The sequence below is a fragment of the Cygnus olor genome, chromosome 25 (assembly GCF_009769625.2).
Source record: "Cygnus olor isolate bCygOlo1 chromosome 25, bCygOlo1.pri.v2, whole genome shotgun sequence".
In the NCBI taxonomy this organism is placed as follows: domain Eukaryota; kingdom Metazoa; phylum Chordata; class Aves; order Anseriformes; family Anatidae; genus Cygnus; species Cygnus olor.
In genome coordinates this window covers 4,760,379-4,897,726 of record NC_049193.1, presented here as the reverse complement: position 1 = coordinate 4,897,726, position 137,348 = coordinate 4,760,379, and the positions used below count along the sequence as shown (strand labels likewise).

The following is a 137,348-nucleotide window of genomic DNA, read 5'->3' as shown; positions in this document are numbered from 1 at the left end:
AGCCGGGGGATCAGTGCTCAGCACCCTGGACCTGTTTTCCACGGCTGCAGTTTCTCCTCCAAGCAGGGATGTAGCTGGAGGAGGTCTGCACACTTTGTACATCACTTAACAAAACTGATGTTTACCAGAGGCCCATTGGAGACTTTAGTGAAATGATGGGCAACGGTGGAAGTTGTGATGTATTTCTGCTCTCTTATTCTTCTTGTTGTATGCTGTTTGTTAGGTTATCCTCTTACACTCGTGGACCTTCTCCTGTTCTTGTTCCTAGCCTTCCCCCATCCCTACCCTATTCATTCGCAATGGGGTGAATCTCCATGGCTCTAATTAGAAGTGCAATGCGACAAGCAAAATACCAAGCAGTCATAGGCATTAGCATCTGTCAGGAGAGGGGCTAGGGGGAAAGCAAATTCATCCTGAGGGGAAGGCCACTCAACACAGTGGAATCACAGGGATTGGACAATAGTTGCTGTTTTGGAGCTGCTCTGTCTGATTGGAGCTGGGGACATGCAATCTGTGAGACACCTCAGCCCTGCAAATCTGTGTAACCAGGGAGCTTCATAAGGCACTCTACAGGTGTGACAGAAGAATAGGGGACTTGCCCTACCTATCCTTGCCTTTACATGCAATGATATGCGTCCTGATTCTGGAAATGGATGGGAAGGGGAAGGAGGCTCTGGGCTGTAAGCAATGCAATTTCTCCCACCATCCCCACTCCTTCCATCCCTGAGGCTCGCTTCTGTCTAAGATTTCTCCCACAGCCCAGCTTCATCTACAGAAAGAAAAGCTCCTTTAAGTGATTGTAGGCCAAATCTGTGACAGCTACAGGGGCAAGGCAGTGATAGGGTCAGTGTCAGGGTTACGGTGGGATGTCTGTCTCCATTTGTAGAAGGAAGGAAAGTACTTCAGAGGTGTTTGAGTCATTCCTAGTTAGTTCAATTAGTTCCATGTTGATTACTCCTGGGCACAAGAACTGGGCAGGGTGTGCTGCCAGGTGGGCACAATGGAGGTCTTCAGAGTGGGATTGATCACTGATCTATGGATGACCGTCGTAGTAATTCCAGAGCTGCCTGGCTGCTCTGAACATCCTGATCACAGCTACCATATGAACACAGCAGCTGCCTGCTGGGCACTGGGCTACTGACTCAGAAGAGCAAAGGAGTGCTGGAGGCTTTCCCCAGGCAATACCTCTTTGGCTGTAATGCACAGCTAGAACAATGCTCTCAAGTGCTCTGTATCCTGAGCACACTTCTGTGTACCTGACAGCTTGGGGCATTCCTGGCATCTTCCCCTGTCTGTAGAATAACTGCCATGCCCCTGGCAAATCCCCTCCCTGGCCTTCTGCCACAGGTTTACCTCATTGTTACATACCCCTTAAAGAGCAGCCCTGTTTCTTCATCATGTGTTGGTGTCTTGTTTTTAAGAGGGATGTGGTGAATTGACTTTGGCTGGCCACCAGGTGCCCACCAAGCCACTCTCGGACACTGCTTCCTCAGCAGGACAGAGGAAGAAAATACGATGAAAAAAACTCATTGATTGAGATGAGGACAGGAGATAACTCACCAATTACCATCGTGGGCAAAACAGACTCAACTTCGGGAAGATTAATTTAATAATGACAACAATAATAATAATTTAATATAATAACAATACAATATAATTATAATTATTTAATATGTAGGAATAAGCCAACTGTTAACAGAGTAGGACAGTGAGAACTGAAAGAAAACTAAAACAGATTTAAAATAATTTCCTGTCCACCCCCTCTCTTCCCTAGCTTAAATTCAGTCTTGATTCTTCTACCTCCCCCTCTCTTGCTCCAAGTGATACGAGGGGAGGGGGAATGGGGGCTGCGGTCAGTTCATTATGCTTTGTCTCTACTGCTCCTTCTTCCTCTTTCCTGGCTCAAGCATGGAATCCCTCACATGGGATACAGTCCTTCATTAACTTCTCCAGCATGGGAACCCATGGGCTGCAGCGGGACAGCCTGCTCCACCATGGGTCTCTCCACAGGCTGTAGGGGAACAACCTGCTCTGTGCCTGGAGCACCTCCTGCCCTCCTTCTGCACCTTGGTGTCTGCAGTGTTGCTTACATTTTCTCATTCCTCTCTCTCACTGTTACTATGCAGCATTATTCATCCCTTCTTAAGTATACTCTCACAGAGGTGCAAACATCACCCAGTGGCTCAGTTTGGCCAGCAGCAGGTCCCTTTTTGAGCTGTCTGGAACCGTCTCTATTCCACATGGGGGCATCACTTGGCCTCGTCTCTCAAGATCACCCCTGCACACTGCTCCTTTGATCTACACAAATACTTACATTTCCACCCACAATCTCCATTAGTGGCACCTTGGGTATTCAAAACAGGCAATTAGAAACAACACAGTTGAGAAGTCTGTGCATCCAGGAATTACTAGGTAGAGAGTTGCAATGAGAGTCAGGCATTTCATGGCAACGGTCAGTTCCAGCAAACCAGAAACATTTGTCAGAGGTTTGCCAGGCTCTCTGCTCTGGTCTACCATGTGGAGTTATCTTAATTTGAAGAATGGGCTGGTTTTGACCCTCTGACACCAACAGAAATAGATTTAACAGACCACAGCTTTGGTGTGGGGTCTTGGTGTGGGTGAGGTCTTATGGGTAACACACCCAAAGGAAGGACACAGAATGTGTAAGAGAAGGTGGAATGAGAAACAGGCTGCATGGGAGCAGTACAGTGACATTTCCTGCACATCATTTCTGCTAGTCAGAAGAACCTAAACAGGCTGGAGAAATGTGCTGACGAAATCTTCAAAAAATTCAACAGGAACGGGGTTAAGCTCTTGCATCTTGAGAATAACAACCCCATGTACAAGTACTGGCTGAGGGCTAACTATCTCGGAAGCAGCTCGGCAGAAAAATATGTGGGGTTCTAGTAGATAAGTTGAACTAGAGTAAGGACTGTGCCTTTGTAGCAGAGAAGGCAAATGACATACTGAGGAGAACCTGACATGCAAAGACAGGCTAAAAGAACAGGGCCTTCTCACCTTAGGGAGAGAAGAGAAAAGAGAAAAAGTGAGAGGGGAGAAGAGGAGAGGAGAGGAGAGGAGAGGAGAGGAGAGGAGAGGAGAGGAGAGGAGAGGAGAGGAGAGGAGAGGCTCAGGGTAGCTCTTGGCTTCTGCAACTACTTGATCAGAACAGAAAGAGAAGATGAACTCAGACTCTGGAAGTCCCAGCAAGAGGGCTATACAAAAGGTATACCAATTGGATCATGAGGAAAACATCCTCAGACATGCTGGGGGATTCTTTGCAGTGATTTCCCGCTGACCTATTTGTCCCAGACTGTTCTCACACAGCCATAAAAAGGGCTGGGTGACCATCAGGATGGAAGGACAAGGGCCCCTGCAGATCTTTGGATATGATCTCTGCTCTGTTTCTGTCTTCCCCAGGCTGCTAGATGACTTCAGGCCCTTCACCCCCTTCCTAGCTACCCAGACTACTTGCCCCAGGGAGCTTATGGATCTGCTGACTGCCCAGGGCCTCCTGTAACACTGGACTCCTCACATGAGAGTAGCAGAAGTTGTACTCTCCTTCTGCAAGATATGCTCTGAAGCCAGGGGAATATTTCTGGGCAGAGAAGCTGCAAGGAAAAGGTGATGGTGGACTATGAAGTAGTCTGAGGTGTCCTCAGTTGTAAGGGACAGTACCTGAAAGGGATCAAGTGCAGTGAGTCCCACCATCCTTTTTCCTCTGGGAATGATGAAAGGATGCTCTTGTGTCCCTGTTTTACCTCTCCCAAAATAAATCCTTTCTCCCTGGACAGCATTTGGAGGGTGCTTACAGAAGCAAAGACCACACAAAGTCACAAGATGAGATGCAGCAGACTTTAATGAGTCTAAAGAGGAAAACAAGATGGCTCCAAGGGGAGGCCCCAGAGAAAGGATCACCATGGGCAGCTGAGAGAATCAGTGCTCCATGGCCAAGGGGCAGTTCCCACAGGGCTGCCATGTGGCTGCCCTGCAGAAGGAGAGGGGCCACCAGGTGCCCCCTATGCTGGCTTTGGGGGGTTTCATGGCCCAGGGGAGAAGAAAACAACAATGAAAAATGAGGGAAAGGAGAGAGTGGAGAAAGGGAGAGAGGCATTGACCATGTTTTCAGAGAGACCAGCCTAGTCCCTTCCAATGGGCTACCACCCTTTGCAGGATGAGCAGGGGATGCTCAGTCCCTCTTGAAAGCAATGACCAAGAAAGATCTCCGTCATCAGTCTGGCGTCAGCTTGTGGGTTCCTGGTTACGGGGTGTCCTCTTTTGGGCTGTCACCCATGGCTTTAGCAAGGGAGGCACCTTCTGCCACAGTAGCAGCTGGTAATACAGGAGAGGTCACAGCACCCAGAGTTGATGGGGACTCCATCACAGCTGAGGATGCTGCCAATGGCAGCAGAAGTGGAGGATCCCACAACGGTGTTCTGCGGGAAGGAGCTGAGGATGGGGCCAGGAAGAATCACCACCACAGTAGGGGGCTCGATGGCAACAGTGGAAGCCTGGCACTGCCTGACGCAGGGCTCATTGCAGCTGCTGGCCAGAGGGGTCGGGCCGCAGGGTCCACATGGTGAGCATGGCTGGCATGGCTGGCACTTATCAGAGCAGGACATGTTCTGGGGCTGGAGGTACACCTGGGGAAGAGGCAGGGAGGAAGCAAAGCAACAGGGAAACAGCCTACAACCAACACCTGCTGGAGTGTGGAGCTGGAGGCTGTGTGGGTGGTATGAGGGCTTCTTTGTCTGAGCCCACCACAGTCCTTCAAACAGACCCAGAGATGTTCCTGCCTAGCCTATTGTCAAAGAGCCACTGCTGCCCAGATTCAACCTTTTCCCATGAGAGACCATGTGTCCTCTGCCCTCTCCCACAAACAGAATCTCAGAGCACTAACATAAGACCAAGGAATAAGTATTAGCTAAGATGTCCTTGAAGGCTAGAAGAGAGGGGGAGAAAAAAGGGGATTCCAACTTACCTGGTTCCCAAGGAGAAGGAGGTGAGAGAAGTGGTTGAGAGAGAGAGAAGTTGGACTGGCTTTTATACTGACTCTGCACTGCCTCAGGCCCAAAGACAATTTTTGCATAAGTGACATTTTTCTAACATGCTCATAATGAACGGAAAACATCTCAGCTAATGACATGGGACGTGCTGCTGTGCTCTTCTTTGCTGCCTTTGCATTTCCTGGTTTATGTCATGCCCATTCCTTCATGGACGCTTCTTTTGAGTGCTGGGATGAGAAGCCCCAGGATTTCCGGGGTAAGAATGCATCAGTGTGTGCAGAATACATGGATTAAACACTGGAGGGGTCCAGAGATGTCAGTCTAGGGCTCTCTGGTGGGGCTGTTTGCTATGCTCTTCAGGGGAAGAGGCCCAGCTCCTCCCAGCCCTGAAATCCTCATTTGGTCACCTATGGCCATAAAAAGAGGAATAACACTCTGCACATTTCTTTTATGCTTGCAAGTTACCTTTACGTATATTATTTTTTACATTGATGTTTAGAGAAAGAGACAACTTCTATGGAAGAGACCATATTCCATGCAGACCTTCTCTCCCAGAATTATTGAATAAAATGAGGTCTACCAAAGTAGAAAGGGACAAAGTCCTTAAAGCCACACAAAGAAGATTAGGTCAAAGCAAAGATAAGTTAAAAGCTGCAGGAGGACCAGGTATGGGCAGATCATGTGGCATGAATTATGGAGAAAATATTTGGTGAGAAGTGTAAACAGAGGGAGAAGCAGGAAAACTTGACAATCCCCTGTCAAATGAGAAACTGACTGTTACTACACGCCAGTAGCAGCTATAGAGACAACTGATGGAGTTAATGCCTGGTGAGATACTTCTGAAAGCAGTATGCACTGTCAGACTGTTGTATGGGTTTTGACATGAGCCTGCAGTATAAGGCTGCAGTATAAGGATCCAGATTAATGGATCAACATTTTCTAGATTATAAAAAGTGAGACAGAGAGTGGGGACAGGGAGGAACTGATAAAGTGATAGTTGGAGAGATAGAGTCAAGCAGTGTAAAAACGAGTTTCTGGCTTCCCAGGTCATGCACAGAAGTTCCAGTTCGTAACAGAACACCCATCATGGTGTGGGACTGCATTAAGATGCAATACAATTTCTCCACCAGCAGCTCTGATTCCTACATCTTCTGATACATGATCAGTCCCCTAGGTGGATTCATGGAGGTTCTTCTCTGCATTGTCTGCAGAGAACTCCCTGTTACTTCCTCCTGTGTGGGATACCAAGCCCCAGGCTAATAGTGTTTGTCTCTGGGTGCTGAACGCACACTACTGCCTACAGCACTGCACAGAAAGGCACGAGGGGTGCCCTGGGGAGTGGTTAGTTCACTGCTGTTGTTTGGATGTAGATCTGATGAGTCTGGGTCTCTGCCTCTCCAGTCTGTGCAGTAGGGAGAGTTGTCATTAAGAACACGCTGGGTGACTTTTACAGCTGAAACCAGACCTGGAGCCTTGGGAAATAAGCCAAATGGTCCAGCAAAACTGTTCAAAAGAAGACCTAATTTGGGGAAACTACTGATGGCCAGTGCTTGAGAAGAGGGCTCTTCGTAAGAGGTATTTCTGCTTTTGTGTTTTCCATCCCGCCCAGTGTAGCCCAAGGAGGGAAAATCTCTTCATAGACCTGCATATAAGGATCAAATAAATCCTCAGCAGACAAACAAGACCCATCAGCCAAAGAGTGGAGGAGATTCCCTGTCCAACCCCTTGAGCTGTCCCACTGCTTTTAACATCTCTCCTCCATCTCTGTAGCTGGCTGCCTTGGGGACTATTTTCTCGTTTTCTGTACATACAACTCTTGGGTTGCAATGCCTGCATTGGGAACCAAAAAGCTCGCTCTGGAGAGCAGCTGTGGTCGAAGCTGAGAAAACCAGCCATGGTCCCCGAATTTTTTGTTCTGTGCGGGAGTAAATGTGAAGGCATTTACACTGAGGCCTTCTGAGGTGAGACACAAAGGACAACCTTTTACACCAAGGATGTTGGTGGGTGTCAGGTGGAAATGTCAGAAGGACAGACTAGACAGCAAGAAACAGAAGTAGGCAAAGAGAATGAAGCACTGGAATAAAAAAGAGGGCCTGTGCCTGTGGGTGATGAGAAGGTAGACGAGGTGAGAAACTGATCATTTGCATCTCAGCAGGAGGTTGAATTTGGTTCTCTCCTCATGCTTGGGAAGTGCACAAAGACATCAGGATTCAGGGTTTTATAAGAAAAGTCACTTCAACAGTAAATAGACTGGAATGTATGGGCACTACTAATGCACAGCAAAATGGTATTTTATATGTCTCAAACTCTTCTTGTATTAAAAATCCCAGTGATAGGACTGTTAGTTGTGTTAATCATTCCCTGTTCCTTTATAATGTCCCCTAAAAATGAAAGCAATGCCTTAGTACTACTCTAGATTTTGGAGGGAGACTGTTCAATGGCTGAGCAATCATGGAGAAGTGCGGGCAGAAGAAAAAAACCAACCTGCTCAGGTAACATGCTTGCAGTTTCTGTTCTACAGGTGTTCTGCTGTTGGGTCTGGAGAGCTGGAAACACATTCTGGCTGGGGGAAATTCAGAGAAGAGTTCTTCATGTGCCCATAAGCATGACTTCTGCCACAACCTCATGCCATGAATCAGCACTGCCAGATCAGCAGTGAAAAATGCTGGCCAGTTGCCAATGGCTAAAGTTTCCTTAACACGGGTTTTCAAAGGAATCGTGAGACTGCTCATCACAGGATTATCCTCTGAAGTCATGACTAAAGAGACAGCAGTTCCTCTGGGGACAGGCACCTTTTGGATTCTTGATGTAGGTCTGACAGTGATGTAGGCAGAGGTCAGACAGCGGATGTCTGGTGACCAATGGCTGAAGATGAGTCAGCAGTGTCTCTTTGCAGCAGAGGTGACCAAATGCACTCTGTGCTGTGTCAGCAAAAGTGTAGCCAGCAGACCCAGAGAAGTGATCCTTCTCCTCTATTTGGCACTCATGAGACCACGCTGGGTTGTGTGTTGAGTCTGGGGCTCCTTGGTCTACAAAATCTACTGATTTGTGGGAGGAGGTCCAGTAAAAGCCACCAAGACAGTTGGAAGGCTTTGCGGACACATTAAGAGAGGCTGAAGGAATGGGGCCTTAGGAATAGCAAAGGTCAAATTGTAGCCACCTTGTGTGTGTCTACCACTACATGCTTGGAGGATCTGGAAAAGATGTAACTAGGCTCTTCTCAAGAGTGCAGAGTGATAGGATGAGAGATGACAGACACCATTTAGAACTGGGGAAGTTCTATTTAGATAATATAAACTTTTTTTTTTTTTAATTATTTTTTTTGCCTGAAAAGTATCAAGTATTAGAGTAGGTTGTCCACAGGTTGTCTCCAGCCTTGGAAAATTTCAAGCCTTGACTGGGTACAGCCCTGTTCAACCTCATCTGATGAGACATTCTCTGAGCAGGGAATCCAAATGGATGATCTTCAGAGGTCTTGTCCAACCTAAATTAGATTGTGATTCTAAGGAACTAGTAAGAATAGTTATGGAAGAGTAAGAATAGAGATGGGATGTGATAGTGTGGTACTAAACTTCATGTATTGGGTCAGCAGTTGCCTTGTGGGATAAAGGGAGAAAGTTCACAGTGCCTGCCTGGGAGGCCTGACAGGGTCAAATGGGGCCTGCAGGGTTTGGGAGTGTCCACCATTGTGTTTGTGAGACCTGCAGCCCTGGGGTGTGCTGAGAGGAGTTTGCTCTAGATGCCATGCAGGAGCCAGGAGACACCGACTAGGCAAAGCCTTGAGTTTGGTGAGAGAAGGGACACAGACATTGAGGAAGGATAGACTGCCACGATGTTTGCACAGGAGGATGTGTCAGAGAGGTCAGTCACCAGGTGCAGGCCAACCCCCCTTTCACTCCTTACATTGAAAAGGCAGAAGTCCTAATCTTTCTGCATTTGCTTTTCCTCTGCTTTGCAACCTAGGATGAAAGAGCTTTAAGGAACTTTCCTGTCCAGCCTGGGTGCATGGGAGGACAGCTTTGGGGTGATGACCTCCTGGAGGACTCCTAAAGGAGGACTGCCTTTTCTGGGTGCATCTGTGTGTGCCTTTGGACTATCCATGTCTCCTGGGATTCCCTTTTTATGCTGAGGTTGCACATGATGCATTCCATGGGATGAAGGTTCTATGATTATATGAAATGTCCTGATGGCCTTAATGCTTCAGCTCTCAGAAAACTGAAGAACACAGAATATTATTATTTTGTTATTGCTGCTTTTGTTATTATAATTAGCATTATTATGCAGAGATTTGTTGAAGGCTGTTTTTGACTTCCAAGTCCTTGTTGGAACCTAGTTAGTTCTTCCCTGGGGTTGCATGTCATTCCACTCCAGCAGGACACAGCCACACACCTGGGGTTGCTTCACTGCAAGGTTCTTCACCTGTTTCTGGGGACCTGGAGAGGAGGCATTGTTACTCGGTAGTAGAAGAAGGAAAGGGGAGAGATGGTAGAAACAGGAGGGGCTATCTGTTCCCAGAAGAAATAGAATCATCACCAGAGAACTGGGACCATAGGATATGATGTAAAACCTCATAAACTCTAAACAGTCCATCAAGAGTGTGCAGAAGGGCAGACATTTCTTGCTACAGAGGGGAGAATCCACTGGAGGATCAGAACAGGAACAGACACTTCCTACCATGGCGACCCCAGACCCACCAGGTTCCCCAGCTGTGAAGTTACTTTCTGCAGAAGCAACATGTATCACTACTGGAGGAGGGAAAACCCCAAGCAGGGGTATCTCAGGCATGCTTAGAACAAGAATTTTCCCCTCCCCATTCTCTTCTTTGTTCCCCTTGCCCAAGTCACTTCCTGCATGTCTGTTTTTTTGGGGGTCTTGGTGGGAACCTGTTGATTTCTGAGTTTCTCACACATACAGGAGGTTTGATCTCAGCGTCCACCTCAGGTATCTTGTCCTCACTGCCTTTCTGAGGCAACCACAGTCTAAGCATTGCCACTGACTGCACAGAGATGCTCTTGAAGTATTGGGAGAATGAATGATAGATCAGCCAGATCCTCTTTCCCAAAGGGACTGGTGTGAGAGGAAGGAGAAGATGAAAGTGCTTCTGTCCTGTAACTGTTCTCCCCATATACCCCTGAACAAGGCAGATTGTGCCATTTGAAGTGCAAAAAGCTCGTGGTCCATTCTGATCTATGGGCTCTGGTGTGCACTAAAAGCTGGAAGCAACTGGTCAGAGACTCACCTGAGCCTGGCATTACCATGCCATTCTTTGTCCTCTGACTTTTTCCCAAAGTTCTGTCAGGGTGGACTGTTCCCAAGTGGGCATTTCTAGAGCACATTACAGTGCAGGCACACAACTTAATCAAGAACCGGATTCCCCCAGACCCCAAGAAACAGAGGATCCCCAAGTGGGGAGGAACACAGGAGATGATCCATGGTTTTCTTGTGCATTAGACATATTCCTGTGACTTTTTCCACCACTCCAAGGGACGCTGCCTGAAAGGGACCTGTTGCTATGTGTCCTTCTGTCACATTCCTCTGGGAATGATGAAAGACCCCCTCCTGTGCTCACCACATCCCCTGCCAACCAAGGCAATGCCTTTCTTCCCTGGCAACATGAGACCACCATAAAAAGCATCATGTGGAGGGTGTGGGTGGGATGCAGAAAAATTTAATGACTCTGACGAAAGAAACAAGGTCACTTCTGGAGGAGGAGACGGAAGTGCAATTTAGTGCACCCTCAGCAAATTTGCAGATGACACCAAGCTGAGTGCTGTGGTTGATACAATAGAAGGAAGGGATGCTATCCAAAGGGACCTGGACAAACTTGAGAAGTAGGCCCATGTGAACCGCACGAGGTTCAACAAGTCTAACTGCAAGGTGCTGCACCTGGGCCGGGGCAATCCCAGACAGGAGTACAGACAGGGACAAGAACTTAGTGAGAACAGCCCTGCAGAGAAGGAAAGGGGGGGAACTGGTGGACGGAAAGCTCAACACGGGGCGTCAGTGCGCACTTGCAGCCCACAAGGCCAACTGCATCCTGGTCTGCATCAAAAGAGGAGAGGCCAGCAGGTCAAGGGAGGGGACTTTTCCCTTCTACTCTGCCCTTTGTGGCCCCACTTGGAGTACTGCATCCAGGTCTGGGGCCCCCAGAACAAGAAGGATGTTAATCTGTTAGAATGGGTACAGAGGAGGATCACGAAGATGATCAGAGGGCTGGAGCACCTCTCCTGTGAAGAAAGGCTGAGAGAGCTGGGGCCTACAGAAGAGAAGGCTCTTAGGTGACCTCATTGCGGCCTTTCACTACTTGAAGGGGGGCTTATAAAAAGATGGAGAAGGACTCTTTATTTTGGTAGATACTTATGGGAGAAGGGGGAATGGTCTTAAACTAAAAGAGGACAGATTTGGACTAGACATTAGGAGGGAAATTCTTCACTGAAAGGGTAATGAGGCACTGGAACAGGTTACCAAGATTAGTTGTGGATGCTCCGTCACTGGAGGTGTTCAAGACCAGGTTAGATGAGGCCCTGGGCAGCCTGATCTAGTGGGTGGCCTATGGCAGGGAGGTTGGACCTAGATGATGTTTAAGGTCCCTTCCAACACAAGCCATTCTATGATTCTATTGATTCCATGAACTCTGTGCCTATCAACCATGGCAGAGATCCCACAGGGCATCCATCTGCCTACCCCACAAAGGGAGAGGGGCCAGCAGATCCCCCAGGCTGGGTATGGGAGGGGGTCTTATGGTGTAGAAGAACATTAGAAAGGAAGAGAGTGGAGAGACTAGAAGACATGCAAGTTAGGCTTTGGTCATGTTTTCAGAGAGACCCTGCTTCTTTCCTTTGGAAGGGGGACACTGAATGCTCAGCCTCTCTGACATCAATCTATCCTCAGTCTGGAATCAACCTCTGGGTTTCCAGGGGTCCTAGTGTGTTCTGACACCAATAGTTTAGCAGGGGTTGCACCTTCTGAAACAATAGTAGCTTGTAATACAGGAGAGGTCATAGCACCCAGAGGTGATGGGGATTCCATCACAGCTGAGGATGCTGCCAACGGCAGCAGAGGTGGAGGATCCCACAGCAGTGTTCTGCGGGAAGGAGCTGAGGATGGGGCCGGGCAGGCTCACCACCATGGGAGAGGGGTCAATGACGATTGAGCCCTCAATCTGCCCCAGGCAGATTCTGGCATTGCTGGTAGTGCTGGGGAGCATGACATAGAAACCCCCACCTGCCATCCTTCTTTTATTCCCCACTCCACTGACAAGCACTGGATGTCCTGGATATGGGAGGACTGTACCCAGCTGTTAAATTTCTGGGGCCAGCCATGTTGCTTCACCAGCAGCTGTTTCTTCCTTTCCCTTTTGCAGCAATCAGCTTCTCAATTTTGTACATTTATTTCTCACCAGGATTCATTTTTTGAACTCCTTCAGTAGTTGATTCCTTCTGGACACGACCAAGCAGTTCTGAACAAGATACTGTGTTGCCCCTTTTTAGAAATCCAGGCATAGTAACACAAGGGAATACTGAGGGAGAGCATCAAGAACATGGCTTGGGCTGACCAAGCAGCCTTTAAATTTCAGTTTGAGAATCAGAAAGCTGAAATTAACAATGGAAAGAAAATTTCCTACAAGGAAGAATAGCAATACTTCGAGTAGAGAAGGAAGACATTTAAAATTCTTGTCTGGTCATCTTCCAAGCATTCAGCCACCTTGTTCAGAAAAAGCTGAACAAGGAAAAGTAGAGAAAAAGAACGTTTGCTTCTTAAAATTTTGTTTGTCTCCATTGTTTGTTTCTCTTGCAACATTCTTAAGCTTCATTTTTCTTCATCTTGTTTGAAAAAAACATTGTGTTCTTTGCTGATGATCGTGTATGGGAGTATTTCTGTTGTCTCACTGGAATTTCTATGATTTGGGAACTTCTTTTTGGGCAGAAAATTATTGTACATGATACAGTACTGTGGGACACAATGAAATCTTTCACTAGCAACATGGATAGCAAAAAGAACTTAAAAATCTCTTTGAAATCTTAGTAACTAATTTTCTGTCAAATACTGCAGATTTATCAGACCTACTTGGTTATTTGAAACTGAAACAAGAGAAGAAGGCAGGAACAAGGAAAAAAAAAAAGAATCTGGACTTCCAGGAGGGTCATGAAATAAAGAGTGGGTGAATGGATGCCTGGAGAAGGATGGACAAATGTTTGTATGGCTGTCTATATGGAAGTAGAGTGCAAGGAAGAGAGGGGAGATGGAGGGAGAATGAAAGTGGAAGTGTTCAGGAAAATCCATGAGAAGAGCCACTTAGGCAAGGAAAAGGCTTTTTGTTTGATGTTTACTGCTGCTCTTATTGCAGCATTAAACCTCAGTCTGACATGAGCTCCTTCTGAAATCTTTCAGCCATGGCAAGGAGAACAGGACCTTTGGGACTGGATTCATTCTCCTGAGCTCAACAGACCATCCTGGCTGTCACATCATCCCATTGGTAATTATCTTCTCCACATCTCTTCCAAGTCTGTTGGGAATGGCCTTCCCTTTGTCACTGTGGGGAGTGACCAGCCCCTGAGGATCCCAATGTATTTCTTCCTCAGCCCGCTTACCTTCTTGGAGATCTGGTATACCACCACCATTGCTCCCAAAACACTGGAAACTTTCCATGTCATCAGGAAATGTCATTTGTGTTTCTAGCTGCTTGGTACAGTCATTTTTCCATTTCTTCTGCGTATCACTGAATTTCCAGTCTTCTCAATATTGCACTTTGATTACCACACAGAAGGCATTGCATTGCACTTCAGTCATAAGAAAGAAACTCTGCTTCCTGCTCTCCTTAGGAGCATGGGTGCATAGTTACCAGGATTCTCCACTTCTGCTGTGGTTTCAGGCCTATTCTGAGCCTGGACTGTGGGCTAAAATGCTGAGCGAGTTCCTAGACTTTATCCTCTCTGTTCTCATCTGAAGCATGCTGCTTTTCATGGCAGACTCCTACATCTGCATCCTCTTTGCCATTCTCTCTCTTCCCTTGTCTTTCACTCACTAAAAGGCATTCTCTGCTAGTGCCTCCAATCCCACCATGGTTTCCGTTCTCTGAGGACCTTTCTGTCAATATTTGCACTTTGCTTGACAGTGCACTGCAAGTGAGACTTGCATGGCTTGGGAACTGGAATAGATTCTCCAGGGAAGTGGTTACAGCACCAAGCCTGCTGGGGTTCAAGAAGCGTTTGAACAGCACTCTCAGACCTGTGATGTAATTTGTAGGTAGTCCTGTGTGGAGCTAGAGGAGAGGGACTCGATGATCCTTGTTTGTCTGTTCTAACTCAGGATATCCTGCAGTTCTGTTATTCTATGGTTTTCAGACACAATGAGATGCTATGTGCTTTTTTAAATGTTGGCCTTTTTCTCCTCTCCTTAACTTGTGCTGCAAGCTGGGAATAGGAAAGATGGAATCAACAATTTGACCTGTTCTCTAGAAGGATTATGTCGTTTTCAAGACAAAGGTAAATCTCCAAATTGTGAGTGTGCTCCTCCATCTCAGACTTCAGTGTTAGCCAGGAGATAATTCTGGCTCAGGAGCACCTATTGATTATTGCTCTAAGCTGGGCAACAGATGTGTTACGTGTAGAAGGTCTCGGTCCCAGGGTGAGAGCTGGGGCTGGAGCGCAGGCCAAGGCCAGACCCCAAAGAGGTCTGGCTGAAGGCTCCATCCAGTGAGCTCCGTCCAGCCCCGCAACACCTAGGAGCCTGGTGTGGTGGTTTTACCTTGCTGGGTAGCTGAACTCTATCACAATCACTCTCTCACTCCCTCTCCTTTGAAGAAGAGGGGGAGAAGAAAGTATGCTGGAAATTAAAATAACAACTCACAGATTGAGATAAGGATAATTTAATTAAAGGGAAAAGGAAGAGGAAAAAAAAAAGAAAATCAAAGGCTGCACAGAAGCACACAGAGAGAGAAAAGAAATTACTCTCTACTTCTCATCAACGAGCAATGTTGGGCCACATACTGGGAAGCAGGCCCTCTATATGCATAGCAGTTGTTTGATAGGACAGACGTCTTCACAATGAGAGCTCCCCCTCTGCATCCCCTTTCCCACCTTTTATTGCTGAGTGTGACATCATATGGTATGGAATATCCCTTTTGACGGTTTAAGTTAGCTGTCCTGGTAATGTCCGCTCCCCACCTCTTGCCCACCCCCACTCTGCTGACTCTTGGGGGTGGGGTTTGAAGGAAATCTTGATGTTGTGTCAATTTTGCTCATCAGTAAACAAAACACTGGTGTGATAACAAAACTGTTCTAGCTAAAATTCAGAAGCACAACACTGTATGGGCTGCTGCTGGGAAAGTTAACTTCATCCCAGCCAGACCCAGTACACCTGGTGAGGCCAGGTTGACAAAATTAGGCCAGGCACAGACACACATGCAGCAGAGCTTGGTCAGGGCTGTACTAGGCCTGAGCTTGTGCAGAGACCCTGGGCCAGGGGCCAGGACAGAGCTGGGAGCCGTGGAAGCCCTGGGCTTTGGTGGGCTTGGTTCTGATGCTCATTGCCCTTACACTGCCATTTGAGCCAGCACTGCCTCCCAGAGAACCTGGCCTGGGGATAGGTTCTCCTGCTCACCCCATGGAGCAATAACACCACCCTCTGTCCTGGTCCTGTGATGCAAGCAGCATGTGGAGTCCGTGTGAAAGCAAAGCCACAGGGCCCCAAGGTGTGCAGATGTGGGAAGGCCCTGGCCTGGGTGTGGGGAGCAGAGGTGCTGCATGGAGCACAAGAACCATTTCATCCTCATGGCTCTGGGAATGACGGAGGAGCTTGGAGCCTGGGAGAAGAACCCCCAGCGTTTGCCCTGTGGTTGGGTTGCTGCATGCTTTGTGCCATTCAGGACCTGTACACAGATCCTGCTGAGTGCCCAATCAGGTCCCACTCTCACTGCAATGTCTCAGTGGGGCTGGGGATATCTGCACCAACAGAATGCCTTTTCTGGAGCAGAGTGGTGTTGTGGCACCTATGGGGCCCTGGAGTTTCTGGGCCTGATGAAAGCTGTTCAATGCTTGGGGAAGAGAATCGAAGACTGAGCAGCCATGGGTGTTTGGACACCAATCCCTGTCCTGGGCTTGCATTCACGTAAAAAGTAGTTGGGAGTGGGAGCTCCAGTGTGTGGCCTCCTGTAGCTGGTAGCAGCACGAACTTGTGAATTCCCTCAGGACTATGCATCTTGGCAACAGCTGGACCATGCCAGATTCTGTGTTCAAGGGTGATAGGACTGCACAGGCAAGCTGTACCTGCTATTCATGCCCAGAAGCGCTGCTCATGATCAGGTGGTGGAGGAGAGGGGAAAGTGGAGTAGAGACAGAGGGCCATCCCCAAGACAATTACCCATTCCCAGTTCCTGCCATCTTTTGGGAACATCTTTGTCTGAGTCCCCATCCCCAGCACAGCTCCACCCAAAGCAAGATGAACACTCTTCCCCAAGAGATGGCGCCTCCAAGGTCAACGGAACATGCCTAGGCAGAAACGTCACAAATCAAGGACTGGTGGCCATTGGCTGTGGAGGAACTATGGATGTCTTCCTCAGCTTCAAGAGACCGTGCCTGAAAGATGAATTGCTACGGTGTGCCCCAACCTCCGATGCATAGAGGAGTGAGGCAGTGCCTGCAGCTAATTCCCACCAAAGCAATGGCTTTCTCCCTTGGCCATCTCCATGTAGATAGAAAGACCAGACCAGGACACATTCAGGGATGCTGCAAACATTTATTGAGTCTCAGGAGGGAAATGAGGTGACTGAGAAGGGAAATGAGGTAAGGAGGCCCTGAGAGCGGAGAGCAGGAGGAACAGACAAAGGTTTTTCAGCTTCTCCTACAGCACAGTTCCCACAGGGCATCCATCTACCTGGCCCACAAATGGAGAGAGGCTTGCAGGTCAATCCAGGCTGGTTTCTGGGGGCCTCACAGAAAGCAGAGGGTAACGAGGAAAAGAGAGAAAAAGAGTGAGTAAGTGGAAAACAGGAAAGGTAGACATTGGCTGTGTTGTCAGAGAACCCAGGCTGTCCCCTTCCTGTCTGTCATTACAGGACAAGCCAAAGATGGTCAGCTTCTCTTAAAACAACAGCAAAAAGTTCAGTTTTTCTGTCCAGCATCATGTTCTGAGTTCCTTGGGTCCTGGTCGGGGGAAGGGTCTGGCATCTTTAGCAGGGGCGGCAACAGTAGCGGCTGGCAATGCAAGAGAGGTCACAGCACCCAGAGTTGATGGGGACTCCGTCACAGCTGAGGATGCTGCCAACGGCAGCAGAAGTGGAGGATCCCACAACGGTGTTCTGCGGGAAGGAGCTGAGGATGGGGCCAGGCAGGGTCACCACTACGGGAGAGGGCTCAATGATGACGGTGGAGTTCTGGCACTGCCTGACGCAGGGCTCGTTGCAGCTGCTGGCCAGCGGCGTCGGGCCACAGGGCTGGCACGGCAGGCATGGCCGGCACTGGTCGTAGCAGGACATGTCTCGGGGCAGGAGGATCACCTGGGAGAGAGGGCAGGGAGGAAGCTTAACATGGGGATGCATGAGGAGCAGCCTGTCACCACACCCTAAAAGAACCAACGCACAGGCAGTGCTGTGAGCTGGAGGCTGTGCAGGGATGTGCGAGGGCTTCTTGGCCTAATCCTGTCAGGGCCTAAAAAAAGCTACCAGGGACTACCTGGCTACAACCGAGGTTCTAGCCAAGAATCCATAGCAGTACACGTCCATCCTCTTTCCATGACAAACCTTCTCCCCACTTCCCTCTCCCACTACCAGCAGCCCCAAGATTTGGCATGGAACAGAGCTGATTGCAGCTAAGAGGTCCATAGAGCTGAGACTCCCTTCTGGAGAATGAGAGGGACAAGAAGGGGCTTCACACTCACCTGGTTCCTAAGGAGGAGAAGGCCAGAGAAGTGGATGAGGGAGCATGGAGCTGGGCTGGCTTTTATAGTGGGCCTTAGCTGCCCGATGTCCAGAGGCATCCCTTGAAGCTGTGATTATTTTCTGACAAGCTCTTCTTGAATGCAAAACATCCCAGTTAATGATATGGGCTGTGTGTTTCCTTCCTGTGATGATGTTTTTCATTTCCTGCTTTATGCCCATTCCTCAATTAAGGCAAGTTTTGAGTGGCAGGTAGGGAGGCCCAAGTATTTCCGCGCAACACAAGTCAGTGTGGGCAGAAGACTCAGCTCACGTGCTGGAAGGGTCCAGTAAAGGCAAGTGATGTCAGCCTGGGTGACTCCTTAGGGGCTCTTTGAAGCTGTTTTTCCCAGAGGTGGCCCAGCTCCCAGGTTGTGACCCTATCCCACCAAACACTGCCCTCAGGGAAAACCTTCCGACATGTTTTGCCTCCTCCTGCTCTCATACGGGAATACCCGTTTGTGGGGAAAGTTTGTGCAGGGCCCTTTATGGATCTCAAAAAACAAAACAAATCAAACAAACAGACAAACAAAAAACCAAACCAGTAAACAAAAAAACAAGGACACATGGGTAATTTAGCGTCTGTTTTGTAAGACAGAATAAGAAGAGGATCCTAATATGAAGGAAGCTTATTTCTGTCATGACACCCAGCAGAACAGGTGGGCATGGGGCACTCCAGCAGATTCCCTTATCACAGCCAGTCTCCGAGGATAAGCAGAATGACTTTGACATGTTAGCGCTATGCTAATTATGTAACCTATCAGAGGCTATGGGATTGTACAAACATGTAAATATACTGTGAAGGGATTGTATAAAGAGTGGCGTGGAAAGGCCTTATGGTTGCCAGCTTTTGAGGGAAGCCACTGCATACCTAGACTTGTGCAACTCTGAAATAAACAATCCCTTGACCTAGTGTGTGGATTGGCTCACTGCATACCACATAACGAATCCAATCTTTTTATTGGACAACAATATCTGCCAGCCATACACTTGTGAGTCTCTTTCCTTGATACCTGTGTCTCCTCTACCACCTCCCCCTTTCCTTGCCTGCCTTGCCTGCACCTGCCTGCTAGCACTGTGTTTGGCCCCAAAGCCCTCTCGGGATGTCTGAAGGCTCTGACTCTCAGGGACGCCTGAAGGAACAACCCCGCAGGCCCTGCAGACTGCTACCGTCCCTGCCAAGCCTTCAAGGCTGTGTCAGGTTTCTGCCAACAGATGACCAAATACACCTCAAAGAGCCAGGGACCTTGAGGTATATTGTTTTGCTTCTTTGTCACAATCACTGAGGGCTCATCTGCCATGCCAGAAGCCACTTCTGCAGACGCTTGTCTACTGTGAGGAAAAACAACAAAGTACCACCAACACCATGAAATTGCTCTCCTTCTTTCAGAATCCAAATCAGCTTCTTCGGCTGCTCAGGAAATCTCTTTTCACTCCATGGGTGACCCTTTCTTGTCCAGGGCTTTTCCCCTCCACTACAGGGTGTCTCCCAAATCCTATGCCTCTTCCTCTCAGCCTCGATCCTCCTCTTGATGTGGATGTTAAGCAGGTTTTGCCTTGTGTGAACAATCAACCATGCCATGCTCAAGGTACGATCAACCTTACCTGTGCCATGGCCAACAGATATTTGTTCGTCCTGTGCTTGAAGGGAGGACACAGTGGAAACCTCAAGGATCTTTTAAGCCTGCCAAAGATCTCTCCCAGTCTCCAAGCGTGTCCCCTCTGTCTTGTGCCTTGGGATGTACAGGAGAATCACACTGCTGTGATGCTCCTGATAGTGCCTGTCAGTCAGGGATTTCCACCCCTGGACAATGTCAGGTGCTCCTGGGAGTCAATGCCGGAGCCAGGGCATATCTCCTCACACCTGTCTATAGATGCCTGCCAGCATTGTCTCAGAAATGCATCGCAGAGGGGACAGATTCCCATTCAACCCATGTCAGGCTGGTTCTCCTGAAGGCAAAGGGGACATCTGTCACTCCTTCACCTGAGGGATTTCTGAGCAAAGGGGTTTCAGAGTGCAACCAGCAAAGTGATTTCCAGTTGCACCAGAGGGATGCTCAGCTTAGTGGGTGCTTCATCCAAGCTCAGCTCCCTTGTGCAAACACAGAAGCAGCTCTACTTGCCAAGGACATGTGCTCAGAACTTCACCCAAGGTTTATATACTGCTAACAATCTCCTGGGGCTTTCAGAGTAGGCAATAAAGAGTAGGGCAATTAAGAAACCTATGTCCCCAGGAATTACCAAGCAGTTAGGGTATTGCAACACAGGCCAGCCATTCCAGGACAATGGGCCATCCCAACAAACCAGAAATGTTTGTCAGAGCTCTGCCTGGGTCTCTTTCTTGCGGTCTACCTCACACCTCAGTCCTGGCAGGGTCAGACCTTCACCTGGGCTAAACTGGTTACTTTCTCTTGTAGCTGTAGCTGACTGCATTGCTCTGACACCAGGAAAGGCAAAGGGTTTACCCCAGAACACCTTTGGATCCTCCCTCTTGCCTGCATGGTTGATTCCTTCTGGACATGACAAAGCTGTACCAAGCTGGGCCATATGTGGATCCGTAAGGAAACAGCGCTGTAATCAAGCAAGGACATGGTGCCCTGTTGATGGGAGCTGTTACAGAAGTAACCTCTCTGTAATGGGAAAGTGCTGACATCAGGTGGCAGCTAAGCACTGACAGGAGAAACATCTGCCAGCCTGAGAACTGGGCCTTGAAATCATGGGCATCCTTAAAGTGCATCTAGGCACCAGAGAAACGCAGACATCCTGAAGATACCCTCAACAAATGCGAAAGAAGAAACACAGGAACAACTTCTTGCCTGAGAAGGAGCAAAAAAAAATGGTCTGGGAAGGCAGAAATAAGTGTGAGGAGGTCCCTGTGGGTGCAGGTGTCACACTGTCATGGCCACGTCCCCAGGGGGAGAGGGCAATCAACTCATACACAGAGCTTCTCTGGAGCAGATGTGGTCCTGACACTGGAGGGGCCTCAGAGGTCCTGGGCCTGAGGAAAGCTTCTCCATTCTTGCAGGCAAGTGGGCACCCCAGAGCAGCATGGGGGCATGGGCACTGCTTGAGCTGCCACGGCCCAAGGGGTTGTTGGGTCCTCAGGAACTTTAGGTTGCCGTGTGTGGCCCAGTGTGCCTAATACCAATGCTGAGTTATGAAGGGGGTCGGTCCTGCACGTGTGCCAACACCTGGGCCTTGCCAAGTGCTGTGCTGGGAGCGGTTGGGATGCATGGTGCACATGTTTCTGCTGCACATGGTGATGTCTGCTGGCCATAGCCCTGAGGTGGGGCAAAGGAGTGGAGAAGAAGGTAGAGCAGAAGCGGTGGGGTGTCCCTGCACTTATTCCACCCATCCCCACAACTGCCATCCATCTTCTATTCTCTCCTGCTTTCCCAGTACAGCATTGCCCTGAGCAAGAGGAAGCCCATTCCCAAGAGCCTGCAGGGTGCCTTGCCTCCATGGCCTCCCACACACTTGTAGCTTTTTCCGTGAGGACAGCAGAGGTTGTGCTCCCTGTTTACTGGACCGGTGTGGGTGGCTGTGGGCAGAGACACTGTAAGAGAAGGGTGGATATTTCCTCGCCAGGGCCCAGGGGCCAGAAGACATCCCCCCAAGGGGATGTGAAGTGCCCAAGAGAGGACCCTCTGCAGTGTGTTGCAACCACCCATTCTTCTGGGAGTCGGGAAGGGGCTCCATAAACACCCATCTTATACCGACAGAGGGCAAAGCCATTCTCCCAGAACAGCTCAGGAGGGCATACATGGAGGGATGAAACACCTACAGCCAAGGCTGGGATGCAGAAATCTTTAATGAGTGTACAGAGGAAAAGGCGGTCACTCTGAGCTGAGGCCCTTCAGTGCAGGGATCTCCAGGGCCAACTGAGAGGCAGCATCCCTTGCCCATGGCAGAGTTCATGCAGGGCATGTGTCTGCTGTTACTGCAGTGAGAAGGCTGGCTCTGAGAAGCCCCACAACCCAAGGGAGAAGAGCACAAAGAAAAGGGAGAGAAGGAGGTAGGTGGAGGGATGGAAGGAGAGGCATGGGCCATGTTTTCAGAAAGTGCAGGCTGGCCCCTTCCTGCCAGCATGTGCCAGAGGAGCTGAGAAAGGTCAGACATTCTGAAAGGAATGGCCTGAAGATTCCTCCTTTGTGTAGCACCATGTTCGTAATCCCGGAGAGAAGAAGCCCAGGGCCATGGCCACTGGCTTCTTTAGCACGGCAGGCACCTTCTGCCACAGTAGCGGCTGGAAATGCCCGAGAGGTCGCAGCAGCCGGAGGTGATGGGACTCCATCACAGCTGAGGATGCGGCCAACAGCAGCAGAGGTGGAGGATCCCACAACGGTGTTCTGCTGGAAGGAGCTGAGGATGGGGCCGGGCAGGGTCACCACCACTGGAGAGGGCTCAATGACGATGGTGGAGTTCTGGCACTGCCTGACGCAGGGCTCGTTGCAGCTGCTGGCCAGTGGAGTCGGGCCACAGGGCCTGCATGGCAGGCACTGGTTGTAGCAGGACATGTCTGGGAGCAGGAGATGCACCTGGGAAAGAGGACAGGGAGGAAGTAGAGCACACGGGCAGGTGATTTACCAGCCTGGTTACCCCATCACAAAAGAGCCAAGGCAACTGCTGAGGGTGGATGTGGAGGCTCTACCAGGAGGCTCATGGTCTTCATCGCTTTGTCCTGACAGGGCCCTTCAAAGAGCAGCCTGGCCCAGGAACACTCTTGCATAGCACATAAACCAAAAGCCGCCTCAGCCCCATGTCCCAGCCTCTGTCTACACAGAGTTTCTGTATCCACCCCTCTCCCATGGCAAGGAACTCCAAGGCCCAGCATAGCACTGAACCACCATCAGATGAGATGTCTATTGATGCAAGATCCCTTCCACTTTGGAAGAGGAGGAGAGAGGGCTTCAGACTCACCTGGTTCCCAAGGAGGAGGAGGTGAGAGAACTGGATGGGAGAGCAGGGAGCTGGGCTGCTCTTTATACTGGTCCTTCATTGCCGTAGGCCATGAACCACCCTTAACAAAGGTAATAATTTTTTATCAAGCTCATCTTGAATGCAAACTATCCCAACCAATAATATGTATGGGCTGTGTGTTGGTTTGCTGCACTTCTACCTTTTCATTTCCAGATTTAGGTCTTGCCCATGCCCCAGTGAAGGATTCTTGGAGTGCTGGGATGAAAGGCCCAAGGATTTCTAGGGCAGGAACGCATTAGTGAAGGCAGAAGACTCAAGTGATAGATGTGTCTTGAGCAGTCAGGTGATGTCGGTCTGGGTCTGTCTGGGTCACTTTGTTGGGACTGTTTGAAGTGCCATACCCGGGAAGAAGCTCCCACAAGCTTCAGTTGGTTTCGGAAGGACTGCTGTTCATGAGGACGTCACATCGTTCCCTTTCCTTCCCTATTTAATTCTCTCTTGGTCCCTTGTTGCCTCCCCAGGTGTGTGATTTGTTCTACTGGCTTTTGATCCCATCCCCATTTACACTGCCCTCCAGAATTTGTATTCTTTCCCTTTTCAACCCTGCCCTTCTCTGTGCAGTCTGTGAGCTGAGGATGGGGCCTGTCAGAGCCAATATCACAGAAGAGGTTTGGATGATGACAGTGGAGTGACACTGGCACTGCCTGCTGCAGGGCTCATTGCAGCTGCTGACAGTGGGGTTGGGCTTCAGGGCTTGGCACAGCAGGCACTGGTCGTAGCAGGACATGTGTTGGGGCAGGAGGTGCAACTGGGAGAGAGGGCAGGGAGGAAGCAGAGCACAGGGACATGTGAGGAGCAAAATGTCTTCATCCAGACATGATCTGAAAAGTGTGGTCAGGACCAACAAGGCTGCTGCCTCTCTCTTAGGTGAAAATCCTACTCAGCCAGGTCCCACATGGTCTCTGAGTCACACCTCTCCTGACTGTGACCTCTCATGACCACCATCGCCAATACCTAGCACAACATGTATCGGTATTACTGGAAAAGGATATGGGGAAAGGGCTTCAGATACACCGGGTTCCCAAGAATAAGAAGACGAGGGAGTCAAGGATCTCAGCTGGCTTTTCTGGTGACCCTTTACTGCTCCAGGCCCAGAGGTAGCCTCCACAGAAGTGATAATTTTCTAGGGTGCTCGTGATGAATGGAAAACCTCCCAGTTAATGACATGGGCTGTGGGGCTGTTTTCCCCTCTACACTGTCTTTTCATTTCCTGGCTTATGCCACACCCGTTCCCTCTTAGAGGCTCCTTCAGAGTGCTGGGATGGAGAGGCCTCAAGATTTCTGGGCCAGGACTGAGTCAGCGGTGGCAGAGGACTTGGCTCAAGCACCAGATGGGTCCAGTGCAGACAAGTGATGATGGCCTGGGGCACTGTGGTGGCGTTGTTTGTGACTGTGGTAACAGGAAGGGGACAAGCTGTTCCCAGCCCTGCAATCCTTGCCTGGTCACCTGAGGGCTTTCATGCATGTGGACGTGCCATGTCTTCCTCTTCCCTCTCTCCCAACTTACTCCAACAGTCCCATGGCGTGGGCTTCCAGACAGGTGGGCTCTACTGCGGGGTTTCCAATCTCTTCCCATTAAAGCTGCCCTCTGGAGAAACGGGTTGACATCCTTGGACTCCTCTCTCTGGGTCGTCCCTGCGCATCCCCACACTGTGCTGTCCTCTCCTCTGGAGCCTTATCCTGCTCAGAGTGCACAGCCCTGCCCTGCCAGAAGGTCCCCAGCATCTCCTCTGTCACCTGCCCTTGGCCTCTGCCTCTACCCCACCAGGAATGTGTGTGCACATGCGTGTGGCAAAGCCCTTGTGAACCCATCAGAGGCACTGAGTGCACATGTGTACCTGATGTCTGCATGTGCACACATGCATGGCCTCATGTTCCTGTGCATGCAGTGTTTGCACCTGCATTTGTCAGGGTGTATATAGAACTATATGTGCATGCATGCACATGCATGTTTGCATGTGTCCATGGATCTGTGTGTGAAATGTGTATGCATTCTTGGTATGTGCTAGTGTGCACATAATTCACCTGACCCTAGGCATGTGTCCAGCTGGTCCCAGGGCCTATAGTGTCATCTTGGTGTCATGACACCAGGACTACCAACTCCTGGTGGGGAGCACCTTTCTCTGAGGAGGGAAAGGATTTTTGTCCAGGAGTTAGCAGGGCTGATTGATAGGGGCTTAAACTAGATTTGAATTGGGAAAGAGACAAAACCAGGCCCACCAGTGATAAGCTAGGGGACTACGTGACAATTTTTGAGGAACTGCATGCTAGTGAGGCCCCACAAGGTCTTCTAGTCTGCCCCACAAGGGGCTAAGTTGAATGAAATACATCTGAATTTTCTTGTACATACACGTGCGGCATGAGAAGTAAGCATATCAGGTCCCTGAAATGCTTGTATACTAATGCACGTAGCATGGGAAACAAGCAGGAGGAGTTGGAAGCCACAGTGCGATTAGAAAACTATGATCTAATTGCTATCACAGAAACATGGTGGGATGAACCAGGGCAATCAGTGCAACAGCGGGAGATTTAATTGGCTGAAAGCAGGAACTAGCCCTCAGTAGTTGAGGTCAGCCGCTTTGGAGCTGGCCCAGCCGCAGCAACTAATTACGACTTACAGGGGGATTTTGAACCCTTGCTTCACCAGCAGTGACCCAGGACAGCGGCACGACCAGGCAGCACCGCCAGCTCTCGAGAGAGAGGCTGACAGGGAGTGGGAATTGCCAGGACAATGGCGACTACTCCCACACCTTCTGCCTAGAAAAAGCCTCCAGGAGGACAGGGACACCCTGCTGCCCACCATGAAGAGGGAGGGGCCATCAGCACATGCGCACTGGTGAGCAGCTGGTGTGGCAAGGAGCAGGAGCTCTGCACCAACTATCGGCAGTCTGTGAGATTACAAACCTACCATGGTGTCCACTAGGCAGAGAGCTCAATCCAAAAAGGCTGCGGCGACCCAGACGGAGGGCCTGCCTAGAGACATAGCTGTTCAGGCCTCTGGCTGCAGGGAGTGCCCGAGCCTGCCGCTGCCAAGGGAGGGCAGCGAGGAAACTGCCTGTTCTCAGGGGGAAAGTCTTCTCACCATGGTGGCTGAGCTCAAGGTGGAGGTGGAGAGACTCAGAAGCGTCAGGGAGTGTAAGCAGGAGATTGGTTGGTGGAGTAACTCCCTGGTGTGCCAGAGAGAAGGACGCCAGGGGGATGCCACCCGGAGTGTAGTGGAGCCCCTGCCCTGTCACTGTTGGGCAGAGGGAGGGGACCAAAAAGAAGAGGAGGGTTGGAAGCGAGTTCCAGTTTGGCTTCGTGGGCACCCCCCCTTCCCTTCCTCCCTATCTTCCCCAGGTACCCCCTCCATAATAGGTTTGATGCCCTGGATCTTGAAGGAGAGGTAGGCAAGGATGTGGTGGAAGGCCTGCCTATGAGGTCACATAGAAAAAGGCAGTTGACACCACACCTCAAGACTGACTCCAAAAAGAAAAAAAGAAGGGTAACTGTAGTAGGAGATTCCTTTCTGAGAGGAACAGAGGGCCCAATATGTGGAGTTGACCCTCATCATAGGGATGTCTGCAGTCTATCTGGAGCCCGGATATCACCAGGACACTCCCCAACCTGGTGTACTCAACAGACTACTACCCGCTTCTGATCTTCCAGATAAGTGGGGAGGAAGCTGCATCCCATAGTCTGAGGGGAATGAAGAAAGACTTAAAGGCCTTGGGATGGTTGGTGAAGGAGTCTGGAGCGCAAGTTATTTTCTCCTCTCTCCTTCCATTCTCAGGTGATGACGTAGGACATAATAGAAGGATCCAGTCCATAAATGCTTGGCTATGTGACTGGTGCTACAGGCAGGGCTTTGGGTTCTTAGACAATGGCTGGTTTTATAAGACAATAGGCCTGACAGTAATGTGCAAGAAAGGTTTATCTCACAGAGGCAAAAGGGTTCTGGGACAGGAATTAGCAGGGCTCATTTGGAGAGCTTTAAACTAGATTTGAAGGGGGATGGGGCTGTAGCTGGGCTTGCACCGGTGGGGCAGCATTATAGCATTGAGGAAGACCGGGCAGCCTCCCACCTTCCTAGGGTTAAGTTGGCATGCTCAGCTCGCACGCTGAAGTGCCTGTACACCAATGAACGCAGCACGGGGAATAAGCAGGAGGAGTTAGAAATCCGTGTTCGGTCAGGAGATTATGATCTGGTGGGAATTACAGAGACATGGTGGGACAGCTCACATGACTGGAATGTGGTCATGGATGGTTACGTCCTTCTCAGGAAAGGCAGACCATCAAGGCGAGGTGTTGGAGTAGCTCTTTACGTGAGAGAGCAACTACAATGTATTGAGTACTGTCCAAGGGTGGATGAGGAGGGAGTTGAGAGTCTGTGGGTGAGAATTAAGGGACAGGCTGGCATGGGTGATACTGTTGTGGGTGTCTATTACAGGCCAACAGATCAGGATGAGGAAGTTGACGAGGCCTTCTACAGGCAGCCAAGAGCAGCCTCGCAATTACAGGCCCTGGTTAAAGGGGGGGGATTTCACCTACGCTGACATTTGCTGAAAGGCCTACTCAGCCAGCCATCCGCAGTTCCTCCAGTGCATTGATGATAACTTCCTGATGCAAATGGTGGATGTGCCAACTAGGAGAGGAGGGCTGCTGGATCTTGTCCTCACTAACAAGGAGGGGCTGGTTGAAGCGGTGAAGGTTGGGGGCAGCCTTGGTTGCAGCGACCATGAGATGGTAGAGTTCAAGATCTCATCTGTCACGAACAGAGTACCCAGCAGAATTGCAACCCTGGACTTCAGTAGAGCCAACTTTGGCCTTTCCAAGCAATTGCTAGGGGGAATCCCATGGGACTGGGTACTTGAAGTTAAAGGGGCCCAAGATAGTTGGTTAGAATTCAAGGACTGCTACTTCCAAGCTTAAGATGAGAGCATCCCAACAGGTTGGAAGTCAAGAAAGAGAGCCAGGAGACCTACATTGTTAAACCTGGAACTGCTGGGCAAACTCAAGTCGAAGAGGAGAGTTTACAGATCATGGAAGGAGGGGCTGGCCACTTGGGAGGAATAAATGACTGTTGTCAGAGAATGTAGGGAGGCAACTAAGGCCTCCTTAGAATTAAACCTTGCAAGAGGAGTCAAGGACAACAGAAAGGGCTTCTTCAAGTATTTTATTCTTCTGGGTACCCCGGAGGCCCCAGATGAAGTCAGGATAAAGGAGGAGTTTGCCTCGGTTGATGACTGGGTTAAGGACCGATTAAGCAAGCTGGACATCCATAAATCCATGGGTCCTGATGGGATGCACCTGCGGGTGCTGAGGGAGATGATGGGAATCATTGCTAAGCCACTCTCCATCATCTTTGGTAAGTTGTGGGTAACAGGAGAGGTGCCTGAGGACTGGAGGAAAGCAAATGTCACTCCGGTCTTCAAAAAGGTCAAGAAGGAGGACCTGGGTAACTATAGACTGGCCAGCCTCACCTACATCCCTGAAAAGGTGATGGAACAACTTATCCTTGGTGTTGTCTCTAGGCTTATCAAGGACAAAAGTGTCATTAGGGGCAGTCAACATGGCTTCACCAAGGGGAAGTCATGCTTGACCAACCTGATAGCCTTTATGAAGACATAACCAGGTGGATAGATGATGGTGAAGCAGTGGACATGCTCTATCTCGATTGTAAAGCATCTGACAGTCTCGCACAGCATCCTCACAGCTAAACTAAGGAAGTGTGGTCTGGATGATCGGGTAGGGAGGTGGACTGTGAACAGGCTGAAGGAAAGAAGCCAGAGAGTTGTGGTCAATGGGACAGAGTCTAGTTGGAGGCCTGTATCTAGCGGAGTCTCTCAGGGGTCAGTACTGGGACCAGTATTATTCAGCACATTCATCAACAACTTGGATGAGGGAATAGAGTGCAGTGTCAGCAACTTTGCTGATGGCACTAAACTGGGAGGAGTGGCTGACACGCTGGAAGGCTGTGCTGCCATCCAGTGGGACCTAGACAAGCTGGAGAGTTGGGTGTGGAGAAATTTAATGAAATATAACAAAGGCAAGTGTGGAGTTCTGTATCTGGGCAAGAACAACTCCAGACACCAGTATAAGTTGGGAACTGACCTGCTGGAGAGCAGCGTAAGGGAAAGGGACCTAGGGGTCCTGATGGACAGCAGGATGACCATGAGCCAGCACTGTGCCCTTCTGGCCAAGAAGACCAATAGCATCCTGGGGCATATTAGAAGGGGTGTAGTTAGTAGATTGAGATGTTCTTCTCCCCCTCTACTCTGCCCTGATGAGACCACATCTGGAATATTGCATCCAGTTCTGGGCCCCTCAGTTCAAGAAGGACAGGGAACTGCTTGAGAGAGTCCAGTGCAGAGCCACGAGGATGATTAAGGGAGTGGAGCATCTCCCTTACAAGGAACGGCTGAGGGAGCTGGGTCTCTCTAGCTTGGAGGAGAGGAGACTGAGGGGTGACATTGTTAATGTTTATAGGGTGTAAAGGGTGAGTGTCAGGAGGATGGATCCAGACCCTTCTCAGTGACTTCTAATGATAGGACAAGGGGCAATGGGTGCAAGCTGGAACATAGGTGGGTCTGCTTAAATACGAGAAGAAACTTCTTCATGGTGAGGTTGACAGAACACTGGAACAGGCTGCCCAGGGGGGTTGTGGAGTCTCCTTCTCTGGACACATTCAAAAGCCACCTGGACACATTCCTTTGTGATGTGATCTAGGTGTTCCTGCTCTGGCAGGGGAACTGAACTAAATGATCTTTCAAGGTCCCTTCCAATCCCTAACATTCTGTGATTCTGTGATTCTGTGAATCACACAGCTGGAACATTGGAATGGAGGGCTACAAGCTTTACAGGAGAGACAGGCAGGTAAGGAAGGGTGGGGGTGTTGCCCTCTATGTTAGGAAATGGATAGATTGTGAAGAGTTCTCCCTAAGAAAAAGCCACAAGCAGGTTGAGAGCCTGTGAGTAAAAATTAAGGACTGGACCAACTAAGGGCATTTTGTGGTTGGGGTCTACTACAGGCTGCCTTATCAAGAAAAGTCTGTTGAAGAGGCCTTCTTGCCCCAACTACAGGAAACATCGTGCTGACAGGCTCTCATCCTCCTGGGGGATTTCAACCACATGAATATTTGCTGGGAAAGCCACATGGCAGGCAGTAAGCAATCCAGGAGACACGTGGAGTCCATTGAGGAAAACTCCCTCGTCCAGGTACTAGAGAAATGAATCAAAGGAGAAGTGTTATTGGACCAGTTGCTCACCAGTGTAGAAGAGCTCATAAAGGAGGTTAAGATTGGAGGAAGCCTAGGTTGCGGTGACCACGCCCAGGTAGAGTTTGTGATCTTGAGGGATATGGGCCTGGCAAAGAGCAAAGTCAGGAACCTGAACCTCTGAAGAAGAAACTTCCAGCTGTTAAAAGACCTAGTGGATGATATCCCATGGGACACGGTCCTTAGGGACAGAGGATCTGATCAGAACTGGCAACTCTTTAAGGATATTTTCCTTGGAGCGCAAGAGCTCTTTATTCCCATGTGTAATAAATCAAGCAAGAAGTTAGGAAACCAGCATGGTTGAATAAAGACGTGCTGGTCAAACAGGCAAAAGAAGGAAATGTACAGACAGTGGAAACAAGACCATGTTCCCTGGGAAGAGTACAGAAGCTCTGTCCAGATGCGTGGGGATGGGATGAGGAAAGCCAAGACAGAACTAAACTTGGCAAGGGATGCAAATAATAACAAGAAGGGATTCTACAGGTACATTGGACAAAAAAGAAAGACTAAGGTAAGTGTAGTGCCTCTGAGAAATGAAGACGAAGAACTAGTAACGACAGATGTGTAGAAGGCAGAGGTACTTAACTTCTTTGCCACAGTCTTCTGACTGGTGGTAAGGTGGAATCCTTCTGGAGGCAATATTAAGGCACATGCAGGACAAGGAGGTGATCCAGGACAGCCAGCATGGCTTCAACAAGGGTAAATTTATGCCTGACCAATCGGGTGGCCTTCTATGATGAAATAACTGCATCAGTCAACACGGGAAGACTGATGTCATCTACTTGGATTTCTGTAAGGACTTTGACACAGTCCCACACGACATCCTAATCTCTTAATTGGAAAGATATGGATTTGAAGGGTGGACCATCTGATGGATAAAGAATTGGCATGATGGCCACACCCAGAGGGTAGAAGTCAATGGTTCTATATTCAGATGGAGACTGCTGATGAGTGGTGTCCCTCAGGGGTCTGTCTCGGGACTGGTGCTTTTCAATATCTTCATCAATGACATAGATGATGAGATCGAGTGCACCCCTGTAGCTGGTAGCAGCACGAACTTGTGAATTCCCTCAGGACTATGCATCTTGGCAACAGCTGGACCATGCCAGATTCTGTGTTCAAGGGTGATAGGACTGCACAGGCAAGCTGTACCTGCTATTCATGCCCAGAAGCGCTGCTCATGATCAGGTGGTGGAGGAGAGGGGAAAGTGGAGTAGAGACAGAGGGCCATCCCCAAGACAATTACCCATTCCCAGTTCCTGCCATCTTTTGGGAACATCTTTGTCTGAGTCCCCATCCCCAGCACAGCTCCACCCAAAGCAAGATGAACACTCTTCCCCAAGAGATGGCGCCTCCAAGGTCAACGGAACATGCCTAGGCAGAAACGTCACAAGTCAAGGACTGGTGGCCATTGGCTGTGGAGGAACTATGGATGTCTTCCTCAGCTTCAAGAGACCGTGCCTGAAAGATGAATTGCTACGGTGTGCCCCAACCTCCGATGCATAGAGGAGTGAGGCAGTGCCTGCAGCTAATTCCCACCAAAGCAATGGCTTTCTCCCTTGGCCATCTCCATGTAGATAGAAAGACCAGACCAGGACACATTCAGGGATGCTGCAAACATTTATTGAGTCTCAGGAGGGAAATGAGGTGACTGAGAAGGGAAATGAGGTAAGGAGGCCCTGAGAGCGGAGAGCAGGAGGAACAGACAAAGGTTTTTCAGCTTCTCCTACAGCACAGTTCCCACAGGGCATCCATCTACCTGGCCCACAAATGGAGAGAGGCTTGCAGGTCAATCCAGGCTGGTTTCTGGGGGCCTCACAGAAAGCAGAGGGTAACGAGGAAAAGAGAGAAAAAGAGTGAGTAAGTGGAAAACAGGAAAGGTAGACATTGGCTGTGTTGTCAGAGAACCCAGGCTGTCCCCTTCCTGTCTGTCATTACAGGACAAGCCAAAGATGGTCAGCTTCTCTTAAAACAACAGCAAAAAGTTCAGTTTTTCTGTCCAGCATCATGTTCTGAGTTCCTTGGGTCCTGGTCGGGGGAAGGGTCTGGCATCTTTAGCAGGGGCGGCAACAGTAGCGGCTGGCAATGCAAGAGAGGTCACAGCACCCAGAGTTGATGGGGACTCCGTCACAGCTGAGGATGCTGCCAACGGCAGCAGAAGTGGAGGATCCCACAACGGTGTTCTGCGGGAAGGAGCTGAGGATGGGGCCAGGCAGGGTCACCACTACGGGAGAGGGCTCAATGATGACGGTGGAGTTCTGGCACTGCCTGACGCAGGGCTCGTTGCAGCTGCTGGCCAGCGGCGTCGGGCCACAGGGCTGGCACGGCAGGCATGGCCGGCACTGGTCGTAGCAGGACATGTCTCGGGGCAGGAGGTTCACCTGGGAGAGAGGGCAGGGAGGAAGCTTAACATGGGGATGCATGAGGAGCAGCCTGTCACCACACCCTAAAAGAACCAACGCACAGGCAGTGCTGTGAGCTGGAGGCTGTGCAGTGATGTGCGAGGGCTTCTTGGCCTAATCCTGTCAGGGCCTAAAAAAAGCTACCAGGGACTACCTGGCTACAACCGAGGTTCTAGCCAAGAATCCATAGCAGTACACGTCCACCCTCTTTCCATGACAAACCTTCTCCCCACTTCCCTCTCCCACTACCAGCAGCCCCAAGATTTGGCATGGAACAGAGCTGATTGCAGCTAAGAGGTCCATAGAGCTGAGACTCCCTTCTGGAGAATGAGAGGGACAAGAAGGGGCTTCACACTCACCTGGTTCCTAAGGAGGAGAAGGCCAGAGAAGTGGATGAGGGAGCATGGAGCTGGGCTGGCTTTTATAGTGGGCCTTAGCTGCCCGATGTCCAGAGGCATCCCTTGAAGCTGTGATTATTTTCTGACAAGCTCTTCTTGAATGCAAAACATCCCAGTTAATGATATGGGCTGTGTGTTTCCTTCCTGTGATGATGTTTTTCATTTCCTGCTTTATGCCCATTCCTCAATTAAGGCAAGTTTTGAGTGGCAGGTAGGGAGGCCCAAGTATTTCCACGCAACACAAGTCAGTGTGGGCAGAAGACTCAGCTCACGTGCTGGAAGGGTCCAGTAAAGGCAAGTGATGTCAGCCTGGGTGACTCCTTAGGGGCTCTTTGAAGCTGTTTTTCCCAGAGGTGGCCCAGCTCCCAGGTTGTGACCCTATCCCACCAAACACTGCCCTCAGGGAAAACCTTCCGACATGTTTTGCCTCCTCCTGCTCTCATACGGGAATACCCGTTTGTGGGGAAAGTTTGTGCAGGGCCCTTTATGGATCTCAAAAAACAAAACAAATCAAACAAACAGACAAACAAAAAACCAAACCAGTAAACAAAAAAACAAGGACACATGGGTAATTTAGCGTCTGTTTTTGTAAGACAGAATAAGAAGAGGATCCTAATATGAAGGAAGCTTATTTCTGTCATGACACCCAGCAGAACAGGTGGGCATGGGGCACTCCAGCAGATTCCCTTATCACAGCCAGTCTCCGAGGATAAGCAGAATGACTTTGACATGTTAGCGCTATGCTAATTATGTAACCTATCAGAGGCTATGGGATTGTACAAACATGTAAATATACTGTGAAGGGATTGTATAAAGAGTGGCGTGGAAAGGCCTTATGGTTGCCAGCTTTTGAGGGAAGCCACTGCATACCTAGACTTGTGCAACTCTGAAATAAACAATCCCTTGACCTAGTGTGTGGATTGGCTCACTGCATACCACATAACGAATCCAATCTTTTTATTGGACAACAATATCTGCCAGCCATACACTTGTGAGTCTCTTTCCTTGATACCTGTGTCTCCTCTACCACCTCCCCCTTTCCTTGCCTGCCTTGCCTGCACCTGCCTGCTAGCACTGTGTTTGGCCCCAAAGCCCTCTCGGGATGTCTGAAGGCTCTGACTCTCAGGGACGCCTGAAGGAACAACCCCGCAGGCCCTGCAGACTGCTACCGTCCCTGCCAAGCCTTCAAGGCTGTGTCAGGTTTCTGCCAACAGATGACCAAATACACCTCAAAGAGCCAGGGACCTTGAGGTATATTGTTTTGCTTCTTTGTCACAATCACTGAGGGCTCATCTGCCATGCCAGAAGCCACTTCTGCAGACGCTTGTCTACTGTGAGGAAAAAACAACAAAGTACCACCAACACCATGAAATTGCTCTCCTTCTTTCAGAATCCAAATCAGCTTCTTCGGCTGCTCAGGAAATCTCTTTTCACTCCATGGGTGACCCTTTCTTGTCCAGGGCTTTTCCCCTCCACTACAGGGTGTCTCCCAAATCCTATGCCTCTTCCTCTCAGCCTCGATCCTCCTCTTGATGTGGATGTTAAGCAGGTTTTGCCTTGTGTGAACAATCAACCATGCCATGCTCAAGGTACGATCAACCTTACCTGTGCCATGGCCAACAGATATTTGTTCGTCCTGTGCTTGAAGGGAGGACACAGTGGAAACCTCAAGGATCTTTTAAGCCTGCCAAAGATCTCTCCCAGTCTCCAAGCGTGTCCCCTCTGTCTTGTGCCTTGGGATGTACAGGAGAATCACACTGCTGTGATGCTCCTGATAGTGCCTGTCAGTCAGGGATTTCCACCCCTGGACAATGTCAGGTGCTCCTGGGAGTCAATGCCGGAGCCAGGCATATCTCCTCACACCTGTCTATAGATGCCTGCCAGCATTGTCTCAGAAATGCATCGCAGAGGGGACAGATTCCCATTCAACCCCTTGTCAGGCTGGTTCTCCTGAAGGCAAAGGGGACATCTGTCACTCCTTCACCTGAGGGATTTCTGAGCAAAGGGGTTTCAGAGTGCAACCAGCAAAGTGATTTCCAGTTGCACCAGAGGGATGCTCAGCTTAGTGGGTGCTTCATCCAAGCTCAGCTCCCTTGTGCAAACACAGAAGCAGCTCTACTTGCCAAGGACATGTGCTCAGAACTTCACCCAAGGTTTATATACTGCTAACAATCTCCTGGGGCTTTCAGAGTAGGCAATAAAGAGTAGGGCAATTAAGAAACCTATGTCCCCAGGAATTACCAAGCAGTTAGGGTATTGCAACACAGGCCAGCCATTCCAGGACAATGGGCCATCCCAACAAACCAGAAATGTTTGTCAGAGCTCTGCCTGGGTCTCTTTCTTGCGGTCTACCTCACACCTCAGTCCTGGCAGGGTCAGACCTTCACCTGGGCTAAACTGGTTACTTTCTCTTGTAGCTGTAGCTGACTGCATTGCTCTGACACCAGGAAAGGCAAAGGGTTTACCCCAGAACACCTTTGGATCCTCCCTCTTGCCTGCATGGTTGATTCCTTCTGGACATGACAAAGCTGTACCAAGCTGGGCCATATGTGGATCCGTAAGGAAACAGCGCTGTAATCAAGCAAGGACATGGTGCCCTGTTGATGGGAGCTGTTACAGAAGTAACCTCTCTGTAATGGGAAAGTGCTGACATCAGGTGGCAGCTAAGCACTGACAGGAGAAACATCTGCCAGCCTGAGAACTGGGCCTTGAAATCATGGGCATCCTTAAAGTGCATCTAGGCACCAGAGAAACGCAGACATCCTGAAGATACCCTCAACAAATGCGAAAGAAGAAACACAGGAACAACTTCTTGCCTGAGAAGGAGCAAAAAAAAATGGTCTGGGAAGGCAGAAATAAGTGTGAGGAGGTCCCTGTGGGTGCAGGTGTCACACTGTCATGGCCACGTCCCCAGGGGGAGAGGGCAATCAACTCATACACAGAGCTTCTCTGGAGCAGATGTGGTCCTGACACTGGAGGGGCCTCAGAGGTCCTGGGCCTGAGGAAAGCTTCTCCATTCTTGCAGGCAAGTGGGCACCCCAGAGCAGCATGGGGGCATGGGCACTGCTTGAGCTGCCACGGCCCAAGGGGTTGTTGGGTCCTCAGGAACTTTAGGTTGCCGTGTGTGGCCCAGTGTGCCTAATACCAATGCTGAGTTATGAAGGGGGTCGGTCCTGCACGTGTGCCAACACCTGGGCCTTGCCAAGTGCTGTGCTGGGAGCGGTTGGGATGCATGGTGCACATGTTTCTGCTGCACATGGTGATGTCTGCTGGCCATAGCCCTGAGGTGGGGCAAAGGAGTGGAGAAGAAGGTAGAGCAGAAGCGGTGGGGTGTCCCTGCACTTATTCCACCCATCCCCACAACTGCCATCCATCTTCTATTCTCTCCTGCTTTCCCAGTACAGCATTGCCCTGAGCAAGAGGAAGCCCATTCCCAAGAGCCTGCAGGGTGCCTTGCCTCCATGGCCTCCCACACACTTGTAGCTTTTTCCGTGAGGACAGCAGAGGTTGTGCTCCCTGTTTACTGGACCGGTGTGGGTGGCTGTGGGCAGAGACACTGTAAGAGAAGGGTGGATATTTCCTCGCCAGGGCCCAGGGGCCAGAAGACATCCCCCCAAGGGGATGTGAAGTGCCCAAGAGAGGACCCTCTGCAGTGTGTTGCAACCACCCATTCTTCTGGGAGTCGGGAAGGGGCTCCATAAACACCCATCTTATACCGACCGAGGGCAAAGCCATTCTCCCAGAACAGCTCAGGAGGGCATACATGGAGGGATGAAACACCTACAGCCAAGGCTGGGATGCAGAAATCTTTAATGAGTGTACAGAGGAAAAGGCGGTCACTCTGAGCTGAGGCCCTTCAGTGCAGGGATCTCCAGGGCCAACTGAGAGGCAGCATCCCTTGCCCATGGCAGAGTTCATGCAGGGCATGTGTCTGCTGTTACTGCAGTGAGAAGGCTGGCTCTGAGAAGCCCCACAACCCAAGGGAGAAGAGCACAAAGAAAAGGGAGAGAAGGAGGTAGGTGGAGGGATGGAAGGAGAGGCATGGGCCATGTTTTCAGAAAGTGCAGGCTGGCCCCTTCCTGCCAGCGTGTGCCAGAGGAGCTGAGAAAGGTCAGACATTCTGAAAGGAATGGCCTGAAGATTCCTCCTTTGTGTAGCACCATGTTCGTAATCCCGGAGAGAAGAAGCCCAGGGCCATGGCCACTGGCTTCTTTAGCACGGCAGGCACCTTCTGCCACAGTAGCGGCTGGAAATGCCCGAGAGGTCGCAGCAGCCGGAGGTGATGGGGACTCCATCACAGCTGAGGATGCGGCCAACAGCAGCAGAGGTGGAGGATCCCACAACGGTGTTCTGCGGGAAGGAGCTGAGGATGGGGCCGGGCAGGGTCACCACCACGGGAGAGGGCTCAATGACGATGGTGGAGTTCTGGCACTGCCTGACGCAGGGCTCGTTGCAGCTGCTGGCCAGTGGAGTCGGGCCACAGGGCCTGCATGGCAGGCACTGGTTGTAGCAGGACATGTCTGGGAGCAGGAGATGCACCTGGGAAAGAGGACAGGGAGGAAGTAGAGCACACGGGCAGGTGATTTACCAGCCTGGTTACCCCATCACAAAAGAGCCAAGGCAACTGCTGAGGGTGGATGTGGAGGCTCTACCAGGAGGCTCATGGTCTTCATCGCTTTGTCCTGACAGGGCCCTTCAAAGAGCAGCCTGGCCCAGGAACACTCTTGCATAGCACATAAACCAAAAGCCGCCTCAGCCCCATGTCCCAGCCTCTGTCTACACAGAGTTTCTGTATCCACCCCTCTCCCATGGCAAGGAACTCCAAGGCCCAGCATAGCACTGAACCACCATCAGATGAGATGTCTATTGATGCAAGATCCCTTCCACTTTGGAAGAGGAGGAGAGAGGGCTTCAGACTCACCTGGTTCCCAAGGAGGAGGAGGTGAGAGAACTGGATGGGAGAGCAGGGAGCTGGGCTGCTCTTTATACTGGTCCTTCATTGCCGTAGGCCATGAACCACCCTTAACAAAGGTAATAATTTTTTATCAAGCTCATCTTGAATGCAAACTATCCCAACCAATAATATGTATGGGCTGTGTGTTGGTTTGCTGCACTTCTACCTTTTCATTTCCAGATTTAGGTCTTGCCCATGCCCCAGTGAAGGATTCTTTGGAGTGCTGGGATGAAAGGCCCAAGGATTTCTAGGGCAGGAACGCATTAGTGAAGGCAGAAGACTCAAGTGATAGATGTGTCTTGAGCAGTCAGGTGATGTCTGTCTGGGTCACTTTGTTGGGACTGTTTGAAGTGCCATACCTGGGAAGAAGCTCCCACAAGCTTCAGTTGGTTTCGGAAGGACTGCTGTTCATGAGGACGTCACATCGTTCCCTTTCCTTCCCTATTTAATTCTCTCTTGGTCCCTTGTTGCCTCCCCAGGTGTGTGATTTGTTCTACTGGCTTTTGATCCCATCCCCATTTACACTGCCCTCCAGAATTTATATTCTTTCCCTTTTCAACCCTGCCCTTCTCTGTGCAGTCTGTGAGCTGAGGATGGGGCCTGTCAGAGCCAATATCACAGAAGAGGTTTGGATGATGACAGTGGAGTGACACTGGCACTGCCTGCTGCAGGGCTCATTGCAGCTGCTGACAGTGGGGTTGGGCTTCAGGGCTTGGCACAGCAGGCACTGGTCGTAGCAGGACATGTGTTGGGGCAGGAGGTGCAACTGGGAGAGAGGGCAGGGAGGAAGCAGAGCACAGGGACATGTGAGGAGCAAAATGTCTTCATCCAGACATGATCTGAAAAGTGTGGTCAGGACCAACAAGGCTGCTGCCTCTCTCTTAGGTGAAAATCCTACTCAGCCAGGTCCCACATGGTCTCTGAGTCACACCTCTCCTGACTGTGACCTCTCATGACCACCATCGCCAATACCTAGCACAACATGTATCGGTATTACTGGAAAAGGATATGGGGAAAGGGCTTCAGATACACCGGGTTCCCAAGAATAAGAAGACGAGGGAGTCAAGGATCTCAGCTGGCTTTTCTGGTGACCCTTTACTGCTCCAGGCCCAGAGGTAGCCTCCACAGAAGTGATAATTTTCTAGGGTGCTCGTGATGAATGGAAAACCTCCCAGTTAATGACATGGGCTGTGGGGCTGTTTTCCCCTCTACACTGTCTTTTCATTTCCTGGCTTATGCCACACCCGTTCCCTCTTAGAGGCTCCTTCAGAGTGCTGGGATGGAGAGGCCTCAAGATTTCTGGGCCAGGACTGAGTCAGCGGTGGCAGAGGACTTGGCTCAAGCACCAGATGGGTCCAGTGCAGACAAGTGATGATGGCCTGGGGCACTGTGGTGGCGTTGTTTGTGACTGTGGTAACAGGAAGGGGACAAGCTGTTCCCAGCCCTGCAATCCTTGCCTGGTCACCTGAGGGCTTTCATGCATGTGGACGTGCCATGTCTTCCTCTTTCCCTCTCTCCCAACTTACTCCAACAGTCCCATGGGGTGGGCTTCCAGACAGGTGGGCTCTACTGCGGGGTTTCCAATCTCTTCCCATTAAAGCTGCCCTCTGGAGAAACGGGTTGACATCCTTGGACTCCTCTCTCTGGGTCGTCCCTGCGCATCCCCACACTGTGCTGTCCTCTCCTCTGGAGCCTTATCCTGCTCAGAGTGCACAGCCCTGCCCTGCCAGAAGGTCCCCAGCATCTCCTCTGTCACCTGCCCTTGGCCTCTGCCTCTACCCCACCAGGAATGTGTGTGCACATGCGTGTGGCAAAGCCCTTGTGAACCCATCAGAGGCACTGAGTGCACATGTGTACCTGATGTCTGCATGTGCACACATGCATGGCCTCATGTTCCTGTGCATGCAGTGTTTGCACCTGCATTTGTCAGGGTGTATATAGAACTATATGTGCATGCATGCACATGCATGTTTGCATGTGTCCATGGATCTGTGTGTGAAATGTGTATGCATTCTTGGTATGTGCTAGTGTGCACATAATTCACCTGACCCTAGGCATGTGTCCAGCTGGTCCCAGGGCCTATAGTGTCATCTTGGTGTCATGACACCAGGACTACCAACTCCTGGTGGGGAGCACCTTTCTCTGAGGAGGGAAAGGATTTTTGTCCAGGAGTTAGCAGGGCTGATTGATAGGGGCTTAAACTAGATTTGAATTGGGAAAGAGACAAAACCAGGCCCACCAGTGATAAGCTAGGGGACTACGTGACAATTTTTGAGGAACTGCATGCTAGTGAGGCCCCACAAGGTCTTCTAGTCTGCCCCACAAGGGGCTAAGTTGAATGAAATACATCTGAATTTTCTTGTACATACACGTGCGGCATGAGAAGTAAGCATATCAGGTCCCTGAAATGCTTGTATACTAATGCACGTAGCATGGGAAACAAGCAGGAGGAGTTGGAAGCCACAGTGCGATTAGAAAACTACGATCTAATTGCTATCACAGAAACATGGTGGGATGAACCAGGGCAATCAGTGCAACAGCGGGAGATTTAATTGGCTGAAAGCAGGAACTAGCCCTCAGTAGTTGAGGTCAGCCGCTTTGGAGCTGGCCCAGCCGCAGCAACTAATTACGACTTACAGGGGGATTTTGAACCCTTGCTTCACCAGCAGTGACCCAGGACAGCGGCACGACCAGGCAGCACCGCCAGCTCTCGAGAGAGAGGCTGACAGGGAGTGGGAATTGCCAGGACAATGGCGACTACTCCCACACCTTCTGCCTAGAAAAAAGCCTCCAGGAGGACAGGGACACCCTGCTGCCCACCATGAAGAGGGAGGGGCCATCAGCACATGCGCACTGGTGAGCAGCTGGTGTGGCAAGGAGCAGGAGCTCTGCACCAACTATCGGCAGTCTGTGAGATTACAAACCTACCATGGTGTCCACTAGGCAGAGAGCTCAATCCAAAAAGGCTGCGGCGACCCAGACGGAGGGCCTGCCTAGAGACATAGCTGTTCAGGCCTCTGGCTGCAGGGAGTGCCCGAGCCTGCCGCTGCCAAGGGAGGGCAGCGAGGAAACTGCCTGTTCTCAGGGGGAAAGTCTTCTCACCATGGTGGCTGAGCTCAAGGTGGAGGTGGAGAGACTCAGAAGCGTCAGGGAGTGTAAGCAGGAGATTGGTTGGTGGAGTAACTCCCTGGTGTGCCAGAGAGAAGGACGCCAGGGGGATGCCACCCGGAGTGTAGTGGAGCCCCTGCCCTGTCACTGTTGGGCAGAGGGAGGGGACCAAAAAGAAGAGGAGGGTTGGAAGCGAGTTCCAGTTTGGCTTCGTGGGCACCCCCCCTTCCCTTCCTCCCTATCTTCCCCAGGTACCCCTCCATAATAGGTTTGATGCCCTGGATCTTGAAGGAGAGGTAGGCAAGGATGTGGTGGAAGGCCTGCCTATGAGGTCACATAGAAAAAGGCAGTTGACACCACACCTCAAGACTGACTCCAAAAAGAAAAAAAGAAGGGTAACTGTAGTAGGAGATTCCTTTCTGAGAGGAACAGAGGGCCCAATATGTGGAGTTGACCCTCATCATAGGGATGTCTGCAGTCTATCTGGAGCCCGGATATCACCAGGACACTCCCCAACCTGGTGTACTCAACAGACTACTACCCGCTTCTGATCTTCCAGATAAGTGGGGAGGAAGCTGCATCCCATAGTCTGAGGGGAATGAAGAAAGACTTAAAGGCCTTGGGATGGTTGGTGAAGGAGTCTGGAGCGCAAGTTATTTTCTCCTCTCTCCTTCCATTCTCAGGTGATGACGTAGGACATAATAGAAGGATCCAGTCCATAAATGCTTGGCTATGTGACTGGTGCTACAGGCAGGGCTTTGGGTTCTTAGACAATGGCTGGTTTTATAAGACAATAGGCCTGACAGTAATGTGCAAGAAAGGTTTATCTCACAGAGGCAAAAGGGTTCTGGGACAGGAATTAGCAGGGCTCATTTGGAGAGCTTTAAACTAGATTTGAAGGGGGATGGGGCTGTAGCTGGGCTTGCACCGGTGGGGCAGCATTATAGCATTGAGGAAGACCGGGCAGCCTCCCACCTTCCTAGGGTTAAGTTGGCATGCTCAGCTCGCACGCTGAAGTGCCTGTACACCAATGAACGCAGCACGGGGAATAAGCAGGAGGAGTTAGAAATCCGTGTTCGGTCAGGAGATTATGATCTGGTGGGAATTACAGAGACATGGTGGGACAGCTCACATGACTGGAATGTGGTCATGGATGGTTACGTCCTTCTCAGGAAAGGCAGACCATCAAGGCGAGGTGTCGGAGTAGCTCTTTACGTGAGAGAGCAACTACAATGTATTGAGTACTGTCCAAGGGTGGATGAGGAGGGAGTTGAGAGTCTGTGGGTGAGAATTAAGGGACAGGCTGGCATGGGTGATACTGTTGTGGGTGTCTATTACAGGCCAACAGATCAGGATGAGGAAGTTGACGAGGCCTTCTACAGGCAGCCAAGAGCAGCCTCGCAATTACAGGCCCTGGTTAAAGGGGGGGATTTCACCTACGCTGACATTTGCTGAAAGGCCTACTCAGCCAGCCATCCGCAGTTCCTCCAGTGCATTGATGATAACTTCCTGATGCAAATGGTGGATGTGCCAACTAGGAGAGGAGGGCTGCTGGATCTTGTCCTCACTAACAAGGAGTGAGGTGTCGGAGTAGCGTGAGAGAGCAATGTTAAATGCTTTGCACAAATCCAGGTAGATGATATCAGTTGCACTTTCTGTATCCACCAGTTCTTTAGGCCCATCATAGAAGGCCATCCAGATTTGTCGGACACGATCTGCCCTTAGTGAAGCCATATAGGCTGTCACCTGTCATCTTCTAATGTGCTTTAGCATAGTTTCCAGGAGGATCTGCTCCATAGCCTTGCTGGGTACAGAGGTGAGGCTGACTGGCCTGTACTTCTCTGAGTCTTCCTTTTTTCCCTTTTTAAAAATGGGGAGTTATTTTTCCCCTCTTCCAGTCAGTGGGGAGTTCACCATTCTGCCACAGCTTCTCAATTATGACGAATAGGGGTTTAGATACCTCATCAACCACTTCCCTCAGGACATGCAGATGCATCTCATCAGGTCTCATGCACTTGTGGACCTTCAGGTTCCTTAGCTGTTCTTGAATTTGATCATCTCCTTTTATCATCCATCATTTGATCAGCGGGCAGTTCTTCATTCTCCTAGTCCCTGCCTTTGCCTTCTGGGACTTCTGGGCTAAATGGCTAGAGCTCTTGCTGGTGAAGACTGAAGCAAAAAAATCATAGAGTAACTCAGCCTTTACCATATCTTTGGTAACCAGGTTTCCAGTTTCCTCCAGGAGAGGGCCCACAATTTCCCTAGTCTTTCTTTTGTCACTGACATATCTATAGTATGCCACCCAGCAGATCAGGTTGGCCAAGGGCCCATCCAGCCTGGCCTTGAACACCTTCACTGATGGAGCATTCACAACTTCTCTTCAGCCTGCTCCAGTTCCTCATTAACCTTACAGTGAAGAATTTCTTCCAAATGTCTAATCTAAATCTCCCCTCTTTTAGTTTGAGACCTTTTCCCCTTGTCCTGTCATTATTTCCCTGAGTAAAGAGTCCCTCCTTGTCTAAGGGTATAAGCCCCCTTTAAGTAATGAAAAGCTGCAATGAAGTCTTCCTGGAGCCTTCTCTTCTCCAGGATGAACATCCCCAGCTCTCTCAGCCTTTCTTTGTAGGAGAAAGGCTCCAGCCCTCTGGTAATTTTTGTAGCCCTCCTCTGGACTTGCTCTTACAGGTCCTCATCCTTCTTGTGCTCAGGGCCCAAAACCTGGATGCAGTACTCCAGGTGGGGCCTCACAAGGGCAGACTAGGGGGAGACAATCACCTCTCTTGAACTGCTGGCTACTCCTCTTCTGATAAAGCCCAGGATGCAGTTGCCCTTCTGGGCTGCAAGTGTGTGCTGCTGGTTCATGTTGAGTCCTTCATCCACCAGAACCCCCAAGTCCATCTCTGCAGGGCTGCTCTCAATGAGTTCACCCATTCTGTGCCCGTGCCTGGGATTGCCCCAAGCCACGTGCAGCACCTTGCAGTTGGACTTCTTGTACCTCATGTGGTTCACATGGACCCACTTCTCAAGCTTCTCCAGGTCCCTTGGGATGGTATCCCTTCCTTCTGCTGTACCAACTGCATTGCTCAGCTTCATGTCATAAAAAGACGTGAAACAGAACCAGTCTGTAGGCAGACACCTGAAGGACACCAAAATTCCCACCAAAGCAACAGCTTTCTCCGTTGGCCATCTCTTTGCAGATGGAAAGACCAGACAGGGACTCACTCAGGGATGCTGCAAATGTTTATTGAATCTCAGGAGGGAAAAGAGGTGAATACAAGAAGAGGCCTTGAGAGAGGAGATCAGCAAGAGCTGCCAAAATTTGTTCAGATTTTCCTCTGGCAGACTTGCCACAGGATATCCATCTAACTGGACCCACAAGTAGAGAGAGGCTTGCAGGTCACACCAGGTTGGTTTCTGGGGGCCTCACAGAGAGCTTGGACGGGAGCAGAGGGCAAAAAGGAAAAGAGAGAAAAGGAGTGAGTGAGTGGAAAAGAAAAAAGGTAGACATTGGCCATGTTGACAGAGAAACCAGGCTTCCTGTCTGTCTTTACAGGACAAGTCAGAGATGGTCAGCTCCTCTTAAAACAGGAGCACGAAGTTCTGTTGTTCTTCTGTCCAGCAGCATGTTCTGAGTTCCTGAGGTCCTGGTCTGGAGCACTGTCTGGCATCTTTAGCAGGGGCGGCACCTGCTGCCACAGTAGCGGCTGGTAATACAGGAGAGGTCACAGCAGCCAGAGTTGATAGGGACTCCGTCACAGCTGAGGATGCTGCCAACGGCAGCGGAGGTGGAAGATCCCACAGCAGTGTTCTGCGGGAAGGAGCTGAGGATGGGGCCGGGCAGGGTCACCACCACAGGAGAGGGCTGGATGACGATGGTGGAGTTCTGGCACTGCCTGACGCAGGGCTCGTTGCAGCTGCTGGCCAGTGGAGTCGGGCCACAGGGCTGGCACGGCTGGCACGGCTGGCACTGGTCGTAGCAGGACATGTCTCGGGGCAGGAGGATCACCTGGGAGAGAGGGCAGGGAGGAAGCTTAACATGGGGATGCATGAGGAGCAGCCTGTCACCACACCCTAAAAGAACCAACGCACAGGCAGTGCTGTGAGCTGGAGGCTGTGCAGGGATGTGCGAGGGCTTCTTGGCCTAATCCTGCCAGGGCCTAAAAAAAGCTACCAGGGACTACCTGGCTACAACCGAGGTTCTAGCCAAGAATCCATAGCAGTACACGTCCATCCTCTTTCCATGACAAACCTTCTCCCCACTTCCCTCTCCCACTACCAGCAGCCCCAAGATTTGGCATGGAACAGAGCTGATTGCAGCTAAGAGGTCCATAGAGCTGAGACTCCCTTCTGGAGAATGAGAGGGACAAGAAGGGGCTTCACACTCACCTGGTTCCTAAGGAGGAGAAGGCCAGAGAAGTGGATGAGGGAGCATGGAGCTGGGCTGGCTTTTATAGTGGGCCTTAGCTGCCCGATGTCCAGAGGCATCCCTTGAAGCTGTGATTATTTTCTGACAAGCTCTTCTTGAATGCAAAACATCCCAGCTAATGATATGGGCTGTGTATTTCCTTCCTGTGATGATGTTTTTCATTTCCTGCTTTATGCCCATTCCTCAATTAAGGCAAGTTTTGAGTGGCAGGTAGGGAAGCCCAAGTATTTCCACGCAACACAAGTCAGTGTGGGCAGAAGACTCAGCTCACATGCTGGAAGGGTCCAGTAAAGGCAAGTGATGTCAGCCTGGGTGACTCCTTAGGGGCTCTTTGAAGCTGTTTTTCCCAGAGGTGACCCAGCTCCTGCCTGTGACCCCAGCCTACCTAACACTGCTCTCAGGGAAAACCTTCTGGCCTGTTTTGCCTCCTTCTGCTCTGTCTCAGGGATGTCTGTATGGGGGAAGAGGTTGTGCAGGGCCCGTTCTGGATCTCAAAAGAAAGGCCCAACAGGAAATTTTCTCTTTTATTTAGAAGGAATAATAATAAGAATGTAGACAGAAAGTAAATCTTTCATGTTCAGGAACCCTGTGCACATCTGACACACAGTGCAGGTCCTATTCATAGAGAATTCCTTCTTCACTTCCATACATTGGTGCCAACCAGAGAAGCGTTACTGGACCTGGTGTTCTCCAACGCAGAAGAGCTCATTAAAGAGGTTAAGATCGGAGGCAGTGTGGGCTGCAGTGACCACACCCTGGTTGAGTTTGTGATCTCTAGGAACATGGGCTTGCCGAAGAGCAAAGTCAGGACCCTGAACCTCCTACGAGCAAACTTCCAGCTGTTTAATGACGTAGTGGATGAGATCCCCTAGAACACTGTCCTTAGGGCAAAAGAGCTGTACAGACCTGTTAACTCTTTAAGGACACTTTTCTGAGAGCACAAGAACTCTCCAACCCCCTGTGTAAGAAAGCGAGCAGGGAAGTCAGGAAACCAGCATGGATGAGCAAGGGCCTGCTGGTCAGACTGAGACACAAGAAGAAAATGCACAGGCAGTGGAATCAGGGACGTGTGGCCTGGGAAGAGTACAGGGATGCTGTCCAGATGTGCAAGGTTGGGATCAGGTAAGCCAGGGCACAGCTGGAACTGAGCCTGGCAAGGGATTCAAAGAATAACAAGATGGGATTCTATAGGTGCATTGGCCAGAAAAGAAAGGAAAGGAGAGTGTAATCCCAATGATAAATCAGAAGGGAAAACTGGTAAAGACAGACATGGAGAAGGCTGAGGTACTCAACAACTTATTTGCCTTAGTCTTCTCTGCCACCCAGGCTTCCCACATCTCTCAAATCCCGGAACCTTGAGGTGAGGGCTGGGGCAGCAAAGTCTCTCCCACTGTAAGGGAAGAGCAGGCTTGAAATCACCGGACAAAACTGACCAGGTACAAATCCATGTAGCCCAATGCCATGCATCCCAGGGTCCTGAGGGAACTGGCTGATGTCAAGTCAAGCCTTGAAAGTCAAACTTTTGAAGACTAGAAAGTCAAGCCTTTCTCCATCCAATTTGAAAGGTCAAGGCAGTCAGGTGAAGTCCCTGGTGAGTGGAAAAAGGGTCACTTACATTTTTTAAAAGGGCTCAAAGGAGGTCCTGGAGAAATACAAACTGATGAGCCTCATCTATCTACCTGGAAACATCATGGAACAGATCCTTCTGGAAGCAATGTCAAAGACCATGCAGGACAAGGAGGTGGTCCAAGACAGCCAGTATGGCTTCACCAAGCACAAATAATGCCTGAACAGTCTGGTAGCCTTCTATGAGTCACTTCTGTGGAGTGAATGCATCAGTTGACAGGCAAAGACTGACAAATGTCTTCTGCCTGGACTTCTTTAATGCCTTTGACACAGTGCCAAATGGCATCCCGAGCTCCAAATTGGAGAGGGATGGATTTGAAGGCTGGAACATGCAGTGGATAAGGAATTGGCTTGAAGGCTACACACAGAGAGTGGTGGTCAATGGCTTTATGCCTAGGTGGAGGCTGGTGACAAGTGGTGCCCCTCAGGGTTCTGTCTTGGGACTGGTACTCTTTCAGATCTTTATCAGTGACATAGAGCATGGGATCGAGTGCAGCAAGTTTGCAGATGACACCAAACTGAGTGGTGCAGTTGATAAAACAGAAGGAAGGGATGCCATCCAAAGGGACCTGGAGAAGCTTGAGAAGTGGGCCTATGTGAACCACATGAGGTTCAATAAGTCCAACTGCAAGGTGCTGCACCTGGATCAGGGCAATCCCCGGCATGAGTACAGACAGTGTGAAGAATTTATTGACAACAGCCCTGCGGAGGTGGACTTGGGGGTTCTGGTGGACAAGAAGCGTACTTGTAACCCAGAATGGCAACTGCATCCTGGGCTGTATCAAGAGGAGTGGCCAGCAGGTCGATGGAGGTGATTGTCCCCCTCTGCTATGACCTTGTGAGGTCCCACTTGGAGTGCTGCAGCCGGGTCTGGGGTCCCCAGCAAAAGAAGAATGTGGACCTGTTAGAGTAGGTCCTGAGGAGAGCCATAAAACGATTGGAGGGCTGGAGCACCTCTCCTACAAAGAAAGTCTGAGAGAGATGGGGATGTTCAGTCTGCAGAAGAGAAGGCTCCAGAGAGACCTGATTGCAGATTTTTAATACTTAAAGGGCCCTTATGAAAAAGACAGGGAGCAGCTTTTTACTCAGTCAGGTAATGATAGGACTAGGGGGAATGGTTTTAAACTAAAAGAAGGGATATTTAGGTTAGATGTTAGGAGGCAACACAGAGGTTGTTGAGGCACTAGAACAGCATGCGCAGAGAAGGTGTGTATGCCCAGTCCGTGGAGGTGTTCAAGACCAGATTGCCCTGGACAACCTGATCTAGCGGGTGGCATCCCTGCCCATGGCAGGGGGGCTGGAACTCGATGATCTTTAAGGTCCCTTCCAACCCAAGATATTCTATGGTTCTATGATTCTATCATACTGTTCTCAGACATCTACCTCTTAATCCAGACTGGGAATACACTTGTAATGGTGATGCCCCACCAGCACTTGCACTCTCCCATGTAGTTTGTCTTTGGCAACTTCCCCTTCACTGACATGTGCCATGTCTTCCTCAGGATGCCTCTTATGCTTTTAGATGCCTTCTGTGCAGCGAGGATAATTTTGTTCTCTAGCTGTGTGGTCTGGCTCCTTTTCCTCTCCTGGTGGGCCTAAACTGGGATCTCTTCACACTCATGGCCTACAACCAATCTGTGTCCACCTGCCACCCACTGAAGTACTCCAATGCCATGGCAGGGAAGGTCTGTGCCTGTCTGGTGGGAGGCCTGTGGGCTCCCCTCCTTGGCACAAGTGGCACTCCCCCTTCGATTGCCCTGCACTGGTCCTACACGGTCACTGACAGCTTCTTCTGGGGCTTGCTACCCATCACACTGCTAGCCTGTGGTGAGAGCTTCTGCACTGCTGTGCTCCTTGACTACAAAAGCACCTCCGGTTTGCCAGTGCACTTCCTGTCCTCCTTGAGCTCCTGAGGGTGTTACTTTTTGCCCTGTGGAAGTAGACATGTGAGGAGACACAAGATACTCTCCACTCACTCTCACTTGGCTGTGGTTGTGTTGTGCCTGGGACCATCCTCCCTCCTCTGTACCAATCCCATTGCCAATGTCTCCCTCAAAAAAGTGGCATCCATCTTGTCCAGTTCTGTGATGCCTCCCACCCTGTCCCCTCCCTTCCCTCCTCGTCTTCTCCCCCTGCCCCTCCCCATTTCTACTCCCCTTCTCTCCCCTGTCCCCTCCCCTTCCTTCCTCTGTCTCTCCCTGTCTGCAAAAGCCATGGATGTTTTCTTCCTCTCCAGGAGTCAGTGCCCAAGAGCTCTGCAGTGTGTTGCAACCTCACGTTCTGGGAGTCGGGAAGGGGCTCCATAAACACCCATCTTATACCCACCAAGGGCAAAGCCATTCTCCCAGAACAGCTCAGGAAGGCATACACGGAGGGAAGAAAAATCTACAGCCAAGGCTGGGATGCAAACATCTTTAATGAGTGTACAGAGGAAAAGGTCACTCTGAGCTGAGACCCGTCTTCTGAGAAGAAGAGCACAAAGAAAAGGGAGAGAAGGAGGTAGGTGGAGGGATGGAAGGAGAGGCATGGGCCATATTTTCAGAAAGTGCAGGCTGGCCCCTTCCTGCCAGCATGTGCCAGAGGAGCTGAGAAAGGTCAGACATTCTGAAAGGAATGGCCTGAAGATTCCTCCTTTGTGCAGCACCATGTTCGTAATCCCGGAGAGAAGAAGCCCAGGGCCATGGCCACTGGCTTCTTTAGCACGGCAGGCACCTTCTGCCACAGTAGCGGCTGGAAATGCCCGAGAGGTCGCAGCAGCCGGAGGTGATGGGGACTCCATCACAGCTGAGGATGCGGCCAACAGCAGCAGAGGTGGAGGATCCCACAACGGTGTTCTGCGGGAAGGAGCTGAGGATGGGGCCGGGCAGGGTCACCACCACGGGAGAGGGCTCAATGACGATGGTGGAGTTCTGGCACTGCCTGACACAGGGCTCGTTGCAGCTGCTGGCCAGTGGAGTCGGGCCACAGGGCCTGCATGGCAGGCACTGGTTGTAGCAGGACATGTCTGGGAGCAGGAGATGCACCTGGGAAAGAGGACAGGGAGGAAGTAGAGCACACGGGCAGGTGATTTACCAGCCTGGTTACCCCATCACAAAAGAGCCAAGGCAACTGCTGAGGGTGGAGGTGGAGGCTCTACCAGGAGGCTCATGGTCTTCATCGCTTTGTCCTGACAGGGCCCTTCAAAGAGCAGCCTGGCCCAGGAACACTCTTGCATAGCACATAAACCAAAAGCCGCCTCAGCCCCATGTCCCAGCCTCTGTCTACACAGAGTTTCTGTATCCACCCCTCTCCCGTGGCAAGGAACTCCAAGGCCCAGCATAGCACTGAACCACCATCAGATGAGATGTCTATTGATGCAAGATCCCTTCCACTTTGGAAGAGGAGGAGAGAGGGCTTCAGACTCACCTGGTTCCCAAGGAGGAGGAGGTGAGAGAACTGGATGGGAGAGCAGGGAGCTGGGCTGCTCTTTATACTGGTCCTTCATTGCCGTAGGCCATGAACCACTCTTAACAAAGGTAATAATTTTTGATCAAGCTCATCTTGAATGCAAACTATCCCAACCAATAATATGTATGGGCTGTGTGTTGGTTTGCTGCACTTCTACCTTTTCATTTCCAGATTTAGGTCTTGCCCATGCCCCAGTGAAGGATTCTTTGGAGTGCTGGGATGAAAGGCCCAAGGATTTCTAGGGCAGGAATGCATCTGTGATGGCAGAAGACTCATTTTAAGTGCTGGATGTGTCTTGAGCAGTCAGGTGATGTCTGTCTGAGTGACATTGTTGGGGATGTTTGAAATGGTATTCTGAGGAAGAAGCTCCCACAAGCTGAAGTTGGATTCTGAAGTACAGCTATGCATGAGGAAGTGCTACATCCTTCCTTTTCCTTTCCTCCTCATTTCACTCTGATGGTCCTTTGTTGCCTTCCCGGGTGTGTGATTTGTTCTACTGGCTTTTGACCTCATCCACATTAGCACTGAAGTCAATGAAAAAATATTCCTTCACCTTTTGACTCCATGTGTCTCGGTGCAGTCTGTGAGTTCACTAACAGTGCCATAGAATCACAGAACAGCAGAATCATAGAATGGCTTTGTTTGGAAGGGATGTTGAAGTTAAAGTTCATTGAGTCCAATCTCCCTGCCATGGGCATGGATACTTTCCACTGGAACAGTCTGCCAAGAGCCCTATCCAATGTAGCCTTGAAAATTTTCAGGATGGGGCATCCACAAGTTCTCTGCACAACCTGTTCTTCTGTATCACCACCCTCATTGTAAAGATTTTCTTCCTAATAACTAATCAAAATCTACTTTCGTTTAGTTTATAACCATTACCCCTTAACATACTGTAGCCCTCTGATCATCTCTGAGGCCCTTTTCTGGACCCACTCTAACAGGTCTACGTTAGACATAGAAAGATGATAGGGCAGGAATAGCTCATCTCTTGTGCTGCAGGAAGAGAGACAAACTCTTAATACAGCTGAGGGAGAGAGAGAGTAAATAGACTCAAATCTTGCTGAGGTACTGCTAAAAAGCATGGGTATGACAGACGTGGGTATGGGAATTGAATAGCATCTGCAGAAAGAAGAGTGCATGTGTACTTAGCTCAGCATTTCACAGCCCATGAAAAGGGAGATGGAGAGTGGAGACAGTGAGCAAGTTGGTGAAATGAGAGACGCAGGAGAGAGAGGGGGAGAACAGATAGACCTTCAAGCAGTGCTGAGATGCTGTTCTGGCTTTGCAGGTCATATATAGAAGGACACCGTGCTGCAGTTTTCACAAGAAACTGCCATCCAGGTGGGACACAACGCTGCTCTGCACTGCAATTTCTCCACCAGCAGCTCTGCTCCCTACATCTTCTGGTATCAGCAGCGCCTGACCCAGTCCACTCAATTCTTGCTGCAGGTGAGCAGGTCCAAGCCTCATGTGCATTCCAGGACGTTCTTCTCTGTGCTCTCCATAGAGAACTCTCGTGCTTTTCCACGTGCAAGATGCCAAGCTCCAGGACAGCGCTGTCTACCTGTGTGCACTGAGCCCACACTGGTGCCTGCAGCATGCAGCTTTATACAGGAAGGCGCGGGTGCTGTGAGGAGCAACCCCCTATCACCAGTGTTTCCATGGAGCTCTGAGCTGAGCCTGCCCAGCAAGGACACGTGGGGCTTGTGGTGAGCCCGGTGTGAGTGGCAGCCCCTGCTCCTGATGCCTGGCAGTGTGGTTAGCATAACCAACAGTAAGACAAATATCCATAATGCGGAAGGGGGCTGTTAATGCGCACCCCTGCCCCCTTGTCTCTCCTGTTCACTGGCCCCAGAGTTTGGAGATACCCGCTGTCATGGTGAGAAAGGGCACCAGTGTTATCAAGCCCCCAGTGCTGAGTCACCAAGAGGGTGTTGGGAGCACCTACTGACAGGGTGATTAAGCCCATCAGGGTTATCAATACCCAGGTTCTGGTTTGCCAGGAGATGGTGACACCAAGAAAACCTAAGACTGAAAAGGGAATTCTCATCCAAAGACACAGACATTTTAGCTTTTGCAATACACTGGTTATACTAAGTCAAGGACTTTTCATCTTCTCATACCAGACTCCCACCAAGGAGGCTGGAGGTGCATAAGAAGCTGGGAGGGGGCACAAGCAGGTTAAAATTCCAGATCAATTATCCAGTGTGCAATGAGCCAATACACACAGAAGGTTCAAGAGATTGTTTATTTTGGAATTGTGCAAGTCAGGGTACCCAGTGATTTTCCACAAAGCTGGCACCCCTTAAAACTTTCCTCACTACTTTTATACAACACCTTCTCAGTGCATTTAAGTGCTTGTACAATCCCATTGCCTCTGATTGCTTCCTTAATTAGCATAGCGCTGCCATGTCAGAATCGTTCTGCACATCTTCAGAGAGGAAGGGTCCCTTGTTAGGGTGGGATCTCCCAGATTAGGGGTGTGATATTTACTCTTATAATGAGGATAGTACACAGACAGTTCAGATTGGAATACTCCTAATCTTTGTTTTTCAGCCATCTATTCAGATTACGTTGACTGATGATGTATTCAAGGAAACACATCAAAATGTTTTCCCTCAAGAATGTCAACATCATGGCCTTCCTGATTAGCAGTTCCTCAGTTAATCATCCTTTTGACATCTCCAAGGCCTGGGTCATCTTGGCCTGTCCTCAAAGTACATATTTTATCTTTTTCAGAGAAAACAGAATTAATGATCAACTGGTATCAAGGACAGCAGACCCAAACTGGACAAAAGGATATCCCATGCCACATAATGTTCCACTCATTAATGAAGCCTGGGGGAGTTGGATGAGGATGCTGCCATTGCTCAGGGAATGGCTGGGCATTGCTCAGCTTTTGGTGAGCAACTGCACTGTGTGTCACTAGTTCGATGGTTGTTTTCTTTTATTATTTTTATTTCTGCCTTTTCTTCTTATTGAACTGTCCTTATCTCAACCCATGAGCTCTTGCACTTCTTTTTTCCAGCTCTCTCCCCTCACCATAGCAGGGGGGCAGTGAGCGTACGTCTCACAGTACTTAGCTGCCCACCAGTTAAACCACAACACTTAGTGACTTTAGCATGATATGTGGGGGTGTATCTGTGCCATTTCTTAGCATATTTCAAGATGGACTAGCTGGTGAATGAGAGGAAAAGCTGTCTGTAAAGTCTGAGTCAGAGGTGGCTAAGGGAGCCCAGGGCCCAGGCATGGAGATTGGGCAGGCTGAGAACCTATGGTAATCTCTGAGAGATCCCTGTGAGGGTGGGGATGCTTGCGAGATGAATGGGTGATGGCACGCGTACCTTGGGAAAGCAAACATCAGACTGGCCTCACCAGAGGAAAGGAGGGGGACCATGTGCTGGGTATGAGGAGTCAGGCTCCAGGCAGGGTCATGAGATGGGCTGAGGGCCAGTGCTGCAATGTTTCCTACGTTACTACTCTCCAGACTTTGCGCACTCCCAGCTGCAAGGTCACTTGAGTGCATTTACAATCCTCCTTGACAATCTGCCGCTCTCATCCCATCCTCCTTGCCATTCATTTCCTTTTAACTTGTTCCTCCCAAGAGATGGAATATATGAACAAGGGTGTGCTTGCACATCTAGTAGGTGAGGGTGCGTGTTTCCAGCAGGGATCTTCAATCCTGACCAGACACAGAAGAGGAACGGGGCTTGGCTCTCTGTAGGCAAGGTTTTGATGAGTACTGGTGGCGTTCTTTTGGGTGTTGTTAAAGGCAGTGCCCCGCCTGTGGCTGCAGTCTCTGTGAACAGCTATATTAGTGTCCTGTGTGTATCTCCATGTGTGTGCCTTCCTCGGATACATGCTCAGGCTTGCTACTGGCCCAGCCTGCAAAAGGGAGAGCAGCAGCCCCATCCATCAGCAAAGAACAGAGAGTTCTGAGGGTCTCTGGGTGCACTAAGCAGCCTAGAACCAGAGTCCCAACACTCTGGTGCCTGCCAGAGGCAGCAACTTCCCTAGCATCCTCTCAACAGCCACCAAGATGGTGCAGAACACGCTCACAGTCTGGAGAGCAGCTTGGCAAAAAAAGCCCTGGGGGTTGTGGTGGACACCAAGCTGACCATGAACGAACACTGTGTCCTGTCTGCAAGAGGGCTAATGGTGTCCTCGGCTGCATTAGCAGTGTTGCCAGCAGGTCAAGGGAGGTGATCATTCCTCTTGATTCAGCACTGGAGAGGCCACTCTGGGTGTAGAGTGTCTAAATGCTGGCTCTCATTTCTGTATGCGTCTTGGCTCCCCAGGACAGGAAAGTCAAAGACATCCTGGAGAGAGACAATGACGGGCCACAGTGACGACTGAGAGACTGGAGAATCTCTCCTCTGAGGAAAGGCTGAGAAAGCTGGGACTGCTCAGCCTGAAGAACAGAAGGCTCAGGTGAATCTCCTTCATGCATAGGAATACCTGAAGGGACAGCACAAAGAAGATGCAGTCAGGCTCCTCTCTGTGGAGATGAGTGCCAGGACAAGAAGCACTGGCCACAAAATGAAACACAGAAGGCTCTTTCTGAGCATTAGAAAATATTTTTTCACTGGATGGTTGACCACACCTTGGAGGAGATGGCCCCACCAGGCTGTAGAGTCTTCATCCTGGGAGATTTTCAAAAGCCTTCTGGACATAGCCCACAGCAGCCTGCTGGCCCTGCGTGATCAGGACATTGAGTCAGGTGAACTGCAGAGGCCCCTTCCAGATGTGAAATTTGTGTTATTCATCAATGTGAGCCGTGAGGAGAGGCAGAGAGAAACAGTCTTCTTCAGCCTTCAAAAGAGAAGGTTAAGGAAGAGCTTTTTGATGCTTCTGATACTTGACTGCAGGACAAAGAGCCAGATGGAGCCAAACTCTTCTGGAACACCACGAAACACAAGGCAATGTCTGGAACATGAAAAATTGTAACTAGAAATTATAAATTATGGTGCTTCTCTTTTTTTATTATTTGTGAGGGTGGATCATGAATGCAGATGAAGGCCAGTAAGAGTAACCCTTCAATTCCAATTAAAATACCATTAGTTGGAGATAACACCAAAAGGAAAAGGGAATAGCCTAGGCAAGTTACGCCCTTTCAGATGCTGGGAACCCACTGATCCAACATCCTTTTCCCTGCTGACTCCCCACACCTTCCCCTATGGAATAGGTTGTCTTTGTCCCCCGCGGGCTTGTGGCATCCCACACCCCACTGCAGCCCCATTCCTCTTGCAAATGCTAGGTTTTCCTAACAGAAATGGACATGGCCACAGCGCCTGGGCTGCTGCACAGCAGGGTTCCTGACTGAAATTCTTCAATGGTAGCTCCTGCTGGAGGAGGGAGAAACCCCAGGGATCATTTAAGGCACAATCAGACCAGATCATTTCTCATCGCTGCATCTCCCCTTGTTCCCCCAGCAGAGTCATTTCCAGCAGCTCTGTTCTCTCGGGGCTTGGTGGTGGTTTTCTGACTCTCTCTCTCTCAGCAAACAGGAGGGTCGGTCTCAGCATGCACTGTGGGTATCTCATCCTCACTGCCTTCCTGGGGCAACTGCTGGGTAAGTGCTGGCTTTTAATCAAGGCATAAATCTTCTTTCCCCAGGAAGCCCTCATCAGCCTTACCACATTTATGTGGGGAACAATTCTTGATTCAAAGGGAAATGCTGGTAAATGTTGGCTCCCATTTCTGGCTCTGCACCCCTTCTCTCAAGATGATGTTATTCTTGGAAATGAAAAGAGAAGATGTAGAAGAGAGACTTGAGGTCTCTCTTCTCTCCTAATTTTCTTATTCTTTCAGTCCATTTCTCTCTGCCTCTCTCTTCTGGTCCACCAGAGGAGATTTCAGCTGTCTTTGCAGTCCCACATTTCTCTCTTTCCTACAGAAAGAAGCCAGGTCCTGTCCAAGTGGATACAGAGACATTAAAGCTCTCCTCCCATGGAAATTACCAGGGTGTCCAGTCTGTCTTCTGCCTGATGCATTCCTGCCGTGGCCTCCAATGTCCTCCTGCTTGTCAACTCAGCCAGGGCTCCCTCCTGCCACGACTCAGCTAGCCTGTGTGTACTGGTTGGCCTCAGAACCCCCTGAGATGACAGGGATGGGGAAGCAGGTTGAACCTTTTCCCAGTAGCTGCATGAGCACCTCAAATGGCTGGAGGGTGTTGTGTATGTGGGCGACAGGCAGTGCCCTGGTCCTCTGGGCAGAAGGAGAGCAGGCAGGAGGAACAGGCACACAGCACAGCCCTCCTCAGGGTCCACTCTGGCCAGGGAGCTCTGAACTCTGCCCCCAAACCACCCTGCTGTTCCCAGGCCTCAGGACCTTTCAGCCCAGCAAAGGACAGGGAGACTTATCCCCCACAGGTCTGAATTCACTCCTGTTAGGCTGCCTGGAGACTTCCCCACAGAGCTGCTGACCTTCTCTTTCTTCCAGAAACCATGGGCCAGGTGTCTGTCACCCAGCAAGAAGGACAAGTCACCGTGGAGCAGAGAAACACCTTCCAGACCACTTGCATGTACCAGAGCTCCAGCTTTTATGGTTTGCTCTGGTACCAGCAGAAGAAGGGCCAAGGCCCTCAGCTAATTTCAAATCAAGCAATAGCAGGCACCAAGCAGAGCGTCCGTTTCACCACAGAGCTGAACATCACGGGGAAATAGAGTGTTCTGCAGCTGAAAGAAGTTGAGCTCTCTGACAGCGCCTTGTACCTCTGTGCTGTGCGTGACACCCTGGTGCAGAGAGGTACCCTGGTTGAGCAATAACCCTGAGAAGGGAGGGGATGTGTCTGTGCAAGGCAGAGCTCTGGGATGGGGCCCTCAGCTCTCCCCTGGCTGTGCTGCTTCCCCTGTTCACCCCGATATCTGCCAGCCATATCCCCTTTCCCAAAGGGGCTGGTGTCTGTGGCTGTGCAGAGAGTGCTGACCCTGACTGCCTGACCGGACCGCAGTGCTCTGCTTTTCTTCCCTTTCTGCGGTACCTAAATAGGGAAGATCTTGCTGGGAACCAGGATTCCTGCGGGGGCTTGTTCTCAGCCCCTTGATCCCAGATTGAGTAAATTCCTGAAAACCCATGATAAAGCAGCTTTCTTCGAGCCCTTGCCAGCCCAGCCCAGAGACTCCTAGAACAAGTTCTGACACAGATTTGCAGGGTTCTTTTCTCTCTTCAACAAGTCAGTAAATAAAATGGATTTTCTTCTGAGCCATTTCATTATCTCCAGACTTTCAGCCAGTTCATGTCCAAAGCCTGTGCCTGAGGGACAGAACTAAACACATAGAACATCCCTGATTGCCAAATGCCCAAGAGCTCTCCATGTTCATCACAATAAGCAAGCAGAGCAAGATATAAATGAAGACTTACAACCAGCTGGGGTCGTTGCTGTCTCCTCAAGGGAGCTGGGGGCATATGATCATCCCCAGCTCTTGCGCAGGGAGCAGTTTTGTAGTGACCAGCTCCCACAGCAGTAGGGGATTGCATGTCTGGGAGAAGCTAGGTGTCCTGCAGGCAGCAAATGTCGAGGCCAAGCAGGAGAAATGAGGATGTGCTGATAAAGGTTCGTCTGTCTCACAAACCATGCTGAATATGGTGTTTTGATGTCCTCAGACTCAAGGAAGCTCTTCTCTCTGCTTGCAAGAGCAAGAAGCAAAGCAACCCAGAGAAAGAGGAGCTCAGTGCAGGCAGCTCCCAGCAGGGGGCAGCCATGGGCCCTCTTTTCCTCTGTGCTCTCAGGGAAGGCAGCACCAGCCTCAGCCTTGTCTCTGAAGGCGTCTGATCAACTCCCTGGGATCATCTCCCCAAGGAGTCCCTGGGGACATTGAACACCTCTGCAGGAACAGTGCCTTCCTTCCTGTTCTTGCCTGGTATTATGGACTGGCACTCTTGGTACCACATGTCCTGTACCTGCTCAGTCTCCCTGGAACCAACAGTGTCTGGAGTGCTGCTTTATTCCCCAAGGGGTTATTGTGTCCTTTCTTCCCTGAGCACAGAGGAGGCTTCCCAAGGGAAATGCCTCCATGAACAGCACCAGCTGCAGAACACCTCACCCCCACCCCTCCCCACCCCAGGCATAGGCACAGTCCCTCACTCTGGCAATCTGTGGGCTCTGCTCCATACCATGGGCAGGAAGCAATGGGACAGAGACTCACTGGATTCTGGAAGTCCCATGCAAAAAACTTCTTTGTCCTCTGACTTTTCCCCAGAGCTCTGGTAGTGTGGACCTTCCCTCAGTGGGCATTTCGAGAGGACTTAATGGTGCTGGCACACAACTTCAGAAAGAACCATATTCCTCCAGCCTACAAGGAACAGGGGATCCCCAAGTGGGGAGGGGCACAGGGGAGGATCCATGGTTTTCTTGTACATTAGACAGATGCCTGTGACTTTGTCCACCACTGTAGCTCCAAGGGACAGTGACTGAAATGTCCGCACTGCAATGTGTCCCATATTCCTCTGGGAGTCTGAAAGGCCCCTCCTGTGCTCACCGTATTCCCCTGCACACCAATGTCTTTCTTACCTTGCAACATGAGGGTGGAATGCAGAAAACTTTAATGACTGTGAAGAGGGAAACGAGATCATTTCTAGAGGAGTCTGTCAGAGGTGGCAGGTAGCACAAGGAAGTGTCAGAAGTCTGCGTGCATCACCAATGGTGGAGATCCCACAGGACATACATGTGCCTGTCCCACAGAGGGAGAGGGACCAGCAGAACCCAGGGGCTGGGTATGGAGATCTTAACAGCCTAGAAGAACAGAAAGGAGGGAAGAAGAGTGGAGAGAGCAGAAGACATGGAAGTTAGGCTTTGGCCATGTTTTCAGAGAGCCCCACCTGCACTTGTTTGGAAGGGGGACACTGGATGCTCAGCCTCTCACACATCATTGGCTAGAAGCTCTGTCCTCAATTCTGCATTACCTTGGGTGTATGTTTCCAGCAGTGATCTTCAATCCTGACCAGACAGAGAGAAGGAACGGGGCTTGGCTCTCTGTAGGCAAGGTTTTGATGAGTACCGGTGGCGTTCTTTTGAGTATTGTTAAAGGCAATGCCCCGCCTGTGGCTGCAGTCTGTATGAGCAGCTATATTAGTGTCCTGTGTGTATCTCCATGTGTGTGCCTTCCTCGGATACATGCTCAGGCTTGCTACTGGCCCAGCCTGCAAAAGGGAGAGCAGCAGCCCCTTTCATCAGCAAAGAACAGAGAGTCCTGAGGGTGTGCGGTTGCACAAAGCAGTCTGGAATGGGAGTCCCATGGTTCTGGTGCCTGCCAGAGGCAGCAGCTTTCCTGGCATCCCCTCAACAGCCACCAAGATAGTCATAGAACATGCTGACAGATGCTGAAGATAGCCAGAACATGCTGACCATCTGGAGAGCAGCTTGGCAGAAAAGGCCCTGGGGGTTGTGGTGGACACCAAGCTGACCATGAACCAACACTGTGTCCTGTCTGCAAAGAGGGCTAATGGTGTCCTCGGCCGCATTAGGAGTGTTGCCAGCATGTCAAGGGAGGTGATCATTCCCCTTTACTCAGCACTGGAGAGGCCACTCTGGGTGTAGAGTGTCTAAATGCTGGCTCTCATTTCTGTATGCGTCTTGGCTCCCCAGGACAGGAAAGTCAAAGACATCCTGGAGAGAGACAATGAAGGGCCACAGTGACGACTGAGAGACTGGAGCATCTCTCCTCTGAGGAAAGGCTGAGAGAGCTGGGACTACTCAGCCTGGAGAAGAGAACGCTTGGGGGGATCTCATTCATGTGTAGGAGTAACTGAAGGGATGGTACAAAGGAGATAGAGCCAGGCTCCTCTCTGTGGGGATTAGTGCCAGGACAGGAAGCACTGTGCACAAAACGAAACCTTTTCTTCTATCAGGAAAGGCAGGCCAGCTATCCAAGGTGGCAGAGTTGCTTTTTACATGAGAGAGTGACTACAATGTATTGAGTACTGTCCACGGGCAGATGAGGTGCAAGTTGAGAGTCTGTGGGTGAGAATTAAGGGGCAGGCTGGCATGAGTGATACTGCTGAGGGTGTCTATTACAGGCCACCAGATCAGGATGAGGAAGTTGACGAGGCCTTCTACAGGCAGCTGAGAGCGGCCTCGCAATTACAGGCTCTGGTTATCATGGGGGATTTCACCTACGCTGACATTTGCTGGAAGGCCTACTCAGCCAGCCATCCGCAGTCCAGGAGGTTCCTCTAGTGCACTGATGCAAATGGTGGATGTGCCAACTAGGAGAGGAGCACTGCTGGATCTTGTCCTCACTAACAAGGAGGGGCTGGTTGAAGCGGTGAAGGTTGGGGGCAGCCTTGGTTGCAGCGACCATGAGATGGTGGAGTTCAGGGTCTCATGGAATCTAAGGATCTCTTTAGAATTAAACCTTGCAAGAGGGGTCAAGGTGAACAGAAAGGGCTCCTACAAATACATTGCAAATCAAACTAACACTAGAGGCAATGTATACCCACTAATTAATGATATGGGTGCCCTGGTGACAAAAGATTAAGAGAAGTTAGAGTTACTGAATGCCTTCTTTGTCTCTGTGTATAATGCCGGAAGCTGTCCTGAGGAGCCCCGTACTCCTGAGGCCCCAGATGAAGTCAGGATAAAGGAGGAGTTTGCCTCGGTTGATGACTGGGTTAAGGACCGATTAAGCAAGCTGGACATCCATAAATCCATGGGTCCTGATGAGATGCACCTGCGGGTGCTGAGGGAGCTGGTGGAAATCATTGCTAAGCCACTCTCCATCATCTTTGGTAAGTTGTGGGTAACAGGAGAGGTGCCTGAGGACTAGAGGAAAGCAAATGTCACTCCGGTCTTCAAAAAGGTCAAGAAGGAGGACCTGGGTAACTATAGACTGGCCAGCCTCACCTACATCCCTGAAAAGGTGATGGAACAACTTATCCTTGGTGTTGTCTCTAGGCTTATCAAGGACAAAAGTGTCATTAGGGGCAGTCAACATGGCTTCACCAAGGGGAAGTCATGCTTGACCAACCTTTATGAAGACATAACCAGGTGGATAGATGATGGTGAAGCAGTGGACATGCTCTATCTCGATTGTAAAGCATCTGACAGTCTCCCACAGCATCCTCACAGCTAAACTAAGGAAGTGTGGTCTGGATGATCGGGTAGTGAGGCACACTCTGAACTGGCTGAAGGGGAGCCAGGTGCCTCCCTGGCTAAAGCCACTGGTCATGGCCTTGGGGTTCTTCCCCCTGGAACTCACAACATTGTGGTGGAGAAAAGAGGAATCTTCGGGCCATTGCTTTCAGAATGACTGACCTTCCTCAGCTACTCTGGCAAACATTGGAAGGAGCCAGACCAAGGTCTACCCTGAGATTTCTGAAAACATGGGCCATGCCTCTCCTTCCATCCCTCCACCTACCTCCTTCTCTCTCTGTTTTCTTTGTGCTCTTCTGCTCCCTTGGGCTGTGGGGCTCCTCAGAGCCAGCCCTCCCACTGCGGGAACAGCAGACACATGCCCTGCATGAACTCCATCATGAACAAGGGACGCTGCCTCTATGTTGGTCTTGGTGATCCCCGCGCTGAGGGGCCTCTGCTTGGAGTGATCTGCTTTTCCTCTGTACACTCATTAAAGATTTCTGCATCCCAGCCTTGGCTGTAGATTTTTCTTCCCTCCGTGTATGCCCACCTGAGCTGCCCAGGGAGGATGGCTTTGCCCTCAGTGGGTATAAGATGGGTGTTTATGGAGCCCCTTCTGCACTCCCAGAAGAATGGCAATTTGCGACAGGGGAGGGGAGGGGAGGGGAGGGGAGGGGAGGGGAGTAATCACAGCACTGGAGAAGATGGATGCTATTTTGTTCAGGGAGATGTTGGCAATGGATGGGTATAGAGGAGGGAGCATGGCCCGAGGCACAACACAACCACAGCCAAGTGAGAGTGAGCAGACAGTGTCTTGTGTCTTCTCACATGTCTACTTCCAGAGGGCAACAAGGAACACCCTACAGGAGCTCAAAGAGGACAGGAAAACTGGTGGTGCTCTTGTGTTCAGGGAGCACACCAGGCCAGAAGCCCTCAGCAGAGGCCAGCTGCATGACAGGTAGCAAGTCCCAGAAGAAGCTGTCAGTTATAGGGCCAGCACAGGATTATCGAAGGGGGAGTGCCACTTGTGCCAAGGAGGCTAGCGTAAGCTCAGCCCACAGGCCTCCCACCAAATAGGCAGACCTTCCCTCCCATGGCGCTGGAATACCGCAGTGGATGGTAGATGGCCACATCTACCCGGGCCATGAGCTTGAAGAGGAGATCCCAGTTTAGGCCCACCAGGAGAGGAAAAGGAGCCAGACCACACAGCTAGAGAACAAAATTATCCTCGCTGCACAGAAGGCATCTAAAAGCATAAGAGGCATCCTGAGGAAGACATGGCACATGTCAGTGAAGGGGAAGTTGCCAAAGACAAACTACATGGGAGAGTGCAAGTGCTGGTGGGGCATCACCATTACAAGTGTATTCCCAGTCTGGATTAAGAGGTAGATGTCTGAGAACAGTATGATAGAATCATAGAACCATAGAATATCTTGGGTTGGAAGGGACCTTAAAGATCATCGAGTTCCAGCCCCCCTGCCATGGGCAGGGATGCCACCCGCTAGATCAGGTTGTCCAGGGCAATCTGGTCTTGAACACCTCCACGGACTGGGCATACACACCTTCTCTGCGCATGCTGTTCTAGTGCCTCAACAACCTCTGTGTTGCCTCCTAACATCTAACCTAAATATCCCTTCTTTTAGTTTAAAACCATTCCCCCTAGTCCTATCATTAACTGATGTACTAGAAGTTGCTCCCTGTCTTTTTTATAAGGGCCCTTTAAGTATTAAAAATCTGCAATCAGGTCTCTCTGGAGCCTTCTCTTCTGCAGACTGAACATCCCCATCTCTCTCAGACTTTCTTTGTAGGAGAGGTGCTCCAGCCCTCCAATCGTTTTATGGCTCTCCTCAGGACCTACTCTAACAGGTCCACATTCTTCTTTTGCTGGGGACCCCAGACCCGGCTGCAGCACTCCAAGTGGGACCTCACAAGGTCATAGCAGAGGGGGACAATCACCTCCATCGACCTGCTGGCCACTCCTCTTGATACAGCCCAGGATGCAGTTGCCATTCTGGGTTACAAGTGCGTGCTGATGGCTCATGTTGCACTTCTTGTCCATCAGAACCCCCAAAAGTCCATCTCTGCAGGGCTGCTCTCAATGAGTTCACCCATTCTGTGCCCGTGCCTGGGATTGCCCCAAGCCACGTGCAGCACCTTGCAGTTGGACTTCTTGTACCTCATGTGGTTCACATGGACCCACTTCTCAAGCTTCTCCAGGTCCCTTGGGATGGTATCCCTTCCTTCTGCTGTACCAACTGCATTGCTCAGCTTCATGTCATAAAAAGACGTGAAACAGAACCAGTCTGTAGGCAGACACCTGAAGGACACCAAAATTCCCACCAAAGCAACAGCTTTCTCCGTTGGCCATCTCTTTGCAGATGGAAAGACCAGACAGGGACTCACTCAGGGATGCTGCAAATGTTTATTGAATCTCAGGAGGGAAAAGAAGTGACTACAAGAAGAGGCCCTGAGAGTGGAGATCAGCAAGAGCTGCCAAAATCTGTTCAGATTTTCCTCTGGCAGACTTGCCACAGGGTATCCATCTAACTGGACCCACAAGTGGAGAGAGGCTTGCAGGTCACACCAGGTTGGTTTCTGGGGGCCTCACAGAGAGCTTGGACGGGAGCAGAGGGCAAAAAGGAAAAGAGAGAAAAGGAGTGAGTGAGTGGAAAAGAAAAAAGGTAGACATTGGCCATGTTGACAGAGAAACCAGGCTGGCCCCTTCCTGTCTGTCTTTACAGGACAAGTCAGAGATGGTCAGCTCCTCTTAAAACAGGAGCACGAAGTTCTGTTGTTCTTCTGTCCAGCAGCATGTTCTGAGTTCCTGAGGTCCTGGTCTGGGGCACTGTCTGGCATCTTTAGCAGGGGCGGCACCTGCTGCCACAGTAGCGGCTGGCAATACAGGAGAGGTCACAGCACCCGGAGTTGATGGGGACTCCGTCACAGCTGAGGATGCTGCCAACAGCAGCGGAGGTGGAGGATCCCACAACGGTGTTCTGTGGGAAGGAGCTGAGGATGGGGCCGGGCAGGGTCACCACTACGGGAGAGGGCTGGATGACGATGGTGGAGTTCTGGCACTGCCTGACGCAGGGCTCGTTGCAGCTGCTGGCCAGTGGAGTCGGGCCACAGGGCTGGCACGGCAGGCAGGGCTGGCACTGGTCGTAGCAGGACATGTCTCGGGGCAGGAGGTTCACCTGGGAGAGAGGGCAGGGAGGAAGCTTAACATGGGGATGCATGAGGAGCAGCCTGTCACCACACCCTAAAAGAACCAAGGCACAGGCCATGCTGAGAGCTGGAGGCTGTGCAGGGATGTGTGAAGGCTTCTTGGCCTCATCCTGCCAGAGCCCAAAAGGAGACACCGGAGACTATCTGCCTACAGACTAGGCCCTAGTCCAGAAGCAATCTCAATGCACACCCAGCATCCCTCTGTGAGAAACCTGCTTCCCTCCTCCGCAACCAGAAGCCCCAAAAATTGGCACAGAACAGAGCTGATTGTAGCTGAGAAGTCCATGGAGATGAGACCTGGGATAATGAGGAGGACAAGAAGGGGCTTCACACTCACCTGGTTCCTAAGGAGGAGAAGGCCAGAGAAGTGGATGAGGGAGCATGGAGCTGGGCTGGCTTTTATAGTGGGCCTTAGCTTCCCCATGTCCAGAGACATCCCTTGAAGCAGTGATTATTTCCTGACAAGCTCCACTTGGATGCAAAACATCCCAGCTAATGATATGGGCTGTGTATTTCCTTCCTGTGATGATGTTTTTCATTTCCTGCTTATGCTGTTTCCAGTTATGTCACCTTTTGAGTGGCAGGTAGGGAGGCCCAAGTATTCCCAGGCAACACAGACACAGACACAGACACAGACACAGATTTCTAGGTTGGAAGAGACCTCAAGATCATCGAGTCCAACCTCCGACCTAACACTAAGCACTCCACTAAACCATATCGCTAAGTCAGTGTGGGCAGTGTGACACAAGTCAGTGTGGGCAGAAGACTCAGCTCACATGCTGGAAGAGTCCAATAAAGGCAAATGATGTCAGCCTGGGTGACTCCTTAGGGGCTTTTTGGAGCCCTTTTTGCGATGGGTGTCCTGGCTCCTACCTGTGACCCTAACCCACTTAACGCCGTCCTCAGGGAAAACCTTGCGACACGTTTTGCCTCCTCCTGCTCTGACCCAGGGATGTCTGTATGGGGGGAGAGGTTGTTCAGGGCCCTTTCTGGAACTCAAAAGAAAGGCCCAACAGGAAATTGGCTGTTTTATTTAGAAGGAATAAGAAGAGGAATGTAGACAGTGAGTAATTCTTTCATGTGCAGGTGACCCGGCTTTTGTACAGCATCAGACAGAACTATGTGGATTTTTTCCAAGACACACAGTGCAGATCCTGTCCTTCTTCACGCCCATGCCTTGATGCCTTTCATTTTTGTTTTAAAAAAAAAAATTAAAAAACCATACACCTTCTCCTTATATGATGGAAGCTTATTTCTGACATGACACTGACCAGTGCTCAGTAGGGGCACTCCATCAGATTCCCTTACCGCTGCTACTCAGGCTAACCAAACTGAGTGGTGCAGTGGATAAAACAGAAGGAAGGGATGCCATCGAAAGGGTTCTAGAGAAGCTTTAGAAGTGGGCCCATGTGAATCAAATGCGGTTCAACAAGTCCAACTGCAACTCCACCAGCGTCATCCAGCCCTCTCCTGTGGTGGTGACCCTGCCCGGCCCCATCCTCAGCTCCTTCCCACAGAACACCACTGTGGGATCCTCCACCTCCGCTACCGTTGGCAGCATCCTCAGCTGTGACGGAGTCCCCACCAACTCCGGGTGCTGTGACCTCTCCTGTATTGCCAGCCGCTACTGTGGCAGCAGGTGCCGCCCCTGCTAAAGATGCCAGACAGTGCCCCAGACCAGGACCCCAGGAACTCACAACATGCTGCTGGACAGAAGAACAACAGTACTTCGTGCTCCTGTTTTAAGAGGAGATAACATCAGAAAGAAAAAAAGAGAAATTTAATGAAATATAATAAGGGCAAGTGTAGAGTCCTGTATGTGGGCAAGAACAACTCCAGGCACCAGTATAATTTGGGGACTGACCTGCTGGAGAGCAGCGTAAGGGAAAGGTTCCTGGGGGTCCTGATGGACAGTGGGATGGCCATGAGCCAGCACTGTGCCCTTGTGTGGTGGTTTTACCATGCTAGGCAGCTGAACTCCACCACAACCACTCTCTCACTCCCCCTTCTTAGAAGAGGAGGGGAAGAAGTAAAGGAAAGAACAACTCACGGGTTGGGATAAGGATAATTTAATTAAAGGGAAAAAATAATTATTAAGGAAAGATTATTATTAATTAAACAATTTAACTAAAGAGAAAAAAGGGAAAAGGGAAAAAGGGAGGGGGAAGGGAAAAAAACAAAACAAAACAAAACAAAACAAGTAAAGGCTGTGTGGAAGTGCAGAGGAAAGAAATTATTCTCTGCTTCCCACAAATGAGCGATGCTTGACAACATCCTTGAAGCAGGGCCTCAATGCACATAGCCAGTGTTAGGGAGGACATATGTTTTCACAATGAGAGCCCACCCGTCCTCTCTTCTTCCTTTTCCCACCTTTTATTGCTGAGTGTGACATCATATGTTATGGAATATCCCTTTGGTAGGTTTAGGTCAGCAGCCCTGGTGATGTTCCTTTCTCACTTTTTTGCCCACCCCCTAGGAGGGTTAGAGAGAGTCCTGATGCTGTGCCAGCACTGCTCAGCAGCAGACTCAACACTGGTGTGATACCACTGCTGTTCTAGCTAGAAGTGCAGAGCACAGCATGGTATGGGCTGCTGCAGGGAGAGTTAACATCCCAGCCAGACCCAGTACACCTTGTGGCCAAAAAGGCCAATAGCATCTTGGGGCATATTAGAAGGGGTGTGGTTAGTAGGTTGAGAGAGGTTCTCCTCCCCCTCTACTCTGCCCTGATGAGACCACATCTGGAATATTGCATCCAGTTCTGGGCCCCTCAGTTCAAGAAGGACAGGGAACTGCTTGAGAGAGTCCAGCGCAGAGCCACGAGGATGATTAAGGGAGTGGAGCATCTCCCTTACAAGGAAAGGCTGAGGGAGCTGGGTCTCTCTAGCTTGGAGGAGAGGAGACTGAGGGGTGACCTTTTTAATGCTTATAAATATGTAAAGGGTGAGTGTCAGGTGGATGGAGCCAGACTCTTCTCAGTGACATCTAATGATAGGACAAGGGGCAATGGGTGCAAGCTGGAACATAGAAATAAATATGCTTAAATACGAGAAGAAACTTCTTCATGGTGAGGTTGACAGAACACTGGAACAGGCTGTCCAGGGGGGTTGTGGAGTCTTCTTCTCTGGACACATTCAAAATCTGCCTGGACACATTCCTGTGTGACCGAATCTAGGTGTTCCTGCTCCCGCGGGGGAATTGGACTAGATGATCTTTCAAGGTCCCTTCCAACGCCTAACATTCTGTGATTCTGAGAAACACCGCAGGCTCTGTTTGAGCACTAGGAAATATTTTTTCACTGTATGGTTGACCAAGCCCTGCAAGAGGTTGTCCTGACAGGCTGAAGAGTCTCCATCCTTTGAGATTTTCAAAAGCCTTCTGAATGTGGCCCAGGGCACCCTGCTGGCCCTGCATGATCAGGGCGTTGTGCCAGGTGAACCCAGAGGCCCCTTCCAGATGTGTAAATTCTGTTATTCTGCAACATGAGCCATGAGGAGAGGCAGAGAGAACCGGTCTTCAGTCTTCAAAACAGAAGGGTAAGGAAGGGCTTTTCAATGCTTCAGTTACTTGACTGGAGGATGAAGTGTCAGATGGAGCCAAAATCTTCTGGAACACCATGAAAGAAACAAGGCAATGTGCACAGTACTGTGCACAGTACACCACCCCAAAAGGATCATGTGGAGTGAGACGGTGGGATGCAGAAAAATTTAATGATTCAGATGAGGGAAATTAGGTCAATTTTAGAGGAGGCTGTCAGTGCAGGCAGCACCACGAGGTGCCAGAAGTCTCCATCACGGTGGAGATCCCACAGGACATCCATGTGCCTGTCCCACAGAGGGAGAGCGACCAGCAGAACCCCCAGGCTGGGTATGGAGGTCTTAACAGCCTAGAACAGAAGGGAGGGAAGAGAGTGGAGAGAGCAGAAGACATAGAAGTTAGGCTTTGGCCGTGTTTTCAGAGAGCCCCAGCTGCACTCCTTTGGAAGGGGGACACTGGATGCTCAGCCTCTCACACATCATTGGCTAGAAGCTCTGTCCTCAGTCTGGCACCACCTTCTGGGTTTCCAGGGTTCCTTGTGTAGTGTGTCACCAGTGGCTTTAGCAGGGGCAGCACCTTCTGCCACAGCAGCAGCTGGAAATGCCCGAGAGGTCACAGCACTCGAAGGTGATGGGGACTCCAATACAACTGTAGATGCTGCCAACGACAGTGAAGGTGGAGGATCCCACAACGGTGATCTGCGGGAAGGAGCTGAGGATGGTGCTTGGCAGGGTCACTACCACGAGAGAGGGCTGGATGACAATGGTGGAGTTCTGGCACTGCCTGACGCAGGGCTCGTTGCACCTGCTGGCCAGTGGGGTCAGGCTGCAGGACCAGCATGGGAGCCACTGGTTGTGGCAGGACTGGTCTTGGGGCTGGAGGCGCAGCTGGGAGAGAGGGCAGGGAGGAAGCAGTGCACGGGGACATGTCATGAGCAAAATATATTCATCCAGATGCGATCCAAAAATGAGTGGCTAGGATGAAAAAGCTTTCTGCCACTTTCTTAGATGAAAAATCCACCTCAGCGAAGTCCATACAGTCTCTGAGTCACAACTTTCCCAATCCCTCTCTCATGAGAACCATCACAGGAAGCCTACCTGGAAGCCCTCCCCAACGCAAGTTTGAGGGCAAAACCACCCCATGGCCCATGTCATTAGCTGGGACGTTTTCCATTCATCATGAGCACCCTAGAAAATTATCACTTCCGTGGAGGCTACCTCTGGGGCTGGGACAGTGCAAGATCACCAGAAAAGCTAGCCAAGCCCCTTGACATCCTATTCCACTTCTATAACCTCCTTTTTCTTTTGAGTCTGGTGAGTCTGAAGCATTTTCCCTACATCCTTTTCTAGTAATGCTGGTACCTGTTGTGATGGTTTCTGGCGATGGTTCTCATGAGAGAGGGACTCTACACTTGCCCTTATTATATTTCATTAAATTTCTCTTTTTTTCTTTCTGATGTTATCTCCTCTTAAAACAGGAGCACGAAGTACTGTTGTTCTTCTGTCCAGCAGCATGTTGTGAGTTCCTGGGGTCCTGGTCTGGGGCACTGTCTGGCATCTTTAGCAGGGGCGGCACCTGCTGCCACAGTAGCGGCTGGCAATACAGGAGAGGTCACAGCACCCGGAGTTGGTGGGGACTCCGTCACAGCTGAGGATGCTGCCAACGGTAGCGGAGGTGGAGGATCCCACAGTGGTGTTCTGTGGGAAGGAGCTGAGGATGGGGCCGGGCAGGGTCACCACCACAGGAGAGGGCTGGATGACGCTGGTGGAGTTGCAGTTGGACTTGTTGAACCGCATTTGATTCACATGGGCCCACTTCTAAAGCTTCTCTAGAACCCTTTCGATGGCATCCCTTCCTTCTGTTTTATCCACTGCACCACTCAGTTTGGTTAGCCTGAGTAGCAGCGGTAAGGGAATCTGATGGAGTGCCCCTACTGAGCACTGGTCAGTGTCATGTCAGAAATAAGCTTCCATCATATAAGGAGAAGGTGTATGGTTTTTTAATTTTTTTTTTTAAAACAAAAATGAAAGGCATCAAGGCATGGGCGTGAAGAAGGACAGGATCTGCACTGTGTGTCTTGGAAAAAATCCACATAGTTCTGTCTGATGCTGTACAAAAGCCGGGTCACCTGCACATGAAAGAATTACTCACTGTCTACATTCCTCTTCTTATTCCTTCTAAATAAAACAGCCAATTTCCTGTTGGGCCTTTCTTTTGAGTTCCAGAAAGGGCCCTGAACAACCTCTCCCCCCATACAGACATCCCTGGGTCAGAGCAGGAGGAGGCAAAACGTGTCGCAAGGTTTTCCCTGAGGACGGCGTTAAGTGGGTTAGGGTCACAGGTAGGAGCCAGGACACCCATCGCAAAAAGGGCTCCAAAAAGCCCCTAAGGAGTCACCCAGGCTGACATCATTTGCCTTTATTGGACTCTTCCAGCATGTGAGCTGAGTCTTCTGCCCACACTGACTTGTGTCACACTGCCCACACTGACTTAGCGATATGGTTTAGTGGAGTGCTTAGTGTTAGGTCGGAGGTTGGACTCGATGATCTTGAGGTCTCTTCCAACCTAGAAATCTGTGTCTGTGTCTGTGTCTGTGTCTGTGTTGCCTGGGAATACTTGGGCCTCCCTACCTGCCACTCAAAAGGTGACATAACTGGAAACAGCATAAGCAGGAAATGAAAAACATCATCACAGGAAGGAAATACACAGCCCATATCATTAGCTGGGATGTTTTGCATCCAAGTGGAGCTTGTCAGGAAATAATCACTGCTTCAAGGGATGTCTCTGGACATGGGGAAGCTAAGGCCCACTATAAAAGCCAGCCCAGCTCCATGCTCCCTCATCCACTTCTCTGGCCTTCTCCTCCTTAGGAACCAGGTGAGTGTGAAGCCCCTTCTTGTCCTCCTCATTATCCCAGGTCTCATCTCCATGGACTTCTCAGCTACAATCAGCTCTGTTCTGTGCCAATTTTTGGGGCTTCTGGTTGCGGAGGAGGGAAGCAGGTTTCTCACAGAGGGATGCTGGGTGTGCATTGAGATTGCTTCTGGACTAGGGCCTAGTCTGTAGGCAGATAGTCTCCGGTGTCTCCTTTTGGGCTCTGGCAGGATGAGGCCAAGAAGCCTTCACACATCCCTGCACAGCCTCCAGCTCTCAGCATGGCCTGTGCCTTGGTTCTTTTAGGGTGTGGTGACAGGCTGCTCCTCATGCATCCCCATGTTAAGCTTCCTCCCTGCCCTCTCTCCCAGGTGAACCTCCTGCCCCGAGACATGTCCTGCTACGACCAGTGCCAGCCCTGCCTGCCGTGCCAGCCCTGTGGCCCGACTCCACTGGCCAGCAGCTGCAACGAGCCCTGCGTCAGGCAGTGCCAGAACTCCACCATCGTCATCCAGCCCTCTCCCGTAGTGGTGACCCTGCCCGGCCCCATCCTCAGCTCCTTCCCACAGAACACCGTTGTGGGATCCTCCACCTCCGCTGCTGTTGGCAGCATCCTCAGCTGTGACGGAGTCCCCATCAACTCCGGGTGCTGTGACCTCTCCTGTATTGCCAGCCGCTACTGTGGCAGCAGGTGCCGCCCCTGCTAAAGATGCCAGACAGTGCCCCAGACCAGGACCTCAGGAACTCAGAACATGCTGCTGGACAGAAGAACAACAGAACTTCGTGCTCCTGTTTTAAGAGGAGCTGACCATCTCTGACTTGTCCTGTAAAGACAGACAGGAAGGGGCCAGCCTGGTTTCTCTGTCAACATGGCCAATGTCTACCTTTTTTCTTTTCCACTCACTCACTCCTTTTCTCTCTTTTCCTTTTTGCCCTCTGCTCCCGTCCAAGCTCTCTGTGAGGCCCCCAGAAACCAACCTGGTGTGACCTGCAAGCCTCTCTCCACTTGTGGGTCCAGTTAGATGGATACCCTGTGGCAAGTCTGCCAGAGGAAAATCTGAACAGATTTTGGCAGCTCTTGCTGATCTCCACTCTCAGGGCCTCTTCTTGTAGTCACTTCTTTTCCCTCCTGAGATTCAATAAACATTTGCAGCATCCCTGAGTGAGTCCCTGTCTGGTCTTTCCATCTGCAAAGAGATGGCCAACGGAGAAAGCTGTTGCTTTGGTGGGAATTTTGGTGTCCTTCAGGTGTCTGCCTACAGACTGGTTCTGTTTCACGTCTTTTTATGACATGAAGCTGAGCAATGCAGTTGGTACAGCAGAAGGAAGGGATACCATCCCAAGGGACCTGGAGAAGCTTGAGAAGTGGGTCCATGTGAACCACATGAGGTACAAGAAGTCCAACTGCAAGGTGCTGCACGTGGCTTGGGGCAATCCCAGGCACGGGCACAGAATGGGTGAACTCATTGAGAGCAGCCCTGCAGAGATGGACTTTTGGGGGTTCTGATGGACAAGAAGTGCAACATGAGCCATCAGCACGCACTTGTAACCCAGAATGGCAACTGCATCCTGGGCTGTATCAAGAGGAGTGGCCAGCAGGTCGATGGAGGTGATTGTCCCCCTCTGCTATGACCTTGTGAGGTCCCACTTGGAGTGCTGCAGCCGGGTCTGGGGTCCCCAGCAAAAGAAGAATGTGGACCTGTTAGAGTAGGTCCTGAGGAGAGCCATAAAACGATTGGAGGGCTGGAGCACCTCTCCTACAAAGAAAGTCTGAGAGAGATGGGGATGTTCAGTCTGCAGAAGAGAAGGCTCCAGAGAGACCTGATTGCAGATTTTTAATACTTAAAGGGCCCTTATAAAAAAGACAGGGAGCAACTTCTAGTACATCAGTTAATGATAGGACTAGGGGGAATGGTTTTAAACTAAAAGAAGGGATATTTAGGTTAGATGTTAGGAGGCAACACAGAGGTTGTTGAGGCACTAGAACAGCATGCGCAGAGAAGGTGTGTATGCCCAGTCCGTGGAGGTGTTCAAGACCAGATTGCCCTGGACAACCTGATCTAGCGGGTGGCATCCCTGCCCATGGCAGGGGGGCTGGAACTCGATGATCTTTAAGGTCCCTTCCAACCCAAGATATTCTATGGTTCTATGATTCTATCATACTGTTCTCAGACATCTACCTCTTAATCCAGACTGGGAATACACTTGTAATGGTGATGCCCCACCAGCACTTGCACTCTCCCATGTAGTTTGTCTTTGGCAACTTCCCCTTCACTGACATGTGCCATGTCTTCCTCAGGATGCCTCTTATGCTTTTAGATGCCTTCTGTGCAGCGAGGATAATTTTGTTCTCTAGCTGTGTGGTCTGGCTCCTTTTCCTCTCCTGGTGGGCCTAAACTGGGATCTCCTCTTCAAGCTCATGGCCCGGGTAGATGTGGCCATCTACCATCCACTGCGGTATTCCAGCGCCATGGGAGGGAAGGTCTGCCTATTTGGTGGGAGGCCTGTGGGCTGAGCTTACGCTAGCCTCCTTGGCACAAGTGGCACTCCCCCTTCGATAATCCTGTGCTGGCCCTATAACTGACAGCTTCTTCTGGGACTTGCTACCTGTCATGCAGCTGGCCTCTGCTGAGGGCTTCTGGCCTGGTGTGCTCCCTGAACACAAGAGCACCACCAGTTTTCCTGTCCTCTTTGAGCTCCTGTAGGGTGTTCCTTGTTGCCCTCTGGAAGTAGACATGTGAGAAGACACAAGACACTGTCTGCTCACTCTCACTTGGCTGTGGTTGTGTTGTGCCTCGGGCCATGCTCCCTCCTCTATACCCATCCATTGCCAACATCTCCCTGAACAAAATAGCATCCATCTTCTCCAGTGCTGTGATTACTCCCCTCCCCTCCCCTCCCCTCCCCTGTCGCAAATTGCCATTCTTCTGGGAGTGCAGAAGGGGCTCCATAAACACCCATCTTATACCCACTGAGGGCAAAGCCATCCTCCCTGGGCAGCTCAGGTGGGCATACACGGAGGGAAGAAAAATCTACAGCCAAGGCTGGGATGCAGAAATCTTTAATGAGTGTACAGAGGAAAAGCAGATCACTCCAAGCAGAGGCCCCTCAGCGCGGGGATCACCAAGACCAACATAGAGGCAGCGTCCCTTGTTCATGATGGAGTTCATGCAGGGCATGTGTCTGCTGTTCCCGCAGTGGGAGGGCTGGCTCTGAGGAGCCCCACAGCCCAAGGGAGCAGAAGAGCACAAAGAAAACAGAGAGAGAAGGAGGTAGGTGGAGGGATGGAAGGAGAGGCATGGCCCATGTTTTCAGAAATCTCAGGGTAGACCTTGGTCTGGCTCCTTCCAATGTTTGCCAGAGTAGCTGAGGAAGGTCAGTCATTCTGAAAGCAATGGCCCGAAGATTCCTCTTTTCTCCACCACAATGTTGTGAGTTCCAGGGGGAAGAACCCCAAGGCCATGGCCACTGGCTTCTTTAGCATGGCAGGCACCTTCTGCCACAGTAGCGGCTGGAAATGCCCAAGAGGTCACAGCACCCGGAGGTGATGGGGACTCCGTCACAGCTGAGGATGCTGCCAACGGCAGCAGAGGTGGAGGATCCCACAACGGTGTTCTGCGGGAAGGAGCTGAGGATTGGGCCGGGCAGGGTCACCACTACAGGAGAGGGCTCAATGACGACGGTGGAGTTCTGGCACTGCCTGACGCAGGGCTCATTGCAGCTGCTGGCCAGTGGGGTTGGGCCACAGGGCCTGCATGGCAGGCACTGGTTGTAGCAGGACATGTCTTGGGCTGGAGATGCACCTGGGAGAGAGGGCAGAGAGGAAGCAGAGCACATGGGTAGGTGAGGAATCAGCCCATTTACCCCATCACAAAAGAGCCAAGGCAACTGCTGAGGGTGGAGGTGGAGGCTGTGCCAGGAGGCACATGGTCTTCATTGCTTTGTCCTGACAGGGCCCTTCAAAGAGCAGCCTGGCCCAGGGACACTCTCGCATAGTGCATAAACCAAAAGCTGCCTCAGACCCCTTTCCCAACCTCTCTCTACACAGAACTTCTCTATCTACCCCTCTTCCATGGCAAGGGACTCCAAGGCACTGGACTCCATAGCACTGAGCCACCATTGGACGTGATGTCTATTGATGCAAGATCCCTTCTAGTTCAGAAGAGGAGGAGAGAGGGCTTCAGACTCACCTGGTTCCCAAGGAAGACGAAGTGAGAGAATTGGATGAGAGAGCAGGGAGCTGAGCTGCCTTTTATACTGGTACTTCATTGCCACAGGCCCAGAGTCTCCCTTGCAAGAGGTAACAATTTTTCTGACAAGCTCATCTTGAATGCAAACCATCCCAACAAATGATATGGGCTGTGTGTTGGTTTCCTGCACTGCTGCCTTTTCATTTTCAGATTTTAGGTCATGGCCATGCCCCAGTGAAGGCTTCGTTAGAGTGCTGGGATGAAACGTTCAAGGATTTCTAGGGCAGGAATGCATCTGTGAGGGCAGAATACTCATCTCAAGTGCTGTATATGTCTCGAGTAGTCAGGTGATGTCTGTCTAGGTGACATTGTTGGGGGTGTTTGAAGTGGTATTCTGAGGAGGAAGCTCCACCAAGTCTCAGAAGAATGCCCAAGAGCTCCTATGCATGAAGACATTTGACATCCTTCCCATTCCTTTCCTCCTCAACTCATTCTGATGGTCCCTTGTTACATCCCCTAGTGTGTGATTTGTTGTACTGGCTTTTGATCCTATCCCCATTTACACTGCTCTCCAGAATTAACATTCTTTCTGTTTTTGACTCTGCCCTTCTCTGTGCAGTCTGTAAGTTCATAAACAATGCCATAGAATCACAGAATGGCAGAATCATAGAATGTCTTTCATTGGAAGGGACCTTAAAGATCATCTAGATCAAACCCCCTTGCCATGTGCATGAATACTTTCCACTGGAATAGACTACCCAGAACCCCATCCAATGTGGTTGAGGTGGTGTTACCCAGCTCTGCATCTGAACACCACCACAGCCGCTCTCTCACTCGCCCTCCTCAAAGGGAAAGGGGAGAAAATACAATGAAATGAGCTCAAGGTTTGAGATAAGGACAGGGAAATCACTCAAAAATTGTTGTTATGGACAAAACAGACTCAGCATAGTGAGATTAAGAAAATGCATTGCCTATTACTAACAAGCTAGAGAAGTGAGAAACAAAGAAAACTAAAACCACCTTCTCTTGAGCCAGAGGCGTATACGAACTTGGATAGCCACCAAAGTCTTATCGCTTTGGTCAGCAGAAAGCCCTGGGAACGTGATGATTAGGAGGAAGTAGGGAACACCAAAAGGTTGTTTTTGTAATATAAGCGCTAACATGAGATTGCTTAACCTTGGGCAGTGAGAAAATAACAAAGTGCTCGTAGGCTGTATTCTGTCACTAGGAGGTTTCCATGGTATTGTGCTATCTCAGGACAGATATAGAAGAGCAGATGTAGAGACAATAAAATGTTCTTTTCCTTTGCTTGCAACTTGCATTGGAGTCTGTGTGCTCACTGCCACACCTTCCCCACATCCACCCTCTTCCAGCTCCTCCGAACAAAACCTTGCCATGTAAACCCACCTAAACTGGCCTTGAATATTTCTAGGGATGGGGCAATCACAAGTTCTCTGGGCAACCTCTCCCTCTCTATCATCACCCTCATAGTAAACAATTTCTTCCTATTAACTTATCTAAATCTACTCTCTTTTAGTTTAAAATTATTACCCCTTGACGTACTCCAGCCCTCTGATCATCTTTGTGGCCTTCCTTTGGACCTGCTCTAACAAGTTTATGTCTTTCTTATGCCGGGGGCCCCAGAGCTGAATGCAGCACTCCAGTTGGTGTCTTCCTGGAGCAAAGTAGAGGGGGAGAATCACCTCCCTTCACCTGCTGCTCACGCCTCTTTCAATGCAGCTGAGATTACGGTTAGCTTTCTGGGCTGTAACTGTACTTTTCCAGCTCATGTTGAGTTTTTCATCAAACACCTACACCAAGACCTTCTCTTCAGGGCTCCTCTCAACCCATTCTCAGCCCAGTCTGTATTTGTGATTGGGATTGCCCTAATCCACATGAAGGACCTTGCACTTGGCCTTGTTGAACCTCATGAGACTCGCATGGGCCCACTTCTCAAGCCTGTCTAGGTCTCCATGAATGGAATCCCTTCCCTCTAATGTGTCAAATGCACCTCTTGGTATCATCAACAAACTTTCTGAGTGCCACTCAGTGCCACACTCCATGTCCCCAAGAAAGATATTAACTAATACCAGTCCCGGTACAGACCCTTGAGGGATACCAAGGGTCCACTAGCTGCATGGTCTGAGTGCATCCATGCAGCTAATTCCTTACCCGCCAAGCATTCCATCTGTCAAATCCATGCCTCCCCAGCTCAGAGAGAAGGATGTTGTGCTGGATGGTGTCAAATACTTGGCACAAGTCCAGGTAGATGATGTCAATTGTTCTTCCCCTATCCACCATTGTAAAAGAACCACCAGATTTGTCAGGTACAAATCTGCCCCTAGTGAAGCCATGTTTGTTTTCACCAATCACCTCCTTATTTTCTGTGTGCCTGAGCATAGTTTCCAGGAGGATCTGCTCCATGACCTTGCGGGTCACAGAGGTGAGGCTGGCTGGCATGTAGTTCCCTTTGTCTTCTCAATTAGGATGCACAGTAGCTTGGCAACATCATCCATCACTTCCCTTAGGACCCACAGATGCATCTCATCAGATCCCATGGACTTGTGCACCTTCACGTTCCTCAGCTGGTCTTGAACCTGATCTTCCCGTACGGAGAGTGGTTCTTCATTCTCCTAGTCCTTGCCTTTGCCTTCTGGGACTTGGGCTAGGTGGCTAGAGCTCTTGCTGGTGAGGGCTGAAGCAAAAAAGTCATTGGGTAACTCAGACTTCACCACATCCTGAGTAACCAGGTTTTCCATTTCCTTCCGGAGAGGGCCCACAATTTCCCTACTGTTCCTTTTAACAATGGTGTACCTATAGAAGCCTTTCTTGTTGCCCTTGATGTCCCTGGCCAAATTAAATTCTAATAGGGCTTTTAGCTTTCCTAACCTGATCCCTGGCTGCTCTGATGATTTTTCTGTGCTCCTCCCGGGCCATCTGTCCTAGATTTCACCCTCTGTAGGCCTCCTTTTTCTCATAGAGTTTACCAGTTGCTCCTTGTTCATCCATGCAGGCTTGCTGGCATTTTGCCTGACTCCCTCTTTGTTGGGATGCATCACTCCTGAGCTTGGAGGAGGTGATCCTTGAATATTAACCAGCTTTCTTAGGCCTCTGTTCCCTCCAGGGCTTTGTATCATGGTACTCTACCAAGGAGATCCGCGAGAAGGACAAAGTCTGCTCTCCCAAAGTCCAGTGCAGCGAGCTTCCTGTGCTCCCTCCTCGCTGTGCTCAGGATCCTAAATGCCACCATTTCATGGTCACTGCAGCCAAGGCTGCCCTTGAGATTTAGATGCTATCAGCCCCAGTTGCTGTGAGAACAAGTTCCACCATAGCATCTCTCCTCGTAAGCTCACTTTGTGTACTCACCTGAGTGTCTGGTTGCTTGTGTTCACGCATCTGTTCTTGTCTTTTGACAACCTGTGTGCAGCTGGCTTTGTGTGAACGCATGTGGATGCACAGATTTGTGTGCATGACTCCATGAAGGTATAGATGAGCGTGTGTGTGTCCTTGTTTGCCCCTCATCACGAAGGGAATGTGCACAGTGGCAGCACTGTCCCCTGCTGTGTGCATGAGCCCTGCAGAGGAGCAGGTTCCCAGGGTCAGAAGGAGCCTGAGTGCAGCTGGATGGAGAAGGCACCAGCCTGGCAGAGATCTGTCCAGGTGTTGTGGTTTAACCCGGCCAGCAGCTAAGCACCACACAGCAGCTCGCTCACCCTCCTGCCCCCCTCTGTGGGATGGGGGAGAGAATCGAAAAAAAAAGTGAAAGCTTGTTGGTTGAGATAAAGACAGTTTATTAGGACAGAAAAGAAAGGAAAATAATAATAATAATAATAATGATAATAGTACTACTGCTAATAATGTGTACAAAACAAGTGATGTGGTGTGCAATTGCTCACCACCCGATGACTGATGTCCAGCCTATCCCTGAACAGCGGTCCCCGCTCCCTGGCCAGCCACCCCACATTAATTGCTCAGCATGATGTCCTATGGTACAGAATATCCATTTGGCCAGTTTGGATCAGCTGTCCTGGTTCTGTCCCCTCCCAGCTCCTGCTGCACCCCCAGGCTGCCCACTGGCAGGACAGTGTGAGAAGCTGAAAAGTCCTTGGCTTAGTGTAAGCACTGCTCTGAAACAATTAAAACATCAGCATGGTATCCACATTATTATCCTAAATCCCAAACACAGCACACTACCAGCTACTAGGAGGAACATTAACTCTATCCTAGCTGAAACCAGGACACGAGGGAAGAGGCACTGAAACTCAGCTCCTCTCTCCTGAGCATTCCTTTTCCTCACACTGCAACGATCACCCTCTGCTACTGTCAATGTCAGGCCCCGAAAAGGACTATATCAGGACAGTTTGGATCTTTGGTTTAATTCAGGGTAACACTATTTGGAGTGCCTCAGTGTGGCTGTCCATCAAGCACCATGTTTCTGTGAGCCCTTCCCACGGGCCCTGGGCCAGCAGCTTTGGTATGGAGGGCACCTTCTGCCTGAGCAGCAGCTAGCAATGCCAGAGATATCCAGTCCTGCTGAATGCTTTCATTAAGGCCACAACCAGTCAGAAGAGGGCACCCATGACCAGTTTGTGCATGGCCCCCAACCGGGGCACACAGGTGGTGACAGCATAGGTCATGACAGGGCTTATAGAATCGTAAAATATCCTGAGTTGGAAGGAACCCATAAGGATCATCAAGTCCAACTCTGGGCTCTACACAGGTCTACCCAAAACTTCAGACCATATGACTGAGAGCATGGTCCAAATGCTTCTTAAACTCTGACAGGCTTGGTGCTGTGACTGCGTCCCTGGGGAGCCTGTTCCAGTGCGCGAACACCTTCTCAGTGAAGAACCTCTTCCTGATATCCAACCTGAACCTCCCCTGTCACAGCTTGACTCCATTCCCTCAGGTCCTATTGCTGGTCACCAGAGAGAATAGATCGGTGCCTGCCCCTCCACTCCCCCTTGTGAGGAAGCTGTAGGCCACAATGAGGTCTCCCCTCAGCCTCCTCTTTTCCAGGCTGAACAGGCCAAATGACCTCAGCCGCTCCTCATACGTCTTCCCTTCTAGGTCCTTCACCATCTAAGTATCCCTTCGCTGGACACTCTCCAATAGTTTCACATCCTTTTTGTGCTGTGTGCTGTGGTGCCCAGAACTGCACATAGTACTCGAGGTGAAGCCGCACCAGTGCAGAGTACAGCAGGACAATCAAGTCCCTTGACCGACTAGCGATTGGCCCTTCTGGCTGCCAGTGCACACTGCTGGTTCATATTCAGCTTGCTATCAATAAAAAAAAATAAATAAAATAATAATAAAAAAAAAAGATCCCTCTCTGCAGGGCTGGTCTCTGTGGAGCTGTTTCTTTGGCTTCAGAGAACATGGGCAGGCTAGAGAAAGGGGCTGACCAGGACCTCATGATGGTGCAAAGGAGCAAAGAAAAGGATTTTCCTCTTGGGCAGGAAGCACCCCCAGAGTAATGCAGGGTGGGAGCTGGCTGCCAAGGAAGCAGACCCGCAGGAAAGGCTGTGGGGTGTTGGAGGCACTCAGCCACACACGAGCCAGCAGCGCGCCCTTGCAGCAGAGGCAGCCAACAGCCTGCGGAGCTGAGGGGGGTCAGGGGGTGGTCCGGGGTGGGTGGGGGCGAGGCGGGGGCACAGCCACAGCCGGAGCCACGTGGGGGCGCTGCCGGTGCTTGGAAGTCCCCTTGCAGGGCCTGGAGTTAAACGGCACGGGCCCGGGGGAGCATCGGAACAGCCACGTTGGGTTTCCTCCGTTTTCTGCAGAGGTCACGTTTCAGGAGCTTGTTGTACAGGCTTTGTCCCAAGCCCAAATGCAGCACCTCTGGCGCTGAGATGACGTCCTGGCAATGCAACAAATGTCTGTGCTGGACACTGCCTCTAGTGACACCTTTTGGAACCTTGGATCTTGCCAAGGGACTGAGTCGTTGAGGAGTTTGCTGCACTAGTCAGCGCTGTTGAAGGTCTGCCCATGGTGCAGGATTCACGCCTGTCTGTGTGTGCAGAGGTGCTGACTGCTGAGCAGAGGTGGGGCGTCCTTCTCTGCCAGCGTGGCAGTGTGGCTCTCCCTGGGGGTGGTGGTGGTGGGGGGGTGGCGAGGGCTTTCTGCAGCAGGCACTGTCAATGGAGATGTTTCCTCGCAGAGCCTTCCCCCTTGCCCAGGGAAGAGGTGAAGGATAACCAGATGGGCAGAGAAAGTTGGGCACCTGGGTCTAGGTGCCTTTGTCTGTGCCTGGTCCTACCTCCATCCAGACAGCCCCTAGGGAAGAAGAGGACAAGGGCAGCAGAAGTCATCCCTTCTCCATTGACAGCAGAGGTGGATGCAGGCCTCTGTGTCTGGCCGGGTTCAGGATGGCAGGGGGAGGCCACTGGGGACACTTGCCCCTTGCTGGGGCTGCCCACCTGCCAGAAGGGGCAAAAAGAGGGAAGCACGCAGTGGTCGTGTTGGTGTCCTTTTGCCTTACCGCTGACCAAGTGAAATGTCCCAGCCTTCACAGGCCTGCAGCTGTGAGCTAACGGCACAAGTGTGAAGCTCACGGTGCTGGAAAACCTGTGACTGGCAATGGGGAACCTGGGGCACAGCAAAGATTGGCTGGATTCCTTTCTGACTGCTTTAACCACTGGTCCATCCCTCTCTTGAGAGCCTTGCTGTGGCAGAGATGTGCCCCAAGGAGCAGCACGGGGAGAGCTTTGCTCCACCCTCTGTGCTGAGGTTCAGAGGCTGCTTTGAGCTGGCAGAAGGGGAAGTGAACTCGCAAGCTTGAGCTCCCTCTTTCCAGGCACTCCGTGGGCACCCTGTGAAGGCGAGAGCGTGACATGGTCCTGCTTTTTCTGGCAGCCTTGATGGCACTGTCAGACTTTGGTGAGATGTGACATTCAGGAGGGCAAGCCAGGGGCAAGATGGCATCCCCTCATTTCTGGAGGGGGGAAATTGGAGTCCTGCCTCCCTGGAAGAACTGCAAGTGTTTTCTGTAGGGAGAGCAGGGGCTGCAGACAGATACAGGAATCAGTCTGGGAGATGTCAGGGGCAACGAGTGTACAGGGATGAATGGGCATCTGCACGTTTCCTTTGCAGATGCCTAGCATTCTTACATGCATTGTTCATAGGTATGTATGGTTAAAGAGAGCTTGCTGCTAGGGAACAGATCAGAATGGTAGATAGGAGCTTGTGCCCTCCTAGATGTGCTGGAGAAAATGCCATCAGCATGAATGTAATCCTCAGTAGACATGGAAAGAAGGCTAAGTCCATGCAAGAACAGAGATGCTACATGAGGACAAAGCAAGGACACATCACATTGTGTGAAGTATGGAGTAAATTTTGCAATAAGAAATGATGAAGTGAGGTAGGGCAGGAATGGCTCATCTCTTGTGCTGCATGCAGGAAGAGAGACAAACTGTTACTAGAGCTGAGGGACAGAGAGAACAGATAGATTCAAAGCCTGGTGAGACACTGCTAAAAAGCAGGTAAGCTGACAGACTTAGGTATGGGAATTGAATAGCATCTGCAGAAAGAAGAGTGCATGTGTACTTAGCTCAGCATTTCACAGCCCGTGAAAAGGGAGATGGAGAGTGGAGACAGTGAGCAAGTTGGTGAAATGAGAGACACAGGAGAGAGAGAGGGAGAACAGATAGACCTTCAAGCAGTGCTGAGATGCTGTTCTGGCTTTGCAGGTCATATATAGAAGGACACCGTGCTGCAGTTTTCACAAGAAACTGCCATCCAGGTGGGACACAATGCAACTCTGCATTGCAATTTCTCCACCAGCAGCTCTCTTCCCTACATCTTCTGGTATCAGCAGCGCCTGACCCAGTCCCCTCAGTTCTTGCTGCAGGTGAGCAAGTTCAAGCCTCATGTGCATTCTGGGAGGATCTCCTCTGTGCTCTCCATGGAGAACTCCCAGGTGCTTCTCCACGTGCAAGATGCCAAGCTCCAGGACAGCGCTGTCTACCTGTGTGCACTGAGCCCACACTGGTGCCTGCAGCATGCAGCTTTATACAGGAAGGCGCGGGTGCTGTGAGGAGCAACTCCCTATCACCAGTGCTTCCATGGAGCTCTGAGCTGAGCCTGCCCAGCAAGGACACGTGGGGCTTGTGGTGAGCCCGGTGTGAGTGGCAGCCCCTGCTCCTGATGCCTGGCAGTGTGGTTAGCATAACCAACAGTAAGGCAAATATCCATAATGTGGAAGGGGGCTGTTAATGCGCACCCCTGCCCCCTTGTCTCTCCTGCTCAGTGGCCCCAGTGCATGGAGACACCCACTGTTGTTGTGAGAAAGGGCACCAGTGTTATCAAGCCCCCAGTGCTGAGTCACCAAGAGGGTGTGGGGAGCAGCTATTGACAGTGGGATTAAACCCATCAGTGTTATCAATACCCAGGTTCTGGTTTGCCAGGAGATGGTGACACCTGTCTGAGAGCAGGGAAGGTTAACAGCACAGCACGCCCTGTCTATAAAATCAGGCAGCAGCAAGACTTAAGTGGGACTTAGTCCAGGACTGCTGCTGGATGGTAAAGCTTGTGATCCTTGCTGGCCAGGGATGCCTCCACCATTGTCTTTTTCCTGTGAGGACTGAGTGAGCAACTGGTGTTCCTTTATGTAAAGCCTGTTTCCAGGCTGTGAGTTTATCACATGGTGATTGGTGATCTGCAGAGGGTCTGTCCTGGTGACTAAAAACTTGTGTAACTGAGCCTTCTAAAAATTTAGTGCAACTCTAGTCTATGCTAAGCACTAGAAACTGTAGATAAGCTATGCTGTTTTTTGTGTTTGTTTGTTTGTTTGTTTGTTTTTTATGTAATAATAAATTTCTAACTATAACCACAACCTCTGACCACTCCTCATTCTGCCAAGGATCCCAAAAGAACCTGCCTGTGTTCTGTAGTGTTGGGTGACAGAATTGTGAGTAGTTAGCAGGATCATTGTGTTAGAATAATGAATGCTTCCCTTGATAAATGGGCCACACTGTGAAAGAGTTTTCTTGGAAATGGATGGCAATATCCAAAGCAGGAAAGGCTAAGGTCAATAAGCCACCAGCCAAATGCTGCAGGGAATTAACTTAATACATGGAAAGATGTGTGAGGTAAGGAAAGGGAAAAGGAAGGAAGGTGTTGGTTGTCAGCTGCAGTGTGGAAAATTGAGAAGGAATGGGCTGGAAGTTTAGAGGAAGAAAACAGAAGGTTGAAAAGGGAATTAGCAGCCAAAGATACAGATGTTTTAGCTGTTGCAGAACAGTGCTTACATTAAGTCGAGGGATTTTCAATTTCTCATGCCACCATCTCACCAATGAGGCTGGAGGTGCAGATGAAGGTGGGAGGGGACACAACCAGGTAAGATGTCCAGATTTGTTACCTGGTGTGCAATGAGCCAAACTACACAAATGGTCGAGAGATTGTTTATTTCAGAATTGCACAAGTCAGGGTACCCAGTGGTTTCCCACAAAGGCACACACTGCACATCCTGCTCATGCTGAGATTCACTGGCATTGTCATCTTTGGAGCTCTTCTGGGATTTTGTGTGATTTTTCTCAGAAATGAACAACTCTATTCATCAATGCTGCTGTTGAGCCAAGGTCTGTTTATATGACAACATCCTGCTTCACTCCTACAGACTCGCCACAAGCTCCTTGCCACCTGCCAAAGGATGTGTACAGCACAGCTCTGTATGGCACAGCAGAGCTCTGTGCCTACTCAGGTGAGCTGCCATGCAGATCCCAAACTTCTCCATGAACAATCTTCTGTTTCAGGCCACAACAGGCAGGAAAGTGGATTCACTGCTCCATGCAGTACACATTTTTGGAGAGAGAGAAAATGTTCACACTGCTTGGAGGGTTTGAAAGGAACAGTTGGGGTCTGCAGGGCTTAGCGTGCCATTCCTTTGGGTATTTGAGTCCTCCACCTTTACGATGTGCTGAGGGAGGTGTGGGAGCAAGATGGAGCTGGGTGCAGCCAAGCCAGACAAGGTGTTAGGGACGGTGATAGATGGGGCCAAAGCATCAGGGAAGCAAAGACTGCCAGGGGTGTGGCCTTGGGTAGTGTAGGGGGGTTTATGTGGCAAGGTTTTGGTAGCGGGGGGCTGCATGGATGGCTTCTGTTAGTAGAGTCCAGAAGCTGCCCCATGTTAGATAAGGGCCAGGTTCAGCCTGCTCCAAAGCGACCAGCCGCTGCCCAAAGCCAAGCCAATAAGTGATGTTGTTTGCCTCTGTGACAGCAGATGTAAAAAATAGAAAGAAAAAAAAAACTGTTACACAACAGCAGCTGGGAGAGTGAGGAGTGAAAAACAGCCCCTGCAGACAGTGAAGAAGGAGGGCAGTAGGTGCTCCATGAGCCAGAGCTCATCCCTGAGCTCATCCCTCAGAGCTCATCCCCTGCAGCCTGTGGAGAGGACCATGGTGGAGCAGGTTGTTTGCCTGCAGCCCATGGTGTACCATGGTGGAGCAGGTTTCCACACTGTAGCCCATGGAGAAGACCACAGTGGAGCAGGTGGATCTGACCTGAAGGAGGCTGTGGCCTGTGGAGAACCCCCGCTGGAGTAGACTCCAGGCTGGACCTGTCGCCTGTGGAGAGGAGTTCATGCAGGAGAAGGTGACCTGGCAGGAGCTGCTGCCAATGGGAGACCAATGTTGGAGCAGTGTGCTCCTGATGCATGGAACCCTGTGGTACAGACCCATATTGGAGCAGTTCTTGAACAGCTGCTGCCTGTGGGAAGCCCACGCAGGATCAGTTCGGGAAGGACAGCATCGCATGGGTGGGACCCCATTTTGGAGCAGAAGAATAGAGTGACCATGAAGTAGTGACAGAGGTGAAAGTGTTATTGACTGACCGCAGTCCCCATTTTCCCTTTCCCCTGTGTCGCTCAGGGGGAGGAGGTGGATGAGTGTGGATGGGGGGAAGGCGTTTTTAGTTTTTCTTTGTTTCTCACATCTCCAGCTTGTTAGCAATAGGCAATAAATTTCTATAATCTCCATATGCTGAGACTGTTTTGCCTGTCACGGCAATTACTGAGTGATCTCCCTGTCCTTATCTTAACCCTTGAGCCCTTTTCATCGTATTTTTCCCCCTTTCCCTTTGAAGAGCAGGAGTGAGAGAGTGGTTGTAGTGGAGCTCATTTGCCCACCTGAGTAAAACCACCACAAGTGGGTGCCTCTAGTGGCACATCAGAGTGTGTGGAGGTGACCCACTGATCACACATCCTTTTCCCTGTTGACTCCCCACCCCTTGCCCTATGGAAGAGGTTGTCCTTGTCCCCTCTGGGCTTGTGGCATCCCACACCCCACTGGAGCTAGGTTCCTCTTGCAAACGCCAGATTATCCCACCAGAACAGGACAAGGCCAGAGCCCCTGTAAAGAGCCCCACTGTACAGAACAGCAGAGCTCTGTGGCTACTCAGGTGAGCTGCCATGCAGATCTCAAACTTCTCCATGAACAGTCTCCTGTTTCGAGCCACAACAGTCAGGAAAGTGGATTCAGTGCTCTATGTGATACATATTTTTTTGGAGTGAGGGAGAAAGTTCACACTGCCTGGGGGGTTTGAAAGGAACAGTTGGGGTCTGCAGGGCTTGGAGTGTCATTCCTGTGGGTGTCTGAGTGCTGTACCTTCAAGATGTGCTGAGGGAGGTGTGGGGGAAGACAGTGCGATGGACCCACTTATTGCCAAGCCAGACAAGGTGTTAGTGGTGGTGATAGAGGGGGGCCAAGCACCAGGGGAGCAAAGACTGCCATGGACATAGCCCTGGATGGGTGCCCCCTGTGGCCCATCAGTGTGAGTGCAGGAGACCCACTGATCCCACATCCTTTTCCCTGCTGACTCCCCACCCCTTGCCCTACATAATAGGTTGTCCTTGTCCCATCTGGGCTTGCGGCATCCCACACCACACTGAAGCCCCATTCCTCTTGCCAAAGCTACGTTATCCCACCAGAACAGGACATAGCCAGAAACCCTTAGCTGCTGCATAGCATGGTTCCTCCTTTCTTTCTGGGGATGTGGGAGAGAACTTGGGTTGTCTTCTGCTCTCAGGGGAAATAGGAACATCCCCATGAAGCTGAGGTCCCCAGAGAAAGATGCCGCAAGCTCAGTGGGGAAGACTGCCCTGACATCTGCCATGGCCAAGCAGGGTGTGTAGAGAAGAGAAGGCAGTTCTAGCTGGGGAGGTGAGGACCCCTCTGGGAAAGGAGACGAGAGCAGCCCCTTCCCATGATGTGGCCCCCACAGCTCCCAGGGCCACTCATTGTGAAAATCTTCAGTGGTTGCTCCTGCTGGAGGAGGGAGAAACTCCAAAGAGCATTTTGGGCACAGTCAGAACAGATCATTTCTCATCGCTGCATCTCCCTTTGTTCCCCCAGCAGAGTCATTTCCGGCAGCTCTGTTCTTTTGGGGCTGGGAGGTGCTTTTCTGACCCTCTCTCCCTCAGCAAACAGGAGGGTCGGTCTCAGCATGTACCGCGGGTATCTCGTCCTCACTGCCTTCCTGGGGCAACTGCTGGGTAAGTGCTGGCTTTTAATCAAGGCATAAATCTTCTTTCCCCAGGAAGCCCTCATCAACCTGACAACGTTTTTGCGGGGAACAACTCTTGAATCACAGGGAAACGCTGGCAAAAGTTGTCTCTTCCTGCTTTTTTTGTCCTTTCAATGCATCTCTCTCTGCTTCTCTGTTCTGGTCCACCTACTGTCACCAGAGGAGATTGCAGCCACCTCTGCAGTCCCACATTTCTCCCTTTACTACAGAAATAAGCAAGATCCTGTCCAAGTGGGTATAGGGACAATTAAGCTCTCCTCCCATGGACGTTACCAGGGTGTCCAGTCTGTCTTCTGCCTGACATGTTCCTGCTGTGGCCTCCAATGTCCTCCTGCTTGTCTGCACAGTCAGGGCTCCCTCCTGCCAAGACTCAGCTCAGCCTGTGTATACTGATTGGCCTCAGAACCCCCTGAGATGACAGGGATGGGGAAGCAGGTTGAACCTTTTCCCAGTAGCTGCATGAGCACCTCAAATGGCTGGAGGGTGTTGTGTATGTGGGCGACAGGCAGTGCCCTGGTCCTCTGGGCAGAAGGAGAGCAGGCAGGAGGAACAGGCACACAGCACAGCCCTCCTCAGGGTCCACTCTGGCCAGGGAGCTCTGAACTCTGCCCCCAAACCACCTTGATGTGTCTGGGCCTCAGGACCCTTCAGCCCAGCAAAGGACAGGAGCCTTATCCCCCACAGGTCTGAATCAACTCCTGTTTGCCTGCCTGGAGATTTCCCCACAGAGCTGCTGACCTTCTCTTTCTTCCAGAAACCATGGGTCAGGTGTCTGTCACCCAGCAAGAAGGACAAGTCACCGTGGAGCAGAGAAACATCTTCCAGACCACTTGCACGTACCAGAGCTCCAGCTTTTATGGTTTGCTCTGGTACCAGCAGAAGAAGGGCCAAGGCCCTCAGCTAATTTCAAATCAAGCAATAGCAGGCACCAAGCAGAGCGTCCGTTTCACCACAGAGCTGAACATCATGAGGAAATACAGTGTTCTGCAGCTGAAAGAAGTTGAGCTCTCTGACAGCGCCTTGTACCTCTGTGCTGTGCGTGACACCCTGGTGCAGAGAGGTACCCTGGTTGAGCAATAACCCTGAGAAGGGAGGGGATGTGTCTGTGCAAGGCAGAGCTCTGGGGTGGGGCCCTCAGTTCTCCCCTGGCAGCGCTCTTCCCCTGTTCACCCCAATATCTGCCAGCCATATTCTCTTTCCCAAAGGGGCTGGTGTCTGTGGCTGTGCAGAGAGTGCTGACCCTGACTGCCTGACCTGGACCTCAGTTTTTCTCCCTTCCTGGGCTCCCAGAGTAGAGCAGTCTGCTGGGAACCAGGACTTACACAGTGGTTGCTCTCAGACCTTCAGGACCAGGGTGAATAAATTCCTGCCAGTGCATGATAAAGCAGCTTACCTCAAGTCCTAGCTAGCCCAGCCCAGAGACCCCTAGTAGACGTTCTGACAGAGATTTGCAGGGTTCTTTTCTCTCTTCAATGAGTCAGTAAATGAACTGGATTTGCGTCCCAGCCACCAGGTTATCTCCAGACCTTCAGCCAGTTCATGTCCAAAGCCTGTGCCTAAGGGACAGAACAAACAGAGCAGCCCTTAGTGCCAAAGGCCCAAGAGCTCTCCATGTTCATCACAGTAAGCGATTAGAGCAAGAGATAAATGAAGACCTACAGCCCACTGAGTTCATTGACGTCTCCTCAGGGGAGCTGGGGAAATCTATCATCCACATCTCCTGCACAGGGAGCAGTATCGTAGCAACCATCTCCCACAGTAGTGGGGGATTGCATGTCTGGGACAAGCCAGGTGTCCTGCAGGCTGCAAATGCTGAGACCGGGCAGGAGAAACATGGCTGTGCTGATGAAGCCTCCTCTGTCTCACAAACCATGCTGAATGTGGTGTTTTGATGTCCTCAGACTCAATGAAACTCTTCTGTCTGCTTGCAAGAGCAAGAAGCAAAGCAACCCAGAGGAAGAAAAGTTCAGCCCAGGCAGCTCCCAGCAGGTGGCATCCATGAGCTCTCTTCTCCTCTGTGCTCTCAGGGAAGGCAGCGCAAGACTCAGCCTTGGTCGAGGCCTGAGGAGAGGTTCCCCCATCCTCACCCCGTGGACCAATAACCCCATCCTCCATCCTGTTCCTGTGGCACTGGCAGCGTGAACAGTCTGTGTGAAAGCAAAGCACCACAGGGCTCCGAGGTGTGCAGATGTGGGAAGGCCCTGGCCTGGGTGTGGGGAGCAGAGGTGCTGCATGGAGCACAAGGGCAACTTCATCCTCACAAAGACAGAGTAGCTTAGTGCTCAGGAGAAGCATGTGCCCTGTGGTTGGGCTGGTGCATGCCCTGTGCCGTTCAGAGCCTGTACACAGAGCCTGCTGAGTGCACAGTCAGGTCCCATTCTCACTGCTATGTCTCAGTGGTGCCTGGGATTTTTGCACTCACAGAATGTCTTTTCTGGAGCACAGTGTGGTTGTGGCACCTATGGGGCCTTTGAGTTTCTTGGCCTGATGAAAGCTGATCCATGCTTGGGGAAAGAAAGCAAGACCGAACAGCCATGAGTGTTTGGGCACCAGTCCCTGTCCTGGGCCTGCCTTCATGTAAAAAGGAGCTGGGTTCACAGGGACTGCGGGCTCCAGTGTGTGGCCTGCTATATCTGGCAGGACTACGAACTTGTGGATCCCCTCATCTCTACGCACATTGGCAACAGCTGGGCCATGTACTGTGCTGAAGGGTGATAGGGCTCCTCACGGTAGCTGTACCTGTTCTTCATGCCCTGGTATGCTGCCCATGTTCAGATGCTGGAGGAGACGGGAAAGTGGAGTAGAGGCAGAGGGTCATCCCCAAGAAAATTACCCATTCCCAATTTCTGCCATCCTTTGGGAACATCTTTGTCTGAGCCTCCATCCCTGGCACAGCTCCCTCCAAAGCAAGAGGAACACTCCTCCCCAAGAGGTGGGGCCTACAAGATGAGCAGAACATGTCTATGCAGAGACTTCACAAGTCTCCATTACCTGTGGAAGAACTAGGGATGCCTTTCTCAGCTTCAAGAGACAGTGCCTGAAAGTTGAATCACTGCAGTGTGCCCCACCCTCCAATGCCTAGAGGAGTGAGGCAGTGTCCCCAGCTAATTCCCAGTAAAGAACGGCTTTCTCATTTAGCCATCTCTGTGCAGATGGAAAGAACAGACAGGCACACACTCAGGATTCCTGCAAATCTTTATTCAGTCTAAGAAGAAAAATAAGGTGACTCCAAGAGGAGGCCCTGAGTGTAGATTGCAACAGGGGCAGACAAATATCTGTTCTGCTTTTCTCATGGCAGACTTGTCACAGGGCATCCATCTACCTGGCCCACAAGTGGAGAGAGTCTTGCAGGTCAATCCAGGCTGGTTTCCAAGGCCTTCAAGACAGTTTGGTGGGGAGCAGAGAACAACAAAGAAAAGAGAAAAAGTGAGTGGAAAACAGGATAGGTATACATCGGCCATGTTGCCAAAGAAGCCAGGCTGGCCCCTCATTACAGGACAAGCCAGAGATGTTCAGCTCCTCTTAAAACAACACTACAAGGTTTGTTCTTCTGTCCATTTTTGTCCAGCAGCATGTTCTGAGTTCCTGGGGTCCTGGTCTGGGGCACTGTCTGGCATCTTTAGCAGGGGCGGCACCTGCTGCCACAGTAGCGGCTGGTAATACAGGAGAGGTCACAGCAGCCAGAGGTGATGGGGACTCCGTCACAGCTGAGGATGCTGCCAACGGCGGCGGAGGTGGAGGATCCCACAGCAGTGTTCTGCGGGAAGGAGCTGAGGATGGGGCCGGGCAGGGTCACCACCACGGGAGAGGGCTGGATGACAATGGTGGAGTTTTGGCACTGCCTGACGCAGGGCTCATTGCAGCTGCTGGCCAGCGGGGTCGGGCCGCAGGGTTGGCACGGCTGGCACTGATCGTAGCAGGACATGTCTCAGTGTACCTAGGGGAGAGGGCAGGGAGCAAGCAGAACATGGGAATGCATGAGGAACAGCCTGTCACCACACCCTAATGGAACCAAGGCACAAGCTGTGCTGTGAGCTGGAGGCTGTGCAGGGATGTGCAAGGGCTTCTTGGCCTCATCCTGCCAGGGCCCAAAAGGAGCCACCATGGCCTATCTGGCCACAGACTAGGCCGTAGCCCAGGAGCCATCGTAGTAAAGTCGAACCTCCCTCCATGACAAACCTTCTCCAACTACCCTCTCCCACAACCAGCAGTCCTAAGATATGGCATGGAACACAGCTGATGGCATCTGAGAGGTCCACTGAACACTGAGTCCTTTTGGAGAATAAGGAAGACAAGAAGAAGCTTCACACTCACCTTGTTCCCAAGGAGAAGAAGGCCAGAGAAGTGGATGAGAGAGCACGGAGATGGGCTGGCTTTTACAGTGGACCATGACTGCCCCATGTCCAGAGGCATTCCTTGAAACAGGGACTATTTTCCGACAAGCTCCTCTTGAATGCAAAACATCCCACCTAATGATACGGGATGTGTGTTGCCTTCCTGTGATGCTGCTGCTTTTCATTTCCTGCTTTATGCCCTTTCCCCAAAGAAGGCAATTTCTGAGTGGCAGGTAGGGAGGCCCAAGTATTTCCAGGCAACACATGTCAGTGTGGGCAGAAGACTCAGCTCACCTGCTGGAAGAGTCCAGGAAAGGCAAGTGATGTCAGCCTGGGTGACTCCTTAGGGTCTCTTTGAAGCTCTTTTGGCCAGAGGTGGCCCAGCTCCTGCCTGTTACCCTAACCCACCTAAAACATCCCTCATTGAAAACTTGCTGGCTTGTTTTGCCTCCTCCTCCTTTGAGCTAGGATGTCTGTTTTATTAAGGTAGAAGAAGAAGAGGATTGTAATGTGATGAGAGTTTTTTTCTGTCACGACAACCACCAGCACAGGTGGGCATGGGGCACTCCAGCAGATTCCCTTATCACAGCGAGTATCTGAGGATGTGCAAAACAACTCTGTCATGTCAGCACTGTGCTAATTATGTAACCAATAGTGGGCTAAAGCATTGTACAAACATGTAAAGGTATTGAGAATGGATATTAAAAAGGGTGGTGTGGAAAGTCCTTAGGTGTGACAGCTTTTGAAGGGAGCCACCAGGTACCCAGACTTGTGTAATTCTGAAAGAAAAAATCCTTCGACCTAGTGTGTGGAGTGGCTCATTGCAAACCATGTAACGAATCCATACTTTTTATTGGACAACTATGTCCACCAGCCATACACTTGTGAGTCTGTTTCCTTGATGCCTGTGTCTCCTCTACTACCTCCCTCATCCCTTGCCTGCCTTGCCTGCACCTGCCTGCTCCACTGTGTCTGACTCCAAAGACGTTTCGGAACACCTGAATGCTCCAGCTGTCAGGGACACCTGAAGGAACAACCCCGCATGCACTGCAGACTGCCACTGTCCCTGCCAAGCCTTCCAGGCTGTGTCAGGTTCCTGCCAGCAGATGAACAAATAGACCTCAAGGAGCCTCTGACCGGAATGTTTTGCTTCTTTCTCACAGTTCCTGAGGGCTTGTCTTCTATATCAGAAGCCACTTTTGCAGAAGGTCATACTCTGCAAATAAAAACTACAAAGTATCACCAACACCAAGAAACTGCTCTCATTCTTTCAGACTCCAATATCAGATTCTTCAGCTGCCATGGGTGTCCCTTACTTTCCCAGAACTCTCCCCCTTCACTACAGGTTGTTTCTCAAGTCCTGTACATCTTTCTCTCAGCATATGTCCTCCTCTTCATGAGGACGTTGAGCTCTTTTTGCCTTGTATGAACATTCAACCATGCTGTGTTCAAGTTACAATCAGTGTTATTTCTGCCATGGCCAACAGATGTTTGTTCCTCCTGTGCTTGAAAGGGGGGAAAAGTGGAAATCTCATGGATCTTTTAAGCCTGCCAGAGATCTCTTCCAGTCTCCAAGCATGTCTCCTCTGTCTTGTGCCTTGGGATGTACAGGAGAATCACACTGCTGCAATGCTCCTGATAGTGCCTGTCAGTCAGGGATTTCCACCCCTGGACACTGGCAGGTCCTCCTGGGAGTCAATGCAGGAACCAGACACATCTCCTCACACCTGTCTATAAAGGTCTGCCAGCATTGTCTCAGAAATGCATCACAGAGGGGACAGATTCCCATCCAGCCCATGTCAGGCTGGTTCTCCTGAAAGCAAAGGGGACATCTGTAACTCCTCCACGTAAGGGATTTCACAGCAAAGGGGTTTCAGTTTGCCACCAGCAAAGTGATCCCCCTTGTGCCAGACGGATGCTCAGCTTAGTGGGTGTCTCATCCAAACTCAGCTCCCTTGTGCAAACACAGCAGCAGCACCCACCCACAGTCTTCTCTGCTTGCAAATAACACTTGCCAAGATCTTCAGCTCATGGTTAAATTACCTCTAACAGTGTGGTTTGGCTTTCAAAGCAAGCAATAAAGAGTAGGGCAATTAAGAAACCTATGTTCCCAGGAATTACCAGTCCTGTACTGAGTTGCAACACAGGCCAAGCCCTTCCAGGGCAATGGGGCATCCCAACAAACCAGAAATGTTTGTCAGAGCTCTGCCTGGGTCTCTTTCCCGTGGTCTACCCCACACCTTAGCCCTGGCAGTGCCGTATCTTCACCTGGGCTAAACTGGTTACTTTCTCTTGCAGCTGTGGCTGATTATATTCCTCTGACACCAGGAAAGACAAAAGGTCTTTGCCCCAAGGATGTCCCAGCACACCTTTGTCTCGTCCCTCTTGCCTTCACGGTTGATTCCTTCTGGACATGACAAAGCTGTACCAAGCAGGGCCATACGTGGAATCCTAAGAAAACAGTGCTGTAATCAAGCAAGGACAAGGCGCCTTGCTGATGGGAGCTGTTACAGATGTAACCTGTCTGTAATTAGAAAGTGCTGACATCAGATGGCAGCTAAGCACTGACAGGAAAAATGTCTGCCAGCCATGGAACTGGTCCTTGGCATCCTTGAAGTACAGCTGAGCACCGGAGAACTTGCAGACATCCTGAAGTTACCCTCAACAAAGGCAAAAGAAGAAACACAGGAACAACTTCTTTCGTGAGAAGGAGCAAAACTGTGCAGAGAGGGCTGACCCTGACTGGTTGACCTGATCCACCGAAGGCTGTTTTTCTCCCCTTCCAGGGCTGGCAGATCCTGCTTGGAACCAGGACTCCCCGTGGGAGCTTGCTCTCAGCAAATTCCTGCCAGCCCATGACTAAGCAGCTTGCTTCAAGCCTTTGTCAACAGTCCAGCCCAGAGACCCCTAGAAGAAGTTCTGACAGAGATTTTCAGGGTTCTCTCTCTTTAATGAGTCAGTAAATGAACTGGATTTGCATCCCAGCCACCAGGTTATCTCCAGACCTTCAGCCAGCCCGTGTGCAAGGCCTGTGCCTGAGGGCCAGAAAACACACAGAGCAACCCTGATTGCCAAAGGCCCAAGAGCACTCCATGTTCATCACAATAAGCAAGCAGAGCAAGACATAAAGACTTACAACCCGATGGGGTCATTGTCGTCTCTTCAGGGAAGCCGAGGAAATCTATCATCCCCATCTCCTGCACAGGGAGAAGTGTCATAGCAACCAGCTCCCACGGCAGCAGGGTATTGCAAGTTTGGGTCAAGCCAGGCATCCTGCAGGCTGCAAATGCTTAGACAGAGCAGAAGAAACATGGCTGTGCTGATTAAGCTTCCTCCATCTCACAAACCATGCTGAATGTGGTGTTTTGATGTCCCCAGACATCAAAAGAGCAAGAAGCAAAGCAACCCAGAGAAAGAAAAGCTCAGCCCAGGCAGCTTCCAGCAGGGGGCATCAATGGGCCCTCTTTCCTCTGTGCTCTCAGGGAAGGCAGTATCAGCCTCAGGCTTGTCTCAGCAGGGGTCTAATCAACCTCCTGGGATCAAAGCCCCAGGGAGTCTCTGGGGACATTAAACACCTCTGTATTAACAGTGCCTTCCCTCCTATTCCTGCCTGGGATTACGGACTGGCACTCTTGGTACCACATGTCCTGTACCTGCTCAGTCTCCCTGGAACCAACAGTGCCTGGAGTGCTGCTCTCTTCTCCAAGGGTTTTTGTGTCCTTTCTTCCCTGAGCACAGAGGAGGCTCCTCAAGAGAAATTCCTCCATGAACAACAACTGCTGCAGAAACTCCCTCCACAGGGACAGGCATAGTGCCTCACTCTGGAGTCAGTGGCTTAAGACAAAAGAGAAGGTGCAGAAAGAGCCTCTGCCCTGGAAATCTTCTCCCCCTGCACCTCTGCACAAGGCAGCTTTTGCCATTTCTGTTCAAAAAGCTCATGGTTCATTCAGATGTATGGGCTCTGCTCCATACCAAGGGCTGGAAGAAACAGGACAGAGACTCACCTGAGGCTGGCAGTTCCATGCAAAAAGCTTCTTTGTCCTCTGATTTTTCCCCAGAGCTCTGGTAGGATGGACCTTCCCTCAGTGGGTATTTCAAGAGAACATAACAGTGCTGGCACACAACTTCAGCAAGATCCGGATTCCCCCTGCCCGCAAGGAGCAGGAGATCCCTGAGTGGGGAGAAGCATAGAAGATAATCCTTTGTTTTCTTGTACAGATCTCTGTGACTTTGTCCGCAACTGTATCTCCAAGGGGCAGTGCCTGAAAGAGCCTCATTGTCATCTGCCTTACTGTCATATTACTCTGGGAATGATGAAAGGCCCCCTCCTGTGCTCACCATATCCCCTGCCAAACAAGTCAATGCCTTTCTTCCCTGGCAACATGAGACCACCATGAAAAGGCTGATGTGGAGGCAAAGGGTTGGATGCAGAAAATTTTAATGACTCTGACAAGGGAAATGGGGTCACTTCTAGAGTAGGCTGTCAGTGCAAGCAGCACCAGGAGGTGCCAGAAGTCTGTGCCCATCACCCATTGCAGAGGTCCCACAGGACATCCATGTCTCCCCACAGAGGGAGAGGGGCCAGCAGATCCCCCAGAATGTGTATGGGTGGCGTTATGGCCCAGAAGAACAGAAGAGTGGGAAGATAGTGGAGAGAGTAAAAGACATGGAAGATAGGCTTTGACTGTATTTTCAGAGAGCTCCATCTCCCTTCCTTTTGAGAGGGGACACTGGATGCTCAGCCTCTCAGACATCATTGGCCAGAAGTTCTGTCCTCAGTCTGGCATCACCTTCTGGGTTCCCAGGGGTCCTTGTGTGGTGTGTCACCAGTAGCTTTAGCAGGGGGGGCACTTTCTGCCACAGTAGTGGTTGGAAATGCCAGAAAAGTCACAGCACCCAAAGGTGATGGGGACTCTGTCACATCTGAGGATGCTGCAATCAGCAGCGGAGGTGGAGGATCCCACAATGGTGTTCTGTGGGTAGGAACTGAGGATGGGTCCTGGCAGAGCCATGATCAAAGGAGAGGGCTGGATGATGACAATGGAGTTCTGGCACTGCCTGACGCAGGACTCATTGCAGCTGCTGGCCAGCAGGATTGGGCCACAGGGCCTGCACGGCAGGCACTGGTCGTAGCAGGACATGTGTTGGGGCAGGAGGTGCAGCTGGGAGAGAGGGCAGGGAGGAAGCAGAGCACAGGGACATGTGAAGAGCAAAATGTCTTCATCCAGACATGATCCGAAAAGAGTGGCCAGGACCAACAAGGCTCCTGCATCTCTCTTAGATGAAAATCCATCTCAGCCAAGTCCCACATGGGCTCTGAGTCACACCCTTCCCAATTGCTGTCCCATGACCACCATCGCCAGGACCCAGCACAACAGGTATTGGCATTAGTAGAAAAGGACACGTGGAAAGGGCTTCAGACACACTGGGTTCCCAAGAAGAAGGAGATGAGGGGGTCGAGGAGCAGGGCTGGCTTTTCTGGTGGCCTTGAACTGCTCCAGGCCCAGAGGTAGCCTCCACAGAAGTGATAATTTTCTGGGTGTTTGTGATGAATGGAAAACCTCCCACCTAATGACGTGGGCTGTGGGGCTGTTTCCTGGCTTATGCCACACCCATTCCCTCTTAGAAACTTCTTCTGAGTACTGGGATAGAGAGGCTTTTTGAGACAGGATTTTTGAGCCAGGACTGAGTCAGTGGTGGCGGAGGACTCAGCTCAGGTGCCAGATGGGTCCGGCACAGGGAAGTAATGCTTGCCTGGGGCACTTTGGCAGCGTTGTATGTGGCTGCAGTGACAGGAAGGGGTCCAGCTGCTCCCAGACCTGCAATCCTTGCCTGGTCACCTGAGGGCTTCCCTGCATGTGGACATGCCATGTCTTCCTGTCTTCCTCTTTCCCTCCCTTCCAACTTCCTCCAACAGCCCTATGGGGCTGGTTTCCAGGCAGGTGGGCTGCACTGTGCGGTTTCCCTTCTCTTCCTCCTAAAGCTGCCCTCTGGAGAAATGGGTTGACATCCTTGGACTCCTCTCTCTGGGTCGTCCCTGCGCATCCCCAAACTGTGCTGTCCTCTCCTCTGGAGCCTTGTCCTGTTCAGAGTGCCACAGCCTTTCCCTGCCAGAAGGTCCCCAGCATCTCCTCTGTCAGCTCCCCTTGGCCTCCGCCCCTGCCCTGTCGAGAATGTGTGCACACTTGCGTGTGTGGCAGAGCCCTTGTGGCTCCCATCAGAGGCACTGAGTGCACACATGTACCTGATGTCTGCATGTGCACACGTGTGGCCTCATGTTCCTGTGCATGCAGTGTTTGCACCTGCATTTGTCAGGACATCTATGGAACTGTGTGTGCATGCATGCACATGCATGTTTGCATGTGTCTATGGATCTGTGTGTGAAATGTGTATGTATTCTTGGTATGTGCTAGTGCATGTGTGCACGTAATTCTCCTGATCCTAGGCATGTGTCCAGACTGTCCCAGGGCCTGTAGTGTCATCTCTGTGTGGTGGTGCCAGGTGCTGGTGCAGCCTCAGCCCCTGGTAATCCGAGGATATGGGTTCAGGGCTGGAGTGCTTGGGTCTGCCTGTGGAGGGTCCCGAGCTTTGGCCAAGTCCTTCCCTAGTGCCTCCCAGCACTCATCTGTTTCTGAGGCCTTCCTGGCTCCTGAAACAGGTAAAAACACAGTTCCATGAATCTTAGCTGGCTCCCTGGGGATGAAAGCATCACTGACACTGTAAGAGTCCTGGGACATCTAGGATGTGCAACACCATCCCAATATGGCCTTGGCATCATATCCCAAAGGAAACCTCACATGAGATACTTCTCAGCAGCAGCCCTTCCTCGCTATTCAGGCTTAGCTGAAGTGCAGTAGACCTGGCTCCACAGCCCCATAGTACGCAGGAAAGCAGGGGAATTCCATCATCGCTTTCCATCAACTTAAAAATCTCTTTGAAACCTTGGCAATTAATTTCTATAAAATATTCCAAATTTTTCAGACCTATTTGGTAATTGGAAACTGATATAAGAGGGCAGAAACAAGGAGAAAAACGAATCTGGACTTGACAGACTGTAATTTGTAGATGACTTCTGGAAGGGTCATGAAAAAAAAGTGGGTAGATGTATACCTGGAGAAGGATGGACAGCTGTTTGCATGGTTGTCTACATGGAAGTAGACTGCGAAGGAGAGAGGGGAGGTGGAGGGAGAATGAGAGTGGCAGTGATCAAGAGAGGCCATGAGAAGAGCCACTTATGCTAGGAAAAGGCTTATTTGTGGATGTTTACTGCTGCTCTTATTGCAGCATGAAACTTACCTCTGACATCATCTCCTGAAATCTTAGAACCATGGCAAAGGAGATCAGTACTTTTGGGACTGAATTCATTCTCCTGGGCTCAACAGAAAATTGCGGCTGGCACATCATCCTTTCAGTCATTGTATTCTCCACCTCTCTCCTAATCCTGACGGGAATTATCTCCTCTTTGTCACTGTGAGGAGTGATGAGCACCTGAGGATCCCAACGTACTTCTTCCTCAGCCTGCTCACCTTCTTGGAGAGCTGGTATACCATTACCAGTGCTCCCCGAACACTGGAGACTTTCCATGTCTTCAGGAGAAAGAAACTTTTGTGTTTCCAGCTGCTTGGTACAGTCATTTTTCCACTTCTTCTGGATATCACGAAATTTCTGATCTTCTCAATATTGAGCTCTGATTGCCACACACAAGGCATTGAATTACACCTCAGTCATGAGAAAGAAACTCTGCTTCCTGTTCTCCTTAGGAGCATGGGTGCAGAGTGGATACCAGGAACGTTATTGTCTGTTTCTGCTGTGGTGCTGGGCCTCTTCTGAGCCTGGCCTGGGGAGTACAATGCTGGGCGAGAACCTTGAATGTATTCTTTCTGCCCTCATCATCTGAAGCATGCTGCTTTTCATGGCAGACTCCTACATCTGCACCATCTTTGCCATTCTCTCATCCTGTTCCATAGTCTTTCACTCACCACAAGGCATTCTCTGCTTCTGCCTCCCATCCCACCACGGTTCCCATTCTTTGAAGACCTTTCTGTCAACATTTATACTTTACTAAGCAGTCTATGGCAGGTGAGACTAGCGTGGTTCAGGCACCGGAAAAGACTCCACAGGGAAGTGGTAAAAGCATCAAGCCTACTGGGCTTCAAGAAGTGCTCGGAGCTTCTCATCAACCAGCACCCCCAGGTCCTTCTCCTCAGGGCTGCTCTCAATCCATTCTCCACATAGCCTGTAGTTGTGCTTGGCATTGACTGACCCAGATGCAGGACCTTACACTTGGCCTTTGTTGAACCTCATGAGGTTCACACCAGCCAACCTCTCAAGCCTGTCAAGGTCCCTCTGGATGGTGTCCCTGCCCTTCAGTGTGTTGACCACACCACACAGCTTGGTGTCATTGGGAAACTTGTTCAGATGCACTCAATTTCACTGTCCATGTCACTGACAAAGATATTTAAGAGTGTCAGTCCCAATACTGACCCCTGAAAAACAACACTCGTTACTGATCTCCCCCTGGACATTGAGCCATTCACTGCAATGTTCTGAGTGTGAGCAATCAGCCAATTCCTTACCTACCAAGTGGTCCATCTGTCAAATCCCTGTCTCTCCATTCTAGAGACAAGAATATCCTGGGGGACCAGGTCAAATTTTCTGACCAAGTAAAAAGTTGTTCTCCATCTTTTTTATAAGCCCCCTTTAAGTATTAAAAAGCTGCAGTAAGGTCTCTCCAGAGCCTTCTCATCTGTAGACTGAACAGCCCCAGCACTCTCAGCCTTTCTTCATAGGGGAGGTGCTCCAGCCCTCGGATCATCTTTCCAGCCCTCCTCTGGACTTGCTCTAACAGATCCACATCCTTCTTGTGCTGAGGGCCCTAGACCTGGGTGCAGCACTCCAAGTGGGGCCTCACGAGGGCAGAGTAGAGGGGGCAATCACCTCCCTCAGCCTTATGGCCACTACTTCTTTGATACATTGCAGGAAGCAGTTGCCCTCCTGGACTGCAAGCACACACTGCTGGTTCATGTTGAGCTTTTTGTCCACCAGAACCCCCAAGTCATTCTTTGCGGGGCTGGTCTCAATGACTATTTCTCCTAGTCTGCAATCATGTCCACGATTGCCTCAGATCAGGTGCAGCACCCTGCATTTAGACTTGTTGAACCTCATTAGGTTCACATGGGCCCACTTCTCAAGCCTGTCCAGGTCCCTTTGGATGGCATCCCTTCTTTCAGTTGTAGAGAATATTCCATTCAGTTTGATGTCATCTTCAAACTTGCTCAGGGAGCACTTGATCCCAAAGTCTATGCTGTTAATAAGGATATGAAACAGTACCATTCCAAAGGCAGACCTCTGAAGGACATCAGAATTCCCACGGAAGCAACGACTTTCTCCTTTGGCCATCTCTAGGCAGATCGAAAGACCAGACAGAGACAAAATCAAGGTTCCTGCGAATGTTTATTGAGTCTCAGGAGGGAAATGAGGTGACTCCAAGAGGAGGCCCCGACAGCGGAGAGCAGCAGGAGCAGACAAAGATCATTCTAAGGCAGAGTTGACACAGGGCATCCATCTAACTGGACCCACAAGTGGAGAGAGGCTAGAAGGTCACTCCAGGCTGGTTTCTGGGGGCCCCACAGAGAGCTTGGAGGGGAGCAGAGGGCAACAAAGAAAAGAGAGAAAAAGAATAGGTGAGTGAAAAACAGGAAAGGTAGACATTGGTCATGTTGTCAGAGAAGCCAGGCTGGCCCCTTCCTGTCTGTCATTACAGGACAAATCAGAGATGGTCAGGTCCTCGTAAAACAACACTACAAGGTTTGTTCTTCTGTCCATTTTTGTCCAGCAGCATGTTCTGAGTTCCTGGGGTCCTGGTCTGGGGCACTGTCTGGCATCTTTAGCAGGGGCGGCACCTGCTGCCACAGTAGCGGCTGGTAATACAGGAGAGGTCACAGCAGCCAGAGTTGATGGGGACTCCATCACAGCTGAGGATGCTGCCAACAGCAGCAGAGGTGGAGGATCCCACAGCAGTGTTCTGTGGGAAGGAGCTGAGGATGGGGCCAGGCAGGGTCACCACCACAGGAGAGGGCTGGATGACGATGGTGGAGTTCTGGCACTGCCTGACGCAGGGCTCGTTGCAGCTGCTGGCCAGCGGCGTCGGGCCACAGGGCTGGCACGGCTGGCATGGCCGGCACTGGTCGTAGCAGGACATGTCTGGGGGCAGGAGGTTCACCTGAGAGAGAGGGCAGGGAGGAAGCAGAACATGGGGATGCATGAGGAGCAGCCTGTCGCCACACCCTGATGGAACCAAGGCACAGGCTGTGCTGTGAGCTGGAGGGATGTGCGAAGGCTTCTTGGCCTCATCCTGCAAGGGCCCAAAAAGAGCCACCAGGACCTATCTGGGTATAACCTAGACCACAGACCAGAAGCCATCTCAGTACAGATGGCCAAGCCTGCCTCCACAGCAAACCTTCTCCCCACTTCCCTCTTCCACAACCAGCAGCCCCAGTCCTTTTGGAGAATGACCACAACAAGAAGGGTCTTCACACTCACCTGTTGAGTCTTCACGAGAAGAAGGCCAGAGATGTGGATGAGAGAGCACGGAGATGGGCTGGCTTTTATAGTGGGCCTTAGCTGCCTCATGTCCAGAGGCATCCCTTGAAGCAGGGACTATTTTCTGACAAGCTACTCTTGAATGCAAAACATCCCACCTAATGATACGGGATGTGTGTTGTCTTCCTGTGATGCTGCTTTTCATTTCCTGCTTTATGCTGCGCTTTTGCCCCAGAGAAGGCAACTTTTGAGTGGCAGGTAGGGAGGCCCAAGTATTTCCAGGCAACACACGTCAGTGTGAGCAGAAGACTCAGCTCACGTGCTGGAAAAGTCCAGTAAAGACAAAGGGTGTCAGTCTGGGTGACTCCTTAGGGGCTCTTTGGGGCCCTTTTGGCCAGAGGTGACCCAGCTCCTGGCTGTGAACCTACCCCACTCTGGGTACCACATGAAACCATGTACTTCACCCAAATGCTGCCCAGAAACTCTGCTCGGGTTGCTCCCAGGTGGGCCTCAGTGAGCGCAGACTCTGTCATGTTCATGCACATGTTCCTCTCTTGTGTCACTTCCCTGTACTGGGGCTGCCTGGGACAGACTTAATGTTCCCCACAGCAGCCCCTAGAGTGCTGTGCTCTGTACTTGGAGCTAGAACAGCATTGCCATCACACCCATGTTGGGTCTATTGTGGAGCAGTGCTGGCACAGCATCAAGACTCTCTCCAAGCCCCCCAAAGCCAGGAGGTAGAGGGTGGGCAAGAGGTGGGGAGGGGACATCACCAGGGTAGCTGACCTAAACTGACCAAAGGGCTATTACATACTGGATGATGTCACACTCAGCAGTAAAGTTGTGAAAGAGGAAGGAAAAGGGGGAGCTCTTATGTTCCACTCAAAAAACAGCTAGGCTTATTGAGGCCCTGCTTCCAAAGACATGGATGATCAGTACTTGCTTATGGGAAGTAGAGACTAATTGTTTTCTCTAAATTTGCTTTCAAATGGCCTTTGCTCTTTGGTTCTTCTTTTTTTCTCTCTCTCTCTTTCTTTTCTTTTCCTTTAATTAAACTACCCTATCTCAACTCATAACCCCTGTAGTTTAAATATTTTCTCCCCACATCTTCCTTTGAGGTGGGGGAATGAGAGAGCCATGTGGTGCAGTTTAGTTGGCCATCCGTTTGAAAACACCACAGCCTGTGTGCTGCATTTGTGCACATGTCTGTGGGCGGCGATTTTTGCATGATTCCACACAAGTGTGCATGAGCAGGTGCATGTTTGTGTGATCTATATGTCCCTCCTCACAAGGGAATATGCTGGTCACCTCAGGGCATTCTCCACTGCTCAGTCCGTGAGCTCCAGAGAGCAGCCAGGGCAAAAGGAATCTGAGAACAGCTCAACAACCACAGAACAAACCCAGCCCAGAAGTGCCCGCAGCACACGTGCTGAAATGCAGCCTTCTGTGACTGTTTCTACAGACTTCCTTCTCCTGACCCTGGGAAGTTCACCCTCTACTACTTCCGATTTCAGTCCCCAACAAGGACAGGTCCACAGCAGTTTGGATCCATACTTTAATTCCATAGTGCAGGGTTCACAGTGTAAAAGCATGGTGGCAGTCACCCCTCCCTGACTCTCCAGGCCAGGACACAGCTGCACTCCCCATGGCTGGAGAGTTCAAAAGGATGGTGTTAGCTTTATGTACAGGGAGAAAGGCTGAGAAATCCTGCCCTCTTCGAGCAGGCCCAGCCCTACATGAATCTGCTTCCAGTGCGGTATCAGTGGTGTCTGGGGTGGGACAGAGGTCCCCATGGGGAAACCAGTGCCACACATACTTTTTGACTCATGGGCCTGGAGCTGAGTAATGCAGGGGGTGAAACCTTGCACAGAAGTGGCATTGAACCAGAGGAACATGGGTCCTAGTGTTGCTGTGCTTTGGGAGGAAGGACAGACCCTGTGAGCCTCACAGGGAAAGCCAAACAGACATTTGTATTGTCTACTTCCACTTCACTGGAAGACGCAAAGGAGATGAAGCTGGACTCTGGAGATGAAGCGTACTTAGACTGGGACCAATAGGTGCAAGTTCAGAAATGCTTTGTTCTAGTTAGATATATGGAAGAAATATTTACTCTGAAGGTGGTTGAGTCCTGGAGCAGATTGCCAAGGATCTTCATCCTTGGAAGACTTCAGACTTTGCCTTGACTTGATCCTGAGCAACCTGATCTGATGAGATCTACTCTGAACACAGGGTAGGACTATGTGGGTGCTGGAGGTGCAGCCTGTGATCATCTGGAGGGTTTTTCAGACAGCCTCTTGCTGGGACTGCTCAGGAATCATGGGGCAACATGTACAGTCACCACGTCTCAGCCTTGGTGGGATGCTGTTGTTAGATCACTATTTCTGTTAAATCCCAGTGTGACCCTTGATCTCATACCGATATCACTCATGACATCAAAAGCAGGTGGAGGGAACAGCACAAACGCACACTGCTGCTCATGTAAAAAGATGCATGCACTCATGGGTGCACACACAGGCACTCCTAGATGCATACTGAAATATACTCAGGCACACACACACGGAGATAGGTGTACACACAAAGCGAAGAGACCAAAGGCTGCTCTCCTGAGGTCCAGGGTTGTGATCTTACTTTCTACTGTATCTGCAAGAACATTCTGGCTTGCTGATGCCCTGCTGTGTTGTTCGTCCAGAAGATATCGAGTGGTGGAAGACAATGAATCCTGAGCAGCAACTCCATCTCCTCCTTCCTCCTGCTGCCGCTGTCGTCCCATAGGGGTGGGGGAAGGCCTACAGAGTGGTTTCTTTTGTTGCTGCTGGGTTTGTCTGAGAGCTGAGATCTGCTGTTCTTCATCCTGGTCTCAGACATCTACCTCTTGATCCAGACTGGGAATACACTCGTGATGGTGATGGTGGTGCCCAACCAGCACTTGCACTCGCCCATGTAGTTTGTCTTTGGCAACCTTCCATTCACTGACATGTGCCATGTCTTGGTCAGGATGACTCTTATGCTTCTAGATGCCTTCTCTGCAGAGAGGGCAATTTAATTCTCTAGCTGTGTGGTCTACCTCTTCGTCATCTACTAGTGGGCCAAAACTGGGATCTCCTCTTCACACTCATGGCCTATGACCAATCTGCGGCCATCTGCCATCCACTGCAGTACTCCAGTGCCATGGGAGGGAAGGTCTGGGCCTGTCTGGTGGGAGGCCTTTGGGCTGAGCTCCTGCTGCCCTCCTTGGCACAAGTGGCACTCCCCCTTCATTTGCCCTGCACTGGCCCTACACGGTCATTGACAGCTTCTTCTAGGACATGCTACCTGTCATGTAGCTGTCCTCATCTGAGAGCTTCTGGACTGGTGTGCTCCTTGAATACAATAGCACCACCAGTTTTCCTGTCCTCCTTGTGCTCTTGTGGGGTGTTCCAGGTGTCCCTCTGGACATAGACCTATGAGGAGACACAAGACACTATCCACTCACTCTCACCTGGCTGCAGTTGTGTCATTCCTGGGGTCATATTCCCTCCTCTACACCTATTCTGTTGTCAACGTCTCCCTGAACATAACTGGCGCCCAACTTCTCCAGAGTTGTGATGCCCCTGCTCTGTTACAGATGATGAGGGAGGCAGTGAAGAGACCAAACCGCGGGGGGGGGGGGGTGCACCACTTGTGGGGGGTACATGGGGCTGCGGCCATGTTTATGCCGGCGAGGTTCTAAGATAGGGGACCACGTCAATTGGGATGCTAGCAAAAGGGAAGGCAATCAACAAGCATACAGAGACTGAGACCAGAGAAAGCAAACACAGAGGTGATAACAAGAGAAAAAACTTCACAGCAGTTGTTGGCCTGCCAAGGAAGTCACAAGTGCCACTGCCAGGAAGATCAGCCTGGGCCTTGCAACTGCTACAGTTGAAAGCCAGGACACGGGCAGGGTGGGTGTGGGACAGACCTATACAAACCCGTGAGGGGAGGTGCAGGGTAAGGGAACCAGGAGGAGCGCACAAGGGCAGACACAGTGGGGTGTAAAAGGGGACACTCTGGGCGTTTGTCTGGTTGGGCCCTGCGCCTAAGCACTGTTGTCTGTCCTGTCCTCTTCTGGAATCTGTCCTTACTTCTGCATAATCTCGCTTTGTCCTGTGTGCACATGTGCTGCAAAGAGAAAGTGCCAGCTCCTTGTGGAGCAGCAGGAGTGGATTTGGTGCCAGGTGCTGCAGTCAAATGGAGTTAGGCTACGCCTGGCCCGTGCTCTCAGCTGCTGGAGCCAGGAGGTTCCTGGTGCAGCTCCTGGAGCAGGGGAAGGGGTCTCAGACTCTGCTTGCCCATCTTGCTGGGCATACTGCAAGTAGGCAGCTGCTTTGCCACTCCCTCTCCTTTTCCCTCACCTTCCCTCTGCTTCCCTCCTCTTCTTCCCCTCCCCTCGTCCGTACCGAAGGAGCTGCCTCAGCCTTTCCCCACACGCCTCCCCGTCCCGGGCTGGGCTGCAGGACGGGCAGAGCCCCGCTGGCAGCAGCCCAAGCCCTGCCCGCCCACAGGCGCCCAGCACTCGCAGCCCGGGCCAGCCCCCGAGCGGCCCCGGGGCGGAGCTGGCGGCGCCGGGCGGTGGCGGCGGGGAGGAGGCGGCGCGGGCGGAGCAGAGCCGGGGCTGGCGGGGGCAGCGCGGCGCGGGCGGCGGAGCGGCGGGATGCGGCAGGGCCGGGCCGCAGGGCTGGCGGGGCTGGCCGCGGTGCTCCTGGGTGCGCGGGGCTGCCGGCGGCGGGGACGGGACGTGGGCTGCGGGGGGCAGGGGCCGGGGCCGCCCTCGCTGCTGGCCCGCCGGCTTCTGACGGACCTCGCTCCCCTCTGTCCTCCCTCTGCAGCCATCCCGTCTGCCTCCAGCGAGCTCAGCCGGCCGTTCCCTCCCACCTTGCCTTGCTCCCTGCCTTCCTCCTCTCCTTTCGGCACACCCCCACTCATTCCTGCCTGCTTCCCTTCTCCTCCTGGCTCGGCTCGGACCCTCCTTCCAAACAGCCCTGCTCCGACCTGGTCCCCAAATAACCATTCCCAGAGAAATGCCTTTGTGTGCTTTCTTCTGAGAAAATGCTCCCATCAGCTGTCAACCGTTTCCTTCTCCCCTCTCCGCCCCTCATGACATTTTCAGGAGCAGAAAAGCCCTTTTCTGAGTTTTCTCCTTCTTGTCTTCTTGGCAGTGGCTGCAGGGAGAGCCCAGGTGCAGCAGGAGCCGTGGGCAGAGACCAGGGATGGCACCGGCATCAACATCACCTGCTCACACCCCAACATCCAGTCAAACGAGTACATCTATTGGTACCGTCATCTCCCGGGCCGAGGCCCCGCATTCGTCGTGCTTGGTACTAAAGGCTCCAAAGCACTGACGGACCTGGCGGGGTGGCTCGAGGTGGCAGCAGACCACCGGTCCAGCGCCCTGTGGCTCGCCCAGCCCCGGCTTCGGGACGCGGCGGTGTATTACTGCGCCCTGAGAGCCACGGGGAGAGGAGCCGGGGCTGCGGCCGGGCAGGAACCGTGGCGGGCGGGGCCGGGCGTGTGTGGCGGGGGCGAGGCAGGGGCACAGCCCCCAGGGGGCGCTGCCGCTCTGCCCGCCGGGGCCGCCTTACCGCTCGCAGGCCCGGGGGTTCTCCCGCGCGCCAGGCCCTTGCCCGGCGCCTCTGAGGCCCTTCAGTTCTTCAGGGTCGGACCCAGCTGGGTGTGAGGGGGCAGGACGGCACACCCAGCAACGTTGATGTCAGGCAAGGGAAGGGGCACGCCTGACTGCATGAGCTGTGTGTAGCACCCGAGAGACCTCCACATAGTTCTGCACCCACTGCTTCTTTCAAGTCACAAACACATTGCAGAGAGAGGCCTGCAAATTGGCAGGTGTTGAAAATCGGCACGGGGATCAGAGCTCATCTTCAGGGTGCTCCCAGACATGCAGAGCTTCCTTCCGTCTCTTTCTGCCCTTCCCTTCTACTTTCTGTACTCCCCTTGCTGGAGAAAGTCCTCATCCTGACAGCCAGCTGTATGCTTGGAAGTCTCTTTCCTTGATGCCTGCGACTGATGCCTGTGTCTGCTCTACCACCTCCTCCATTTCCTGCCTGCACCTGCCTGCTCCACTGTGTCTGGCCCCAAAGCCCTCTCAGGATACCCGAAGCCTCCGGCTCTCAGGGATGCCTGAAGGAACAACCCCGCATGCACTGCGGACTGCCGCTGTCCCTGCCAAGCCTTCCAGGCTGTGTCAGGTTCCTGCCAGCAGATGACCAAATAGACCTCAAGGAGCCACTGACTGGAATGTTTTGCTTCTTTGCCTCACGATCCCTGAGGGCTCATCTTCCATACCAGAAGCCACTTTTGCAGAAGCTCTTCTCCTGTGAATAAAAACAATACATTAACGCCATCACCACCAAACTGTTCTCCTTCCTTCAGACCCAATCTCAACTGCTTCATGGCCACTTTGATCCACTTTTGTCCTTTCTTCACCTTTAGCTTTGGGAAATCTTTTTGTTCTATGGGTGCCCCTCTTCTTCCCTGGCGTTTCCCCCACTGCTACAGGGTGTCTCCCAAGTCCTGTTCCTCTTCCTCTCAGCCTCTGTCCTCTTCTTGATGAGGATGTTGAGTTATTTTTGCCTTCTGTGAACATTCAGCCATATCATATTAATAGTATGTTCAATGTTAATTTAATTTCTGGGCTCCCCAGTACAAAAAAGACAGGATCTCCTGGAAAGAGTCTGGTGGAGGGCAATAAAGATGATACAGGGCCTGGAGCATCTTCCCTATGAGGAAAGACTGAGGGACCTGGGTCTGTTCAGCCTTGAGAAGACTGAGAGGGGATCTTATCAATGTTTACAAATATCTTAAGTGTGGGAGACAGTGGGATTTGGCCAACCTCTTTTCAGTGGGAAATGGCCAAAAAATGGAGCACAGGAAGTTCTGCACCAACATGCAAAAGAACTTCTTCACGGTGAGGGTGACAGAGCACTGGAACAGGCTTCCCAGGGATTTTGTGGAGTCTCCTTCTCTGGAGATATTGAAGGCCCATCTGGACGTCTACCTGGGCAACCTGCTTTGGCAGGGGGTTGGGACCCAATGATCTCTTGAGGTCCCTTCCAACCCCTACAGTTCAGTGATTCTGTGGTTCTGTGATACGCTGCCAGTATCTTTTTTTTCGGTTGGAGTGTAGCAGGCCTCAAATCTTCTGTATCCCTGACTCCAAAACCCTAGGGGTCAACCTTGAGTTTCCCCAGGATCTTTCTGCCAGAGTCTCCAGGTGGGGCCATTCTCTCCAGCTGTGGTGTAGAGCACATTCTTTACATCTTGTCCTGCTTGGACTGGCCCAAGGGCTACTGCATGAACTATCTCCCGTTTAATCCGTTTAAAGGCTTGTCATTGCTCAGGGCCCCATTTGAAATCATTCATCTTATGGGTTACTTTATAGAGTGGGCTTACCATCAGACTGTAAATTGAAATGTGCATTCTCCAAAAACCCACGTCATCTAGGAAAGTTTCTGTTTCTTTTTTGCTAGTTGGTGGAGACATAGCCGTTATTTTGATGATCACATCCATTGGGATTTGACAACGTCCATCTTGACATTTTATTCCTAAATACTGGATCTCTTGTGAAGGTCCTTTCACTTTATTTTGTTTTGTGACAAAACCAGCCTTCAGAAGGATTTGGACTATTTTCTTCCCTTTCTCAAAAACTTCCTCTGCTGTGTCACCCCACACCATGATGTCATCAATGTACTGCAGGTGTTCAGGAGCTTCCCCCTCTTCCAGGGCAGACTGGGTAAGTCCATGGCAAATGGTAGGGTTGTGTTTCCACCCCTGGGGCAGTCTATTCTAGGTGTATTGGGCACCACTCCAAGTCAAAGCAAACTGTGGCCTGCACTCTGCTGCTTAAAGGACAGAGAAAAATGCATTAGCGATATCAGTTGTGGCATACCACTTGGCTGCCTTTGATTCCAGTTTGTACTGGAGTTCTAGAATGTCCGGCAATGCAGTTCTCAGCAGTGGTATGACTTCATTCAGGCCAGGATAGTCCACTGTTAGTCTCCACTCGCCATTAGACTTTCGCGCTGACCATATGGGATTACTGAAGGGTGAATGAGTCTTTCTGATCACTCCTTAGTTCTCCAGTTGATGAATTATCTTATGGATGGGAATCAGGGAGTCTCTGTTGGTACAATATTGACACTGGTGCACTGTTGTGGTAGCAATTGGCACCTGCTGTTCTTTGACCCTCAGCAACCCCACAACGAAAGGGTCTTCTGAGAGACCGGGCAAGGTAGACAACTATTTAGTGTCCTCTGTCTCTAAGGCAGCTATGCCAAAAGCCCTCTGGTACCTTTTTGGGTCCTTGAAATATCCTCTCCTGAGACAGTCTATGCCAAGAATACACGGAGCATGACAGCTACTAGGAGGAAAAATAACTGTATCATAGCCAAAACCAGGACACTGAGTCACCAAGAGAGTGTGAGGAGTACCTACTGACGGGGTGATTAAGCCCATCAGTGTTATCAATACCCAGGTACTGGGTTGCTGGGAGATGGTGACACCAAGAAAACAGAAGGTTGAAAAGGGCATTATCACCCAAAGATACACGTTTTAGCTGTTGAAGAACAGTGCTTACACTAAGTTCAGAACTTTTCAGCTTCTCATACCAGACTCCTACCAAGGAGGCTGGAGGTGCAGAAGGGAGGAGACACAAGCAGGTAAAAAGTCCAGATTCGTTACCTGGTGTGCAATGAGCCACTCCACACACAAGGTCAAGAGATTGTTTATTTCAGAATAGTGCAAGTCTGGGTATGCAGTGGTTTCCCAGAAAGATGGCACCCCTTAGGGCTTTCCACACCACTTTTATAGAACCCCTTCTCAGTACATTTACATGTTTGTACAATCCCCACTCCTCCAATTGGTTACATTAGCATAGTGCTGCCATGACAGAATCATTCTGCGCATCCTCAGAGAGGAAGGGTCCCTTGTTGGGCCGGGGTCTTCCAGCACAGGGGTGTGATATTTACTCTTATAATGAGGATAATACATGGAGAGTTCACAATATAATGCTCCTAATCTTTGTTTTTCAGCACACATCAGGAACTTTTCCCTCAAGAATGTCAATATCATGGTCTTCCTGATTAGCAGTTCCTCAGTTAATCATCCTTTTGACATCTCCAAGGCCTGGGTCATCTTGCCCTGTCCTCAAAGTACGTTTTATCTCTTTCAGAGAAAACAGAATTAGCGATTGACTGGTTTCAAGGACAGTGGACTCAAACTCACCAGAAGGATATCCCATGCCACTTAACATCCTGCACAGCAATGAAACCTGGGGGAGTTGGCCGAGGGGGCTGCCATTGCTCAGGGACCAGCTGGGCATTGCTCAGCTTTTGGTGAGCAATTGCATTGTCCATCAGTAGTTTGGAGGTTGCTTTCTTTTGTTATTTTATTTCTTCCTTTCCTTCTCATTGAACTGTCCTTTTCTTAGCCCATGAGTTCTTGCACTTATTTTTTCCAATTCTCTCTCCCCTACCACAAGAGGGGGGCACATCTCACGGTGCGTAGCTGCCTGACGGTTAAACCACAACACTTAGTGACTTTAACATGATATGCAGTGGTGTATCTGTGCCATTCCTTAGCATATTCAAGATGGACTAGCTGGTGAATGAGAGGAAAAGCTGTCTGTAAAGTCTGAGCCAGAGTGGTGTAAGGGCGCCCAGGGCCTAAACATGGAGGCTGGGCAGGCTGAAAACCCATGGTAATATTTGAGGGACCCCGACAAGGGTGGGGGTGCTTGTGAGATGAGTGGGTGTCTGCATGCATCCATTATTACTCTCAGGACTTGATATATTTACAATCCTCCTTGCCAATCTTCCATTCTTATGCCATCCCCCTTGCCAATCATTCCCTTTTAACCCATTCCTCCCAACAGATGGGATGCATGAAAATGGGTGTGCTTGTGCATCTAGTAGGTGAAGGTGTGTATTTCCAGCAGGGATCTTCTCTGGAGATATTTAAGGCCCGTCTGGTTGCCTATCTGGGCAACCTGCTCTAGGGAACCAGCTTTGGCAGGGGGGTTGGACCCGATGATCTCCTGAGGTCTCTTTGCACCCCTACAATTCTGTGATTCTGTGATTCTGTGATCTCCAAACCTGACCAGCTAGAGAGGAGGAATGGGGCTTGCATCTCTGTAGGTAAAGTTTTGATGAGTACTGGTGGCGTTCTTCTGTATATTGTTAAAGGCAGTGCCCTGCCTGTGGCTGAAGTCTGTGGGGCAGCTGTATTAGTGTCCTGTGCGTCTCCCTCTGTGTACCTTCCTCTGAAACATGCTCATGTTTGCTACTGGCCCAGCCTGCAAAAGGGAGAGCAGCAGCCCCATCCATCAGCCCAGAACAGAGAGTCCTGTGGGTCTCCAGATGCACCAAGATGTCTGGAATGGGAATCCCAAGGTGCTGATGCCTACCAGAGGCAGCAGCTTTCCTGGCATCCTCTCATCAGCCACCAAGATGTTCATGGGGTGCAGAACATGTCGACCTTCTGGAGAGCAGCTTGGCGGAAAAGGCTCTGGAGGTTGTGGCGGACACCAAGCTGGACATGAGCCAACACTGTGTCCTGGCTGTTAAGAAGGCTAATGGTGTCCTCAGCTGCAGTAGGAGGAGTGCCAGCAGGTCGAGGATGGTGATCCTTCCCCTTGACTCAGCACTGGAGAGGTCAATCTTGGAGTAGTGTGTCTACGTCTTGGCTACTCAGGAGAGGAGAGTCACAGACATACTGACGAGAGGCAATGAAGTGCCACATCGACAACTGAGAGACTGGAGCATCTCTCCTTCACAATGAAGGCAGGAAGTGTGTTAGACATTGGAGACTCCTCTCTGAGAGGCACCAAGGTTCCCATTTGCCATCCGGACAATCTCTCCAGAGAGGTTTGCTGCCTGCCTGGGGTCCATATTCATGATATTACAAAGAGGATACCGAGTCTGGTGGGTCCCAAAGACTACCACCTCTTCCTACTTTATCAAGTAGGATCAAATGAAGCTGTAACAAAGAAGCTCTGAAATATCAAAAACGATTTTATGTCCCTTAGAAAGATATTGAAGGGATAGGGAGCGCAGTTGGTGACTGGGACACAGGAAGAAGGAGACAAATGGGCTGAGTGAATGATTGGCTGAGAGGCTGGTGCCATGCCCAAGGTTTTGTATTTTATGGTCTTGGACCCACTTTTGAGGGACCTGGCATGCTGATGCCGGATATGGCACAGCTGTCCAGGTAGGGTGAGAGTGTTCTGGGCAATAAGCTGTCTGGGCTTATCAGGAGGGCTTTAAACTAGATGTGGTGGGGGAAAGGGATGCACCTCTGAGTGAAAAAAGCATACCTGAGAACACTATCACCCTAAGTAATGGCAGGGAAGTACTTGGGAACTGTCCCAGTGCAATCAGGAAGGGGTCTAGAAACACAATACAACTGATTGCCCAGCTGAAATGCCTCTACACCAAAGCATGCAGCATGGGAAACAAGCAAGAGGAATTGGAAACCATGGTGCAATTAGACAAATGTGACCTGATTGCTATCATGGAAATGTGGTGGGATGGATCACATAATTGGAATATTAGAATAGAGGGCTACAAACTCTTCAGAAGGGATAGACAGGGAATGAAGGGAGGGGGTGTTGCCCTCTACATTAGGGAAGGAATTGATTGTGAAGAGTTGCCTTTGAGAAACAGCCACAGCCACAGACAGGTTGAGTGCTTATGGGTGGGAGTTAAAGACTGCACCAATAAAGAACAGTTTGTGGTTGGGGTCTACTACAGGCCACCCAATCAAGGGAGTCTGGATGAGGCATTCTTGCTTCAACTACAAGAAGCGTCGTGCTCACATGCCCTCATTGTGATGGGGGACTTCAACCACCCAGATGTTTACCGGGTAAACTACACAGCAGTTTGTAAGCAATCCAGAATATTCCTAGAGTGCATTGAGAATAACTTCCTGGTCCAGGTATTAGACAAACCAACCAGAGGAGAAGAATTACTTGACATGGTGCTCACCAACACGGAAGAGCTCATTAAAGAGGTCAGGACTGGAGGCAGTCTGAGCTGCAGTGACCATGCCCTGGTTGAGTTTGTGATCTCAAGGAATACAGGCCTGGCACAGAGCAAAGTCAGGACCCTGAACTTCTGAAGAGCGAACTTCAACCTATTTAAAGACCTAGCAGATGAGATCCCCTGGAACACCATCCTTAGGGACAAAGGAGCTGAAAAGAGCTGGAGACTCTTTAAGGATGTTTTCCTTACAGTGCAAGAACTCTCCATCCCTCTGCATAAAAAAGCAGGCAGGGAGGGCAGACAATCAGGATAGCTGAGCAACAACCTGCAGGTCAAACTGAGGCACAAGAAGGAAATGCACAGGCAGTGGAAGCAGGGACACGTGGCCTGGGAAGAGTACAGGGATGCAGTCCGAGTGAGCACGGATGGGATCAGGAAAGCCAAGGCATGGATGGAACTGAGCTTGGAAAGGGATGCGAAGAATAACAGGAAGGGATTCTATAGATACATTGCTCAGAAAAGAAAGGCCAAAGAGAGTGCACCTCCTCTGATGGATAAGAAGGGTGAACTGGTAACGACAGACATGGAGAAGGCTGAGTACTCAATAAATTCTTTGCCTCAGTCTTCACTGATAGTCAGGCTTCCCAAGTGTTTTGTTTCCTTGAACCCATAGATGGAGGCTGGGGCAGAAAAGTCCCACCCACTGCAAGTGAAGAGCAGGTTTGAGACCACCTAGTGGAATTAAACACATATAGGTCTATGGGGCCTGATGACATCCATCCCAAGGTCCTGAAGGAATTGGCTGATGTAGTTGCCAAGCCTCTATCCATCTTATTTGAAAAGTTCTGGCAGTCAGGCAAAGACCCTGGTGACTGGAAAAAGGGAAACATCATTCCCATTTTTAAAAATGGTAGAAAAGAGGACCTGGGGAACTAAGACCGGGGAGCCTCACCTCTGTGCCTGGCAAGATTATGGAAATGATCCTCCTGGAAGCAATATCTAGGCACATGAAAGACAAAGAGGTGATCTGAGACAGTCAGCATGGCTTCACCAAGGGTAAATCGTGCCTGACCAATCTGGTTGCTTTCTATGATGGAGTGACTGTAGCAGTTAATAGAGGAAGACTCACCAATGTCATCTACCTGGAATTCTGCAAGGCCTTTGACACAGTCCCACATGACATCCTGGTCTCCAAATTGGATAGATATGGATTTGATGGGTGGACCATCCAATGGATAAGGAGTTGGCTTGAAGGTCGCACCCAGAGAGTGGTGGTCAATGGATCTATGTCAAAGTGGAGGCTAGTGATGAGTGGTGTACAGGGGTCTGTCCTGGGACAGGTACTGTTTAATATCTTCATCAACGACATAGACAGTGGGATCGAGTCCACCCTCAGCAAATTTGCAGATGACACCAAACTGAGCGGTGCGGTTGATACCATAGAAGGAAGGGATGCCATCCAAAGGGACCTGGACAGGCTTGAGAAGTGGGCCCATGTGAACCTAATGAGGTTCAACAAGTCCATGTGAACCTAATGAGGTTCAACAAGTCCAAATGCAGGGTGCTGCACGTGGGCCAGAGCAATCCTGGACATGAGTGCAGAATAGGAGAAGAATTCATTGAGACCAGTGCTGCAGAGAAGGACTTGGGGGCTCTCATGGGTGAGAAGCTTGACATGAGTCATCAGTGTGCACTTGCAGCCCAGAAGACCAACTGCATCCTGGGCTGCATCAAAAGAGGAGTGTATAGCAGATCAAGGCACTTGATTGTCCTCCTCTACTCTGCCCTTTTGAGGCCCACTTGGAGTACTGCATCCAGGTCTGGACCCCCCAGCACAAGAAGGATGTTGATCTGTTAGAGCGGGTCCAGAGGGGGGCCACAAAGATGATTAAGGGGCACCTCTCCTATGAAGATAGGCTGAGAGAGCTGGGACTGTTAAGCCTACAGAAGAGAAGGCTCCGGGGTGACCTAATTGCAACCTTTCACTACTTGAAGGGGGCTTATAAAAAAGATGGAGAGCAACTCTTTGCTCAAGCAGATATTGACAGAACAAGGGAGAATGGTTTTAAACTAAAAGAAGGGAGATTTAGATTAGAGGTTAGAAGGAAATTTTTCACTCAGAGGGTGGTGAGGCACTGGAACATGTTGCCCAGAGAGGCTGTGGATGCACCATCCCTGGAGGTGTTCAAGACCAGGTTAGATGAGGCCCTGAGCAACCTGATCTAGTGGGTGGCATCCCTGCCTATGGCAGGGGGATTGGAACTAGATGATCTTTGAGATACCTTCCAACCTAGGCCATTCTATGATTCCTCTGAGGAAAGGCTGAGAGAGCTGGGACTGCTCGGCCTGGAGAAGTCTTGGAGGGATCTCATCCGTGTATAGGAATAATTGAAGGGAGGGTGCAAAGAAGATGGAGCCAGGCTCCTCTCCATGGGGAACAGTGCCAAGACAAGAAGCAATGGGTACAATATGAAACACCAAAGGCTCTTTGCTATTATTAGAATATACTTTTTCACTGTATGATTGACCAAGCCATGCAAGAGTTGTCCCGACAGGCAGTAGAGTCTCCATCCTGGGAGATCTTCAAAAGCCATCTGGACATGGCCCTTGGAACCCTGCTGAGCATGCGTGATCGGAGTGTTGGGCCAGGTGAATTCTAAAGGCCCCTTCCAGATGTGACAATTATGTGATTCCACAACGTTATCCGTGAGGAGAGGCAGAGAGAACCGGGGTTCTTAAGCCTTCAAAAGAGAAGGGAAAGTAAGGGCTTTTCAATACTTCTGATACTTGACTGTATGATAAAGAGACAAATGGGGCAAAACTATTCTTGAACACAAAGCAATGGGCACAGTATGGAACATGAAAAATTCCCACTAGAAATTACCAACTGTACTACTTTTTTTTTTTTAAAATTCATGACGGTGGAGAATGAATGTAGATGGATGCCAGTAAGAGTGGCACTCCAAAGCCAATTAAAATATGATTAGCTGGAGATAACACAAAAAAGAAAAAGGGGAATAGCATACACAAGGTTATGCCCTTTCAGATGCTGGGATTCCCAAGATATGGAGCATAAGACAGACCACATGTCAGGGCAAGGCACACACTGCACATCCTGCTCATGCTGAGATTCACTGACATTGTCATCTTTTCTGGGATTTTGTGTGATTTTTCTTAGAAATGAACAATTCTATTCATCAATTCTACAGTTGAGCCAAAGGCTGTTCATATGACAACACGCTGCTTCACTCCTACAGACTCACCACAGGCTCCACTACCACATGCCAAAGGATGTGGACAGCACAGCACTGTATAGCACAGCAGAGCTCTGTGGCTACACAGATGAGCTGCCATGCAGATCCCAAACTTCTCCATGAACAGTCTCCTTCTGTTTCAGGCAGTGAAGTTGATTTGCTGCTCCATGCAGTAATTTTTTTTTGAGAGAGGGAGAACGCTCACACTGCCTGGAGGGTTTGAAAGGAACAGTTGAGATTTGCAGAAATTGGACTGTCATTCCTTTGGTTGTCTGAGTACTGCACCTCCAAAGTGTGCTGAGGGAGGTGTGGGGGAAGACAGTGCGATGGATCCACTTGTTGCCAAGCCAGACAAGGTGTTAGAGATGCTGATAGAGGGGGCCCAAGCATCAGGGAAGCAGAGACTGCCAGGGATGTGGCCCTGGGTGGGTGCCCCCTTGTGGCCCATCAGAGTGTGTGGAGGTGACCCACTGATCCCACATCCTTTTCCCTGCTGACTTCCAACCCCTTGCCCTATGGAAGAGGTTGTCCTTGTCCCCTCTGGGCTTTTGGCATCCCACACCCCAATGGAGAATGGTTCCTCTTGCAAATGCTAGGTTATCCCTCCAGAACAGGACATGGCCAGAGCCCCTGGGCTGCTGTGAAGCATGTTTCCTCCCTTCTTTCTGGGGATGTGGGAGAGAAACCGATGTGTCTTCTGCTCCCAGAAGAAATAAGAACATCCCCATGGAGCTGAGGACCCCAGAGGCAGATGCCACAAGCTCAGTGGGGAAGAATCCCCTGACATCAGCTACAGCCAAGCAGGGATCGTGCAGAAGAGAAGGCAGTTCTAGCTGGGGAGGTGAGGACTGCACTAGGAGAGGAGACAAGAGCAGCCCTTTCCCATGATGTCGCTCCCACAGTCTGTAGGGCCCCTGACTCTGACAGTCCTTGATGTTTGCTCCTGCTGGAGAAGGGAGAGAGAGAGGTTGCCTGGTATAGATGTTGGCAGTATGAACTTGTGTATCCCCTCAGTCTTTCACATCCTGGCAAATGGTAGGCCATGTCAGATGCTGTGCTGAAGGGTGATCGGGACGCACAAGGAAGCTGTACCTCCTCTCCATGCCCAGACATGATGCCCATGATCAGGTGGTAGAGGAAAGGTGGAAGTGGAGTAGAGACAGAGGGCCATCCCCAAGACAATTACCCATTCCCAGTTACTGCCATCCTTTGGGAACATCTTTGTCCGAGCCTCCGTCCCCAACACAGCTCCACCCAAAGCAAGAGGAACACTATTCCCCAAGATCTGGGGCCTCCAAGATCGAGGGACTGTGTCTAGGTGAAGGTATCACAAGTAAAGGACTGGTGTCCATTGGCTGTGGAGGAACCAGGGACGCCTTCCTCAGCTTCAAGACACAGGGCCTGAAAGATGAATTGCTGCAGCATGCCCCACCCTCCAACACCTAGAGGAGTGAGGCATTGGCCACAGCTAATTCCCAGTAAGGAATGGCTTTCTCATTTAGCCATCTCTATGCAGATGGAAAGACCAGACCGGGACATACTCAGGATTGCTGCAAACATTTATTGAGTCTCAGGAGGGAAATGAGGTGACTCCAAGAAGAGGCCCTGGGAGTGGAGAGCAGGAGGAACAGACAAAGGTTTTTCAGCTTCTCCTACAGCACAGTTCCCACAGGGCATCCATCTACCTGGCCCACAAGTGGAGAGAGACTTGCAGGTCACACCAGGCTGGTTTCTGGGGCCCTCAGAGAAAGCAGAGGGCAACAAAGAAAAGAGAGAAAAAAGAGTGAGTAAGTGGAAAACAGGAAAGATTGGCCATGTTGTCAGAGAAGCCAAGCTGGCCCCTTCCTGTCTGTCATTACAGGACAAGTCAGAGATGGTCAGCTCCTCGTAAAACAACACTACAAGGTTTGTTCTTCTGTCCATTTTTGTCCAGCAGCATATTCTGAGTTCCTGGGGTCCTGGTCTGGGGCACTGTCTGGCATCTTTAGCAGGGGCGGCACCTGCTGCCACAGTAGCGGCTGGTAATACAGGAGAGGTCACAGCAGCCAGAGTTGATGGGGACTCCGTCACAGCTGAGGATGCTGCCAACGGCGGCGGAGGTGGAGGATCCCACAGCAGTGTTCTGCGGGAAGGAACTGAGGATGGGGCCGGGCAGGGTCACCACCACAGGAGAGGGCTGGATGACGATGGTGGAGTTCTGGCACTGCCTGACACAGGGCTCGTTGCAGCTGCTGGCCAGCGGGGTCGGGCCGCAGGGCTGGCACGGCTGGCACGGCTGGCACTTGTCATAGCAGGACATGTCTGGGGGCAGGAGGTGCACCTGGGAGAGAGGGCAGGGAGGAAGCTTAACATGGGGATGCATGAGGAACAGCCTGTCGCCACACCCTGACGGAACCAAGGCAGAGGCAGTGCTGAGAGTTGGAGGCTGTGCATGGATGTGCCAGCGCTTCTTGGCCTCATCCTCCCAGGTCCTAAAAAGAGCAACCACAGCCTATCTGGCTACAGCCTAGACCCTAGCACAGGAGCCATCATAGTAAAGGCCCAGCCTTCCTCCATGACAAACCTTCTACCCCTTGACTCTCCCACAACCAGCAGCCCAAGATTTGGCATGGAACACAGCTGATACCAGCTGAGAGGTCCATGGAGCTGAAACCTGCTTTTGGAGAATGAGGGGGACAACAAGGGGCTTCACACTCACCTTGTTCCCAAGGAGAAGAAGGCCAGAGAAGTGGATGAGAGAGCACGGAGATGGGCTGGCTTTTATAGTGGGCCTTAGCTGCCTCATGTCCAGAGGCATCCCTTGAAGCAGGGACTATTTTCTGACAAGCTCCTCTTGAATGCAAAACATCCCACCTAATGATACGGGATGTGTGTTGCCTTCCTGTGATGCTGTTTTTCATTTCCTGGTTTATGCTGTGCTTTTGCCCCAGAGAAGGCAACTTTTGAGTGGCAGGTAGGGAGGCCCAAGTATTTCCAGGCAACACACGTCAGTGTGAGCAGAAGACTCAGCTCACGTGCTGGAAGAGTCCAGTAAAGGCAAATGATGTTAGCCTGGATGACTCTTCAGGGGTATTTTGGGGCCCTTTTGGCCAGAGGTGGCCCAGCTCCTGCCTGTGACCCTACCCCACTTTGGATACTACATCAAACTATGTACACCGTCCAAATGCTGCCCAGAATGTCTGCTCGGGTTGTTCCCAGGTGGGGCCTTGGGTGAGTGTACACTGTGTCACTTTCAAGCACATGTTGCTCTCTTGTGGGAACTTGCCTGTACTGGGGCTGCCTGGGACAGAGTTAATGTTCCCCACAGCAGCCCCTTGAGTGCTGTGCTCTGCACTTGGAGCTAGAACAGCATTGCCATATTGGGGCTATTGTGGAGCAGTGCTGGCAGAGCATCAAGACTCTCTCCAAGCCCCCCAAAGCCAGGAGGTAGAGGGTGGGCAAGAGGTGGGGAGGGGACTTCACCAGGGCAGCTGACCTAAACCAACCAAAAGGCTATTCTATACTGGATGATGTCACATTCAGCAGTAAAGATGTGAAAGGGGAAGGAAAAGGTTAGGGTGGGGGGGGGCAGGGGGGGGAGGGGGGGGGGGGGCAGAAACGGACAAGGGACGCGACGACTCTCATGTTCCCCTCAGAAAATGGCCAGGCATATTGAGGCCTTTCTCCCCAAGACATGGACGAACATTACTTCTTGAAAAATTAGTTGCTGATAGGAAGTGGAGAATAATTGTTATCTCTCAATTTTTCTGTTTCTGTTAAGTCCCAGTGTGACCCTTGATCTCATACTGATATCACTCATGACATCAAAAGCAGGTGAAGGGAACAACACACACACGCTGCTGCTCGTGTAAAAAGATGCACGCACTCATGGGTGCACACACAGGCACTCCTAGATGCATACTGAAATATACTCAGGCACACACACACGGAGATAGGTGTACACACAAAGCGAAGAGACCAAAGGCTGCTCTCCTGAGGTCCAGGGTTGTGATCTTACTTTCTACTGTATCTGCGAGAACATTCTGGCTTGCTGATGCCCTGCTGTGTTGTTCGTCCAGAAGATATCGAGTGGTGGAAGACAATGAATCCTGAGCAGCAACTCCATCTCCTCCTTCCTCCTGCTGCCACTGTCGTCCCATACGGGTGGGGGAAGGCCTACAGAGTGGTTTCTTTTGTTGCTGCTGGGTTTGTCTGAGAGCTGAGATCTGCTGTTCTTCATCCTGGTCTCAGACATCTACCTCTTGATCCAGACTGGGAATACACTCGTGATGGTGATGGTGGTGCCCAACCAGCACTTGCAATCGCCCATGTAGTTTGTCTTTGGCAACCTCCCCTTCATTGACATGTGCCATGTCTTGGTCAGGATGCCACTTATGGTTTTAGATGCTTTCTCTGCAGAGAGGGCTATTTACTTCTCTAGCTGTGTGGTCTGGCTCTTTGTCACCCACTAGTGAGCCTAAACTGGGATCTCCTCTTCACACTCATGGCCTACAACTGATCTGTGGCCATCTGCCACCCACTGCAGTACTCCAGTGCCATGGGAGGGAAGGTCTGGGCCTGTCTGGTGGGAGGCCTGTGGCCTGAGCTCCTGCTGCCCTCCTTGGCACAAGTGGCGCTCCCCCTTCATTTGCCCTGCACTGGCCCTACACAATCACTGGCAGCTTCTTCTGGGACTTGCTACCTGTCACGCAGCTGGCCCCTGCTGAGAGCTTCTGGACTGGTGTGCTCCTTGAATACAATAGCACCACCAGTTTTCCTGTCCTCCTTGTGCTCTTGTGGGGTGTTCCAAGTGTCCCTCTGGACATAGACCTATGAGGAGACACAAGACGCTGTCCACTCACTCTCACTTGGCTGCAGTTGTGTCATTCCTGGGGCCATATTCCCTCCTCTACACCCACCCCGTTGTCAACATCTCCCTGAACATAACTGGTGCCCAACTTCTACAGTGTTCTGATGCTCCTGCTTCATGACAGATAATGAGGGAGGCAGTGAGGAGGCCAAACCTGCATCACTTGTGGGGCGTACACAGGACTGTGGCTGTGTTTTTGCCAGCAAGGTTATCAGGGGACCTTGTCAATTGGGATGCTAGGAAAAGAGGAGGCAATCAACAAGTATACAGAGACCGACACCAAAGAAAACCTGGAGGCGATGACAAGAGACAAACCTCACCATTCACACCAGTTGTTGGCCTACCAAGAAGCCACAGGTGCCACTACCAGGAAGATCAGCCTGGGCCTTGCAACTGCTACAGCTGTGGGCCAGGACATAGGTTGGGAAGGGTGCAGGACAGACCTATACAAACCCGTGAGGGCACATGCTTGGCAAGGGGAACCAGGAGGAGCACATGAGGGCAGACAGAGTGGGGTGTAAAAGGGGCCAATCCACATGCTTGTCTGGCTGGGCCCTGCGCCTGAGCTCCATGATATCTCTTGTCCTCTTCTGGAATCTTTCCTTACCTCTGCGTAATCTCGCTCTGTCCCATGTGTGTGTGTGCTGCAAGAAGTGCAAGCTGCTGGTGGAGCAGCGGGAGTGGATTTGGTGCCAGCTGCTGGAGTCTGACTGGGGATGAGTCTGACCCTGGCCTGTGCTGTCAGCTGCTGGAGCCAGGGGGTTCTCGTGCAGCTTCTGGAGCAGGGAAGGGGCCTCAGCCTCCACTTGCCCCTCTTGAAAGGGACACTGTAGATGGGTAGCTGCTTTGCCTCTCCCGCCCCTCTCCTCTCCCCTCTCAGAGAAATGCCTTTGTATGCTTTCTAGTGAGAAAATGCTCCCATCAGCTGTCAACCTTTTTCATCTCCCTCTCCCCACGTGTGACATTTTTTGTGGCAGCAAAGCCCTTTTCTGAGTTTTCTCCTCCTTTTCTTTTCAGCAGTGGCTGCAGGCAGAGCCCAGGTGCAGCAGGAGCCATGGACAGAGACCAGCAAGGGCACCTGCTCACAGCCTGCTCACAACCTAACATACAAACCGGTGAGTTCATCCAGTGGCACGATCACCTTCTGGACTGAGGCCCTGCATTCCTCCTGAGTGGTCACAAAGGCTCCAAACCAGTGGCAAACCTGGAGGGGTGGCTCTTGGTGGCAGCAGACTGCTGGTCCAGCACCCTGTGGCTTGACTGGCCCCAGCGCAGGGATGCGGTGGTGTATTACTGCACCTTGAGAGCCATGGGGAGAGGAGCGGGGGCTGTGGCTGGGCAGGAACCGTGGTGGGCAGGGCTGGGCATGTGGTGGGTGCAGGGTGGGTGCACAGCCCCCCGGGGAATCTGCTACCCTGCCAGCAAGTACCCCCTTGACCCACAGCCCCTGGGTTTCCCCTGCCAGCCTGGCCCTGCTGAGGCACTTCAGTTTTTCCGGTCAGAAGCTGGGGGATCCAATGGGGGTCAGACCCAAAGACTCATGGAATCATAGAATCATTAAGGTTGGAAAAGACCTTCAAGATCATCTGGTCCAGCCATCACCCTACTACCAATATCACCCACTAACATGTCCCTAAGCACCACATCCAACCTTTCCTTGAACACCCCCAGGGATGGTGGTGCCACCACTTCCCTGGACAACCTGTTTCAATGCCTGACTACTCTTTCTGAGAAGAAATGTCTCCTCATTTCCAAACTAAACCTCCCGTGGCGCAACTTGAGGCCATTCCCTCTAGTCCTATCACTAGCTACCTGCGAGAAGAGGCCAACCCCTGGCTCCCCACAAAGTGCTTTCAGGTAGTTGGAGAGAGCAATAATGTCTCCCCTGAGTCTCCTCTTCTCCAGACTAAACAACCCCAGTTCCCTCAGCAGCTCCTCACAGGACTTGTTTCCAGGCCCTTCACCAGCTTTGTAGCCCTTCTCTGGACGTGTTCCAGGGCCTTGATGACTTTCTGGTAGTGAGGGGCCTAAAACTGAACACAGTACTTGAGGTGCGGCCTCACCAGAGCAGAGTACAGGGGAACAATCACCTCCCTGCTCCTGATGGCTACACTATTCCTGATACAAGCCAGGATGCCATTGGCCTTCTTGGCCACCTGGGCACACTGCCGGCTCATGTTCAGGTGAGCATCAATCAGCCCCCCGAGACCCTTTTCCTCTACACAGCATTCAAGCCACTCTGCCCTAAACCTGTAGCACTACACGGGGTTGTTGTGACCAAAGTGCAAGACCTGGAGCTTAACCATGTTGAACCATGGGCCTCTGCCCATCAACCCATCCTGTCCAGGTCCCTCTGCAGGGCCTTCCTACCCTCCAGCAGATCAATACTTCCCCCCAGCTTGGTGTTGTCTGCAGACTTACTGAGGGTGCACTCAATTCCCTCATCCAAATCATCAATAAAGATATTTAAGAGGATGGGCACCAACACCGACCCCTGGGGAACACCACTTATGACCGACCGGTCACTAGCTGGATTTTGCTCCATTCACCATTACTCTCTGGGCCTGGCCATCCAGTCAGTTTTTAACCCAGCAAAGAGTGTACCTGTCCAAGCCATGAGCTGCAAGCTTCTCCAGGAGAATACTGTGGGAGACCACGTTAAATGTCTTGCTGAAGTCTAGGTAGACTATGTCAACAGGCTTTCCCTTACCCACCAGGCAGGTCACTGGTCATAGAAGGAGATGAGGTTGGTCAGGCAGGACTTGCCTTTCATGAACCCATGTTGACTGGGCCTGATCCCCTCGTTGTCCCGCATACCTTGCATGATTGCATTCAAGATGACCTGTTCCATCACCTTTCCTGGCATCTCTCCAGATGACCATGTCCGCTGATAGATGATGGAAAGTGTCCCATAAATCACATCCACCAACTCCCTCAGTACCCTCGGATGGATCCCATCTGGCCAAATGGACTTGTGACAGTCCAGGTGGAGCAGCAGGTCTCTGACTGTTTCCACCTGAACTGTGGGGAGGTTTCTTCTCCTCCCAATCCCAGACTTCCAGGTCTGAGTACCCCATGGATAAGTGATTTGGTGAGTAAAGACAGATGTAAAGAAGGCATTAAGAACCTCAGCCTTTTACTTATCCTCAGTAGTCATATTCCCCAGTAAAGAATGTTCCATCCAGTAAAGAATGGAGATTCTCCTTGGCCCTCCTCGTGCCATTAATATATTTATAAAATTTGTAGTTATCCTTAACCATAGTGGCCAGGTTGAGCTCTTGCTGGGCTTTGGCCTTCCTGATTTTTACTCTGCATATGCAGTCAACTTCCTTGTACACTCCCCAAGTTGCCTGCTCCTTCTACCATCAGACATAAACTCTCTTTTTCTCCTGGACACTCAGCAAAAGGTCCCTGTTCAGCCACACCAGTCTTCTTCCCCACCGGCCCATCTTATGGCACAGAGGGACAGCCTGCTCCTGTGCCTTTAAGACTTCCTTCTTGAGGAGTGTCCAGCCTTCCTGGACCCCTCTGCCCTTGAGGACTGACTCCCAAGGGATCCTCCCTACCAGTGTCCTGAACAATTCAAAGTCTGCCCTCTGGAATTCCAAGGTGGCAGTTTTACTGACACCCACTTCTGGCTTCACCGACAATAGAGAACTCTACCATTTCATGGTCACTCTGCCCAAGACAGCTCCCTACCACCACATCTTCCACCAGTCCTTCTCTGTTCATGAACAGCAGGTCTAGCGTGCCACCCTCTCTGGTAGTCTCACTAACCAGCTGAGTCAGGAAGCTGTCTTCCACGCACTCCAAGAACCTTCCATACTGCTTCCTTACGGCATATGTCTGGGAAGTTAATGTCTCCCACGAGGACAAGCACTGGTGATTGAGTGACTTCTGCCAGCTGCTTATAGAACTCCTCATCCGTCTCTTCATCCTGGTTTGGCAGTCTATAACAGACCCCCACCAGGATGTCTGCCTTGTTGGCCAGTCCCTTGATCCTTATCCACAGGGACTCTACCTTATCATTCCTAACCCCAATCTCAACAGTGTCAAAACATTCTCTAATATAGAGAGCCACACCACCTCCCCTCCCTAGTTGCCTGTCCCTTCTGAAGAGCTTGTAGCCATCCATTGCATCACTCCAGTCATGGGAGTGGTCACACCACGTTTCGGTGATGGCAACTAGGTGCTAGTTTGCTGCCACACTATGGCTTCCAGCTCCTGTTTGTTGATCAGGATGGCACATCCAGCGATGTTGGGCGAGGAGAGGGGCGTGCCTGACGGCATTAGCTGTGTGTGGCACTAGAGAGACCTCCACACAGTCCTGCTCCCACTGCTTCTTCCACAGAATCACAGAATCACAGAATGGCTGAGGTTGCAAGGGACCTCTGAAGATCATCTAGTCCAATCCCCCTGCTGATCAGGATCACTTAGAGCACATTGTGCAGGACAGCATCCAGGAGGGTTTTGAATATCTCCAGAGAAGGAGACTTCACAACCTCTCTGGGCAACCCGTTCCAGTGCTCTGTCACCCTCACAGTAAAGAAGTGCCCTCAGATGTTTATACACATTGGTGATGTCTCCCCTCAGTCTTTTCTTTACCAGGCTAAACAGGCCTGGTTCTTTCAGCCTGTCCTTGTACAACAGGTGCTCCAGTCCTCTACTAATCTTCGTAGCCCTCCTCTGGACTCGCTCCAGAAGTTCAATGTGCCTCTTGTACTGGAGAGCCCAGAACTGGACACAATACTCCAGTATTCAGCACAATACTACTGTCATCAGCAAACTTGCTGAGGGTGCACTCTGTTCCATAGTGAAAGTCATTGATGAATAAGTTGAACAACACTGGACCCAGTACTGACCCCTGGGGGACACCGCTAGCTACAGGCCTCCAACTAGACACTGCACCACTGAGTACAACCCTCTGAACTCTGTCACCCAGCCAATTATAAATCCACCTCACTGTCCATTCATCTAGGCTGCACTTTCTGAGCTTGTCTATGAGGATATTATGGGACACACTGTCAAAAGCCTTGATGAATTCAAGGTAGACCACACCCACTGCTCTTCCCTCATCTACCCAGCTAGTCATCTCATCATAGAATGCTATCAGGTTGGTTAAGCATGATTTCCCCTTGGTGAATCCGTGCTAACTTGCTGATCACCTTCTTATCCTCCACATACTTGGAGATGACCTCCAGAATGAGCTGTTGCATCACCTTTCCAGGGATGGAGGTGAGGCTGACTGGCCTGTAGTTGCCTGGGTCCTCCTTCTTGCCCGTTTTGAAGACTGGCATGATATTGGCTCTCTTCCAGTCTTCAGGCACCTCTCCTGTTCTCCACAACCTTTCAAAGCTGATGGAGAGTGGCCTAGCAATAACATTGGCCAGTTCCCTCAGCACCTGTGGGTGCATTCCATCGGGGCGCATGGATTTGTGGATGTCAGGTTTGCTTAAATGATCTCTGACCTGATCTTCTTTGGCCAAGGGAAAGTCCTCCTTACTCCGCACTTCTTCTCTTGTCTCCAGGGTCTGAGATTCCTGAGGTCTGATCTTAACAGTAAACACTGAAGCAGAAAAGGCATTCAGCAACTCTGCCTTCCCTGTATCGTTTGTCACTAGGGCACCCGCACCATTCAGCAGCGGGCCAACATTTTCCCCAGTCTTCCTATTTCTACTGATGTATCTGAAGAAGCCTTTCTTAATGTCTTTGACATTCTTTGCCAGATCTAATTCCAAATAGGCCTTGGCCTTCCTTGTCGCGTTCCTGCATACTCTAACAGTGACCCTACATTTCTGCCAAGTGGCCTGTCCCTTTTTCCACATGCTGTAAACTTCCTTCTTCCATCTGAGCTTTGCTTGGAGCTCCCTGCTCAACCGTGCAGGTCTCCTGCCCCCTTTGCTTGCCTTTTTACTCAGAGGGATGCACTGATCTTGAGCTTGGAGGAAGTGATGCTTGAATAATGACCAGCTGTCTTGGACCACCCTTCTTTCTAGGGCCCTAACCCATGGGATTCTTCCAAGTAGATCCCTTAAGAGGCCAAAGTTTGCTCTCCTGAAGTCCAGGGTCACAATCCTACATTTTGCCCTGCTTCCTCCTCACAAGATCCTGAACTCCACCATATCATTGTCTCTGCAACCAAGGCTGCCCCCAACCCTCACATCTCCAACTAGTCCTTCCTCATTCATTAATACAAGGTCCAGCAGCACACTTCTCTTTTTTGACTCCTCCACCACCTGTGTCAAAAAGTTGTCATCAATGCACGGCAGGAACCTCCTGGACAGTTTGTGCCTAGCTGTGTGATCTTCCCAGCAGATATCAGGGTGGTTGAAAACCCCCATGAGAACCAGGGCATGTGATTGAGAAGCTATTTTGAGCTGTCTGAAAAAGGCTTCATCTACCTCCTCTTCCTGATGAGTTGGCCTGTAGCAAACACTCACAACAGTGTCAGCCATGGTAGCCTGCCCTTTAATCCTTACCCATAAGCTCTGAACTCACTCTTCATCCACCCCTAAGCAGAGCTCCACACATTCCAGCTGCTCTCTCACATAAAGAGCAACTCCACCACCTTGCCTTCCTGGAAGGTCTTTTCTAAAAAGCATGTAGCCTTCCATGACAGTATTCCAGTCATGGGAGCTGTCCCACCATGTCTCTGTGATTACAATGAGATCATAGTCTTGTGACTGCACACAGATCTCCAGTTCTTCCTGTTCGTTTCCATACTATGTGCATTAGTGTTTCTCATGCTGCTTGTTTGTATAGAATCATTTCAGATGTCTTTCATTCAACTCAGCCCCTCGTGGGGCAGCCTGAAGGGACTCACTAGCATGCAGTCCCTCAAATACTGGTGTGCAGTCCCATAACTTTTCACTGGTGGGCCTGGTTTTGTCCCTTTCCCCCTTCAAACCTAGTTTAAATCCCTGCCAATCAGCCCTGCTAATTCCTGGGCAAAAATTCCTCAGAGAAAGGTGCTCCCCATCAAGAGTCAGTGGGTTCTGTGTCATGTAGACCTTCCCATGATCAAGAAACCCAAAACTGTGCTGGTGGCACCAGCCTTGGAGCCATGTATTGATCAGCTGGGTTCACCTGTTCCTTTCAGTATTGATCCCTGCTGCTGGAAGGATAGAGGAAAATGCTCCCTGTGCACCTGATCCTTCAATCAATCACCCCAAAGGCCTTATGTCCCTTTTGATTGCTCTTTGGCCACATCTGGGCAGCTACCTCGGCTGCCTGAAGTGGCCTTGATGAAGAGAAACCCCTGCACGCTGAGATCCCCTGCTCTGCTGCAGAACGTGTCTGCATGGGAGCCGGTCGCCTTGGCAAGTGACTGTAAAATGTCGGCTATGCCTGATTTAAATGGCCTGCCACTACCTCTCCTGGCTCCACCCAAGCTTTGTCAGCCACCCACATGAGGGCTGCCAGGTTCTGGTGTCTCCCTCAACTGCCTCGAAGGGGCCTCAATCAAGGGAAACATTCTACATGATCCCCCACTCCACTGCAGAATGCATCTGCCCCAGAGCCGATAGCCTTGCTAACACCCTGCAGAGAGAGGCCCGACCCATCTGCCACAGCTTGTGAGTCTGTTTCCTGGATGCCTGCGTCTCCTCTACCACCTCCACCTTTCCTTGCCTGCCTTGCTTGCACCTGCCTGCTCCACTATGTCCGGCCCCAAAGCCCTCTCAGGACACCCGAAGGCTCCAGCTCTCAGGGATGCCTGAAGGAACAACCCCGCAGGCCTTGCAGACTGCCAAGCCTTCCAGGATGTGTCAGGTTCCTGCCAACAGATGACCAAATAGTTCTCAAGGAGCCACTGGCCAGAATGTTTTGCTTCTTTGCCTCATGATCCCTGAGGGCTTGTCTTCCATACCAGAAGCCACTTTTGCAGAAGCTCTTCTTCTGTGAATAAAAACAACACAATAACATCACCTCCACCAAACTGCTCTCGTTCCTTCAATCTCAGCTTCTTCATGGCCACTTTGATCTGCCTTCGTCATTTCTTCATCTTTAGCTTTGGGAAATCTCTTTTCACTCCATGGGTGCCCCTCTTCTTCCCTGGCCTTTCCCCCACTGCTACTCTGTGTCTTCTAAGTCCTGTGCCTCTTCCTCTCAGCCTCAGGTCAAAGGACCCACATAGGAGATACAGTTTTTAGGAATAAAAAGGCGAGATGAACATCAGATCCCAGTGGATGTGATCATTAAAATAACTCTACCAACTAGCAAAAAGGAAACACAAGCTTTCTTAGGCATTGTGGGCTTTTCGAGAATGCATATTAAAAAATTACAGACTGATTGTAAGCCCTCTCTACCAAGTGACCTGGAAGACAAATGATTCAAATGAGGCCCTGAGCAATGACAAGCCTTTGAACAAATTACATGGGAGACAGTTCATGCAGTAGTTCTTGGGCCAGTCCAGGCAGGACATAATGTATAAAACATACTCTACACTGCAGCCAGGGAGAATGGCCTCACCTGGGATCTCTGGCAAAAAGACCCCAGGGAGACTTGGGGGAAACTCCTAGGGTTTTGGGGCTGGGGATACAGAGGATCTAAGGCCTGCTATATTCCAGCTGAAAAATAGATACTGGAAGCACATGAAGAGGTTTGAGCTGCTTCAGAAGCAGTTGGTACTGAAGCACAGCTCCTTGAGGCACCCTGTCTGCCAGTGCTGGGCTGGATATTCAAAGGCAGGGTTCCCTCTACACATTGTGCAACTGCTGCTACGTGGAGTGACCGGGCCACAGTGATCACACAACAGGTAGAAAAACCCAGTCACCCAGGAATCTTGGAAGTGACCATGGCCAGAAGGCAAAATTTCATAATATCACCAGAGGAGGAAGTGGCATGCTGAAGAGGCCCCACTGTACCACAAACTACCAGAAAATGAGAAGCAATGTGCCCTGTTCACTGGTGAGTCCTGTCGTATTGTGGGAAAGCATCAGAAGTGGAAGGCTGCTCTATGCAGTCCTACACAGCAAGTTGCAGAAATTGCTGAAGGAGAAATGAATCAAGTCAATTTGAAGCAGCAATGTCTTGGGTTTATGTGGCAAGGTTTTGGTAGCAGGGGGCTGCAGGGGTGGCTTCTATGAGAGTGGAATAATTGCCTAAAATAACTTGGAAATTAAACTGATATTCACATTTTAAAGAAAAGGTACAACATCGAAGAAGCTTCCAGGGTGGAGTGTAGCTGCACTACATAAAGGTTCCCTAGGTTTCCAACTTTAGATGTTAATCACACTGGGGAAACCTGGTGTGCTGACTGTAAGGAACAGTACAGAGTGTAGAGCAGACTAGAGACACCGCAGCTAGGCTCTGTGACGAGATGGAGACTTGATTGTTCTTGTGCACACTGAGACCGATAAGCTGCACGTTTGCTACCCTGAGCCAACGACCTGTCATATTTTTGACAAAATGCTGTACTCTAGTGAACTTTGCTCATTATAATATCATTATAATACCAAAACACACCTCCATCCCAAAAGCTACCCACCTCCAAGGTGCGACCACCACTCACTGAGCATACGCTCTGAATTTCTTGGAGCCTATACCTTTAAATGAAAGCGAGAAAACTTTGCACCAATCATAACCAAGATATGCATGACTAGAGTCCTAAAGATAGAAAGACAACTAAAAGATAGAAAATAATATAAATTGGCTTAAAAGAAAGGGGATGTTAGGGAAGATACCATTGCGACTTCTGGGATCAGTCAATGGGCTGAACCTCTCTTCCCCCCGCCATGGGGACGCCTTTGGGTAAGATCTGAACACTTGGTTATACCAAGTGCCTCCCCAGGAAACTTAGAAATCTCTATAGGGTCTTTGTGCCTTTTAACGCATTAGTAGCCAGGCTGAGTTATTCATATTTTTGGCATTTAAGTGTGTTTTGCAGACAGTGTATTTATCACTGGCTATCCAAAGAACCTGTGCACCTGTTCTGAAGGTAGACTGAACCAGACTGAACCAGAAGTTCCCCTGAAGCCTGTGGAGAGGCCCATGGAGGAGCAGGTTGTACCCCTGCAACCCGTGGGTACCTCAGTGGAGCAGATCTCCACACTGCAGCCCATGGGGGAGCCATCAGTGGAGCAGGTTGATAACGACATGAAAGAGTACCATTCCGAAGGCAGACCTCTGAAGGACACCAAAATTCCCACGGAAGCAACGACTTTCTCCTTTGGCCATCTCTAGGCAGATGGAAAGACCAGACAGGGACAAAATCAGGGTTCCTGCAAATGTTTATTCAGTCTCAGGAGGGAAATGAGGTGACTCCAAGAGGAGGCCCTGAGAGCGGAGAGCATCAGGAGCAGACAAAGATCATTCTAAGGCAGAGTTGACACAGGGCATCCATCTAACTGGACCCACAAGTGGGGAGAGGCTAGAAGGTAACTCCAGGCTGGTTTCTGGGGACCTCACAGAGAGCTTGGAGGGGAGCAGAGGGTTCCCTGCTGTAGCTGTCTGCAGCACAAACTTGTGTATCCCCTCAGTCTTTCACATCCTGGCAAATGGTAGGCCATGTCAGATGCTGTGCTGAAGGGTGATCGGGACGCACAAGGAAGCTGTACCTCCTCTCCATGCCCAGACATGATGCCCATGATCAGGTGGTAGAGGAAAGGTGGAAGTGGAGTAGAGACAGAGGGCCATCCCCAAGACAATTACCCATTCCCAGTTACTGCCATCCTTTGGGAACATCTTTGTCCGAGCCTCCGTCCCCAGCACAGCTCCACCCAAAGCAAGAGGAACACTATTCCCCAAGATCTGGGGCCTCCAAGATCAAGGGACTGTGTCTAGGTGAAGGTATCACAAGTAAAGGACTGGTGTCCATTGGCTGTGGAGGAACCAGGGGTGTCTTCCTCAGTTTCAAGACACAGGGCCTGAAAGATGAATTGCTGCAGTGTGCCCCACCCTCCAACGCCTAGAGGAGTGAGGCATTGGCCACAGCTAATTCCCGGTAAGGAATGGCTTTCTCATTTAGCCATCTCTATGCAGATGGAAAGACCAGACCGGGACACACTCACAGTTGCTGAAAATGTTTATTGAATCTCAGGAGGGAAATGAGGAGACTCCAAGAGGAGGCCCCGAGAGTGGAGAGTAGCAGGAGCAGACAAAAATTCAACTTTTCCTTTGGCACAGGTGCCACAGGGCATCCATCTAACTGGACCCACAAGTGGAGAGAGACTTGCAGGTCACACCAGGCTGGTTTCTGGGGCCCTCAGAGAAAGCAGAGGGCAACAAAGAAAAGAGAGAAAAAGAGTGAGTGAGTAGAAAACAAAAAAGGTAGACATTGGCCATGTTGTCAGAGAAGCCAGGCTGGCCCCTTCCTGTCTGTCTTTACAGGACAAGCCAGAGATGGTCAGGTTCTCTTAAAACAACAACACGATGTTTGTTCTTCTGTCCATTTATGTCCAGCAGCATATTCTGAGTTCCTGGGGTCCTGGTCTGGGGCACTGTCTGACATCTTTAGCAGGGGCGGCACCTGCTGCCACAGTAGCGGCTGGTAATACAGGAGAGGTCACAGCAGCCAGAGTTGATGGGGACTCCGTCACAGCTGAGGATGCTGCCAACGGCGGCGGAGGTAGAGGATCCCACAGCAGTGTTCTGTGGGAAGGAGCTGAGGATGGGGCCGGGCAGGGTCACCACCACAGGAGAGGGCTGGATGACGATGGTGGAGTTCTGGCACTGCCTGACGCAGGGCTCATTGCAGCTGCTGGCCAGCGGGGTCGGGCCGCAGGGCTGGCACGGCTGGCACGGCTGACACTTGTCATAGCAGGACATGTCTGTGGGCAGGAGGTGCACCTGGGAGAGAGGGCAGGGAGGAAGCTTAACATGGGGATGCATGAGGAACAGCCTGTCGCCACACCCTGATGGAACCAAGGCAGAGGCAGTGCTGAGAGTTGGAGGCCATGCAGAGATGTGCCAGCACTTCTTGGCTTCATCCTGCCAGGGCCCAAAAAGAACCACCAGAGCCTTTCTGGCTACAACCTAGACCCTAGCACAGGAGCCATCATACTAAAGGCCCAGCCTTCCTCCATGACAAACCTTCTACCCCTTGACTCTCCCACAACCAGCAGCCCCAAGATTTGGCATGAAACACAGCTGATACCAGCTGAGAGGTCCATGGAGCTGAAACCTGCTTTTGGAGAATGAGGGGGACAACAAGGGGCTTCACACTCACCTTGTTCCCAAGGAGAAGAAGGCCAGAGAAGTGGATGAGAGAGCACAGAGCTGAGCTGGCTTTTATAGTGGGCCTTAGCTGCCCTATGTCCAGAGGCATCCCTTGAAGCAGGGACTATTTTCTGACAAGCTACTCTTGAATGCAAAACATCCCACCTAATGATACGGGATGTGTGTTGCTTTCCTGTGATGCTGTTTTTCATTTCCTGGTTTATGCCGTGCTTTTGCCCCAGAGAAAGCAACTTTTGAGTGGCAGGTAGGGAGGCCCAAGTATTTCCAGGCAACACACGTCAGTGTGGGCAGAAGAGTCGTGCTGGAAGAGTCCAGTAAAGGCAAATGATGTTAGCCTGGATGACTCTTCAGGGGCTCTTTGGGGCCCTTTTGGCTACAGGTGACCCAGCTCCTGCCTGTGACCCTACCCTACCTAAAACTGCCCTTGTGCAAAACCTGCTGGCACTTTTGCCTCCTCCTGCTCTGACCCAGGGATGTCTGAATTGGGGGGAGAGGTTTCGCGGGGCCTTTCTGGATCTCAAAGGAAAGGCCCAACAGGAAATCAAGTGTCTGTTTTAGTAGAATAGAATAAGAAGAGGAATATAGACAGTGAGTAAATCTTTCAGGTGCTGGAACCCTGCTTTTGTGCAGCATCAGACAGAGCCAGATGGGTTTTCCCAAGACACACAGTGCAGATACTGTCCATAGCGAATTCCTTCTTCACTCCCATACCATTATGCCTCCCATTTTTATTTAAAAAATAAAAAATAAAATAATCATACATCTTCTCCTTGCCTGGTGGAAGCTTATTTCTGCATGACACCCACCGGTGGTCAGCACAGGAGAGCATGGGGTACTCCAGCACATTCCCTTACTACTGATACTCACACTAACAAATGGGATTCTCAAGCACTAAGTGCAAGGCCCAAGAGAGCTGACACGTCTTCCCAAGAGCCCTGGCTCTAGTGACTTCTGCAAGACTCCCAGTCCACGTCCCCTCTCTGTGCAGTCACTCTGGGTACCACATCAAAGAGTGTACTTCACCCAGATGCCGCCCAGAAACTCTGCTCGGGTTGTTCCCAGGTGGGGCCTCAGCTGAGTGCACACTGTGTCATGTTCAAGCACATGTTCCTCTCTTGTGGGCTCTTGCCTCTACTGCGGCTGCCTGGGACAGAGTTAACATTCCCCACAGCAGCCCCTTGAGTGCTGTGCTCTGCACTTGGAGCTAGAACAGCACTGCCATCTAACCAATTTTGAGGTTATAGTGGAGCAGTGCTGGCAGAGCATCAAGACTCTCTCCAAGCACCCCATAGCCAGGAGACAGGAGGTGGGCAAAAGGTGGGGAGGAGACACCACCAGGGCAGCTGGCCTAAACCGTCCAAAAGGCTATTCCATTCTGGATGATGTCACATTCAGCAGTAAAGTTGTGAAAGGGGAAGGAAAAGAAGGGGCTCTAATGTTCCTCAAAGGTATGGCATTAGCTTTATGTACAGGGAGAACGACTGAGAAATCCTGCCCTTTTCGAGAAGGCCAAGCCCTGCATGGATCTGCTGCCAGTGTGGTGTCAGTGGAGTCTGGAGTGGGACAAAGGTCCTCCATGGGGAAACCAATGCCACACATACTTTTTGACTCATGGGCCTGGAGCTGAGTAATGCAGGGCGTGAAACCTTGCACAGAAGTGGCATTGAACCAGAGGAACATGGGTCCTAGTGTTGCTGTGCTTTGGGAGGAAGGACAGACCCTGTGAGCCTCACAGGGAAAGCCAAACAGACATTTGTATTGTCTACTTCCACTTCACTGGAAGACGCAAAGGAGATGAAGCTGGACTCTGGAGATGAAGCGTACTTAGACTGGGACCAATAGGTGCAAGTTCAGAAATGCTTTGTTCTAGTTAGATATATGGAAGAAATATTTACTCTGAAGGTGGTTGAGTCCTGGAGCAGATTGCCAAGGATCTTCATCCTTGGAAGACTTCAGACTTTGCCTTGACTTGATCCTGAGCAACCTGATCTGATGAGATCTACTCTGAACACAGGGTAGGACTATGTGGGTGCTGGAGGTGCAGCCTGTGATCATCTGGAGGGTTTTTCAGACAGCCTCTTGCTGGGACTGCTCAGGAATCATGGGGCAACATGTACAGTCACCACGTCTCAGCCTTGGTGGGATGCTGTTGTTAGATCACTATTTCTGTTAAATCCCAGTGTGACCCTTGATCTCATACCGATATCACTCATGACATCAAAAGCAGGTGGAGGGAACAGCACAAACGC

The 137,348-nt window shown here is 50.9% G+C and overlaps 11 protein-coding genes, 1 long non-coding RNA gene, 1 pseudogene and 3 gene segments (V, D, J or C); 4 read left to right on the top strand and 12 right to left on the bottom strand.

Annotated features, from left to right (window-relative positions):
* Positions 1-16,800: 16,800 nt before the first annotated feature.
* On the bottom strand, positions 16,801-17,981 carry LOC121059869 (feather keratin Cos1-1/Cos1-3/Cos2-1-like). Its single transcript, XM_040537043.1, has 2 exons — positions 17,883-17,981; positions 16,801-17,502 (listed from the first exon to the last, which is right to left on the bottom strand). Exons 1-2 carry the CDS (start codon positions 17,979-17,981, stop codon positions 17,176-17,178), a joined length of 426 nt encoding a protein of 141 aa, XP_040392977.1. The 3' UTR covers positions 16,801-17,175.
* A 3,731-nt stretch (positions 17,982-21,712) lies between these two features.
* Positions 21,713-22,918, bottom strand: LOC121059870 (annotated as a pseudogene).
* An 8,916-nt stretch (positions 22,919-31,834) lies between these two features.
* LOC121059868 (feather keratin Cos1-1/Cos1-3/Cos2-1-like) lies at positions 31,835-33,015 on the bottom strand. Its single transcript, XM_040537042.1, has 2 exons — positions 32,917-33,015; positions 31,835-32,536 (listed from the first exon to the last, which is right to left on the bottom strand). Exons 1-2 carry the CDS (start codon positions 33,013-33,015, stop codon positions 32,210-32,212), a joined length of 426 nt encoding a protein of 141 aa, XP_040392976.1. The 3' UTR covers positions 31,835-32,209.
* A 3,733-nt stretch (positions 33,016-36,748) lies between these two features.
* On the bottom strand, positions 36,749-38,872 carry LOC121059471 (feather keratin Cos2-3-like). Its single transcript, XM_040536341.1, has 3 exons — positions 38,808-38,872; positions 37,877-37,949; positions 36,749-37,494 (listed from the first exon to the last, which is right to left on the bottom strand). The coding sequence occupies exons 1-3, from the start codon at positions 38,870-38,872 to the stop codon at positions 37,168-37,170; spliced, it is 465 nt and encodes a 154-aa protein (XP_040392275.1). The 3' UTR covers positions 36,749-37,167.
* Positions 38,873-44,244: 5,372 nt separating this feature from the next.
* On the bottom strand, positions 44,245-44,549 carry LOC121059834. The gene is made up of 2 exons (XR_005814658.1): positions 44,421-44,549; positions 44,245-44,326 (listed from the first exon to the last, which is right to left on the bottom strand). It is a non-coding gene; the product is annotated as an uncharacterized LOC121059834 (long non-coding RNA).
* A 17-nt stretch (positions 44,550-44,566) lies between these two features.
* Positions 44,567-45,502, bottom strand: LOC121059833 (feather keratin Cos1-2-like). The gene is made up of 2 exons (XM_040536996.1): positions 45,404-45,502; positions 44,567-45,023 (listed from the first exon to the last, which is right to left on the bottom strand). Exons 1-2 carry the CDS (start codon positions 45,500-45,502, stop codon positions 44,688-44,690), a joined length of 435 nt encoding a protein of 144 aa, XP_040392930.1. The 3' UTR covers positions 44,567-44,687.
* A 3,968-nt stretch (positions 45,503-49,470) lies between these two features.
* Positions 49,471-51,424, bottom strand: LOC121059470 (feather keratin Cos2-3-like). The gene is made up of 3 exons (XM_040536340.1): positions 51,396-51,424; positions 50,475-50,547; positions 49,471-50,092 (listed from the first exon to the last, which is right to left on the bottom strand). Exons 1-3 carry the CDS (start codon positions 51,422-51,424, stop codon positions 49,766-49,768), a joined length of 429 nt encoding a protein of 142 aa, XP_040392274.1. The 3' UTR covers positions 49,471-49,765.
* Positions 51,425-56,006: 4,582 nt separating this feature from the next.
* On the top strand, positions 56,007-57,453 carry LOC121059554. The segment is given in 2 exon segments: positions 56,007-56,088; positions 56,958-57,453. Coding segments are annotated over 2 exon segments (375 nt in total).
* Positions 57,454-63,998: 6,545 nt separating this feature from the next.
* LOC121059553 (feather keratin Cos1-2-like) lies at positions 63,999-65,251 on the bottom strand. Its single transcript, XM_040536423.1, has 3 exons — positions 65,153-65,251; positions 64,175-64,784; positions 63,999-64,080 (listed from the first exon to the last, which is right to left on the bottom strand). The coding sequence occupies exons 1-2, from the start codon at positions 65,249-65,251 to the stop codon at positions 64,449-64,451; spliced, it is 435 nt and encodes a 144-aa protein (XP_040392357.1). The 3' UTR covers positions 63,999-64,080; positions 64,175-64,448.
* Positions 65,252-69,810: 4,559 nt separating this feature from the next.
* Positions 69,811-102,925, bottom strand: LOC121059509 (feather keratin Cos1-2-like). 3 transcript variants are annotated; one of them, XM_040536397.1, is made up of 4 exons: positions 102,809-102,925; positions 102,468-102,488; positions 91,507-91,857; positions 69,811-69,863 (listed from the first exon to the last, which is right to left on the bottom strand). In XM_040536397.1, exons 1-3 carry the CDS (start codon positions 102,908-102,910, stop codon positions 91,552-91,554), a joined length of 429 nt encoding a protein of 142 aa, XP_040392331.1. In that variant the 5' UTR covers positions 102,911-102,925; the 3' UTR covers positions 69,811-69,863; positions 91,507-91,551. The 3 variants fall into 3 exon arrangements, with proteins under 3 accessions (XP_040392331.1, XP_040392330.1, XP_040392329.1); XM_040536396.1 differs by lacking the exon at positions 69,811-69,863 and having other exon boundaries at positions 91,480-91,857; XM_040536395.1 differs by lacking the exons at positions 69,811-69,863; positions 91,507-91,857 and having other exon boundaries at positions 101,701-102,488.
* Positions 71,128-72,380, top strand: LOC121059510 (feather keratin Cos1-2-like). 2 transcript variants are annotated; one of them, XR_005814574.1, is made up of 3 exons: positions 71,128-71,226; positions 71,595-72,204; positions 72,299-72,380. XR_005814574.1 is itself a non-coding variant. In XM_040536398.1 (2 exons), exons 1-2 carry the CDS (start codon positions 71,128-71,130, stop codon positions 71,928-71,930), a joined length of 435 nt encoding a protein of 144 aa, XP_040392332.1. In that variant the 3' UTR covers positions 71,931-72,380. The 2 variants fall into 2 exon arrangements, 1 of the variants encoding a protein (XP_040392332.1); XM_040536398.1 differs by having other exon boundaries at positions 71,595-72,380.
* LOC121059544 (feather keratin Cos1-1/Cos1-3/Cos2-1-like) lies at positions 74,253-75,435 on the bottom strand. The gene is made up of 2 exons (XM_040536417.1): positions 75,414-75,435; positions 74,253-75,026 (listed from the first exon to the last, which is right to left on the bottom strand). Exon 2 carries the CDS (start codon positions 75,004-75,006, stop codon positions 74,701-74,703), a length of 306 nt encoding a protein of 101 aa, XP_040392351.1. The 5' UTR covers positions 75,007-75,026; positions 75,414-75,435; the 3' UTR covers positions 74,253-74,700.
* Positions 85,053-90,482, top strand: LOC121059541. The segment is given in 3 exon segments: positions 85,053-85,113; positions 87,829-87,900; positions 88,687-90,482. Coding segments are annotated over 2 exon segments (375 nt in total).
* Positions 102,926-107,480: 4,555 nt separating the features above from the next.
* On the top strand, positions 107,481-109,182 carry LOC121059498. The segment is given in 2 exon segments: positions 107,481-107,532; positions 107,986-109,182. Coding segments are annotated over 2 exon segments (570 nt in total).
* Positions 109,183-119,947: 10,765 nt separating this feature from the next.
* LOC121059511 (feather keratin Cos1-2-like) lies at positions 119,948-120,924 on the bottom strand. The gene is made up of 2 exons (XM_040536399.1): positions 120,772-120,924; positions 119,948-120,393 (listed from the first exon to the last, which is right to left on the bottom strand). The coding sequence occupies exons 1-2, from the start codon at positions 120,868-120,870 to the stop codon at positions 120,058-120,060; spliced, it is 435 nt and encodes a 144-aa protein (XP_040392333.1). The 5' UTR covers positions 120,871-120,924; the 3' UTR covers positions 119,948-120,057.
* Positions 120,925-133,935: 13,011 nt separating this feature from the next.
* Positions 133,936-135,223, bottom strand: LOC121059549 (feather keratin Cos1-2-like). The gene is made up of 2 exons (XM_040536421.1): positions 135,089-135,223; positions 133,936-134,709 (listed from the first exon to the last, which is right to left on the bottom strand). The coding sequence occupies exons 1-2, from the start codon at positions 135,185-135,187 to the stop codon at positions 134,374-134,376; spliced, it is 435 nt and encodes a 144-aa protein (XP_040392355.1). The 5' UTR covers positions 135,188-135,223; the 3' UTR covers positions 133,936-134,373.
* Between the last annotated feature and the right edge of the window lie 2,125 nt (positions 135,224-137,348).

Coding starts and splice junctions, on each gene's coding strand:
- LOC121059471 (XM_040536341.1), bottom strand. CDS start 38,872: ATGGTGGTCATGAGAGGTCACAGTCAGGAGAGGTGTGACTCAGAGACC. Junction 37,950..38,807: donor ACCATGTGGGACCTGGCTGA/GTAGGATTTTCA, acceptor ACGGCAATGAAG/GACCAGTATAAAGAGCAGCC. Junction 37,495..37,876: donor TCCTCCTCCTTGGGAACCAG/GTGAGTCTGAAG, acceptor CCTCTTTCCCAG/GTGCATCTCCTGCTCCCAGA.
- LOC121059868 (XM_040537042.1), bottom strand. CDS start 33,015: ATGCCTCTGGACATCGGGCAGCTAAGGCCCACTATAAAAGCCAGCCCA. Junction 32,537..32,916: donor TTCTCCTCCTTAGGAACCAG/GTGAGTGTGAAG, acceptor CCTCTCTCCCAG/GTGAACCTCCTGCCCCGAGA.
- LOC121059510 (XM_040536398.1), top strand. CDS start 71,128: ATGTCTCTGGACATGGGGAAGCTAAGGCCCACTATAAAAGCCAGCCCA. Junction 71,227..71,594: donor TTCTCCTCCTTAGGAACCAG/GTGAGTGTGAAG, acceptor CCTCTCTCCCAG/GTGAACCTCCTGCCCCGAGA.
- LOC121059833 (XM_040536996.1), bottom strand. CDS start 45,502: ATGCCTCTGGACATCGGGCAGCTAAGGCCCACTATAAAAGCCAGCCCA. Junction 45,024..45,403: donor TTCTCCTCCTTAGGAACCAG/GTGAGTGTGAAG, acceptor CCTCTCTCCCAG/GTGATCCTCCTGCCCCGAGA.
- LOC121059869 (XM_040537043.1), bottom strand. CDS start 17,981: ATGCCTCTGGACATCGGGCAGCTAAGGCCCACTATAAAAGCCAGCCCA. Junction 17,503..17,882: donor TTCTCCTCCTTAGGAACCAG/GTGAGTGTGAAG, acceptor CCTCTCTCCCAG/GTGATCCTCCTGCCCCGAGA.
- LOC121059470 (XM_040536340.1), bottom strand. CDS start 51,424: ATGATCAGAGGGCTACAGTATGTTAAGGG. Junction 50,548..51,395: donor GGGCTACAGTATGTTAAGGG/GTAATGGTTATA, acceptor ACGGCAATGAAG/GACCAGTATAAAGAGCAGCC. Junction 50,093..50,474: donor TCCTCCTCCTTGGGAACCAG/GTGAGTCTGAAG, acceptor CCTCTTTCCCAG/GTGCATCTCCTGCTCCCAGA.
- LOC121059511 (XM_040536399.1), bottom strand. CDS start 120,870: ATGCCTCTGGACATGAGGCAGCTAAGGCCCACTATAAAAGCCAGCCCA. Junction 120,394..120,771: donor TTCTTCTCCTTGGGAACAAG/GTGAGTGTGAAG, acceptor CCTCTCTCCCAG/GTGCACCTCCTGCCCCCAGA.
- LOC121059509 (XM_040536395.1), bottom strand. CDS start 102,910: ATGCCTCTGGACATGAGGCAGCTAAGGCCCACTATAAAAGCCAGCCCA. Junction 102,489..102,808: donor TTCTCGTGAAGACTCAACAG/GTGAGTGTGAAG, acceptor CCTCTCTCTCAG/GTGAACCTCCTGCCCCCAGA.
- LOC121059544 (XM_040536417.1), bottom strand. CDS start 75,006: ATGTCCTGCTACAACCAGTGCCTGCCATGCAGGCCCTGTGGCCCAACC.
- LOC121059549 (XM_040536421.1), bottom strand. CDS start 135,187: ATGCCTCTGGACATAGGGCAGCTAAGGCCCACTATAAAAGCCAGCTCA. Junction 134,710..135,088: donor TTCTTCTCCTTGGGAACAAG/GTGAGTGTGAAG, acceptor CCTCTCTCCCAG/GTGCACCTCCTGCCCACAGA.
- LOC121059553 (XM_040536423.1), bottom strand. CDS start 65,251: ATGTCTCTGGACATGGGGAAGCTAAGGCCCACTATAAAAGCCAGCCCA. Junction 64,785..65,152: donor TTCTCCTCCTTAGGAACCAG/GTGAGTGTGAAG, acceptor CCTCTCTCCCAG/GTGAACCTCCTGCCCCGAGA.